General features: G+C 37.8%; 5 protein-coding genes across 10 annotated transcripts in view; all 5 read right to left on the bottom strand.

The window, feature by feature from the left end:
- LOC129768736 (transcriptional repressor CTCF-like) overlaps positions 1–8,608 on the bottom strand; it is an 18,542-nt gene extending 9,934 nt beyond the window's left edge. The window contains exon 1 of one of the 2 annotated variants that reach the window (XM_055770584.1): positions 8,380–8,608. Coding sequence is in view for 1 of the 2 variants with exons in the window: in XM_055770582.1 (XP_055626557.1) it covers positions 8,380–8,586 (207 nt within the window). In the remaining variant the exon portion in view is untranslated. The remainder of the gene's footprint in view (positions 1–8,379) is intronic. The other variant, XM_055770582.1, reaches the window with a different exon arrangement.
- An 11,783-nt stretch (positions 8,609–20,391) lies between these two features.
- On the bottom strand, positions 20,392–22,956 carry LOC129766644 (uncharacterized). Its single transcript, XM_055767223.1, has one exon. It carries the CDS (start codon positions 22,954–22,956, stop codon positions 20,392–20,394), a length of 2,565 nt encoding a protein of 854 aa, XP_055623198.1.
- Positions 22,957–23,078: 122 nt separating this feature from the next.
- Positions 23,079–24,494, bottom strand: LOC129766645 (uncharacterized). The gene is made up of 3 exons (XM_055767224.1): positions 24,317–24,494; positions 24,027–24,243; positions 23,079–23,973 (listed from the first exon to the last, which is right to left on the bottom strand). The coding sequence occupies exons 1-3, from the start codon at positions 24,492–24,494 to the stop codon at positions 23,079–23,081; spliced, it is 1,290 nt and encodes a 429-aa protein (XP_055623199.1).
- A 7,079-nt stretch (positions 24,495–31,573) lies between these two features.
- LOC129766456 (motile sperm domain-containing protein 2-like) lies at positions 31,574–118,040 on the bottom strand. 4 transcript variants are annotated; one of them, XM_055766990.1, is made up of 9 exons: positions 117,687–118,040; positions 103,555–103,735; positions 91,178–91,327; positions 90,389–90,730; positions 90,104–90,333; positions 40,986–41,061; positions 32,631–32,743; positions 32,105–32,305; positions 31,574–32,046 (listed from the first exon to the last, which is right to left on the bottom strand). In XM_055766990.1, exons 2-9 carry the CDS (start codon positions 103,652–103,654, stop codon positions 31,729–31,731), a joined length of 1,530 nt encoding a protein of 509 aa, XP_055622965.1. In that variant the 5' UTR covers positions 103,655–103,735; positions 117,687–118,040; the 3' UTR covers positions 31,574–31,728. The 4 variants fall into 4 exon arrangements, with proteins under 4 accessions (XP_055622965.1, XP_055622967.1, XP_055622966.1 ...); XM_055766992.1 differs by having other exon boundaries at positions 103,555–103,757; XM_055766991.1 differs by having other exon boundaries at positions 103,555–103,763.
- Positions 61,394–77,874, bottom strand: LOC129766455 (piggyBac transposable element-derived protein 4-like). 2 transcript variants are annotated; one of them, XM_055766987.1, is made up of 4 exons: positions 77,590–77,874; positions 64,127–64,392; positions 63,830–64,048; positions 61,394–63,470 (listed from the first exon to the last, which is right to left on the bottom strand). In XM_055766987.1, the coding sequence occupies exons 1-4, from the start codon at positions 77,604–77,606 to the stop codon at positions 61,789–61,791; spliced, it is 2,184 nt and encodes a 727-aa protein (XP_055622962.1). In that variant the 5' UTR covers positions 77,607–77,874; the 3' UTR covers positions 61,394–61,788. The 2 variants fall into 2 exon arrangements, with proteins under 2 accessions (XP_055622962.1, XP_055622963.1); XM_055766988.1 differs by lacking the exon at positions 77,590–77,874 and adding an exon at positions 64,499–67,107 and having other exon boundaries at positions 64,127–64,378.
- Positions 118,041–144,179: the final 26,139 nt, after the last annotated feature.

Raw genomic sequence — 144,179 nt, forward strand, 5'->3', positions numbered from 1 at the left:
TTCTTTTTGACATAGTTTTCTTGAGAATCTCTACTATAGAATCATTATCAGGCACAATTTTCATTCAAAATTCACTCACAACATGCAAAAAAAAAGTATTGTTCTAAGAAACAGAATACATATTCGATTTGAAAAAGTACATTTTCATTCATTATTTTAGTTTTTGATGCATATTTATTCCTCCTGCGAACGATATTCCAGAAGGAAGGCACATCAATACCGTTTATCAATTTCACTCTTGCAGGTATCTTGGCGTTGTATTTTGGAGCAACGAAACCAATAATGTTTCACCTTATTTAGGTGTTTTTCTCAACACTGCTCAGTACTCTAGGGAATCATCATTGTAGAGTTCCTTCAATATTGTATTTGTTACTCCTTTTTTTTTCATCCAATTCCTGGCCCAAATCCAAATGCTTTTTTCGGATAGTACCTCCAGTTCGAAGAAATTGAGCACGAAATATTTTTATACACGGTCATCGTGTATTTCGCGATAAAATTGTGTAATGATAAATGCAACTTAAAACCTGAGACGAAAACTGCCAATAGAGAAGTCGATTTCGGATCAATCATCTGTCAAATTCGGACCTGATTCCTGTTTCTGACTATTTGATGTACATTTTAAAAATCATCTGGCATCCCTGGTAAGCCAATGCTGTAGTATCTAGTTTCTTGTCAGCAGCTCACACTGTGTGAACCAGGCCCCGGCCAAGAGGATATGATCCGCGAGTCAAGATGTGTCGCAAATTTAGCTGTCATTGCCAAACTATCAATTTTCTCGGTGAGCTCAAGGCAGATCTACGTAACAAGGTGCGCCCATTCGCTAATCATATTTAACTCGAAACAATCGTCAAATTCGGGAAAATTTAAAGAAGGTAGTTTTGCAATCCATAAATTTGAATGGAGATTCTTAAGTCATTCGATTACTTAAAACACGACGCTCTCTTAACCATTTGGCTATATGGCGACACAACACACAACATTTACAAAAACTCGCCATTATAATATAAAATCATCATCAGACAATATTCCAGTTCAATATTACATAGAATACATATTCGAAATAGAAAAGTAAACTTTCATTAATTATTTTTGACGTAGGACTACGTCTTTCATTTCTATACCGGGGTGTAAAATCAAAGTTTCGAAAACGAAAGCGTTACTCCGGAGACCGAGATTTTGAGTGTTAATAGCTCCTAAACAACTGAACGAAATGGTATGATAAACACTTCATTCGAAAGATAAAATGTCTACGCGTTCTATACTTGTTACTTTTTGATCCAAAAACTTGTTTCAATAGTCTTAAATTTGCTTTCAAAATAGGCTATTGAAATCACCAATCGGTATATAAGCGAGCGCCGCTCGGAAATCCACTCAGTTCTAATTGAACAGCGATTGGAGCATGTTGTCGCTGTTGTGGTGAAGCTCTTCATTTATCAGGAAAGCGCGGATGAACGGTGTCACCAAGAGCCTGTTTGTGCACCTTAGGCCAGAAGGGAATCCATCAGGAGGAGAGTGATGCTACAAATAGTTCCCCGGGAAGATCTCATTCATGTGAAAGAGTTTATTTGAATGTTTTCTATCCATGTAACACTGTGACCAAATATGTTTCAATCAAGTGCTATTAACAGATGGTTATCGAGTTAGCATTAACCACTGGTGGGCTTCCAGTATCGTGCACCCGTGGCCGAGTGGTTAGCGTCTCACATTATCATGCCGGGTGTTCGGGTTAGATTCCCGTTCTGGCCGGAGGATTTTTCGTCAGAGAAATTTCCTTCGACTTGCACTGTGGTCACGCGTATTCTAGAGCTTGCCCCTCGGAATACATTGAAGGCGTGTTATTATTTGGCTTAAGAAATCTCAACTAAGTATTAATAAATGACGCTAGTTAATGCATTCGTTGAGACGGCAAAAGTTCCACAGAGAACGTTAACGCCATTCAAGAAGAAGAAGGGCTTCCAGTATCGAGGAAAATGTGGAAATATTTAATCGTTACTGAAAATAATCTGCCAGTTCCTCTGGGAATTTAAAATTACATTCATATGAAAGAGTTTATTTTAATGTTTTCTATCCATGTAACACTGTGACCAAATACATTAGGTTTTGTGATTTTTCAATCAATCGCAATCAACAGGATAGCTTCTGAAGATTATTCTTCCCCATCAGTAGGATATTGCCGTATCCAATATTGGATGCATAAAACCTTGTGCCTCCAACGTAACGCTCTCGTTTTCGAAGTTCTCCAAATATTCATTCATTCAGAATGAATTCAGATTCAACTTCATACAAATGATCTCTAAATCAACGATAGTCCTACGTCACCCTTGCGGTTATACCATAGATATAACCCACTTCCTGTTTTTATTTTAGAAGTGTGTTAATGTCATCCTGTAAATTCATGGCTGTAGAGTGGTTTTCACATTTTCACCCACCTGGTACTATGTTAAGCGCCTTGATTTACACCAGTTGAGAGTTTGGCAGCTCTCGCAAGTGACAGTGGCCGCAAATTGCATTTGCGACCCGGACATGTTTGACGCTGTCAAATGCAGTGTATTAGCACGGCAGTGGAACTTCGCTTGTTTACATCGATGAATATATTTTTTTCCACTATCTTTCGTAGGAGAGTGTATGCATACTGACAGATTTCTACTACGAGGTGTTTAATGAAGGATGAAAGGTGGGAATGTTTATGTTTATATATTATATGATTAATCGTACGATTTAATTGAATGCATAAATGATGTCAACAAAACTGGAGTTCAGCACCTTTTTAAATTTGAACAAATATTGATAAGAGATTCCCAGCAATTCTTGATGTTTATTGCGTGATTTGGTTACTGTATAAGTAGTTTGAAACGAAGGTTTAGTGTAATGATTTTATTTTGAGGATTATATTCACAAACATACAAGTATGATTAATATAAATTGCATGTATATGATGCGCTAGCTGTCGCTAGCGTATAAGTATTGCATCTCCTCTGAGGAAAATTCTCAGAATCTTTATGTACCCGAAACAACAAAGGTCGCTTATTCTGCTCGTTTTGTATTTTATGTTTCCCCTCAAGCTGTGAACGCTAGCGAATATTTCACTTGAAATGCATCTAGCATTGCAATTAACACAACCATCCGAGTCATGGCATAGAAGGCGAAAAAAGAGAAGAGTGCTAATGATTATAGGTCGCTCCTAAACATCGATGTTTGGTTTTTTGTATGTTGCTTGTTTTCGTTGCGCGAAACACAGAAACTTAGAGAAACTTTGTTGACGGTTTTGACCGAGAGTCGAGAAACGATTTTTCATAAATGGTCATTCTCGCGATGTTTCATTTTTAGCACTGCAACTGTGTGCATCTGTTAGATGTGTTAGACGTGTTTGATGCTTGTTGAACGACGATGCACTTCTTCTTTTGACGTAGGACTACGTCTAAAGGGAAGATATAGGGGGTGAAATGGAAATCTAGGCACTGAACAAGTAGGAAAAAATGCAAGATTTGGAACGCTTATAACTCGAGCATTTGTCAATAGATCGCAAAGGTTTTTGCATCAATTGATAGGAAATATATCTACGCATTTATCATAACGAATAACATTTCATTTTTCATGAGATAAATAAATGAATAATTGTGAAATATCAAGCATTGTCCAAATGCACTATGTGCCCATTTTTGATTGGTCCATTTTGTGCTCCTCAAATCGTACCGACCAAAACGGTTAACCAGAGCAGCAGCGAAATAGAATGAAACACGATTGGAAAGGAAAAAGAAAAAATATGAACGAAACATTGGTCGCAGTCTCACACATAACGATCATTCTCATTCAAACCGTACACCACATCGGTTCGCATCACAACACATCAACAAACCAACACAAACAGCCATGCTGGATATGGCAAAGGAGGAAAAGTGAAGGGAAAGGCAAAATCCCGCTCGAACCGTGTTGATCTGGAGTTCCCCGCAAGGGTAGCTAGGCCGAGCGCGTTAGTACCAGTGCACCAGTCCACCTAGCCGGCGTTATATAGTTTCGGCCGCCGAAGTGATCGAGTTAGCTGGCAAAGCTGCTCGCGACGATAAGAAAACCCGCATTCGGAACAGAACACATTCGGTTCGGTGGACATCAAGACAACAGGCAGTTGCAGCGAGGGGCGAGTGGCAAACGCAATCGCAAAACGGCATCAGGTAGCAGAAGAAAAAAGTTTGTTCTTTATACAAACTGCTTTGGTGGCAAATCCAGAACAAGGCGGCATCGAGGGCGTTCGAAATGGTTTTTTTTTCAAAACCACGAGTACTAAGTTTTCTAAATTGGAACCATTCCATAAAACAAGGCGCTTTTCAGGGCCATTAAACCTTCCAAAAAAGAGTTAAGGGAAATACAGTTCAATGCTTTCTAAAACAAATGGTCGTGATGTACGTACATGGGATCAAAGACAATGTAAACATGTATTCCATGTACGGGGCTAGGTGGTGAGCCTTCATAAACAAACGCAAAAACACAACGCCAAAGGTTCTTTTCAGAACCACCAACATTGGGTGGGTAGGTATTCACGTAGTAGAAGAAAATAAAACAATATATTTAAAATATATATTTAACAAAAGCTGTCCCCTTTGTATAGTCCTACGTCACTCCGGATATGTCCCCGACATTACCCACCCGTCTTTTTCTTTTGAATTATAGACACTTGAAAGTCAAACAGTTCATTCGTCTTTGATGGCGATGCACGGAAGATGCCTCTCGTTGATATTCAGTGCAATGCGTGCATTGATATAAAGAAAAAAATTGCGACATATGACCAATTAGTGTATTGTTCTCGCAAAGGCAAAAAATGATCGTTGCTTCTCAAAATGATTCTACAAAACTAGGCAAGCCATTAAACCTTTTCAGGGTCCCCGGAACTTTTTACTAAAGAGTTATTTATTAAATTTCGACGTATTCGCAAATAATATTAGAAATGATGAACCATCAAATTTTAAAAGAAAAAAAGATTGCATAGTCCTACGTTCTAAGCGGTCGTGTCTCGGATACAACCCCTCGAATTTTTTACGATTTAATATTTGCTGAGCAGGCCCGAAGGCAGTTTTAAATTGTTAAAATATGAATGAAATTTTTTACTTCATGTTATTTGATTACTTGAAACATGTAGTACTGAACTTTCTAATCATTTCTATATAAATTTTGCGATATTTCCACTAAAGCACAATATACAATCAAGTATGACGTATCCGATTGCAACTTTTTCGTATCATATGTAAGAGCTTTAATTGCCCTAAAATCATATTTCAGATAGCCGTATGAGATAACTGCGGCTTGATAATCCAAACAACCGGAGTTCAAATCCTATCGGAGCAATTTTATAACCGTCGCCACCACTCATATCAACATTTATATCCCTAAAAGTCAATTGATTAATTCCTATTTGTACAAACATAAATGTTTATAAAGGTTCTATATACATACAAAAATGGTGATTCCCCGGGCCAAACATTTTACTTTAATATTTTCCGCCATTTTTTTATGGCTGTGATAAATCATATATTCGTATGACAATAGACTTGTTATGTTATTAGGTATTGCCTAATAACCTTGCATGTACAGTAAGTTACCTCTAATTCGACATTTAGTTAATTGGACGGACCTGTAATGGGACACAAATAATTGGACATTTTCATCTCTAATTGGATATTTTGTAAACATCGAGTTTGGTACCCAAAGTATGGCCCCAGAATGAAAGTCGCCACCAGATGTCGACGTTGTACCACTATCATCGTGAATGTTCAATTACAGGCCAATCAACTCTAATGCGACACTGAGTAGTGCCTCGGTATGTCGAGAATTAGAGGTAACTTACCGTATATGCTATTTGGGCGCATCATATACACCCCAAATTTTAGATATTCGATGCTTTATATAAGATAGTTATACGATTTAATGTTTGCTGGGTTGGCATACTTGGCAGCTTGGTTTGTCAAGTTCATAATCTCATGTTTACAGTTTTGAGTTAAGTGCAATTGAATGACGAAGTTGAACTAATTTATTTTTGTCACTATGTTTATCAGAACGCAAAAGACCGGCTAATAGATAATCTTTCGTTCTTAAAAGTTAAAAATGAAAAAAAAACAACTTTAACTTTCAGTTTCATCTATAATAATTATTATAATAATCAAGAACGTTTTCCGCCATTCGTTTTTTGGTTGTCTGTAGTAAATTGTATATACGCATGACAATAGTCGTACTAGATGCATGTATAAGTCGTATATTCATCCACCCAATCATCGTTAATACTATTGCAAGTGGAAAATAAATATATGTTCGTTGCTTTGATGCGAACATAAATAACAATATAATACAGTAATTTAAATTTAATACGACATGCCGAGGCACCACTCAGTGTCGCTTTGGAGGCGATTTTGGCTTGTAATTGAATATTGGCGATGCGAGTGGTACAGTGTCTACGTCTGGTGGCAACTTTAATGTGGCGCCAGAATTTGGACCCCGAATTCGATGTTTACAAAAATGTCCAATTAAACGTGTCACATAACAGGTCTGGACAATAATCTAAACGTCGCATTAAATGTAAATTACTGTATATAAACAATATTTATTTCCAGCTATTTTGAGGCATCTCGCACAAATTGACAATATCATTCAGTTGTCAGTGCAAGTCGGTGCAATTTTTAGAGTGTAAAAAAAGTTCACTGTTTACATAAAAGCAATCTCGAGTCGGCCCCACTTTCTTGCTTGAAGTTACCATCCCCTGGTATTAGTATATGGATGCCCTATGGCCGGTGTGGACGGACAAGCCGAGTCAACGAATCGTCAAGCGAGTTTACCGGCCCAGTAGCTGCTCACTGTCAAGTCAGCTACTAGCAACGTATAAATGGACCTTTTGTGGCATGATGTGTTCACACCAGGTGTATGGCACGATTATCGCTATCTCACTCTACCTACCGTCATCGCATATCTCACTATCCCTCTGCTGTAAAAGTTCATCATCGACATCACGATATGTCAGATGGTGGTAAATTGGTAATTCGCGATGACGTCGACGCCTGGTGGCGACTTCAAGTTAGAGCCATAATTTGGGTCCCAAAATCGTTAGTGTAATCTCTACCAGATTAGAAGACACGGAGCCGGTTTTCAAATTTTAAAATTTGAATGAAAATTTTCACATTATGTTATTTAATTATTAGAAACACGTATTTCTGACTTTCATTCATCCATATGGTCATACAATTCCAACATTGTTACTGATTTTTTTCTCTATAATATAAAGTTGTCTTCATAAACACTTTTCGTGTGAGACTTTTTCCCCACCTGCGAACAAAAATGTTTTTAATTTAAACAGAATACTAATTTTCATTCATAATTTTAATTTTGAAAACGTTCACTCCGACTGAAAATCAGCTGTTCTTTGACTCTCCCCTAAACTAGTAAACGATGCTCACTGCCGTCAACGCGGATCGCTGTTTTGAAGAAAACAAATACTTCTGACGTGTGAGATGTTGGCACCAAAACATGGCGGGTGCCATACGGCTGGTTCACACGGTGTGAGTAGCTGCACTGCAGTAACTGACTAGATCGTCTTGTATGCCTACACGCACCGAATAAATTAGGCTTAAGAGAAAATTCAGTCATACCTTTCTAAATGTTCTATTTGTTCATTTCAAGTAGTTGAATTTCTGATTTGTCAATTTCGTTTTACAGAGATTTGTACGATATTGGTTCCACCACAGATTGAGAGGAAGTTTTTATTTTATATTAAGCAATTATTAGTTTATCAATGGAGTGTTTTCGCACAACTTTGATATAAAGCAATGCAGTTATCATGACTGAAAACCTGGAGAAGTTCTAGTTTTAATCCTTCTAGAGCGGTTAACACAGAATTTGTCAACCCATCAATCGAACGTTTGTGGTACGTCAATTGATGCACCTATTTTTCTGTTCTACTTTCCTCTACTAATCTCACTCAAACCGTAAGCAGGATTCTACCGCACAACAGAAGCGATTATTCGCCATATTCGTTCAAGGTACAGGCATAATTCGATAAATATTAAAAGTGACTTCATGAACTATTTATGAATATAATTTATAATCACTCGTTATTTGTTTACATGGCTAACGCCCTCGTTCCACAGCAAGAGGGAGCCACTCGGAAGTTGTCCCTAGTTGTCAGGCATTTCTCACCATGAGCGCTGTGATTTCATACTGCAAAAGAATATGGCGTCGTAGTCAAGGGGAATTAACCAAAACCAACCACACAAGCTAAATCAATATTTCAAAACTTCGTTGTCTACCCTAAATTTGTTTTTGGTTGCACATATTCAATAAGGGAGGATTGAAATTCAAATTCGTTTTGTTCAATTCACTTAAACTCTGGCTGAAAATCCGTACCTTCACTCTTTGTTTCAATAAAAATGTCACTTCAACACTTGTGCACTTAGCTTTTTGCGTTTTCTTCCCGAGGGCGTTAGTTACGTACACGATACGTGGTTCAACATGAACTGCTGCGCCGTGGTCGAAATTACAAGTTCCGAGGACAAAATGCGGGAGTGAGAGAGCACGACGCGAGAGTAGGCAAAAGGAATACCTGACCAACATACACGAAAGAGGGCGAGGAAACCAGAAAACGCAGCAAACAAACACCGGCCAACAGCGTCCGTTGGTGGATGGCGCAGCTGTCAACTCACACTTGCCTGCCCTCTCATGCTACGCCGCGCAACAAACGGCAATAGCTGGCGGTTGTTTGAAATAAACATGACGATTCTGAAGGGAGAGGAAATGGAATAGATACGGAACAGACCTGCAGATTAATTAACTATCAAATTTCGTATTGATGTTGATGGTCACCCTTTCTACATGTTATTTAAGAGGCCGTATGAACAAAAACAAAATTCACCTTTACTTCATTCGAGCACTTGAGCAGTTAGATTAAGTTTTTACTACGTTTGGTATGAATAAAAGAAACAACAAAGTATTTACTTTTCGAAAATGGATGTTTAGCTGATTTCGTATGAATAAAACAGCATTCATCAAGTATTTACTTCGTTATTATCAAGTATGCTCATGAGCATACTTTGGATCTGAAAACACTATCATTCGTTTTGATGTCATATCCGATTTATGTTTAATACTGCTATTTTGCGCTTGAAGTTAAAAAAGTTAACGATCCGCATTGATGGCATTGAGATTCGTTTACTAGTTCAGGGGAGCGTAAAAAAATTGATTGATTTTCAGGCGGAATGAACACGTTTTTAAAATTCAAATTATGAATTAAAAATAACCTTTCCGTACCAATTTGGCATTCTGTTCAAATGAAAAACACTTTTGTTTGCAGGCGGCGAAAAACTCTTGTACGATATTGTTTTTGAAGACAACTTTATATTATAATGAAAAGTTTCAATAATGATGTTGGAAATGTATAGACAAGGGGTCAATAAAAGTCGGAAATAAGTGTTTTAAGTGATTAAATAACATGATGTGAACATTTTCATTTAAATTTTAACATTTGAAAACTGGCTTCGTGTCTTCTAATATGATAGGTATTACGCTAACGAGATAGGGACCCAAACTAGGGTCCCTAATTGAAAGTCGTCACCAGACGTCGACACTATTCCTTTTTCATCGCGAATTCACGCTTTGTCCAAAAAAACGTTTTCAAACGAAACCTAAACAATCAGTTGTGATAGATGTTTGACGAAGTAAAAACTATGATCGAATTCGAAAATCAAATTAGTGAAGTAAACTTTTATTCATACGGATTCAAGTAAATACTAGGAAAGTTTACTTTACTTGGAAACGGGCAGAATAAGTAAATACTTTGTTTTATTCAAACGACCTAAGGTGAAGGTGGAAGCTAGCCACAAATGGCTGCCACAATGGCGCTCATTTCTTTCATCTCCCTCCCTCACCCCTCGCCCGAAAATCAATAATTTTGCGAAACAGTGTGAAGAAAACGATCGTTTTCGCACACTTCCCATCAAGTAATATTAACCAAACTCTAATCGATTACTCACAAGATATTAAATTTTCATCTGCTGTCGCACTGTATAGTGAAAAACGTCGAAAAACTCGAGCAAGTGCTCTGAAAGTAAAATTTTCATTTTTCTATCTTCGGCAATGGTTTTGTTTGTAATGGTGAAAGCATCGTTATTTTTTCGACACTGATGCCAGACAACATCATCGAAACAGCTATGAAAACCCCTCAATAAAATGTTGTTCCTGGGTCATAGCGTTTCATGTCATGAAAATCAATAGAATAAAATTGTGTTGATATCAATACAATTATTATTTTTACGTTTAATGGGTCTATAATGTAAGTTTTAGCAACTTTAACACTGGGTAAGAAAATTGTATTGCAGAGCTCGAAACACTGCCACGGCTTCCTATGCTTTCAAAAACAGTAAACGGAAAAGTATTACATTCAATCAAAATGCCTCGGCTAACGAAGAGAAGGGTTAAGGCTCTCCAACGTGAATATGTGAAAACAATACGATCAACGAAGGAAAATATTAAGGAATTATCAACATCGAGGTACTATGCAGAAGAACTTGTTAATACCAAAAGAGCCCCAATTCGCATGTGTTATAAATTTGCTCATGCTACGCTCGCGTATAATCAGAATTTTACTTTATATGAAATTGCACCTTCTATATATATTTATATTTGCAATTGTTCATCGGAACATATCGTTCATACATTTTACTTTAGTATTGAATTGTGATTTTTTCAAATGTATTCAAAGACTCGTGTCAATGAAGCGCCACACAGTCTGATAAGTGAATTGATCTATTTACGTGTGCTTCGCTCTCCTCTAACAAACACTATAACCCCATTTTTACACGTGGGTTTACCTATACTACTACAATGGCTAGCTTCCACCTTCACCTTAAGGGTGGGTTTAGACTAGTGATATATTCATGTGGTGGTGGTGGTGGTTTTGTATTATAGAGACTTTAAACTTTTTAGTTCATTCGTCTCTAGCCTTAAGAAAGGCCCTTAAAACTCTACTCTAACTCCTGCATTACACCTCCGCCCCCATTGCCTTGAGAAAGGCACTCGATCCCTCGCCGTCCAGCTCGTCCAGCAACGATGTTGTCCAGTCGGTCTCCACACAAAGAATGGATGTGGTGATATTCATGTGAAGAAATATGATGAGATTAATAGAAATCGCATCAACCGTTTACACTAGCGTGAACTTCTATAATGAATATATCCATATTTTCGGTGAATTTATTCACCTGAAGTAGAACTGCACCCAACTTTAGTGATTTCTCACCAGTGAGAAATTCACAAGCGTTTACATATGCTGAATTTGTTCAAGTTATATATACCTCGAATAAGTGTATCATATTTATTTTCACCCGTTTACACCTATTTTCACGTGAATAAATCCATCTATAACTATAGATCTCCCTAATGTAAACCCGCCATAAAGATATTTGAATCACTCTATGAAACCGACAACCTGTCAAAAGTGGAAAATAAAAAAAAACCAAAACTGAAAATTATAAGGATTCTACAAGTAGCTGTAATTTTTTTTTTTGTTACCTAAAAGATGCCGAAATATTTTTTAAGATCTAGCGTCTGAACAATGGATCAGTCAAGAAAATCCTTGTTCCTTCCCCTCCGCGAATAAGAACATTTAGGCATCTTCAGCGGCACAGCTTCCTCTGCACTGGCCTGGAGCCATGGTCCGAGGACATCCTTGCCATCTGGTCCAGCAAGCAAACAGCCAGTTTTTTGTTAAGTTATGTTTCGTAAAAGGATTTATATGTGTTTGATTTTGATGTCCAATTTTTATGTAATAATTTTATGTGCAATCTGTTTCCAACAAAACCTTGCGGCAATGCCATCGATGATGCGAACCTGTCCAGGAGGCTGGAAACCTCTCAAGAAAATAAAAAAAAGTAATATTTGTGTTTTCGAAAATAAGTATTTTGAGTACTTCAAGTAGTTTGTCTCATTGTGCCGATATTTAGGAAAAAAAATTACAAAATTTATTATTTTAACAGGAAAGCTTTCATTCAATTTCTAGCTGATCCGGCGAACTTCGTCCTGTCCTAAATTGTGTTTTTGATATAAATACTTTCAAATATTCACGTTTTCTTGCATAACAAACCTTCTCAGGTCCAATCGCGGAACTCTCCATTGATTAATTACCCTTTGATTCTTTACCTTTCACTATGAATTTATTAACACTTCTACCAAAATTTGTCATTATAACATAAAATTGTTTTCAGACACTACCCAGCAAACATTAAATCGCATAACAAGCGTATATATAACATCATATGCCCTAAAATTTGGTTGGCATATAATGCGCCTTTTGGCATATGCATGCAAAAGTGGAGGCCATATACATACATGGCAAATGCTTACCGAATTTGTGCAACTTTGACCGGCTATAATAGCGATTGTGTTGGAATTGAATTGCGATCTAATATGAATATATTCATGAATTGTCAAAGCACCAAATACGACTTTTGCCATACTCATATACGATTTATTACAGACATAGAAAAAAAAACAAATGGCGCAAAATATTTTCGTGAAATGTTTATTATAACCTCACGAATCGCCATTTTTATATATGAGTATTTATGTTCGTAGAAAAAATAATTGATTGATTGACTTATGTTGGGAGTGGAATATGAATGTTTAAAATGACACAGATTGATGTTTGGTGGAAACTGCTCCGATGTGGGTTCGAACTCCGATCGTCTGGATTATCATCCACCAGCTATCTCGCGCGGCTATCTGAAGATTAATTCAACAGCGGTTAAAACTTTCGAGTGCATCAGCATTTCATTGACATTTCAATATGATGTAATATGTTCTTCATTAGGATCTAATATGATTACTGTTTCATGATTTTCTTCAGCATGCAACACGATTTACTACAGTACTGAATCGATTTAAATTATACGCTTATACGACACATAAACTGCATCAGCGTAAAATACGCATATGATGCCGATTAATTATATTTTACGACAATATACATCATAAAATCGATGTTTATTATACCGAATTGGGACTTAATTTGATAATGGTATATAAAATCGAGTTTTTACATTTTATGCGATTTCAAATATACACGATACATACTCTGATTGATATTATGTGCGATTCTGATTTATTCGGATTTCTTGTAAGACTTGGCACGTGCAAAATTATACGATTTAATGTTTGCTGGGTATTCTCATTCAAAATTATTCCATCACGTGCAAATAATGTTTCCCATGTTTCTCCGTTTCATGGAATACATGTTCGATACAGAGAAGATTATAAAATGAAGACAGCTCAAATCGGACAATAGCTTCTTCGAGTTTTGCGCTTACCAACACATTTGGCCTTCCATTTTAATTTATATAGATATGTTTCGTTTTGCTCCACGATTTCTTCCTCCTTTCACCTAGATTGAAAATTTCATCCTCTCAGTACCTGTTTGGGTTTTTCGTCGGAAAACAATATGCTTTTCTAATTATCCAAAGAGTTGCAGTTGTTTCCTCAATTACAGGAGGAATACTCGCGCACGGTGTCACAGATCGAAAATTGAACTTCTCTTTAATGTTGCCATTGTGTATTTTTCAGACATTATTGGCATTGGCATTTAAGAAGAGGGTATGATTAAATGAAAAAAACTCAAAAAAATATGTTTTCTTCGTCTTTATTATGTTTTAGTAGTCATCTAATTCAGCCTCCTCAAAAAAAAGTAATTTTTGATACTCCAACACAAATAACGAAATTCGAATTTTTCACTGTTATTAATTAAAAGTAAGCAACTGAATATAATTCATTCCTATTTTAGAATATTGTTCAATGAAGTGTATGAATTGATTTTAATGGCGTGGAATATTTATTGAATATAATATATAATATCATTACCGGACTAATTTGATTTTAGTCCTTCTTGTCACCGGATTGAACGGATTCATATATTATTCGTTGTTATATTCATACGTGCAAAAAATATTCAAATGTTTGACTTTCATATAGTTATTCGCTAAATACTAGGTAGTGCGGACTGAATCAAAACGGGTGTCAAAAAAGCTCCAATTGAAATGTCAAAATAGATCCAACGATCAGGAGTGTTATTTTTCTTATGATAATCAACACTATAAAATAGATATTGTTGTCAAGGGCAAAAATAATTAAAATTATAAAATGGACGAGCTACATTTTTCCGTCAATTGTTTAATTAACCATTGCATCTCTGAAAGAGCATCTCAGCCTTTAACTGAGCAACGCATTTTTAATGTCCCCTCTCTTTGACATAACGTTTTTCCGAACGAAATAAAAACAAACGAAGTCAGAGTCACGTAAATGTTTACTCCTGCGATTTGAAAATATTCGATAAAAAGTGGAAGGAAGAGATGCTAGATGATTTTTAAAAAAAGGCTGTAAAAACATATGAATGTCTGTTAAAAATGTGGAAAAGTCTGTAAAAGTGTGCAGATTTATAGAAATGTCTTTTAACGTTAATTTTCACATATTCATTAATACTTTGTGCATCGCGATGCACGTAAGATTGTATTTTGTATATATATACAGTCATTCCATGCCAAACCAATATAGTGGTTCTCAGATCTTCGTCAAAAGTGGTAATTTTGTTCTTTATCGCAAAACATTAAACTCGTATTTTTTTATTTTTTCATTAGGGTGCCGATTTCCATTTTAGGGTGATCCAAAAAATCATTTTTTTCCACTTTTTCCCAAAATGACTTTTTTCAAAAATTTATAACTTTCGAACCACTTAACCGATGATTTTAGATGATCGACATATCAAATTCAAGCCAATGAGCTTTAATTGAGAAACATTGAACTTGCAGATAATATGGATCCTATTTTCGCAATTATTGATTGTAGTCGTTTTTTAATGTATTCATGGCTTTGGCATGGCTTTTTTTCTATATTTTTTCTTGAAAGCTGAGAATTTTTACATAAAATATCTCGATATCAGAGATGCTATTTTTTTCGTTTTTGACATATGATTTTTCAAAACTAATCGATGGTTCGAAAACAATTTTTCCCCATTTTTCCCACTACAAAAAGTCATAACTTTTGAACTATTGGACCGATTCCTATCATCGACATATCGAATTGAAGCTTACGAGTTTTTTTTCTATGAAAAAATTTTACTTTTGCAAAAAAATTGATTTTTTTATTTTTGTAATTATTGATTCAGTTAGTTTTCCATAGTTTTCTCGGTTAAAGATAGGAGCGCTATATTTTTTTATATTTTTCATGGAAAGCTGAGGATTATTTACCTAACATATCTCGATATCAGAGATGCTATAATTATCGTTTTGACGTAGGACTACGTCTAACCGGAAGATATAGGGGGTGAAATGGAAATCTAGGCACTGAACAAGTAGGAAAAAATGCAAGATTTGGAACGCTTATAACTCGAGCATTTCTCAATAGATCGCAAAGGTTTTTGCATCAATTGATAGGAAATATATCTACGCATCTATCATAACGAATAACATTTCATTTCTCTTGAGATAAATAATTGAATAATTGTGAAATATCAAGCATTGTCAAAATGCACTATGTGCCCATTTTTGATTGGTCCATTTTGTGCTCCTCAAATCGTACCGACCAAAACGGACAACCAGAGCAGCAGCGAAATAGAATGAAGCACGATTGGAAAGGAAAAAGAAAAAAAATGAACGAAACATTGGTCGCAGTCTCACACATGCGTAATTCTCGAGCCAGCCAGTCAGCTTAAAAATCCCGCTCCGCTGTCGTAACGATCATTCTCATTCAAACCGTACACCACATCGGTTCGCATCACAACACATCAACAAACCAACCCAAGTAGCCATGTCTGGACATGGTAAAGGAGGAAAAGTGAAGGGAAAGGCAAAATCCCGCTCGAACCGTGTTGATCTGGAGTTCCCCGCAAGGGTAGCTAGGCCGAGCGCGTTAGTACCAGTGCACCAGTCCACCTAGCCGGCGTTATATAGTTTCGGCCGCCGAAGTAATCGAGTTAGCTGGCAAAGCTGCTCGCGACGATAAGAAAACCCGCATTCGGAACAGAACACATTCGGTTCGGTGAACATCAAGACAACAGGCAGTTGCAGCGAGTGGCGAGTGGCAAACGCAATCGCAAAACGGCATCAGGTAGCAGAAGAAAAAAGTTTGTTCTTTATACAAACTGCTTTGGTGGCAAATCCAGAACAAGGCGGCATCGAGGGCGTTCGAAATGGTTTTTTTCAAAACCACGAGTACTAAGTTTTCTAAATTGGAACCATTCCATAAAACAAAGCGCTTTTCAGGGCCATTAAACCTTCCAAAAAAGAGTTTAGGAAATACAGTTCAATACTTTCTAAAACAATATCCAAAATAATAATAAAACACAAATTGATTTTTTCATAATTTGTTTGCCAGGATATGATGAGTATGTGAATTTGGCAATTATTCTGAGCTTATTGATTTTCACCAATTCTTAAATTGCTTCTAGATTGAAAGTACAGTAATTTACACTTATCTCGACATTTAGCTAATTGGACGGACCTGTAATGCGACATATACAGTTGGACATTTTTGTAAACATAGAGTTCGGGGTCTAAATTATGACCCCACATTGGAAGTCGACACTGTACCACTGTCATCGCAAATGTTCAATTACAGGTTAAAATTACCTCCAATCCCATACTGAGTGGTGGTAATGCGACGTGCCATTGAATGTAATTTACTGTAAAATATGTCACAAGCTGGATGGGAATAAATTTTCCAACTGTGAAAGCTGTGGCGAGTGGCAAATGCAATCGCTAAACAGAAAGGTTTAGCCGAATAAGATGGGGATAACGAGTGATAACAAAACAACCAACTTTTTAGATTGAAGATAATTTTGTGATCCTGAAAAGTACCCTTTTTAGCCTGCATGTGAATCCAACGAGCGAACAAATCGTAATGAATGTATTTTTTTGTCATCGCTCCCTTTTAACGCTCATTCGTTCGTCTCGTTGGACTCGCCCCTCTGGCTGAGTCTGCCGATTTGTCTCTATCCTGTGAGTGTGTACCGCTAGAGTATAAAACACGCGGACCCCAAAACAATATCTTATTTTCTTTCAAACCGTAAACCCGTGTGGTTGTACGGCATCGGCATCGTGGACGTAACAAAGGAGGACAAGTTAAGGGAAAGGCAAAGTCTCACTCGAACCGTGCATGTCTCCAGTTCCCTGTTGGTCGCATTCACTGATTGCTCCGCAAGGGTAACTAGGCCGAACGGATTGGTGCCGGAGCACCAGTATACCTAACAACGATTATAGAGTTTCGGCCGTCGGAGTGCTCGAGTTGGCTTGCAAAGCTGCTCACGACAATCAGAAAACCCGCATCAAGAACAGAGCAGCTTCGGTTCGGCGCTTATCAAGGCAACAATTAGTTTCAGCGTGTGGCAAAGCTGTTAAATGTAATTTACTGAACAACATGTCACAAGCTGGATGGGAAGAAATTTTCCAACTGTGAAAGCTGTGGCGAGTGGCAAACGCAATAGCTAAACAGGAAGGTTTAACCGAACAAGATGGGTATTTCGAGTGATAACATAAACACAACACCAAAGGTTCTTTTCAGAACCATCAACATATTCATAAAGAGTAAACAGTAAACTAATCCATTTTTCAGGTAGATAGGTAGGTATTCACGTAGGAGAAGAAAATAAAACAATACATTTAAAATATATATTTAACAAAAGCTGTCCCCTTTGTATAGTCCTACGTCACTCCGGTTATGTCCCCGACATTACCCACCCGTGTTTTTTTTAAGTTATAACTTTGTAAATTTAACATGTTTTAAGTCTTCGATCAATATTCATATGTGACTAAACTAGACCTATGCTACTAGAATCCAAAATTCCCGCAAGTGTGATATTTTTTCAAATTTTGCTTATTGGCTTCCATTTAATATACCGATCATCTAAATCGGTTCAGTAGTTAAAATGTTATGATTTTTTGCAGAATGTTATTTTTGGACAAAAGGCGAAAAATGATTTTTCGAACCACCGGTTAACTTTGAAAAATCATATCTAAAAAACGAAAAAAAATAGCATCTCTGATATCGATATATGTTATGTAAAAAATCCTCAGCTTTCAAGAAAAAATATCAAAAAAATATAGCGCCCTCTAGTCATAAAAAAATAAAAATATGACTACAATCAATAATTACTAAAATATAATTATTTTTTTCGCAAGTTAAATATTTTTTAATAAAAGGCTAGGTCATTAGTTTCAATTTTATATGTCGATCATTTAAATCAGTTCAGTGATTAAAAAGTTAATAATTTTCATTCGTCATTTTTGGGAATAAGTGGAAAAAAATGATTTTTCGGACCACTTAATAACTTATTTGTTGTAAGTGTGTTTAAATGTTTCAACGATCTACACATACATACATACACATACATATGCGTTGTTAATTTTTATAAAAATCAGTATTTCTTCGTTGATATATTGGACATTCACACAGGCGGTCTTGTCGTTGATGAAATTTATAAGAAAATGCATAAGAAAATGTATATTTTCCATCCGCCATGCAAGGCTATACAAGTTTTAGATCACCACACGGCCATGAACCATGTCTGTGGTAACAATATCGAACAGTAACCCATATTTCGTCATAAGCCCCGAGAGCCCGAGAGCGAATGTAAGTTGTTGAAAATAGAATCGATGTTGTTTAAATACTTAGAAGACATAGTCCTGACCCTAACTTAACTATTTTTCAATAAATCTCCTTGCATTTCAGCAAAAAAAAACTTATCTAGACCAGAAAATAATTATCAGAGACAATTTTCGTTCAAGATTTTTCCTTGTGAATAACCGTATCCTCTCTTTCGTCTGCAATGATGTCAAAGCAAAAGTACGAGTTCCAAACTTCATACACACCAGATGGACCAACCAGAAGGACTGCCGGGCCGCAGGTTGAGTATCGCTGGTCTAACGTCATGTGTATTGATATAAACTAAATATAATAACTTTTCTGTATTAAAACTATGGAAAAATGTCATATGGTGAGTCGAATATCTTTGATGTGATGAATAAAGCCTCTTATGTTTCAAAAACCTGTGAAATATTGTTATATCCAAAAAGTCTACAACAAAAATAAAAAAGTGTTTTACAGATATGTCTGTAAATTTACAAACATATTTGTAAATCTGGCATCCCTGATGGTCTGAGAATTTATTGCAAGAAATCGCTTGAAAACATGCATGAATTTGCTTGAAAATGAAGTGGATTGAGTCTGCACCACTTAGGCTTAATACAATGGTCATACATGTACACACTTGTGCATGCATTTGTGGAGGCATTATAAACTGTAAACTATAAACTAATCGGTGGCTTATGGTTATTTTCTACAGTTACCTTTATGACCTTTATCAACCGATAACTATCTAGAAGGTCATTATACATTCTTCTTTTCGAAAAAAGACCCGAAAAATACGCTACAACTGCATGCAATGTAAGAAATATGTTTGTCTCGAACATGCGGTTATGGTGATTAATACGTTCTTATGTTATTTTATAGCTCTTCATACTTTCATGAATTATATTCAGTTGCTTACTTCTAATTGATAGCAGGAACAAAGTCGAATTTCGTTATTTGTGTTGGAGTATCCAAAATTACTCTGTTTTGAGGAGGCTGAATTAGATGACTATTAAAACTGAATAAAGACGAAGAAAACATGTTTCCTGGAGTTTCTTCATTCAATTGTACCCTTTTCTTCAAACGAATGCCAATAAAACCTTAAAAATACACAATAGCAACATTACAGAGAAGTTCAACTTTCGGTCTGTAACACCGGGCGCGAGTATACGAGTTATGATTTTGCACTCGAGCACAGGAGTGTTAAAGTATATTTGAAGATGTGTTTTCCATTTTTTAAGTACACGAATAATGATTATTACACTCTTGACAGCTGGATGCGTAGATGCTGTTTGAAAATCAGGACCCTTCCTGGTGGTATCGGTTCAGAAGCAACGGATTGCCAAAATGGCGGCCATTTGTGTTAAAAATAAGCTGTTTTTCGTGAAAAATCGCTGTTCAGAAGGTCGTAAAAAATCGAAAAAATGAGATATCAAAAAACTGATAAGTAACGCTTTAGATAATTCATTTTTACATGCTGATAAAAAATTTCAGTCAAATCGGTCGAGTAGATCCTGAACGATATTTTATAGCTGTTACACAGATACGATCCGTTGCTGATGAAATCCACGGAAAAGAGAGCTTGAAAAGGGTGACACGCAAGGGAAATAAAAGTGACGTAGAAAAGACATACGTTCCTCAAGATGAATACAATATTCAGATGAACACTTGTCTATTGAATGAACATCATGCCGAGGGGTGTATACAGATGTACGAGAATAGAGGTATATATTTGGACATATTATTTCGAAATATCACTTAACATACTCCACCCCCACCAACGTCTTCTTCAATTGGTAGAGGGCAAAGCTTACTTATCGATCTTTTGATTTCACCTTTTGCCGTAATCAGAGTAGCTACACGAATGTGCTTGTCCGGTCCAGGATGAAGTTTGATCACTCGTCCCGTAATCCAAGTATTCGCTGGTAACGCGTCGTCTTTTACTAGACACAGTTGTCCAAGCAATAAGTCCGGTTGTTTCGAAGACCACTTTTTTGTCCGCTGTTGAAGGTTGTTGAGATATTCAACTCTCCATCTATTCCAGAAGAGCTGAAGATTTTTCTGCACTTCTTCATATCTTGTCAATCGGGTTGACGATGTCTCACAAAAAAGTTTATCGGGGATGGCTGTAATTGGTCCGCCAACTAGAAAGTGACCTGGTGTCAATGGATTAGGATCGCGTGCATCCGTAGATAATGGAGAAATAGGTCTTGAGTTTAGACATCCTTCGATTTGTTTAAGTAGCGTTAGCATCTCCTCATATGTGGGGATTGTCGAACCTAGGACCCGTTTCATGTGATGTTTGACACTTTTAATGCCGGCTTCCCAGATGCCCCCAAAATTTGGAGACCTGGGTGGGATAAACTTCCACTCGATTTCTTCGACTGCACAAAATTTTCGCACTTCAGGTTCAATCTGGTTTTTAAATTGCTCGGTTAAACGTTGAATTTCGTTCTTAGAGCCAACAAAATTGGTAGCATTATCGCAGAAAATAGTAGAGCCTTGACCTCGTTGGCTGCTGAATCTTCTGAGAGCTGCAATGAAGGCGGGACTTGACAAGCTGCTTACCAGTTCTATGTGAACCGCACGCGTACGTAAACAAATGAACAGCGCAACATATACTTTGAGAGTCTTCTGAGTTCGTATAAAGTTTTCCTTGATCGTGAATGGCCCGCCAAAGTCAACACCACAAGTTTGGAAAGGTCTACCTGGTGTTAATCGTACTTTTGGGATCTCTCCCATTACTTGCTTAAGTGATTGAGGGTTATTTCGAAAGCATGTTAAACATCGGTGAACAACTTTTCTCACTAAGTTTTTTCCATGGATCGGCCAGTAGTTCAATCTTATTGTATATAACAATGATTGAGGTCCGATGTGGAGATGCGATATATGTTTGTCGACAGCAATCAAGAAGGTTAATTTGCAATTGGCTGGTAGGATGATTGGATGCAGTTGATCATAATCCAGACCAGCTGCCTGGATGCGACCACCAACTCGTAATAAACCATCTTGATCTAAAAATGGTCGTAGCGTTAACAACGAGCTTGAATTACTCAGTTTTTTGTTTGTTGTGAGTTGTTGAATCTCCGAGGTGAATTTCTTCTTCTGACTAATCTTGATGATATGTTTCAGAGCATCCTTTAGCTCATTCATTGCCAGTGAGCCGATTTTTCTGTTGTCACGCGAAAAACAATTTTTCTTGAACCTTAAGCAATATGCCACCACTCGCTGCAGTTTTCCTATGCTTGAATAGCGCTCGAGTAAGGTATAATCCCTTATCGGACTTGCAATGTCATCTGGTTCCGATATTCTTTCTGTATTCCGTGTTATGAAGCAGTCTATCTGTTCCACTTCACTATGACTCCATAGTTGGTTGCAGTTTAATAGGAAATCAGGACCGGACCACCACAACGAATTTTTGGCCAACAATTTCACTGAAGAACCCCTAGATATAGGGTCCGCAGGATTCTCTCCAGAGCTAACATGGTACCAGTCTTTTATTGAGGTTCTCGCGTTGATTTCATTTACTCTGTTCGTTATAAACTGTGGCCGTCGCTTCGTTGGGCTTGCGATCCAATCCAATGTGACAGTAGAGTCTGTCCAGTAATATACCCAATCAATTTTAACATGCACTGTTGCTTTGACCTTCTCCATTAAATGCACCAAGAGTGAAGCAGCTCTCAGCTCCATTCTGGGGATTGTAGTATTTTCATCCGTGTTTTTCTCACTTGTCGGCGTAACTCGTGATTTAGCACAAAGTAGTTGAATTTGAGCACCATTTTCTGTAATGGTTCTCACATAAATTGCTGCGCCATATGCTCTTTTAGCCGCATCCGAAAACCCGTGCAGTTCAATAATATTTTTATGGCTCGGTTCCGATGTCGTTATGCGCCTAGGAAATACGATATTATGAATTTCCGATATTTGAACACAGAACCATCTCCATTTGTCTGCTATCGCCTCTGGTAGCGGTTCATCCCAGTCCAATTTTTGTGACCAAATATCTTGCATTATAAGCTTACCATGCACGACAAGTGGGCTGAGCATTCCGAGTGGGTCATAGATCTTTTGAATATCTGACAACACGTTACGTTTTGTGATCTTAGTGTGCATTTGAAGTTCACTTTGAAACCCAAAAACATCCACCTTAGAGTTCCATCGTAGACCTAGAATCTTTACCTCATCTTTTTTCCTATCATCGGGTACTAACGCAGATGAGTTCGAATTCCATTTGTGAAGTTTGAACCCAGCGTCGATTAGTATCGCTGTAATTTCTTCTTTAAGTTCAATTAGTTCGTCTAGATCGTCGAGACCTGTCACCATGTCGTCCATATAAAAGTCTGTTTCAATCACACTACTAGCTTGCGGAAACCTAGCTTTAGATTCAATTGCTACTTGTTTTAAGCATCGCGCTGCAACGTATGGTGCCGAACATGTACCATATGTTACAGTGTGGATACGGCTTCTTCGCTAGAGAATCGCCACAGAATGTACTGTAACTGACAATCTGTTTCGTGGACCAGAATTTGTCGAAACATTTTTTCGAGATCCGCAATCAACACGTATTTGGGAAACCGGAATCTGAGCAGAATGTTGAAGGTGTCCTGCTGAATCGTGGGTCCAGTCATTAGAACGTCATTCAGTGATAGACCACTAGAAGAAGCTGCAGATGCATTGAAAACTACCCTTAATTTTGTGGTAGCGCTCTCAGGTCTGAATACTGGGTGATGAGGACTATAAAACACAGGGCCATTCAGTCCGTCTAAGTCCTTTTCGTTTACCTTGGACATGTGACCTAGTTCTAAATATTCAGAAATAAAAGTGCTATATTGTTGATGTAGCAAAGGATCCACTTCAAACCTTTTTTCTAGCTTCAAGAATTGTCCTAGAGCCAAGGTTTTAGAATCACCCAGTTGATCAGAGTTGGGTTTTCGTGGCAGTCGCACTATAAAACGGCCGTCTTCTGTGCGTGTGGTGGTATCTACGAACAATTGCTCGCACAATGATTTCTCTTCAGTCCACTCAATAGGAACGAAACTGTTCTTGGTTCCACTGATTACCATTGATACTTCGGTGTTTGCCTTTATGTATGCCCTACCACCGCCAATTACCCACCCAAGTGCCGTATTTTGAATACGCGGTAGTTCTTCACCAATGTCTTTGTTGCCACTTCGAATGATGTCAAATACGATCGAAACTCCCAATAGTATGTCAACTGGGCTACTTAAATGGAAATCAGGATCCGCTAAATTTACGTCTGAAAGATTCCAGTTGTCTGTGTTCAAATCCTTCGAGGGAATGCTCCCGATTACATTGTCCGATACTAGCACTGGTATTGTCCTATGGTAATCGGACACGCGTGATTCGATAGAAATCCAACCTCTTTCGTGAACTGGCTGTTTGCATTGTCCAAAGCCATACACGTTAACTTGGTCGTCTGAGTTGGTACTCCTAAACGGTTCATCAGCGATTTCGTAGCGAAGTTGAACTGTGAGCCTGAGTCTAATAAGACTCGACCCAATATTGGGGCACGGTCAAGACTGTGAACCAATACTATAGCCGTAGGGAGGATGGATGCTTGTGTCGATGGATAAGTCTGCGTTATTTGTTCTGTATAAATATTTATTAAACAAAGTTATTCGTCTATCGCTCAATATAAACGGAATCTACAAGAACTACTCACTTTTCTCTTGATGATGCTTATCTGGTGGGTTGTCATTGTAATAGAAACTTTCTTTCTTCTCTCGGTGGATGGATGTATGATGCTTCCCATCACATTTGAAGCAGCCTCCGCTTCGACATTTATCTGCAGTATGGTTTGACTTGAGGCAATTGTAGCACAGTGCGAAACGCTTGATCATCTTCAGCTTTTCGTCGATAGATTTTGCACGATACCGATTACAGCCTCCAAGAAAGTGTTCCCCTCTGCAAGCGATGGTGTGTTCCCCTCTGCAAGCGAAAGTGTTCCCCTCATAATTGCGATGGTTTTGTGACTGTCAGTGCCCGTCCTTCCAATTTAACCCTTTTCGCAGGAATAGTGCTTTCCACATAAGATCTTTTCTTTGAAGGTATAGCTTCTAGCATTTGACAGCGGTCCGTGACGAAATTTTCCAGCATGCTGTACGATGCAGGTACTGTTCCTGAAGAGACAGCTTCCCACTCACGACGGGTGGCTGGGTCCAGTTTATTGGTCATCAGATGAATCAAGATCGTATCCCACGACTCCACCGGTTGTTTAAAAATTTGAAGACAGCGCATGTGTTTTCGTGCTCCATCGAACAGATGTCTCAGTCCATCAGCTGATTCCACGTCAACTGCCTTGAGTTCGAACAGATCTCGAGTATGTTTTTGGATGAGTAGCTTAGGGTTGTTGTAGCGTCGCACCAGCATGTCATATGCAACCTCGTAATTTGCTTCCGTTGTGGGCAGTGAATCAATCAATCCCAGTGCTGATCCACGCAACGAGAGTTTCAAGTATTCGAACTTCTGAATCGTGGCTAATGTGGTGCGCAGATGAATTAGAGCGTTAAATTTATCGAACCACTCTAACCAACTTTCACCGGATCCCGAAAAGACCGGTAAGTTTATAGTTGGCAAGCGCACGGTATCATGGCTCGCAGTTGCCGTGTCATTGGTTTTCTTGCTTCTTATGATCCTTTCGAATTCGCTAAGTCCCGATATGTATTTGATTTCCAGTTCGTCTCGGTTATTTGCTTCGTCGGGTACAATTTGTTCCAGTGCTGTTTGATGTTGATCATAATTCTGGTAACAGTTCTTGAGCATCTCGCGCCTTGTTTCCAACGACAGAGTATCGTGTTGGAACGCCGAGATGTTTTCAATAATTTTGTTTATCCTGGTACAGGTGTGATTTCGCTGTACGATTAACCGATTAAAATCATCCTGCGTGATGAGCAGCACTGCTCCTGAAGAATTTGACTGCCCAGCCTCTTCATCCGCAACCGTAACAACAACCTCCACGTCGTCGACTTCCGCCATGATTTAACCTGTCAAATGAAATGATTACTTTTATTTTTTGTTGCTTGAGCCGCCATTTTATCTTTCCGGAAAAGAGCGTTTCCTTCTGGGACAACCTCTGATATCAAAGTCCGACCCGAATGTCGATTTTTATATTCACGAACACACAAGTTCTACGCTGCTCCCAGTGAGCTCAAATATGATTTTGATATATTTAGCCCCGTTGGCTTGAATTTTCGTTTTCATCAAACCCACATGTTTGAAGCAATGTCGCATTTGCAAGAATATAGATGGATTTAGCCCCGATGGCCCAAACTCCATCTCGAAATTGTTCAGAAAAGACCCATGTGTCTTATTGAACGAACGTCGACCCGATTGTCGTTCCATTTTTCAGCTTGTTTGACGCCATTTTGATGAAAGTTTTTTGCATTCAAATGCTATGTGCAAAGCAATTCAATTTGCCGACCCGTGTGTCGTTTAACTTGAAAATGTTGTTTCACTACCTATAAGGCTACTAATTAACAAGTAATTTATCTTACCGTGAACCGATCCGGTTTGAAGGACCAAAATGAACGATATTTTATAGCTGTTACACAGATACGATCCGTTGCTGATGAAATCCACGGAAAAGAGAGCTTGAAAAGGGTGACACGCAAGGGAAATAAAAGTGACGTAGAAAAGACATACGTTCCTCAAGATGAATACAATATTCAGATGAACACTTGTCTATTGAATGAACATCATGCCGAGGGGTGTATACAGATGTACGAGAATAGAGGTATATATTTGGACATATTATTTCGAAATATCACTTAACAGATCCTGAGATATCGATACCACCAGTTGGAAAAACATGGTTTCGAGAAAGACGCGTTTAAATATTCGTATAGCAATACCATATCCCTTGGGGTGACCTCATACTTTTGGCTGTAACTTTCCAACGGCATCAAATATCTAAACATCCTTTTAGGACAACATTTTTGAAGACATAGCTTCCCAAAAATGCAAAACAAAACCATTTTTCGACCTTCCAGACCGGGTCCCCCCTAAAGAAAATTTCGTTGAGACCTGAATAAGTGAGGATCTGAAGTTATACACCCTAGTTCTTGTTTTCGGATGAAAAGAAAACGTTCGGAAGTATGTATGTATTCTTGTTTTCTTGTTTTCAAATACATCCATTCTAACTTTCGGAAATTGAACAATTCGAATGAAACGCCTATTCTGGTTTTCGTCCGAATGCGTTTTTTCACAAAAAACGAAAAACTGAAAAAGGAGGGTGGATTATATATGTGATATAACCGCAAGGTGGACGTAGGACTGTTTTTTGAATTTATAATGATTTTACATCCCATTGAGATTAGATCTTCTTCACAATGTTTCGCCAATTAACCCGATCCATGGCTGTAGTTCTCCAACTCCCGGCTGTACCGATTCTTGCCAAGTCCTGCTCCACCTGGTCAAACCACCTCGCTCGCTGGGCTCCTCTCCTTCTTGTCCCTACCGGATTCGATGCGAACACCATCTTTGCAGGGTTGCTGTCCGGCAATCTTGCAACATGCCCTGCCCATCGCACTCGTCTAGCTAGGGCGACTTTCAGAATGCTGGTTTCGCCGTAGAGTTGCGCCAGTTCGTCGTTCTTTCTCCTTCTCGATAATCCGTTTTCCTGTATACCACCGTATATTGTTCTGAGCATTCGGCATTCGAAACACCAAGTGTTTGTGAATACTCTTCAAGCACCGCCATCCTTCGTGCCCATAGAGAACAACCGGTCGAATTAGGGATTTGTACATGGTACACTTCGTACGGGGTCGGAGTTTGTTGGACCTTAAGGATTTTAGAAACCCATAGTAGGCACAACATCCATTGCCTATGCGTCTTCGACTTCCACGGCTGTTGTTGTTGTCAGTTATCAACGAATCAAGGTAAACAAATTCCTCTACCACCTCGAGCTCGTCGCCGTTGATCACAACGCTACTACCAAGAACAATTTTATTGCGATCAGTCCCTCCTACTAGCATGTATTTTGTCTAAGACGCATTGAACCCAAACCCAATCAGTCGTGCTTTGTATTTCAGTCGGGTATACAATTCGGCTACCGTCGTGTTCTTCAAATTATGTCTACGTCGTCGGCGAACCAGATAAACTGACTAGACTTGTTGAAACCCGTGTCCCGCATGTTGAAGCCCGTTCTCGTATAACACCTTCCAGAGCCACGTTGAAAAGCAGACAGGAGAATCAATCGCCTTGTCGAAATCTCCTGTGAGTCTCAAATGATTCCGACAGCTCACCTGTCAGGGAAAAGCCGTGTTCGTCCATTATTCTCCATAGCTGCGGTCGGTCCAATGTACCACATGTGGCCTTTAAATCAACAAATAAGTAGCGCGTAGGCATGTGGTACTCGCGGCCAGGGTTGCCAACTACAGGGTTTTCTAACTTTAAATTACGAAAGTGAATTGAAATAAAACACACTTAGAATTCGAATTTCGATGAAACTTTTATTTCAAATTAAACTTTGGTTTATGCCATTATGTGTGAAATACAACATCATTCAAATGTCCACCTAGGGCTTCCTCGCACACCTTGATTCGGAACAGGTTCGATGACTTTTCGGCACATATGGGGCGGTTTCTCGGTCATAACTTCACGAATGTTGTATTTCAAATGTTCAAGAGTTTGCGGAGAGTTGGCATAGACACGGTCTTTCGCATAACCCCACAAAAAAGTCTAGCGGGTTCAAATCGCATGATCTGGACGGGCAATTGGCATCACCAAAACGCGAAATTATGCGTCCCTCAAATTTCGTTCGCAATATGGCCATGTTCGATCGTGTTGTGTGACACGTGGCGCCGTCCTGCTGAAACCACATGTCATCCGTATCCATTTTGTGGCAAAAAAAACCATTCACAGTTACCGTCTCGCCGTCCTCATTTTCAAAGAAATACGGCCCGATGACTCCACCAGACCATAATGCGCACCAAACAGTGACTTTTGGCGGATGCAATGGCCTCTCAACAATTACGTGTGGATTTTCTGAGCCCCATATACGGAAATTTTGGGTGTTCACATAGCCACCGAGCTCGAAATGTGCCTCATCGCTGGAGAAAATTTGATGCGAAAATTCAGCATTTTGCTGCTGTTGTTCGTTTAACCATTCGACGTATGCCCGACGCATTCCATGGTCACCACGCTGTAATTTTTGTACCAGTTGGACTTTATATGGATGTAGGTGCAAGTCCAAATGCAAAATTCGCCACAATGATGTGTTTGACAAGCCCAATTGCTGAGCACGCCGTGGAATCGAAACATTCGGGTCATCCTCCACACTGGCAGCAACAGCAGCAATATTTTCGGCCGAACGCACATTACGATGATGCACAGGTTTCACAATATCCGCTATGGATCCAGTTTGTTCGAATTTACGCACTACATTAGAGATTGTGTGCTCTGTAGGCCGTCCATGACGACCAAAATCCGTCCGTAATGCTCGAGAAACATTTGCCGGTTTTTCATCATTTTTATAGTATAATTTAACAAAATTAACACGTTGTGTGATGCTAAAACGATCCATATTGTAAAATGGCAGACATTCAACTGGTTGACAGCTATGTCAAACGGTTGTCAGCGCAGGGCTGTATACTTTCGGAAGCCCGAAATGAAAAACCCTGTATTATTTTCAAACATCAGGGAGAATGAAAATAAAAATCAGGAGAAATCAGCATAGCTCATATTGTGTTGTCCGAAAAGTTCGAGCCGATTTTTTGAAACACAAACGCATGAATTCTATAGACAGACATACATTTATTCAAGTTTATGTGTACAGTTTTGTTCCACAATGATTGGCCATCAATCAAACATCTTAAAAAATTTACCCTATAATAAAATGAAAGAAATATATTTTCTATGCTGTCCATTGTGTCGAAATTCGTGTGCTTAAGAGAATTTCGCAGGGACCCTAAGCTGTCATAATCTGATGGTTAGTTTAACTGGTGTTCACATTCCAACCAGACTCCAAAATAAATTGTCGTGTTGTCAAAGAGTCATGATGTTTGACGTTGCTCTGATGGAACACGAAGGCTATCAAATTGACTAATTCTGACAGCTCCTTAATTTTGTTGCGAGCTATAAGTGTGGGAAGTTAATCGACTGTTTGATTAGTAGAAGCTTATATTGGAGCTTCGAGAATAATGAATAAGTTCAGCTTCGAGATCAATTTCGAAAGATTATGCTAATGATGATGAGTTTTTTGCGGAAATATCAGGGAATGTATAGACAAAGTTGTAAAGTAAGAATTAGGACTACGTGTTTTAAGTATTCAAAGAACAACTAGTAATTATTTTCATTCAAAATATAACGATTTGAAACAGCCTTCGAGCGTGCTAATCTGATAGAGTATATTTCTTTTCGGCCAACTTCAAGCTTTTATAAATGTCTACAGGGTATCTTCAGTAAATCGAAACGCATATACAGATAACAAACAAAGAAAAAATGAATATGTGCAAACTGGAGAGCTTTTTTATGTAGGCTATTATGACAATTATCATTTCCAACCAGGAAAACATCGTATATTTATTATGGATAATTGTCATTCTAATAAAATAAAAAGTACAAAATCAGGAAAAATTAGGATCATTTAAGAAAAATCAGGAAGGTTGGCATCTCTGCCCGCGGTAATTCTTGAGGATCTGCCGCAGTGTAAAAATCTGGTCCGTCGTCGAGCATGTTTCCGACCTGATAACTTCCCAGAAATCTATTTACTATAGACGGCGGAAGAGGATCTGAATTTTGTAGACACCATTCAGGATTGTGATGGCACGATAGTTCTCACAATCCAGATTGTCACCGTTTTTATAGATGGGGCAAATTACCCCGCCCTTTCACTCATCCGGTAGCTGTGCTGTGTCCCAGATTCTAACTATCATTACCATTCTTACCAGCTGCTTTGTGGTTCTTTAGCTGATTCATGGTCTCCTTAACTTTACCGGTGTAGTCCTTCTCATCGAAGTCTTGTTCTCCTGTCGCGCTGTTCTTGGTCTCCTGGCGCGCTGTTCAGGTGTTCATCGTAGTGCGGCCTCACCTTTTCGATCATCTCGCGTTCGTTCATCAAGATGCCTCCTTCCTTGTTCCTGCACATTTCGGCTCGCGGCACAAAGCATTTGTGCGAGGTGTTTAGTTTCTTGAACAACTTTCGCGATTCTCGAGAACGATAAAGCAGCTCCATCGCCTCACACTATTTGTCTTCCAGGCGGCGCTTTTTTCCCGAAAAAAAATTTCTTTGCTGCCTTCGCTTCGATCTGTATTGTTCCATTTTGTCGAGTCGCTCGTTGCAGCATGGCTGCGCGTGCTGCATCTTTCTCGCTCAGGGGCGCTCGGCACTCGTCATTAAACTATTCGTTCCGTTGTCCTCGTTGGTCATACCCGATGACGGTATCTGATGTGCTGCTAAATGCTGCTTTTAAGATGTTCCAGCATTCATCGAGGGGAGCAGCATCCAGTTAGTCTAACCCCGGTAACGCAAATTCAAGACGCTGCGAGTGTGTTGCAGCAAAGTTCGGCTCCTGTAGTCGTCGTATGTGGTACCGTGGTAAGCGCCGGTGTCTTATGTTATTGACGACTGACAGTTTAGACCGCAATTTGACCATCACCAGGTAGGGTTCTGAATCAATGTTGGCGTCACGATAGGTTCTGACGTCGATGATATCCGAAAGGTGCCAATCGTCATTCAAAACGTGGTCAGTTTGTGTTGCTGTTTGCTGTGGTGATCGATGGATTCAGAGAAAGATTCGGAAAAGATAATTTTCATTCAGAGTTTTTACTTCAGAATTATGTTCATTCCACTTGAAAATCCCATGAAAATTCAATGTCGTCAACACAAAAAGGACGTATAATGCTGTACTCTAAAAAGAGACTCACAAATCGACAATGATAATTGATGAAGACAGAGCTTTCTTTCAATTCAACACAATCGTTGCGGTGTACTTTAGATATATTTCTTTTAAATAATACGTTTCATAACAAAATAGTTAAATTAAATTACTCTGTTGTTCCTTTGAACGATTTTCAAAGGCAACAATAAATTTTGTACAAATTCGAAAACATACCAAAACATACATCATGCATCACTTATTGCGAAAGGTTCTTGATTTCCGCCTTCAAAATGTACACGGTGGCAACTGAGAGCAGCACAACAAGCAAGAGGGAAATCCACTGAAGATTTTGGTTGAACTTGACCTGTGCTTCCAACCGATGTGTCGTATCACCGAGTTGCGAAATAACCTGTTGGAAATGCGATAAATGTTCATCGGCTCCACCGGCGGCATATCCGGCACCGAACATATCGCCGGCTGCACCCCCGTTGTGATGGCGTCCATCATCTGGGTTGGCCGCAACCCAACAAGTCAATCGATGTAGTTCCACCGAATCGTTTTTCGACGAGACGTTCTGTAAGGCATATCAGATGATTAGTTCCAAAATTGAAGGATTCGATCAGAACCAATACCTTCCAAAGTTCGGCAAGATCTTGCGAATTAGTTGACATGTCACTACCCAATCCCATACACATCACCAGAAATTTCTCCCGATTCAAAGTGTTCATCTGTTGGCCTTGCTGGAGAACTACATTCACCATGACGTCGGCACCCGGCGAAAGTACTCCGGTGCTGGGCCGCACCCGGAACTTCTCCGGGGCTGTGGTTTTGATCTGAAATCAGAAAGAAAGTGAACGTTTCTTAGTATCGTATTTTAACATGATGGTTATACAATCATAATCTGATTGGGAAATCGTTTGTGGTGAGCGCCGCTTAGGCTAAATGATCAATTTAATTGCACAAGTACAGGAAATTATACCTTTCGTCAAGAGTCAGTCGCGCTTAACTAATGGATAGCCAAGCATAACTGAAGAAAATGAAACCATAACGCGCAATGACTCTCGGCAGTTGCAGTCATTACGGGGGAGCACTGGAAAAGCATTTAAAAAAACGGAGAGAGCGGAAAATTAACATGGGGGAGGGGTGAAGGAAACCTACCTTATAAGTTACGGGTTTGTTATCGATATTTTCAATCTCCACACATCCCGACAGCTCGTTACCGGACTTTGTAAATACAATTCTGTTTGGCGGTGTTATTCGAAGCATCTCGCCTGAAAAGAATGAACACACACACACGGGTCAGATAACTGCTTTACTCAAATCGACTAGATTCACTATAGATCACAATGTTAGCCGGACGACGCTCAGTTTTTGTCACCTAGAGTCGGTATTCGATGATAAATGATATCAGATAGCGAAGCAGTATACGATAATACAAAGCGTTTCGACGGAGAGTTGCGTATTTATCGGGTTTGTGAACAAAAGGCGCGATGAGTTGAAGGCTGAAGTAATATTCACTCAATTATTCATTATTTTTATCTGCATTATATTGAAATAGACGCCATTATTTGTTCTCTGACTGATAGTTTGGCCTGTTTTTTATATTTAGTTTATATTATAATCGAGTATTTTCTCCTATGTTTCAAACAAACCGGGCAATCGATGGAACAAAGGTTTGCTTGCGAGAGGCCGCCGTTTCTGATGGCGGGTCGACGGCCGACTCGGATTGCGTCCCCTCAGCGGCTTTGGGCCGCCTGGATTCTTTATCCTCGTTAGATGAAGACTTCGTTCAGATTACGAATCGTTGCGAAAAAATTAATTCATAATAAAACATTGCGTTCTGGTGGCGTTAATATGTAAAGACCCATTTTCGTATGGACATTCTCTGAGCTGCTATTCGTCATCCATGAAGAGAAAGTGTACTCAAAGCTTAAATTTGGCTCCTCAAACTTGGTTCACATAGAATCGTTCATCTTCTCCCTTGTTTTTGTTTTGAAAATTTATGCATATCACAGGAAGGTATAGAGTGTAAAACGAAACATTTTTGCGTTGCGTTGAAAAATGTCAAGCATTACAAAAACCAAAATCCCACATACTAAATTAATTATATTTCGTTTTTTTTTACACAATATTCGAAGCGATGAACGGTGAACTGAACGAAATGATTCCTTGATCCTACGTTTACAAAGCAGCTATATCGTAGACACTTCAAGTTTTTGTGAGAACGTATACAACATTCGAAACTATAAAAAAGGATAAATAAAAAACTTAATGTAGTATTCGGCAATATTATTGGATAATCTACACAGTGATTCAAAAAATGAGAACAATGATGAACAAAACCCTATCGCATTGTCGATCGTTGATTCACATTGGTGGGAAGGAGGGTAATATTTGTCCTGGGTACTTCCGAGGAGAAATCGATTCCTACAGGGTCTTTCAGATTAAACACTCGCACAACAAATTTTAATGACTTCTACAAATGTGAACCAATTTTTATTTTAAAAAAATCCTAAATATTTTAGAAAATTTTCGATGTGACCTCTTTTTTCGATAACGCGTTTTAAACGGTGAACAAAATTCTTCATGCACAACTATAACATTACGACTTCGATGCTGTTGAACATCCGAGTTATTTCTTCTTTAAGTTCCTCCAAATTTTGTGGCTTATTAACAACGTACCCCCAGAGGAAATAATCGACGACGAGAAATGTTGAAATTCTTACCATAAGAGGACAAAGTTTCATTAAGCTTCGGTTGCTCGAGGTATACGATTTAACATAAAATGCACGTTCTTGTAGATCTTGTACATCAGGGTGCCAATGAATCTATGGGAAAATATCGACCCTAAAATTTCAAAAAGTTACCCTATACAAAATGCTCACCACCTCGAAAAAACACCCTATGCCAAATTTCAGCTCAATCGGACTTAAGGGAGAGTGGCGCAAAGTGGTCAAAGTTTGAGTTTTTCGAAAATTGAAAAATCGGGGTTTTCGAAAACAATTTTTTGACGTAGGATTACGTCTTTCGGGAACATATTGGGGTACAAATTGAAAATCGAAAATCAAGCACATCGTGAACATTGTCCAATTTCAAACGCTTATTGCTCAGTCATTTCATGATGGATTGATGAAATTTTTACGTCATTCAATTTCGGCTCTTCATAACAATTTTTGATATTGAATAAAATAATATATTTCATGAAACTAACTATCGAACAATTGGAAAATCTCAGCCTCTGTCCTAACGGAAATATCCACTTCTAATTGATCGAAATTGACGACACATGCGGCGGTTCCCTAACACAGACTTCAAACCCAAGGAGCCTGGGGAAATCGGCATTGCAAATACATGAAAGTAGGGGGAACTTTTGTTCCTACCGAAATGTGTTCCCTAACAGAGACATCAAAACTAAGGTGTCCGAGGAAAATCGGCATTGCAAATATATGTCGAGGGCATTTTTATATTGCAAGTAGGGTGAGTGATACGATTAATTCTAGCAAATAAAATTTAAATTTGGAACTTTAATGATGGTTGCCTAGTGAAATTTCATATCAATGACTGATCGTGTATTGTGAAAAATTTAGCACAAGTGTAATTGTAAAATTGTATACGGTAGCAGTTGTGTTAAAAGTGATTTAATATATGAAACGATTTATTTCAATTTCCATAAATAAAAATCAAGGTGTCTCGAGCGGGAACGGGAACAGGTCATTTGACTTAAGCTGTCTGTTTTGTTGTGTTTATTTTCACCCAAGGAAAGTTCATGCGGCGAGAAAAAATTGGAAAAGTTAAGAAATACTCGGAAAAGTGATTTCCCATATGCTCTACATATAGTATTAGGCGTTGTTAGTCCAAATAACGTTCGCATTGGGTTGAATAAACACTCAGAAAGCAAAAAATATAAAACAAAATTACCTTTTCCATTTCAAATATGTTTTCTCTATATTAAAATAACATGTTTTTACTGATGAGAAAAGTTGATAATTGTGTTCGGTATTGGTAATTATATTATATTACATTGGTGAGTTTTTTTTGACGTGGGACTACGTCTAACCGGAGTATATGGGGGGTAAAATGAAAACCTAAACACAGATCATGCAGGAAAAAATGAAAGATTCCAAATGCTTATAACTCGAACATTTCTTAATGGATCGGAATAATGTTTGCATCAATTTATAGGGAATATTTCTACGCTTCTATCACAATTAATGAAATGTTATTTTTCATTAGATAAACAATTGAATAACTGTAAAATGTTAAGCGTCATCTAAACGCCGTAACTGCCTCATTTTGATTTGTCCGATCTATGGTTTCCCAAACACAGACTTTAAAACCAAGCAGCGTTGAAGAGATCGGCATCGCAAATACATGTAAGTTGGGAGTCTTTTTGTTCCGACTGAAATGTGTTTCCCTAACACAGACTTCAAATACATGGAGCTTAGGGAAATTGACATTGCAAATACATGCAAGTCGGGGGTATTTTTGTTCCGACTGAAATGTGTTTCCCCAACACAGACTTTAGAACCAAGTTGTCTGGGGAAATCGGCTCACCAAATAAATGCAAAATGCGAGTACTTTTGTACTCGCTTGCCTTTGTGCAAACTAGAATATGTTTCCTCAAAAGGTCTTCCGGGGGTACTTCTGCACTCGCATGTTTTTTTACACTCCGAATAGTGTTTTCCTAACACGGATTACAAAAGCGGGTACGAACACCACGCGTTGGCTCGGTTATCCAAGATTGCATTGAAGGATATGCCTTCATATCTTCTGCTCACTGAATTTCTACGCATACCATTTGATGATTATGCAGGATGTTGATAACCAATTGCTGCGATGACGCCTATTGATTAAACAATATGCGTTCGACGTACATGTCAAAATCGAAACTGAGTGCCTGAAGTTCATCAAATCAAGCAAATTCGCGGTTCGAGAAATACGTACACTTGAGAGGTGCAATCTTCAGAAGGAAACGTAAAATAAAATAATCGTTTGATAATTCTTCCGTTCACATATTTTGTCCTAGGTATCATACCAAACGTAAAAGGACTGTCATTCAATTTACTTGTTACGGAGAGCATAATCGATCACAATGCATGAATTGACCTTACATGGCATTTGTTCTATCTTTTCACTCACAAAGCAAATATATTAAATTCAATTGAATACGGGAATTGTTTCATTCAATTAAAAATTCAATCAATACAAACAAATGATTGCTACGCTAAGATAGTCCCACGTCAACCTTGCGGTTATATCATAGATATAACCCACCCATATTTTTCTTTATTTCAACCATACATAACAGGAGGCATCTCATCTAGGATCACAGAGGGCGGTTTTCATCATATCTCATTCCACTTCCGCATCTTCTATCTGATACCACCCAACGACTGTTTATCATACTTCTGTCATAATCACTCGGTGAACACTGGTGGAGTGAACAAACAATACCCAACAACCAAACAAAATTGCCTTTTCAGGGCCACCAAATCTTTACCAACGAGTTTAACGATGTAATTCTTCAAACATATCCAAAATCACTAGATAGCCTAACGGAATCCTACGTCAACTATGCGGTCGTGTCTCGGACACAACCCTCCTGTAACTTTTGATGTCAAATGTCTTAAAATGGCATGAAACGTCGAGATCTAGTGTCATCTCGAATTTTTTTTCCGAGAATCGGCACTCTGGGACTGGGTTTTTCTCCGGCATGCGAAACGAAAAGTGTATGGTTTAGGGTGCCAATAAAAATATTTATCTCAATTTTTCATTCGGAACTTGCTACGAACTTTTGGTTTGCACAATAAAAAATCTAAATAAAATAAAAAAAAACAATAAAAAAGCAAAATCTAAAATATTGGCTCATTCGGACTTCATTTAATGGTGTCGCAGACGTTAAAATTTATGTTTTTTGAAAACCCAAAAATTACCGGAAATCGGGGTTTTCAAAAAAAAATGTACCAAATGGAGAGTGGGTGTTATGGTCGAACACACTAGGTGGACATTTTTGGGAGAGAGGAGACTGACAATATAAGTTATCCGAAAATGTCAAACATTTGAAACAGAATTTGTTCTTATTAACAAACTAGCAGACCCGGCGAACTTCGTCCCACCAACAATTGATATATTGATATAAATTATTTCGAACCGACCCGCCGTCGGAAGCGGTGGCCTTTCGCAAGTGAACCTGTGTTCTATCGATTGCCCGGTTAGTTTTAAACATAGGAGACGATCCTTTAGTTAGGTCCGACTGAGCATTAGCGAGTGTCGGACGGCATACATCTGCCCGGTTAATTTTTAATTTTTGAATTTTTGCACAGAAATATGAATAATATATTTCAAAGCAAAACTTAACCGGGCAAACGTATGCCGTCCTATTTCGGCTCTGGTGACGCTAATATGAAAGTACCAATTTTTCATTTCACCCACATGAAAATGAATGTTCCACTTTTCTACATCAAAGGCTACCCCTCTAATCTCCTCAAGATCATCGAGAGCTCTCTTCGCTCTCTCTCTCTTTCTCTCTCTCTCTCTTTCTTTCTCTTTCTCTCTCTCTTCTCTCTCTTCTCCCTCTTTCTCTCTTCTCTCTCTCTTCTCTCTCTTCTCCCTCTTTCTCTTTCTCTCTTCTCTCTCTCTCTCTCCTCTCTTTCTCTCTCTCTTCTCTCTCTTTCCTCTCTCTTTCTCTCTCTCTATCTCTTCTCTCTCTCTCCTCTCTCTTTCTCTCTCTTCTCTCTCTCTCTCCTCTCTCTTTCTCTCTCTCTTCTCTCTCCTCTCTCTTTCTCTCTCTTTCTCTTTTTCTCTCTCTGCTCTCTCTTTCTCTTTCTCTCTCTCTTCTCTCTCTTTCTCTCTCCTCTTTTCTTCTTTCCTGTCTCTCTCCTCTCTTCTTTATCTTCCTCCTTTCTCTTACCTCTGGTCTCTCTTCTCTCTCTCTATCTCTCTCCTCTTTCTTCCCTCCCCTCTCTCTCTCTCACTCTCCTCTGTGAGTGAGCTTTTTCTTCTCTCTTTTCTCTCCTCTCTCTTCTCTATCTTCCTGCTTTCTCTCTCTCTCTCTCTCTCTCTCTTCTTCTCTCTTCTTCTCTCTTCTCTATCTACCTCCACTTTCTTATCTATTTTCTATCTTCCTCCTCCTCCTTCCTCCTTCTGGTCTCTGAACTTTAGATGTGTATCTATTGAATAATGTGTTTTAAAATGCTGTTTTTATAAAAAAAAATATATTCTAAAACTCTCGTTCGTGTGCCATCTTTCGACACAGTCCCTTAAAATAAGGTCCTGGTTTTTGACTACAGTTCTGCACGGTAAAAAAGGTTTGGTGTCTGAGAACAGACATAGGAACGCGAAGATTTAATTTTTCAGTCGCATTACTTTTTCCAAAAATGTACACTTTCGCGAGGTATTGAAATTCGAGCAATTTAAAAAAAATAATACATTACGTGTCACTTATTTACAAATTCAACAACAAATTTCGCACGAATTATAACAAGTTTATAAAGCTTGTTTTTCAATCCTTCACAATGAAGACAAATTTACACGAATGTTTGCAAACGTTTTCGCCAATCAATCAAAATGAAGCGCGGGATCACTTGCGAAAGTGCGAAAAAAGATAGAACTTCCCAAGTTTTTGCTGCGAAAAAAAAATTCGCGTTGCACTGACAGTTGTCTCTGCCCACACCAGGAAGTTGGAACAAGTCAATCAAGATGGGTGCAACAATATATGAAAAAAATTGCTCATCTTCACATCGATGGAACGATGTAAGCAATATGCAAGTTTTCTGCAGGATAGTAAATAATTTTCCTAATTTCTATTTATACTTTACTGAATTTTCTAATATTGAATTGTATGGAGTTCGAGTTCTCACTCTCTCTCTCTCTTTCGTGTACAGGCCGTTGTTGGATATAGACCATGCACTGGAATCACTCCTCGCCCGTAACACAGCGGCCCTGCTCTAATAAAATCTTGAGTATCTGTTAACGATGTTATTCCACAGGAAACGGTTTATAATCCATACGACTTGAGGAATTTAACCGTTTACATTGCATTCAACGTGTTTGGTACTCTTCCGATCCACATGTCTGTAGATTGGTCGACGTACTCGCATCCGAATAAATTGAACATAGACTCATCACTAACTAGGACCGTTTGACAGTTTTTCACATCCCAGAATATAGGCGATTGAGTTTTCAAGAGAACTTTCTACTGACTACTCAATGAATTCAAAAGTTTCTTTACACGACTTGAACGGCGCAGAAATCCCAATCAGGTACTAATAATTAGAATGACGCATGTATTAACACTTTGACGTCCGCACCATTCGTAAAAAAATATTCGCTTGGCGCCGGCAGCGCTAATTTGGATTACTTGGCTTGTCGCCGCCCGTTCTTGACATTATCGGGAAATCTTAAATTGTTAAGTTTTACTAATTTTATCGTAAATTTTCATTAGTTCTCAACTCTGTTCCCCTACATTCATGACATTTCGATGATATACATTCGTAAATATTACAAACCTGTCCATATACCCCCCACTATATGTCCACGCGGGTAATCATCGAAAAAATGTTCTACTTTTCGGTATGTTTTGATTTTGGTAAAAACATTGAAAAACATTCGATCGATAAATTCAAAAAACAGTATATTGAAATGCAAGAAACTGCATTTAAGTTTGGAGAAATATGATTTTCGAAAGATATAATTGAAGTTCTTCTCAAAATGTCCGTATTTCCCCACCTCCCCTATTCATAAAAATATAAAACTTGTTGGGCGTGTAAATTAATGTTACCCAAACAAAACCCCAACAGAATGCAAACAATACTAAAGTGCTATCGCCGGCCACTGAGATACTATGCGCACGTAACCACTGTGGTGTCGCCGGCATTCAGACGCTAGTTTTCGTACGTAACTACTGTGGTGTCGCCGGACGTCAAAGTGTTAAGTATGTAGTATTGCGATGCTTGTGCCATTTATTGAGGAGAAGAATCGTCGAACATCTCTTCTTCAGGACCCCCTAACAAATATTGATACTGGCGATAAAAGTGATTTTTTTCTTTTTTTTTGTTTCTAATCACATCATGCTGCAGTCGTAGGTAAACAACACTGATAACAATAATTCGCCGCTCGTTCCGTTGAATAACATCATCTGTTTCAGAAGCGTTTGAACAACGGCAATATTCATTGACAAATTCGAAATACAAAATGCGAACAGCACAACGAATAACAAAAGAACACAATTACCCGACGTCTAGTATGTACTTCTATCTATGAACATATTGATAAAACTAAAAACTCCTGTCATTCGTTGTTGAACAGGTTTGCATTTACATTATTTCCAATTGCACAATTATCACTGTTTACAGACATACGAACCAATGTATCGTTTATGATAGAATCTATTCTACATCATCCTGAATGAAAATCGATAACCGACCGAATGTAACGTTCGAACAGAACGCCGAACGAAAACGAAGGTGGAAATAGCACCAGCAATCATTATTATCAACTCAAAACATTACTTACCGTGTCCGTTTTCGTTTTCGGAGCTGGGAGATTCGTTCATCGGAGAATCCTGCGGGCTAACGTTCGCGAAATGGACCTGTGCGAGAACAATGGAAACACAAGCAGAAGAAAAAGAATATTACTTATTTATATCGATTCCATTTAATTTATTTTATTAGTTTTGCGTAGGTTCAGAAAACTGGGAATGACTTCTTACGCGTGGGTGTTCCGTGTTCCTTAATGTTGAGATAAAATTCGAATCCACTTGGATATTCGAAAATGTTATTCGCGATTTATTGTCAAGTCGATAAAAATAGCCGCAAGCAGGGTATTGTAAGTGGTAGCCCGAGTTAAAAACAGGATTCAAATCCAACAATTTTCAAAAAATTTACAACAAAAAAGGAATGAGCAAATCTGCTTGGCAGAGGGTTCAACCTAATCGGTTATTTTATAAAACTTCACAACACTCAAACATAAACTATTCTATATTCAGCCTAATTTCATTATAGTTCCGCTCGGTAAAAGTAGCATTGTCACACACAGCTCAATTTTGATGAATGTTATACTCATAAAGTCCCTGCACTGACTTTTTTTCACTACCGCAAGCGGACCGATAGCTACTGCTTTGATGATACAGATAATTATTATTTTTTGCTTTTGTTGCTGCATCCAGTTCGAAGCGTCAAATGACAGACTGTTAACGTTCGCGCTCGCATGGAAGCTTGCGTGGAATTCGAGCGATGCTATTCGCGATATCGAGGGTACAGTGTCGATGCTTACCAAAGTTTATAAAATAAAAATAATGATTTCGTGCACCCATAAAATACTTTGCTACCAATGCAATTCATATCTCTACTAACGATTGGTACATTTTATTCCACGGTATTGATCACTGTTTTTCATTTTCAAGAGTTTTCAAACTTTCCTATCATGCTTGTTCTTCGTATTTGACAATAAAAAGTTTGAGTTTTTTTTTCAAATACTTGTTACTGTGAACACAATGGTAGAATTCGTGGTTTTTGAAGATGCTTAAAATGAAATTGCTACGGAGGTAAATAATCTAGCAATTTGGTGTCAGAGAACTAATCATAAAGCAGTTTGTGAAGATGTATCAGGTTGATCAAGAGCTTCTTGATAAGTTACCAAATATCCTATGTACAGTGTTGGAAAGAAAAAAGTTAACAGCATTACGCAAACTACTTTTTCATGATTTTTTTTCTGGAAAATGAACGTATTTCTTACAATGGAAAGGATGTAAACAAGCCATTGTTTGTATTCATTTTCAAATTTACATAAAACTCCAACTCATTGGATTTTTTCATCCAGTATTGTGCATAGATGCTCTATGGGGTAGGGGTCTGGGGACTGGAATGGCCACTCAAGCATTTTAATCTATTTGGACTGAAAATAGCACACCTTCAAGGTGTGCTCGGGATCATTGTCCTGTTGGAAGATATAGCTTTTATATTCATTTTCCTGAGTGACGGCTTTAAGTTTTCCTCCAAGACATTGACGTAGGACTCAGCAGTCTTCTTCACATCGATCTTAACGAGATTGTCCACCCCATTCCAAGAAAAACAACCCCTCACAAGAAACGATTCTCCACCGTGCTTAACTGTTGCTCGAGTATTCTGGATAGCTCAGACTTCAGGCTGTCATTTCTTTGTGTTTTTCTAACCTCAAACTTACTCTAATCGGTCCAAACAATCTTCTTCCAAAAATCAGTATGACTGGAACTCTTGGTCGTGGACCGTCGTCATTCTCCTTAAACCGTTTTGCTCAAGTTTTGGTGTCATTTCAAAATAAATCGTGCAAAATACATACTCTAGTTGCAAATCATGACCATGTACCAAAATTGTATAAAAATGTCAAAATAATGATAATCTTTATATAGATACACAGTTGCATGTTAACCCTTTGCGGTCGTATTCAATTTGTACATGGATGCCAAACTGGTCGGAATTATTTTTGCTTGAAAGAGCAGTGATGCATAATTTGTATGATAATGAAAGATAAACAAGATTTTTTCAATTCGTTGTGAACTTTAGATGTGTATCTACTGAATAATGTGTTTTAAAATGCTGTTTTTATAAAAAAATATATTCTAAAACTCTCGTTCGTGTGCTATCTTTCGACACAGTCCCTCAAAATAAGGTCCTGGTTTTTGACTACAGTTCTGCACGGTAAAAAAGGTTTGGTGGCTGAGAAAAGACATAGGAACGCGAAGATTTAATTTTTCACTCGCATTACTTTTTCCAAAAATGTACACTTTCGCGAGGTATTGAAATTCGAGCAATTTAAAAAAAATAATACATTACGTGTCACTTCTTTACAAATTCAACAACAAAGGGCCTGGCCGGGTAAGGGAGTAAAAAGTGCCCCCAAACCAAATCACTAGCAGTATGGCAAATATTGTAAAGGATATTAAATAAGAAATTTTGGTGGTTTATTTGAACCCCTATGTGGTTTGACGTAGGATCTATAGTGAAAAACGTACTTTTTCGATTATTTCACGCCATCCTCAAAAGATCCGAGATAAAAATTTGAAAAAAATACTGAATGTGCATCTTACCACGGTGTATCAAGAAAAATTATCAAAAAAATATTTCATCAAAAATTTTAGTACTAAAAAAATATTTAAATTTTGAAATTTTTTTTTGGGATTTAGAGATTCAGTACTACTCTAATTCATATTTAAATGTGCTCTTACGGATTTTCTAGATTGATAAATATCTTCAAGCTGTTTCAAATATCTAATAATAAAAATAAAATAATAAAAAAAATAATACACAGTACAAAAAAATGTTATAGATTTTCTGGCATTTCGAAATTTAAAAAAAAATATAACTTTGAGACCACAAATCCGATTTGTTTTTTTTTATCTTAATCTTTCAATTGAAAACCACGAATACAATAAAATAATCGTTTACAAAAAAATAAAAATAATAATGCAGACGATGAAGAAAATTATGTTTGTGTCACACAATGCTCTTAAAAATCCAGGAAAATCTACGCCACATGTAGAAAAAAGACACATACGAACGCATTTAAATAAAAAATTTGAGCAGGAGTGGGTCTCAAAGTTATATTTTTTTTTCAAAATTTCGAAATGCCAGAAAATCTATAACATTTTTTTGTACTGTGTATTTTTTTAAATTTTATTTTTATTATTGTTATTTGAAAAAAAACAGTTTGAAGATATTTATCAATCTAGAAAAGCCGTAAGAGCACATTTAAATATGAATTAGAGTAGTACTGAATCTCTAAATCTAAATCTAAAAAATTTTTTTTTTCAGAATTTAAATATTTTTTGTAGTACTAAAATTTTTGATGAAATTTTTTTTGAAGTTTTTTCTTGATACACCGTGGTAAGATGTACATTCAGTATTTTTTTCAAATTTTTATCTCGGATCTATTGAGGATGGTGTGAAATAAACGAAAAAGTACGTTTTTCACTATAGATCCTACGTCAAACCACATAGGGGTTCAAATAAACCACCAAAATCCTTTACAATATTTGCCATGCAGCTAGTGATTTGGTTTGGGGGCACTTTTTACTCCCTTACCTAACCACTCTTTGGAAATATAAAAAAAATTTTTTTTTGATACCGCGCAACACTGAAAAAAATCTGAAAAAAAATATAGCAGGTTGTGTTCAATACACGACCGCATTGTTGACGTAGAACTACGCTGTAGTTTAATTTAAGTCTCTTGTTTATAACTGCGGATATTATTTTATAATGCTGTAGCATGATTTCAAACCCATTTCAAACCCGATCCCTAAACAATTAATTGTTTTCTAACGAATGGCTCATGCGCAAGCACTTCAATGTTTACGATTCCCACAAGCATAACTGCATAACTTCGTTAATTACTTTTCTCCCACAAATATCCATCACCCATAAAAACTAGCCACATGCGCTAGCGGTATGAATTCATTCTTACATCATACCGCGCGCAGTTGATGGCAATAAACCTAAACCAAAACAGACCTAGTTCTGCTCCGATGAAATACGCGACAGTTTACAAAGTCGTAACACTTTACGATTTCCCATGAAATCGATATGCACTATGCGATATGCGCGCTTACGCGCAGTTAGCATTTTTTATTCTTTACCCAAATCACATCGAACACTGCATTCGATTGATTGGCTATTTCTCTATGACTTGGCTCCTCCCAACGAATTAAAGAAAAAAAGAATTATTGTAAAAGGTTAGCTTAAGACTTTCGTGTTTGATATTAAGGGAGTTCTAGAGACACACTCCGCGCGAACGGTCGCGTGGAGTTTTTAGCTATTAAAAGGCGAAGTCCTTTTCAAAGTAAATAAACGGAAGTGGTTATTTTCTAAAAGTAAAAGAAGTGTTTCAACACGAGAGCGATGACGTTATGGTAAAGGTTCGAATAGTAAAATGATACGAAAATTTTGAAATAACCATTCTATCAGTTTGGTCGCCCTGAAATGTTTTTTGACGTAGGACTACGTCTTTCATTTCTATACCGGGGTGTAAAACCAAAGTTTCGAGAACGAAAGCGTTACGCTGGAGACCGAGATTTTGAGCGTTAATAGCTCTTAAACAACTGAACGAAATGGTATGATAAACACTTCATTTGAAAGATAAAATGTCTACGCGTCATATACTTGTTACTTTTTGATCCAAAAACTTTTTTCAATAGTCTTAAAATTGCTTTCAAAACAGGCTATTGAAATCACCAATCGGTATATAAGCGAGCGCCGCTCGTAAACCCACTCAGTTATGATTGAACAGCGATTGGAGCATGTTGTCGCTGTTGTTGTGAAGCTAATTTCGTTTATCATGAAAACGCTGATGAACGGTTTCACCAAGAGCCTGTTTGTACACCTAAGGCCAAAAGGGAATCCATCAGGAGGAGAGTGATGCCACGGTTCCGTTTGAAACATCGGAGCAGCCGCCACACACACACACACACACACACACACATACACGCGCGGAATTCTCGTTGCTATCATCGTTGCTGAAAAATAATCTGCCAGTTCCCCTGGGAATTGAAAAATACATTCATGCGAAAGAGTTTATTTTAATGTTTTCTATCCATATAACACTGCAACCAAATACATTTGGTTTTGTTATTTTTCAATCAATCGCAATTAACAGGAAAGCTTCTGAATATTTGTTTTCCCCATCAGTGGAAATTTTCGTATCCAATATTGGATGCATAACATGAAAAACGGAAAATGTTTCACATCGCGAAAATCAAGTCATTTTCGAGCGATTATTTGCTTTCTACTCATATAATGCTGCGACCAAATACATTTCGTTTTGGATTTTTTCAATCAAGTGCGATCAACGTAAGACCATGTCTTTCGGCAATTTATTAGAGGTGCAATGAATCTTTAGGAATTCCCGCTCTACGCGCACTGGCAAACAATGTTTACTCAACAATTTCTCAAACGAGAAATGGGTGTTGTGAGAAAGGATTAGCGAACGCGAAAACGACAAACGGGAGAAAGATACGTTTGGAGGTTGAAGGAAATTGGCAGAAAACTTCTTCATTCTATCATTCAAATAATGTGATTCATACCACATCGTTTTGCCAGAAAGAGATTATTAGATTATTAATGTTCAAAGGAGGAATCGAGTCCTCCGAGGAAATTACCCAGCGCAAATTAGAGTCGACTATCGATTGCTGCATACGTACACAAATAATTTTATAATGCAGTTTCACCAAAGTGATTTCTTCGGATATATTCACTACATCATGTCATGTATTTCATATTCTTCATTAAGAAATCCATATCCATGGCACCTATCGGTAACGAATTCTTATCGAAACCACGATTTTCGCTAAATGCTCCTTTCAGTTCGGCCTGTAAAAAACTTTTCTGTACTCTAATCCATCAAATTTGGAGCCCTGAAAAGGGCCGTTGATTATATGCTAAGCTAATATAGCACCCTCTCCTTGGATTCGACGGGCCAGCTGAATGTCCTTGGGCATGATGTGACGCGTTTTACGTGGATAGCACACAAATTTGTATCTTCGAATAAGCCTCCTGCAGCGTCATAGCCGCGGAACTTTGGAAGCGCAAGTCGGTTTTGAAGTCCTGAGCAATTCCACGATCCAAATGCTGCAAAGGTAGCTGCGGATCAGCAATTCGGTCGACTTCTGATAGCGATGAATTTCACGCAAAGTTCCCGGTCGATAGCTTCGCTGGTAAGGCACCACGAAAGCAGCTCGGATAAGCGCACCAGTAGCAGGATAGGTGGAGAAGCCACATCGCTATCGACCGGGAACTTCGCATGAAATTCGTCGCTATCAGAAGTCGACCGAATTGCTGATCCGCAAGCTACCTTTGCAGCTTTTGGATCGTGGAATTGCTCAGAACTTCAAAACCGACTTGCGCTTCCAAAGTTCCGCGGTTATGACGCTGCAGGAGGCTTATTCGAAGATACCAATTTGTGTGCTATCCATGCAAAACGCGTCACATCATCCCCAAGGACATCCAGCTGGCCCATCGTATCCGAAGAGAGCGTGCTATATTAGCTTAGCATATAATCAACAGCCCTTTTCAGTGCTCCAAATTTGATGGATTAGAGTTCAGAAAAGTTTTTTACAGGCCGAACTGAAAGGAGCATTTAGCGAAAATCGCGGTGTCGATGATAATTCGATACCGATAGGTGCCATGGATATGGATTTCATAATGAAGAATATGAAATACATGACATGATGTAGTGAATAAATCCCCATATCGAAGAAATCACTTTGATGAAACTGTTTACCGTTTGTCGTTTTTAAGTGTTGGGAAAGGGCATTATTTTTGCTGAGTAAATTCCAAGAAAAACAGAAAGTGGGTAATATCTATGGTATAACCGCAATGGTGACGTAGGACTATCGTTGATTCAGTGATCCTTTGTTTGAAGTTGAATCTGAATCCATTCTGAATGAATGAATAAATGAATATTTGGGGGACTTCGAAAATGAGAGCGTTACGTTGGAGGTACAAGGTTTTATGCATCCAATATTGGATACGAAAATATCCTACTGCTGGGGAAGAAATAATCTTCAGAAGCTATCCTGTTAATGGCAATTGATTAAAAAATCACAAAACCAAATGTATTTGGTCACAGTGTTACATGGATAGAAAACATTCAAATAAACTCTTTCACATGAATGTATTTTTAAATTCCCAGAGGAACTGGCAGATTATTTTCAGTAACGATTAGATATTTCCACATTTTCCTCGATACTGGAAGCCCACCAGGGGTTAATACTAACTCGATAACCACCTGTTAATAGTACTTGATTGAAAAATATTTGGTCACAGTGTTACATGGATAGAAAACATCAAAATAAACTCTTTTACATGAATGTAATTTTAAATTCCCAGAGGAACTGGCATATTATTTTCCGGATCTTTCTCGATGCTGAATGGCATCCAAACGGAAAGAAATTCCGTGCGTGTATGTGTGTGTGTAGCGGCTACTTCGATGGTCACCTTCTCTTCTCCTGAAGGATCGGCTTCTCTGTGCTCCCTCACAGTTTCAAACAAACGGCTCGCGTTTCAGGGCATATCTCGATCCTTCGCCGTCCATCATCCTCAGCAACGATGTTGTTCTCGTCGATGTCCTCACGAAAAATGAATGCGTCTCACCACCAGAATATCGCTTAAGTATGTTTTTTGTGCGTGATTGAATCGAGAGAAGGCGTGGTTTACGATGGCAATTTGGAAGGCAAACTAGAGGGGAATGAACTCTCTGAGCTCGGAACATTCGGCGACTAAGCAATAATCGATTGCGGGCGCATACAATATTGGATACGGAAATATCCTACTGATGGGGAAGAATAATCTTCAGAAGCTATCCTGTTAATTGTGATTGACTGAAAAATCACAAAACCAAATGTATTTGGTCACAGTGTTACATGGATAGAAAACATTCAAATAAACTCTTTCACATGAATGTAGTTTTAAATTCCCAGAGGAACTGGCAGATTATTTTCCTGATCTTTCTCGATGCTGAATAGCATCCAAACGGAAAGAATTCCGCGCGTGTATGTGTGTGTGTGGCGGCTGCTTTCGAGATCTTCCCGGGAAACCGTTTGTGGCATCACTCCCCTCCTGATGGATTCATGTCTGGCCTAAGGTGCACAAACAGGCTCTTGGTGACACCGTTCATCAGCGCTTTCATGATAAATGAAGAGCTTCACCACAACAGCGACAACATGCTCCAATCGCTGTTCAATTAGAACTGAGTGGATTTCCGAGCGGCGCTCGCTTATATACCGATTAGTGATTTCAATAGCCTGTTTTTAAAGCAATTTTAAGACTATTGAAACAAGTTTTTGGATCAAAAAGTAACAAGTATAGAACGCGTAGACATTTTATCTTTCGAATGAAGTGTTTATCATACCATTTCGTTCAGTTGTTTAGGAGCTATTAACGCTCAAAATCTCGGTCTCCGGCGTAACGCTTTCGTTTTCGAAACTTTGATTTTACACCCCGGTATAGAAATGAAAGACGTAGTCCTACGTCAAAAATCCATTCCTTCTTTAAGCGTGTTTCATTCTGCTTCGGATCAACGGAACAGTGATAATCATTTCTTACAAAAGATAAAATGTCCAAGAGTTATATTATTGTTATTTATTAAGTCGGAAAATTGTTTCAATAGCTTAATGATAGCTTCGAAAACAGGTTATAAAATGACGCTTCCTTTGCTTTCGTTCATTTCTTACTCTACTCTCGCACCGTGACGACTCGTTTGTTTGGGACCAAGCAGATAGCAGGTTAGTCTTTCAGTGGTAAGGCACATGAAAGCAGCTCGGATAAGCGCACCAGCCGCAGGATAGGTGAAGAAGCCACATCGCTATCGACCGGGAACTTTGCGTGAAATTCATCGCTATCGGAAGTCGGCCGAATTGCTGATCCGCAAGCTACCTTTGCAGCTTTTGGTTCGTGGAATTGCTCAGAACTTCAAAACCGACTTGCGCTTCCAAAGTTCCGCGGTTATGACGCTGCAGGAGGCTTATTCGAAGATACAAATTTGTGTGCTATCCACGTAAAACGCGTCACATCATGCACAAGGACATTCAGCTGGCCCGTCGAATCCAAGGAGAGGGTGCTGTATTAGCTTAGCATATAATCAACGGCCCTTTTCAGGGCTCCAAATTTGATGGATTAGAGTTCAGAAAAGTTTTTTGCAGGCCAAACTGAAATGAGAATTTTCGTTTGGATGCCATACAGCATCGAGAAAATTCCGGAAAGATCTAATCGTTGCTGAAAAATAATCTGCCAGTTCCCTGGGAATTGAAGAATACATCCATGCGAAAGAGTTTATTTTAATGTTTTCTAATTATATGGCGAACACAGCGACCAAATACATTTGATTTCGTAATTTTTCAATCAAGTGTAATTAGCTGGAAAGCTTCTGAAGATTATTCTTTCCCATCAGTAGGATATTTTCGTATCCAATAATGGATGCATAACATGAAAAACGGAAAATGTTTCGTATCGCCAAAATTATATAATTTTCAATTGATTATTGCTCAGTCGCCGAAATTTTCATACTCAGAGAGTTCATTCTCCTCTAGTTTGCCTTCCAAATTGCCATCGTAAACCACACCTTCTCTCGATTCAATCACGCACGAAAAGCATACTGAAATGATATTCTGGTGGTGAAACCCATTCATTTTTCGTGAGGCGTCGTGCACAAATTACGTAACGCGATAAGGGGAGAGGGGTTAGATGTTGCGTTACTTTCTGTTTATTAGAGATAGGAAATTGCGTTACGAAAGGGGGGGGAGGTTCAAAATCCGGATTTTTGCGTTACGTAATTTGTGCACGACGCCTGAGGACATCGACAAGACAACATCGTTTCTGAACGAGCTGAACGGCGAGGGATCGAGGTATTCATTACCTGGCTTGACCTGACCTGAAATGCAATCAGTTTGTTTTAACTGTGAGGGAGCGCAGAAAAGCCGATCGATCAGAAGGAGAAGAGAAGGTGACCAAGAGAGTATCAGCATCGAAATACGGTTCCTCGGGAAGACATAGAAGCAGCCGCCACACACACACACATACACGCAACTCTTTTCGTTTGCTGGTTATCGAGAGGAAACCTGGAAAGAAATGATCGTTGCTGAAAAATAATCTGCCAGTTCCCCTTGGAATTGAAAATTACATTCAAGCGAGTTTATTTTAATGTTTTCTATCCATATAATACTGCGACCACATACATTTGGTTTTGTGATTTGTCAATCAAGTGCAGTTAACAGGAAAGCTTCTGAAGATTATTCTTCAGAACAAGGTTTTTTGTATCCAATATTGGATGCATAAAACCTTGAGTCTTCAAAGTAACACTCTCGTTTTTGAAGTCACCCAAATATTTATTTATTCATTCATTCAGGATGGATTTAGATTCAACTTCAAACAAATGATCTCTAAATCAAAGATAGTCCTACGTCACCCTTGCGGTTATACCATAGATATAACCCACTTCCTGTTTTTTTATTGTAGAATCATTTGATGATAATTGTTTGATGATTTATTCTTGTGCTCGCTGAACAATATATGCTCGAAGTAAGCGCATCTGTCATCCTTAGTGGAGAAATTTTGATACTGGCAAGCGAAACCAAATCACTTACAAAATTCGACATTTACTTTCTTGGGGACTTAATAAGCGAAATAAACTCTATCTGCACGCGAACCTAAATAAATTAATGACTTATTATAACTTATTGAATAACTTGGTATTCCTCAAATATTTTTTTTTGGTGCACAACCTTAACACTTGCTTCACCATAGCGTCAATTCAATGCATTGATGCAATGCAACGAAGCCTTTATGATGAAAAAAAAAACAAACAATGTTAACTGCCTGGAAAAGACTGAATATTTGCCTCAGCAGAGATTCATTACTAATACCTTAGCGTAAATAATTCCCTCCCGCTATCTCCCCTCCTTGTTTTGACGTAGGACTACGTCTAACCGGAAGATATAGGGGGTGAAATGAAAATCTAAGCACTGAACAAGTAGGAAAAAATGCAAGATTTGGAACGCTTATAACTCGAGCATTTCTCAATAGATCGCAAAGGTTTTTGCATCAATTGATAGGAAATATATCTACGCATCTATCATAACGAATAACATTTCATTTTTCTTGAGATAAATAATTGAATAATTGTGAAATATCAAGCATTGTCCAAATGCACTATGTGCCCATTTTTGATTGGTCCATTTTGTGCTCCTCAAATCGTACCGACCAAAACGGGCAACCAGAGCAGCAGCGAAGTAGAATGAAACACGATTGGAAAGGAAAAAGAAAAAAAATATGAACGAAACATTGGTCGCAGTCTCACACATGAGTAATTCTCGAGCCAGCCAGTCAGCTTAAAAATCCCCGCTCCGCTGCCGTAACGATCATTCTCATCCAAACCGTACACCACATCGTATCGCATCACATCACATCAACAAACCAACACAAGCAGCCATGGTTGGATATGGCAAAGGAGGAAAAGTGAAGGGAAAGGCAAAATCCCGCTCGAACCGTGTTGATCTGGAGTTCCCCGCAAGGGTAGCTAGGCCGAGTGCGTTAGTACCAGTGCACCAGTCCACCTAGCCGCCGTTATATAGTTTCGGCCGCCGAAGTGGCAAAGCTGCTCGCGACGATAAGAAAACCCACATTCAGAACAGAACACATTCGGTTCGGTGATCAAGACAACAACAGGTAGTTGCAGCGAGTGGCGAGTGGCAAACGCAATCGCAAAACGACAGCAGGTAGCGGAAGAAAAAAGTTTGTTCTTTATAAAATCTGCTTTGGTGGCAAAACCAGAACAAGGCGGCATCGAGGGCGTTCGAAATTGTACGAGTACTAAGTTTTCTAAATTGGAACCATTCCATAAAACACGGCGCTTATCAGGGCCATTAAACCTTTCAAAAAAGAGTTTACGAAATACAGTTCAATGCATTCTAAAATAATATCCAAAATAATAATAAAACACAAATTGATTTTTTCATAATTTGTTTGCCAGTATCTGATGAGTATGTGAATTTGGCAGTTGTTCTGAGCTTATTGATAGTTGGGGACTTTCCTGATTATTCAATTTTCACCAATTCTTAAATTGTTTCCAGATTGAAAGTACAGTAATTTACAATTAGTTCGACATTTAGCTAATTGGACGGACATGTAATGCGACATATTTAGTTGGACATTTTTGTAAAAATAGTGTTCGGGGTCCAAATTATGACCCCACATTGAAAGTCGACACTGTACCACTGTCATCGGAAATGTTCAATTACAGGTTAAGATCGCCTCCAATGCGACACTGAGTGGTGCTTCGGCACGTCGCATTGAATGTAATTTACTGTACAACATGTCACAAGCTGGATGTGAAGAAATTTTTCAACTGTGAAAGCTGTGGCGAGTGGCAACAAATCGCTAAACAGGAAGGTTTAGCCGAACAAAATGGGGATATCGAGTGATAACAAAACAATAAACTCTTTAGATTAAAGATGATTTTGTGGTCCTGAAAAGGACCCTTTTTAGGGTTTGCTTCCGGATCTGCAGTCGGAAAACGCTCTTTACTTGGAGCTGATATACTTCGTCACCTCTTTGGTACCTTCGGAAACTGCATGTAAGTTCACCGGGCAGCAACAGACTGATTGCGATCTGAATTTCCCACGCCGTAATAGTTGACCGCTTATTGTAGAGGGTCAGACGCGAGGCTTCCGCTACGACATGCTCAAAGATGCATTGACGAAGCTCATGACGCTCAGCGCCTTCGATGAGAAACCGGTGTCGGAATGAACCTGCTTCATCACCATATGATGTAGATACCATATGATTCCTTCTCTTTCTTCTTATTGGTTTCCGAGATATTCTTCTGCGCCGTGCCGAACTTTTTGGCGGCTTTTCCACTATTCCACTATTCTTCGGTGCCTTCGTGTTTGTTAGAAACAACTGCATGTGAATCCAACGAGCGAACAAATCGAAATGAATATTTTTTTTTTGCCATCGCTGCCTTTTAACGCTCATTCGTTCGTCTCGTTGGACTCGCCCCTTTGGCTGAGTCTGCCGATTTGTCTCTATCCTGTGAGTGTGTACCGCTGTAGTATAAAACACGCGGACCTCAAAAAAAATATCTTATTTTCTTTCAAACCGTAAACCCGTGTGGTTGTATGGCATCGTTTCACATCACATCGCATCAACGGATTGGTGCCGGAACACCAGTATACCTAATAGCGGTTATAGAATTTCGGCCGCCGGAGTGTTCGAGTTGGCTTACAAAGCACATTCGGTTCGGAGGCAACAACTAGATTCGGCGAGTGGCAAACGCAATCGCAAAACGGCAGCAGGTAGAAGAAGAAAAAAGTTGGTTTATACAGACTGCTTTGGTGGCAAAACCAGCCACCGTAAAACACGGCGCTTTTCAGGGCCATTAAACCATTCAAAGAAGAGTTATTAAAAGTTATTCACAATACCAATGCATTCTAAAGTGACATAATATGACATATAATATGAACTGAATTATTTTGTTTATGCTTGTTTTTCAACTTATTGGTGGTTGAGGTCTTTTAAATTGATCATTCTGTTTTCACAAACCCATACATGGTCTCCGAATTAAAAGTGGCTTCAAATTACAACGCATTGTATGCAGGATGGCATTAACGAGTTTTCTCGGTAGCAAGAACTGCTTTCTTTGGTTGATAACTGATGTTGAAAATTGACTGACGTTACATCTGCATTGTATAGACAATTAACTAAGGAGCAACATGATGAGCTATGTATTTCCTGCCGCTCTGTTCTTATTTTAATGACTTTAATCCGAAGGTCATCCGTCCCTGTATTTACTGTTGGTTTTTCAGAACGCTTCTAGCTCGTTTATTTCTGGACAGATCGTAGAGTTCGTCTCCAAAACCTCAGTTCTTTTTCATTTTTATTTACTTTATTTGCGGAGACTACAAATCTTACAATTCATTCGTCTCCGAAACCACAGTTTAAGGTACGGTAATGTGCTCAATAGTGAAATATATGATAGTGAATGAGCTGATGACCACCTATGCATTCCCTATCACAGACATCTTTTTGATTTTACGATGTGCATACGCCGAAAGATGCCCGGCGTTGAACATTTAATAAGTACAAAGCCTTCAGAAAAAAAAACAAGAATCAAGTTTGTAAAAAAACGCAAAAACACAACACCAATGGTTCTTTTCAGAACCCTCAACATGTTCATAAAGAGTAAACAGTAAACTAATCCATTTTTTCAGGTAGATAGGTAGGTATTCACGTAGGAGAAGAAAATAAAAAAATATTTTCGAAATATATATTTAGCAAAAGCTGTCACCTTTGTATAGTCCTACGTCACTCCGGTTATGTCCCCGACATTACCCACTCGTCTTTTTATTTATCATTACAAATGGGGTTTCAACGTAGCGAAGATGTACTATTTTTACGTATAAAAAACATATTACACATATGACATATTACACATATTACATCTCCACCCCCATTGCGTTGAGGAAACCATTCGATTCCTCGCCGTCCAGCTCATCCAACAACGGTGTTGTCCAGTCGGTGTCCTCACGAAGAATGAAGTTTACCTCTGTTCTGTCTGTTCTTGTTTTTAAAGGGACTTTAACCGTTGCTCGTTATAGACAGCTCTGTTCGGGAAAGCACACAAATGAACAGAACAAATGTATGAGGAAAAGGGAATGCTTCCAATTTTCGTTAAATTAAACCATATACAGACTATCGGATTGTAATGTATAACATGTCAAACAAATCTTAGGGAACTTCCGATTCGTTTGGTATGTAAATCGCCAGAATCCGTTCACGGCAAAAATAGTTATTAACGTTAACATTATTTCATAAAAACGTGACCTGTTTTCTGATTTGGCACCCTTAATGAAAGACGTAGTTCTACGTCAAAAATCACACATGTCTAGAAAAGCCGTAGAAACACATTTAAATATGAATTAGTGTAGTACTGAATCTCTACATCTCAAAAATAAAATTTCAAAATTTCAATATTTTTTTTGGTACCAAAATTTTTGATGAAATTTTTTGACGTAGGACTACGTCTTTCATTTCTATACCGGGGTGTAAAATCAAAGTTTCGAAAACGAAAGCGTTACGCCGGAGACCGAGATTTTGAGCGTTAATAGCTCCTAAACAACTGAACGAAATGGTATGATAAACACTTCATTCGAAAGATAAAATGTCTACGCGTTCTATACTTGTTACTTTTTGATCCAAAAAGTTGTTCCAATAGTCTTAAAATTGCTTTCAAAACAGGCTATTGAAATCACCAATCGGTATATAAGCGAGCGCCGCTCGGAAATCCACTCAGTTCTAATTGAACAGCGATTGGAGCATGTTGTCGCTGTTGTGGTGAAGCTCTTCATTTATCATGAAAGCGCGGATGAACGGTGTCACCAAGAGCCTGTTTGTGCACCTTAGGCCAGAAGGGAATCCATCAGGAGGAGAGTGATGCCACAAACGGTTCCCCGAGAAGACATCGCTACACACACATACACGCGCGGAATTCTTTCCGTTTGGATGCCATTCAGCATCGAGAAAGTTCCGGAAAGATCTAATCATTTCTGGAAAATAATCTGCCAGTTCCTCTGGGAATTTAAAAATACATTCATGTGAAAGAGTTTATTTTAATGTTTTCTATCCATTTAACACTGTGACCAAATACATTAGGTTTTGTGATTTTTCAATCAATCGCAATTAACAGAATAGCTTCTGAAGATTATTCTTCCCCATCAGTAGGATATTTCCGTATCCAATATTGTATGCGCCCGCAATCGATTATTGCTCAGTCGCCGAATGTTCCGAGCTCAGAGAGTTCATTCCCCTCTAGTTTGCCTTCCAAATTGCCGTCGTATACCACACCTTCTCTCGATTCAATCCCACACAAAAAGCATACTTAAGCGATATTCTGGTGGTGAGACACATTCATTTTTCGTGAGGACATCGACAAGACAACATCGTTGCCTAACGTGCTGGAGGAGGTGGACGACGAAGGATCGACACATACACGCGCAGAATTCTTTCCGTTTGGATGCCATTCAGCATCGAGAAAGTTCCGGAAAGATCTAATCATTGCTGGAAAATAATCTGCCAGTTCCTCTGGGAAATTAAAAATACATTCATGTGAAAGAGTTTATTTGAATGTTTTCTATCCATGTAACACTGTGACCATATATTTTTTAATCAAGTACTATTAACAGGTGGTTATCGAGTTAGTATTAACCACTGGTGGGCTTCCAGTATCGAGGAAAATGTGGAAATATCTAATCGTTGCTGGAAAATAATCTGCCAGTTCCCCTTGGAATTGTTTATTTTAATGTTTTTTATCCATAAAATATCCATATCATACATTTGGGTTTGTGATTTGTCAATCAAGTACAGTTAGCAGGTTAGCTTCTGAAGATTATTCTTCAGAACAAGGTTTTTCGTATCCTATATTGGATGCATAAAACCTTGTGCCTCCAACGTAACGCTCTCGTTTTCGAAGTCTCCCAAATATTCATTTATTCATTCATTCAGAATGGATTTAGATTCAACTTCAAACAAATGATCTCTAAATCAACGATAGTCCTACGTCACCCTTGCGGTTATACCATAGATATAACCCACTCTCTTTTTTGATAATTTTTCTTGATACACCGTATTCAGTATTTTTTTCAAATTTTTATCTAGGATCTTTTGAGGATGGCGTGAAATAAACGAAAAAGTACGTTTTTCACTATAGATCCTACGTCAAACCACATAGGGGTTCAAATAAACCGCCAAAATTTCTTATTCGAAAAAAAAAGAATTCGCGTTGCACTGACAGTTGCCTCTGCCCACATCAGGAAGTTGGAACAAGTCAATCAAGATGGGTGCAACAATATATGAAAAAATTTGCTCATCTTCACATCGATGGAACGATGTAAGCAATATTCAAGCTTTCTGCAGGGTAGTGAATAATTTTCCGAATTTCTATTTATACTTTACTGAATTTTCTAATATTGAATCGTATGGAGTTCGAGATATACTTGAACTCACATTTGTGAGTAATATGAATTTGTTTCATCAATCTCGCACAACTTGTTTTCGTTGTAAGGACGATAGTTTGACAGATTCGCATGATTTCGTAATTCAATGTGAATGACTTTAGCGAAAACATTTCGCAAGAACCAATTTCGCACCTGAAAAATTCGCTTATTCTAATGCTTCCTTTACAATGCAGGTTTTTAATCGCCTGCGATATACTCACGCACGATATTTTTCAGAAAGGCTCTTTACAATGGTGCGCGATATTGCGCGATAATCTGTCATAATCTGTCTGTCAAACCTGCATCCCTCTAATCACACTGCTAATATTTGTTATGGACAAGGTCGTACTAGTTTGGTGGAACAAAATTATATCGTTAGATGTGTGAATGCAAGTATTCCAGATAATTAATAATTGAAAAATTAAATAAGATATTATCAAAATTGTGTAAAAATAATTATGATTATGCAGCAATATGCTTGCAATAGTTGATCGACTTAGCTCTCACTTATTGAAGCGGCTCATATGTATATAGCTGAACATTCATTTTGATATATCATTCCTATTTTTACTATTTTTGTATGTTGCTAACACTATCATTGGCATTCTAGTCAATTTTTATATTAATAACTGCAATTCAGTGTTCAGGAGAATACGCTAGTATAAAATTTGGAATAACAAATGGGATTGAGTATATAAATTGAAATGTGTATATGTTGTATTAACCCTTTCCCGTACAACATCGTGTCTCACTCGTGGTGTAATTGCATAACATAGGATGCTAGAACGCTCAGCAGAGTAGTGCAATCACTTGATAGGTGACGTATTGAATAATACGGGAAGGGGTTAACATTTCAAAAGTGGTCCTGTAGCTATTGAAGGCAATGCTCGTCATGGAAGGCACTAAACACTGATCAAAGCTTCGATGAAATACTAACATTTTCGGCTGGCTTTGGATCCGTTTCCCGTTTCCGTCGGAAGAATTTTTGGAAACTTAAGGAAATTTCAAGACCTACACGATAAATACGTGAATTGAGCACGAATTGATTGGACAATAATCTGGATATCAATCTGAAAAAACTCTATGAACATTTAACCTTCTAAACCAGGCTCTCGTCGAAACTTTGGAGAGACTAGAGTATAATCATTTTCCAAGATCATCTCCCCATTGTTTCTGCCAAGTGACAAATGCCTGCTGTCAACAAATGGAGAAATAATTCGTAATACGCATCGACTCACATTGAAAGCTAACACCCGAATCGTAAGCAAGCATATTACTTTTGGCGTTGTTGGGGAATACGAGTGATGAGAGAAATCGAAATGACATACCCATTTTATAAAACTGATAAAACTGTTTATTTGTTTTATTACATTTTATTTTCAAATGACTCAGCAATGTTTCAAATGTTTCAGTTTAAAAAAAAAATGCTGAATAAATTTTCCGTCTAATGGTATATGGCATAACTAGGAATACCGTTTGTCCTGATTTAGCAGGACATGTCCTGATTTTGAGTTGCTTTTTGGGAATTCTGATTTATTTTTCATATTCTAGCACACGTCGTGATCTATATAAGAAATCCAATTTTGTGGACGAATCATAATTCATTAAATGTTTTTTGTATTTTGTTTTTGAGTAATTTTTTTTTTATTGATGACTAAAATTTTGCAAACATGTAAAGAGTTGCATTTTCCACGAGTTTTGACGTAGGACTACGCCTTTAATTTTTATATAAAGAGGTCACTCTACGAAAAATGTAACGTTTATTAAGAGTTTTCGAATGCATATTTCGCAGAATCGTTCTTACGATATATGTTATAATATATACCATTAGACGGCAAATTTATCCAGCATTTTTTTTCGCCTGAGACATCAACAGTGAAAATAATAAAACATGGGAGCAATTTCACAAATAAAAGAGGGATGTTTTTTTAGCGGATGCGAAGGTAAATCATGTATTGTGCATTCTTTCTTTCACTTTCGTTACCATGAGTTGAGTTGAGTTGTATGTAACTCAAAATTGCGTGCAATAATTCGTTCCATCTAACAAATTAGCAAGCGGTTAAAGTAATCAGATGCAAGATTTCATTGGATTGTGATAGTCTGCAAACGAACATAATTGCACCGAAAAAGCTACTATTTCCGATGCATAATAATGAGAATAAGACAATGGAAAGAAATCACAATATCATAACTATTCATTAAAAATATGACGACATATTTTTTTATTTACCGTTTCACATATACTTCATCTACCATTCCATCATGTTATGTGTCTCACTGATATTCATTAATCATTTTCAGTTAGACAGTTAAACTTCCTGCCAGAAGCTTACTGTCTTTCTTCGTTCATTACAAACCGTTTGAAGGATATGAGTACATACAACGAACGGTTCTTTCCAGGGCTACTATGTAGAGTTTCAAAAGAGTTAAACTAACAGATTTCTGAACAATGAAAATAATTACATTTGAAATAACTAAGTGTTCTGAACAATCAAAGTCCTACGTCAAACTTCCGTCCGTGCCCGTTGGCTCAGACTCTTCTACTTTTTTCACCTATATTCATTCAGAGTTTGCGGTTCATCGGGTTGTTCCTGTGTTTTGTCTCGTTATTCGAAGTTGATTTTTAAATGACTAAATGGAAGTGTTATGATGCCGACGAATTGCGTCGGAAGTACCTTTGTCTCACAGAAAGGCGTAATGATTATTAGGCTGCATATTCGATTTATAAATGTTGGTGGCCAATAGCGGTATGTGTGTTTGTCATTTTGTTGATATAGAAGCTTGGAATCCACAATGAACCATTGCAGAGAAATCTGATTTGTAAAAGAATCACCGAAACATTGCGAGAATATTGAATCGGAATTCACTTCGAAATCCATGCTGAATTATGTAAATAAAAATCATGTAAGTAAAAATCATATCGCCCAGACTATTTGAGCTGCACACTCGAAATAAAATTTCAAATCCATGAATTGCATCCGGCACTATTCCGCTTGATGTTTGATGACTCGGAAACCGCTCAAAAATCTCTTGTGCTCGCCAGGGCTGCCATAATAAAATCTGTGTTTTTGGCCTCAAAAAAACTTTTTATCTCAGTTTTTTTCTCAGAAAATCTGTATCGAAATCTGTTTTAACCCTTTAACGGGCCGTGGAAACTAGCTAACGAATCGACTCCAGCTTCAGAGAACATAATCCTTACATGAGGAATAACACATATCAACATTAAAAAAAATTTTAACTATTGAAACAGTTGAAAAAATTGGTGGCAATATAGCTGCCACTGCCCGGCTAGCGCAAAATGTTGGTGGCAATATAGTTGCCACTGCCCGGCTAGCGTAAAATGTTGGTGGCAATATAGATGCCACCTGCCCGGCTAGCGTAAAATGTTGGTGGCAATATAGCTGCCACTTCTAGTGAAGCTCCAACCAATCACCCAATTGTAAGTTGTGATGATACGTACAATAAATATTGAGTTCCATACAAAACGCGTGACGAGCAGGGGATAATTGTTGGTAATATACGTGACATACTTCATGTAACACGAACTATACTTAAGGGCTTAATTTATAGATTAGGTAACACTGAATGGGGAGAGAGGGACCATGATGATACGATTTTTTAAATGCATTTAATATAGAAAAAAACGTTTCGAAGAGGAGGAAAAGGGTCAGGTCAGCTCAATTTTTGGCGATCCATCATTAGTGGAAAATCCTAAACTAAAAAAAATTAAGTTATTACACCTTTGTTTATTTTTATAAAAAAAACAGTTTGAAGCATGACAATAATTTTGCCACTGTTTGCACTTTATGAAAGACTCTGCTCTTCGTGGAACAATCTGAAACACGGTGTTGCACAGAGCGTTACCTTACACTTAGTGCATTGTATTTTAGATCTCTTATTCCTAGTTTTCGTACTGCACAAGCGGCAGCGGCGGTATTCTGGTAGCTGCTCCAACTGATGACTTCCAACATCCGTAAGGCGTAGGTTGTCTGGAACTCGTTCTTTCTGGTAGTTTGATGACATTTTGGGTTTCTTTGTAGCATATTTCGGCTCGGCTTGTAGACTTCGTTTTCGGCATGTGTAATCACCTACGAGATCCCGTGCCAGCTTCAACCTGAACTGCAACTGCAACATAGGGTTTCGGATGCGACTATTAGAAGAGTACAACAAATGTGCATTTGTGATAGCCAAATTTATGCAGAAATAGAAAATTCGCATCCACCACTTCTTGCTTTTTCTTCCGACCTCATAGCTTTTTCTCTTTTGATCGAAACGGTCAACACCTCCCATCCTATTTATGTACTCCACAATAGCTTTTGGACATGGAAGGGTTTTAGTGGTACCATCATGTTGCGTTCTTTCACATGTGGCTTTTTCGGTAAGTGGATGAAATGCTGTAGTCAATAGTGTAACCATTTTGACGTCTTGCCACATTATAAAAGCGACGTTTTTCTTCACACGCCACTTATATTGACCTCTCCTGAAATGCTTACGCATTTTCGATTGTGACTTGTGTTGTTTGATCAAAACTGGAAGATCTGATCTGTTACAGTTGACTGTAGCTGTTACGTGAATTCCGTGATCAAATAGATATTGTACTATTTCGTAGGAGGTAAAAAATCTGTCAAAACTGAAATGACCTTGAAAACCATTTTGGATTAGTTGCTTGGTCAACTGCTTTACTACTTGTGCCCCCAGACCGACAGTTGGTGCTTTATTGTCACGTTTACCGGAATAAATGTCGAATTGGAATACGTATCCTGTTTCGCTGTCGGCCCTGACCCAGACCTTATATCCTCTTTTCACCGGCTTGAGTGGCATATACTGTTTCATTGATGATCGGCCTTTGAATTGAATCATTGCTTCATCAATCGACTGCGATGATGTGCATTTTGCAGCATTCTGGCATGCAGAGTTCAATAAGTTAAGAAGTGGGCGAACCTTGAACAACTTGTCAAATTGATCGGAATTCCTCGAAGGCATCGCGCTGTTGTCATTCAGATGTAGGTTCTCCATAATTTTCTTAAATCGTTTGCACGGCATAATAGCAGCGATCTCTTCCGTCCAGAAGAAGGGGTCAGTGGACCAATACAGCTCAACAGCAGGCAGTGGCTTTAGTCCCATCAATATTGTAATTCCAAGAAAAGCTTTCATTAGATCTTGAGACACCGGCTCCCAACTTCGACTTTTCTGTTGAGCTGCGTACATGTTTGTTTGTGTAACCAACAGTTCTATTACACTGTCGTCGAAAAATTTTGCAAAATAAACCGACGGTTTCGTGTTATGCGGAAAATTATCCGAGGCTTGCAAACGAACATTATCAAAATTGTTCGCGTTGGGTTGCTGAGGCCAATCAGTTTTTTTCCAGTCATTTTCTTCTTCGTCTGATTGGTCCATCTCAGAACAATCATCATCCGGTTGATCGTCGTTCGCTGTGTCTGTGTCTATGTTACATTTTTCGGATGCAGCTTCAGTAGTTAGCTTCCCTAATAAATAAGAACTAAATTAAATGGTTTACTTCAAACATTTTTATAGAAATAGCCTGATAACCCGAGAAACTTAACACGTTGAGCCCCGGCTGAAATAGGGGACCAACAATGAACTTTTCGTCAGATCCGTGTCGATCCCAGTGAATCAATAGTGAACTTTTCTACATATCATTTTGTAGCTTTGTTGTTGCCGTTCCAAATGCCGGCACTCTCCGAACGAAAAGTCTACTGTCGGTCCGGTGAGATCGACACAAAAAAGGCGAAAAATTCAGTGTCAGTCCCCAAGGACTGACGTGGGGCTTAACGTGTTAATATTTTAATGCGGGCTGAATAATAGATTTTTTAAAAATACTTACGGTTCTGGAGACCGGAAGAAGCCGGTTGTGGTTCATTTGTCGAGGCATTTTTTTCCATCCTGACGTCTTTAGCATGATCATTTTTTCTTAGCGAAAGCTTATCGAGGAAAACTGGAAGCGATTTGCGGCTTTTTAGTGCTTCTGAATCATCTTCCAGCTCGTCCTCAGACGTATCGAGATTATCGGACAGTCCAAAAGTCTCCTCTAATTCGTTCGGTTCTGTATGTGGCATAAAAAGTAGAGAATTATGAAACTATTTACATTTTCCAGCGCAGGAATTAACATTTCCAAACTTACGGTTACGGAGACCAGAGACGCACAATTCTTTTTCAGATGTATTCCGTTCAGTTTCACTGTCCTTATCATAGTCATCAGAATTGTCACTTGCCACAAGAATATCGATTATGGATACATCCGAATTGTTGCCGGCAAACGATTCCGCATCTGTTTCAAAACCATCCTCAGATACATCAGGAGAAAATCCACAAATCTCCTCCAACTCTTTTTCGAGGTCATCATCCGATTCATTGTCACTCGACATAGCTTCAGCTGAAATGTGTAACCTAAAGTTATATCGTAATGAAAAAATGGTTCAACACAGAGAACCGTTATTTTCCATTACGTGATCACAGCAGGTTACACATATTGAAATTGTATACTAAAACTTACCCATTTGATAGTTTGAAATGTATTCGAAATGTGTTTTGCTGGTATTTCGAAAATTGTGAATTGTTTCTACGAATTATCAGTTTTATGTTTACTCCGGTGAAATATAAACAAAAACAAAAACACTGGAAAAAAACAACATGTTTACACGCTAAAATACACTAACAATAATTTTCAATACGCAAACAGTTTGAAACATTGAAAAAGTTGGTGGCAATATAGATGCCACCTGCCCGGCTAGCGTAAAATGTTGGTGGCAATATAGATGCCACCTGCCCGGCTAGCGTAAAATGTTGGTGGCAATATAGCTGCCACCTGCCCGTAAAAGGGCTAGTGTTAGATGTTGGTGGCAATATAGTTGCCACCTGCCCGGTTAGCGTAAAATGTTGGTGGCAATATAGATGCCACCTGCCCGTCTAGCGGAAAACACTTGATGGTGAAAATTATCTTTTTGTAATTGAATTTTTGATGTTAGATTCAACAAAAACAACTAATAAAACTCATGATCAGACTCAACAGGTCCTAAACAATTCATATGCATTGAAAACTTAAGCAAAAAGACTGTATTTCAATGACTTTACGGGAAATTTGCTGTGGCTGCTATAAATCGAGAGTTGTTAACACAAAAATGGCTCAAAAATGAATAGTTTTTGATTTTTTCGTGCTTAAAAAAATCAGGCATGTTGCTAGACATCAGAACAAGTTACTACATAAGGTTTGAAGTGATAATTTATTGTTAAAGAAGAGAAAAAAATAAAATCGTTGGTGGCAATATAGATGCCGGCACCCGTTAAAGGGTTAAATTTATAAGTTCAATTTCGAAGCATAATCTTAGCTTCAGTATAATTGATTGGTATAGTTATTGTGAATTTGACGATGTTGATGGTCAGTCATGGTCAGCTTTTGCACCCGGGGCGGAAAAGTTGACTTGCATCCCTTCCCTTCCGTCAGAAAAGTAGAAACATTTTCACCCAGGGAAGAGTCTGCACTGAGAGAAATAATTAGTAAATATAACGAATTTTTTGGTAAATACTACCAATCTATAGTCATTTTCGACCGTACTAATAAACACATATGTCAAGCAGAACCATGATTCGGAAGCCCAATATCGGCTACATTTTCTCGCCGAAAATGCACGTATCATAATTATATCCTTATTATACCTCCGTATTGCCTTATGGGAACAATGAAAATGGTTAATACGCGTTTTTCTCACCAATTTTCAGATATGACAATATCCAAGCTTACTAATGTTATCGAGTAAAATATACTAATCTCTGGTAGGGATGCGGGTTTGTTGACAATATGTACAAAAAATTTGTACATTCTACTAATTTTGCATTACCAAATGTATTTAGTAGTTTTCGACCGAGGATTTTTCTAAGGGTGTGTCGCACCCGAGGCGGAAAAGTCGATTTGCACCTCCACCTCCCAGTCAGAAATCATATTCATCAATTTTTTTTTCATATAAATTCGGTTCATTTTGCACCCCTAAAATCATGCACCCGGTGGCGGTCCGCACTCTTCAGGCGACGCCGCTGATGATGGTACCATGTAGAAATTCGCATTAATTATGCTTTGGATAATTAGAAAATATAGTAGGGAATTCCTAAAATGAACCAATAATAAGTGATCGAAGAGGTTTCTGAAGAAATAGAAGAAAATATTTCCAAGAGAAAATTGATATTGCGCTTTTTATTTTGTTTACTCCCAATGATGGAAGAATATTTCAAATACATTGTATGAAATGTTAGAACTAATTTTGGTTAACAATTTGAAAGGAAAAAAAATTAACAACTGTGTACTATTGAGATATGACCAATGGAAAGCAATCAGTATAATTTATTTTTAGTTGTAGCTATTACCGGATTCTGTACGACATTCTCACTACCGAGAGCAACATCTCGTAACAAACCTGTTGGATAGGTCAGATATGTGCATTATCATTTTTTCAAATATGCTATTACGAAGACATCGTATCGCTCTATTAACCACACGCTATTTGCTCAATCGTTTAACAGTTCCCAACTATGTACACGAAACCAGTGCGCAATTGAACTCTGCGAGCAAACTCTAACCCCTCAATTGCAGCTACCGAAGAAAACGGGTCTCTATCCTAGCAGCGGAGCGCGAAGGAGTAGGCCAGAGGCTAATGTCGTTGCTGGAATTTTCTTCATTACAGCACCAAAGAGCAAGAGAAAAAACGAGAAACAGCTAGTAGTTCTTTTTATAGATTTAGGGGAGCGGGGGGTGGTATGAACGGGTTAAGAAGAGCTTCGATTGTGTCATTGGAAACCTACGTTTTCCGAAATCGACACGAAGCATCGTACACAATAGCCACTAATAATGCAATTTGTTATGATTCAATATAGTGTTTTTCGAATTGTGTAAATGATTTTCAATGTGTTCTACTGGAATAACAAGACCTTTTCTGTATAACGCGTGAACGGAGATGCCAATACAACGATATGTCCTCAAGGGCTGTTAATTTGAATAACTTATCGAATATCCGAGTTTTTTTTGTACTTATTAGAAATATTACAACGAAATATTAGAAATAGTTCAACTTTTCCAAAAACATCATTCCCAAACAAATAATCCACAAATCATACTATTCTGTGTCTTTCACAGAACGGGAACAAAAAATCCAAAGTAGTTTGTGTTGGTCGTAACCAGTTTTTTATAATGTTTATACATAATTTTTTTGAAACTAGATTGCATACTATCATGACCTGAATTTTTGAAAAATCGCTCCAAGCGATACTGCGGCATAAAAGTCGTCATGTACCTCAAGATTGCTTTGTTCTAATGTAAGAAATTTCACATGTCCTTTTTTCCCTTGGATAGAATGATGTACGATGGTTAGCTACGATTGTTTTCGTAATGGAATTGACATAGGCATAGGTTCGACCAATCGTTACATAGGATTTTCGTTCAGATAATGCTTAATTTTTTACAAATATTGAAAAGTCTGTTTACGAAATAATATAATTTTTATTGCGAACATCTTTACGATTTATAGAGAAATTTTCAAGGCTTGTTCCAAGCTAAAAGCGAACGAAAACTTTCATAATTTAGTTACACGTTCAATTTTTATTTTCAAATTGAATGAAATTTAGATATGTAGTTCAATACTCAATTATTAGAAACAATTGCCTACCCGTATTATCTGTGTTGTCCATCACACCCACAACTCCCCTACATGCGTTACGCAATTTAACAGTTCACGCGGCAGAGATGTTCCGGGGAATTACCCCTCGGCTGACGTAATTATTCAGTTATATGCATATCTAATGTTGCGCGATTTTAGTCTTGAAACTCGTTAAACGAAAGTTATCGATTTGTTGTTTTGTTTTTTTTGTGATGAAAAAATATTAACACACATTGAATGCATTTTTTAATATTTCAATGTATTATGCTGGATCACGATAAACATGGCCGTGTATGAAAAATGTTTATTCAAACTACATGAATAGAAATTTTGAGAGCTTGACAAGGAAACAATGTTTTCACTGTCTCTCTGGTATCTCTGGTGTCAACCTAGGTAGTGCGGACTGAATCAAAACGGCTGTCAAAAAAGATCCAATTGAAATGTCAAAAAAGATCCAATGATCAGGAGTGTTATTTTTCTTATGATAATCAACACTATGAAAAAGGTATTGTTATAAGAGGCAAAAATAGTTAAACTTATAAAATGAACGAACTACATTTTTCCGTCAATTTTTCAATTGACCATTGCATCTCTGGAAGAACATCTTATATTGCAAGGTATCAGAACCTGACAGAATATAAACATCCTACGAATAACGCTTAGTTCACTCCAAGATTTTATTGTGGGAGCAAAATTCAACATCGGCGAATTTCGATACATACATACATAGCAAAAGTGAAATGTTTTGAAGGCGTTATTTTCTAACGTCGGTGAAAACAGCTTTGCTAATGAAGTTAACCGAATGAAATCCGCTTAGTTATGATCCGCTAGTCCTGGTCATGACTATACCGCTAAAGCATTCAGCACTTCGTGTTGATGATGGACGTTATCTTCTGAGTCAACTACCGGCTTAATTGTGGAGAAGGCATTACGGTTTCTCACGAGGTTTCTTTTCCGGTTGAAATGTAATGACGTATTTGTAACCTGTAAATGTGTTTGAAAGGTTTGCTACACTTTTGGTTTTCAATAATTGAAACATCGTACTTACTCCACAGATACGGGAACCCTTATTCGGAACTAGTTTGTCGTCTCCGCAAAAATCAACCCAGCGCGACTGTAAATACGTTTCCGAGGGTATACGATAAAAGCTAACGCGAACATTTTCACTCATATTCGGGCAGCCTCTCACTGAGCAACACATTTTTAATGTCCACTTTTCCTGATATAACATTTCTCCGAACGAAATAAAAACAAACAAAGTCACAGTCACGTAAATGTTTACTCCTGCGATTTGAAAACATTCCATGAAAAGTGAAACGAAGAGTTGCCAGATGATTTTTAAAAAAAAGTCTGTAAAAATATGTGAAAGTCTGTTAAAATGTGGAAATGTCTGTAAAAGTGTGCGGATCTGTAGAAATGTCTTTTAACGTTAATTTTCATAGATTCATTCATATTTTGTACATCGCGATGCACTTAATATTGTATTTTGTATATTATTGTATATTTTGTATATGTATATTTTGTATATATACAGCCATACCATGCCAAACCGATATAGTGGTTCTCAGATTTCGATGAAAAGAGGTAGTTTTGTTCTTTATCGCAAATGATTAGACCCGTATTTTTTTTATTTTTTCGTTAGGGTGACCATTTCCATTTTAGGGTGGTCCGAAAAATAATTTTTTTCACACTTTTTCCCAAAACTGACTTTCTTTTTAAAATTCATAATTTCAGAGCCACTGAGCCGGTTTAGATTATCGGCATATCTAAATAAAGCCAATGAGCTAGCTTTTTATTAAAAAATATCGAATTTGCAAAAAATTGATTTTGTTTTCGTAATTATCGAATGCGTTTGTTTTTTTTATTGTTTTCATGGCTTTGGACTAAGGGGTGTTATATTTTTTATATTTTTCTTGAAAGATGAGGCTGTTTTACATAATATATCTCGATTTAAGAGATGTTTTTTTTTAGTTTTTGAGATATGATTCTTCAAAGTTAGCATGTGGTCCGAAAACTAATTTTTCCCCTTGAGAACGCATGGAATGGCTGTATGTATATATGTACTAGCTGACCCGGCGAACTTCGTCCAGCCCAAAATTATTGTTTTGATATGATTTCTTTAGAACCAATTTCTAAACTTTTCCTCATCATAACATTGCTCTATGGGTAGAATACAACAAATACAGCAAAATGAAGATGGCTTAAAAGAGACCTTTCCTTCATCGGATTTTGCGATTAGCAACACATTTGGCCTTCCATTTTGACAATGTTTATTTATATAGATAGATGGATAGAAGATATAGGAATGCGTTGTTTTGCATGAAAATCCATTTCCACTTTCGAACAAAGATCAACTTCGCTAGTGCAAATATCGAATGGCCTAACAACGCTCATCATGTTGTAATTTTAGGTGATATGGTAAGTCAATTTTCCAAATTTTCCGACATTCTTTCAGAGTTTTCCGATTTTTTTTCGATTTTGCTCTCCACTATATTGATCTACGGGAAGAGACAAATACAACACAATAAAGAATGCTAAACTCGGGCCATCCCTTCTTCGGGTTCTCCGTTTACGAACAGATTTGGCGTTCCATTTTTATTTATATAGATAGATATAGGCTTACAATGCGATGTTGAAGGGATGCTCATGAACTGGGATGAAACGATCTCCGTTATTGCTTGGATGTAGTCAATCTTAATATTACTCAAAGATGTTCAGTCAGGGCTTTGTGAATCCACTCATTGTTGTTTGTTCAAAAGAGACCCCTCTAGTAGAGTCATTTTTAAGGAAATTAGCGACGCACATGTTGCCGTCCACACGTTTGCTAAAATATGATTCGCTTGGCGCCGGTAGCGCTTATTCGGATTAGTTTGTCGCCAGTCGTTTTTGACATTATCGGGCAATTACAATCTGTTAAGTTTTACCCATCTCATCGATAGTTCTCATAGGTTCTCGACTCTGTTCCCTCACAGTCATGAAGTGTAGTATAGTAAATGTATAGCATGTATAGTAAATGAATGCAATTTTTCATTCATCGTGAACAATCGTATCGTCTCTTTCGCCTGCAATGATGTCAGGGCAAAAGTACTTATGAAATCATAAAAAAACGTAGACGAGTACAAGTTATTGTTACCAAACAAAACACCAACAGAATGCAAAAGATATTGAAGTATTGTCGTCGGCCAATGAGCGATACTAAAGGGTGTGTCACATCAAATTGCATCACGGAAAAAACGCTGTAGAAATTTAATTTTTAGAAATTATATCTTCAGCTTTCGCTTATAATCAGATAAGAGTGTATAGATCACGTTGGTCATGCTTCACTGTCAATTTTTCGTAAATTTGGAAAAATGTCGTCGAACGAAAAAGAGCGTCGTGAATTAATCCTGTGCACTCATTTCGAGAATCCGGAGTTGTCACATCGGGACATCGGTAAGATGCTGGGAATCGTCCAATCCACGGTCAGCAGAGTACTAAAACGATACTTCGAGAACCTAACCATCGACCGGAAGGTGAAGAACGGCAAAAATGGATGCTCCGTCAGTGAAAAAGATCACAAGCGCGTAGTTAAGCAGTTTAGACGTGATCCGAGAAGTTCGGTCCGGGATGTCGCCAATAAGCTGAATTTGTCAAGTTCATTCATCCAGCGGACCAAGCAGCGGGAGGGCCTGCGGACATACAAGGTTCAGAAGGCTCCTAACCGCGACGAAAGGCAAAACATGGTGGGGAAGACGCGAGCCCGGAAGCTGTACACCGAAATGCTGACGAAGCCGCATTGCCTGGTAATGGACGACGGAACCTACGGCAAAGCGGACTTTCGTCAGCTGCCGGGCCTGTTGTTCTTCTCCGCAGAGGACAAATTCAGCGTTCCGGAGGAGATTCGCAAGCAGAAACTATCCAAGTTTGCCAAAAAGTACATGGTGTGGCAATCGATCTGCTCTTGCGGAAAGCGGAGCGCCCCCTTCGTGATGACCGGCACGGTAAACGGGCAGGTTTACCTTAAGGAGCGCCTACAGAAGCGCTTACTACCACTATTGAAGCAGCACGAGGGCCCGACCATCTTCTGGCCGGATCTCGTTTCGTGCCACTATTCAAAGGACGTGTTGGAGTGGTACGAAGCCAACGGGGTCACCTTCATGCCAAAGGAAATGAACCCGCCCAACGCGCCGGAGCTTCGCCCAATAGAGAAATATTGGGCGATTATGAAGCAAGTCCTCCGGAAGAACCCAAAAGTTGTCAAATCGGAGGCGGACTTCAAGAAAAAATGGATTTCTGTTAAAAAAAAACTACAACCTGACGTTGTACAGAACCTTATGGACAGGGTAAAGAGGAAGGTGCGAGCATACGGGCTTGGGCTCGAAGTATGAATGAAAAGAAAATGCCAAAAGTTGTTTAATAGTTTTTATTTTACTGTCTAAAATTTTCAAAAGGATCGGTCTACTGAGCGAATTTCTACAGCGTTTTTTCCGTGATGCAATTTGATGTGACACACCCTTTAGATTTGCGATGCACTAGTTCCCGGACGACATGATATATGCAAATGAACTCATCTTGACACTTAAAGAAATAAATTTATATTCTCATTGAATTTTGAAATTTCTGATTTTAAAAATTCACTATTTTCGCTTTGTCACATATCGTATTCTAATCAGACAGTGGGCTTCCAAGCTATGATTCTCTAAGAATCAGTTGCTGTTAGAATTCTTATTCTCAAAATAATCTGTTCGAAACCTATAAGTGATGTTTCAATGCGGAAATCGTCAACGGAAAATCAAAACTACATAAATGGAGTTTGCAAGAAATCGAAGAGCGATACGAATTAATTCTTGGGTAATGTTAGTGAAAAACTCGAAGGGCAGAAAAACACGATGTGGAGGCGATCTGGCGTAGTGGTAACATCCATGCCTCTCACGCTAAAGGTCACGAGTTTAATTCTCACTCCCGACATTCTTCCAAAAATGGAAGTAAAAAGTGACGAACCAGCCAAAAGAGTTGAAAATTTTTATAATACAGATAAAAAAAAAAAAAAAAAGAAAAACACGACTTCTAATAAAGCCAATTTGCTTTGTTTTTTTACAAGGCCGATCGTTTGATATAATATTACAATCAGGATAAAACAAGATTAACGTTACAGTTCTGGTAATATAAAATAAGTTTTAAATATAGGCGTAATTCAATTATTTCCTTGATTCGAGAAAATGCAAAAAATGTCTACGTGAACAAGAGAGGAGGAGTTCATTAAATGTCCACGCTTGTCCACGGTGGGGGAGGGGGGAGTCTAAAATCATGCTTTTTCTGTCCACGTGGTATGTGGACAGCCCCTAACATCGTCACTCGCTATATTTGAGTCGAAGTTTAGCTATGATTAGGCTGACCAAACGTACCGTTTTTAACGGGACTGCACCGTTTCTTCAACAATTTTTGATTGTCCCGTATTTTCAGCAATCTGTATAGTATTTGGAGTATAGAGAAAAACTTATATATTTCATTATCATTATTTTCATGATTTTTTTTTTGGATTTGAACTTTGCTCATTGTATTCGGAAGAAATAGTTTAACAGTCAATTGTGTATTCGTATAGAACAATTGAAGAGTTTCGCGATTTCGTTGGTGAACATAATGAAAAATTTCTTGAGCATGGTGACATATGATTCCTTTCTCTCCGACTTCCTATCGAGAGCATTCTCAGTATTTCAATCTATCATAGAAGGAATTGAGTCATTGAGAATTATGAATATGAGTCATGAAGAATATTAATATTTAATTTCGTTTCATTTTTGTGCTGCGATGCAATGCAGATCTCAATAAGTCTTCGCTGCCTCCTCCTAATTAATGAACGATCACTGTATGGGTAACACTTTCCTCGTTGCTTTGATTAAATCTTGCATGAAGTTTGAGTGTTGCATGCCATCTTGCATATGATTACTTCAACAACTTGCCTATTTGTTAGATAGAACGAATTATTGCACGTAATTTTGTGTTACATACAACATTCATGGGAACGAAGTTGGAAGAAAGAATGCATAATACAGTAAACATTCGCTAACTGGGCGAAAAGGGAAGACCAGTTATCGGCATTCGCACTTTAACTGGTCCGGCATGCAAAACGTCAAATAAAATCGAGGGGAACTTCAATGAATTGTTTGATTCGCGTTGATCATGAAATTGGATGAACAAAAGGATTCCAATGGAAGTTTCGCATTGAGTGCGACAACAGGTATAGAATATAATTTGAGGGAATTTTTTTTTCTGTATTTTAATCATGTTTCTGTCATGCAAAATCTCAATTTTCATAACATTTCAAATGACATTCTAATGCCTAAATTCACAGCAAATCTTCCTTTCGAATATGGCGTCGATCGTTTACAAAATTCTGCTTTTTAACTGGTCCAAGGACCAGGAATTTTCAAAAAATATTATATTATTTCTATTCACTGTACATTATTGAATCCTGTATATAAATGAGTCAAAAATATTGTTCATTCGTTTTTTATGCATATTTTTTGTGTTTTGAATATAAAAAAAACAATTTAATTTCCGATTCATCCCCTTAAATTCAGGAAACTACTTTCTCACATGAAAAAAATAAATTCACCCAGAATCTCCCAGGGAGTGATAGACGATAAAATTTGATCAAAAAAATCCGAATTTCAACAATGATAAAGTTATAGAACTTGTTTGTTTTTGTTTAGGGCCTTAAACTGGCTCTACATTAATAAGTACGCTTCTTAAAACTGTTATTTCCGTTTGAAATATGAGAAAATTTAGTATATGATATAGTTGTGAAAAACCTAAATAAGCGGATTTAGCATTTTGGAAGTGAAAAACTTTAAAGATTGTGGTTTTGAAGGTGTTATTATTAATTCTATCCCAACAATTCATAATGAACTAGATATCTTCTATCAACCAAATTAGGGCTCTCTAGCCGCTCTACAATTTGTTTTTTAACACCCATTTTTTATCTTTCTTAATTTCATTGCAATATCGTAATACACAGTTCTTGGCGAATTCAAGCCAAATCTTCAATGATCGCTATTTTTACTTCACTGTACTTTGATAGCCAGTTAAATTTCACCTTAACATTCAAATGTTACAATTTTTCTTAGATCAAGTTACATTTGAGGGGCTCAAAATGAAGAGGTGTAAGTGACATCATCGTGTTCTCTACATCGACTCTCTCTTTTGGCCATAACTTAGCTGCAAACTCATTCCTAGCTGTATTTGACAGAACCTCATCTATCGGATTCTATAGTAAACTTAAAATGGAACGTTTTTGTAGTTGAGTTATTAACTAAAGAAAATGTTGATGAAGAGAAATCTATCAAGTCACTTAAACCACTCTCATTCTAAGCCCTTCATTTGAAACATGAAAGGCAATTTTTTTTCAAACTGTATGTAATCGAGTCTGATCTGTATAATATTTTTTTGGCCTACGTGTCCCGTTTTTATACCTGAACTATTTGGTCAGCCTAGCTATGATGGCTTTTTTCCAGTGTTCCACAGAGAAAATTCGCGTTATATTTCTTGGTAATTGGAGTTGATAAACATTCAAAGGAGCCGGCCCAAGACACGCGTGTAATGTAATAATGGCCATATGTAATGGGTAGAAATGTAATAATGGCCATATGCGGGTAGAAATAACGGTCTGCTTGAAACAACTCGACTCGTAGGAGTAGCAATGATCTTGTTAATCATCTGGCCATAGTAGCTACTTGGCTGACAAAGTGTAAGTGCTGAACCATTAGTGCAATTACTGACAACCTTGATAGCAGCTATAAACAGGAAGCTTATAAAAGGGCAGAGTATAACCGTAGTAGGGTAACAAGGGGTAGGTTGAACATATGGGGTGATTTAGACCACCCCTTTATCTCGAAAAGTACGGCTCAACGTGGATTCTTCATAATGTAATCTCCTTTTATTGTTGAACCGTACGTACCTAATGTAAAAAAAACTTTGGTAAAATTTAACAGGTGGGGGGAAACGGTAGCCAGAGCATATCAAGCACTTTGATTGTCAGAAAATGTGAGTTGGTCGATCGTGGTTTTAAGGTTTTTTTTCCGCTGATTAAACAAACTATTCGTGTATTGTGCAGTAAAGTTCTGTTCGTCTACAGAAGAGGAACAATTTGATGCAACGAAACAATAAGTTTGATAACAATAAATGAAATTAATTACATTTTAATTTTTGCATGTTGTGTAAGGTAAATTGGTCCTACAGGTTTGAAGCTTTTCTTTGGTCTAATTGATTCCAGATGCCGCTGAATTACAAAAACAGGATGGGCAGACAACATTGGAAAAAGTAGGAGCTTGAAAGAGCAACGGACGGATTTTCTTTGAACAAGCATCGAAAGTGTTTGAAAATGCACGAACAACAGTGAAAACATCCATGCAGAATTCGAAATAATCTCAATCCAATTTTTCTGGTCTGGAATCTGGCCAAGACACCTGGTATCGATCTCACAACATTGTTACTGATTGTAACATTATCCCAAAATACTTTACATAAATATAAGAATTCTTTTTCGATGAAACACACACTGGACCAAATCACCCCGCATCAAATTTTAATGTCCAAAATTGATTACTTTTATTTTATGATTTAATTGGAAGTTTGAAGCTTGATATAATGCGATTGCTTAGGGGGTCCAAATTCCCCCCATTTCCCCTACTAGATAACAAGTTCGTAAAAGCGTTTGTTAATGGGTGCGAACAGAAGTAATGGACAAAGATCTATTGAACTGGGGGGCTTAAAGCAAACCCTATCAAGTCCCATTTATTGGTAGATTCACATTGTAATTGTAAAAGAGAGAAGTGGTATTTAAAAAATGGAAGTCATGAATACTGCGAAAAAACAATTTTCATAATTATTAATAGAGAATTCAAATTTTACGAATAATTGTACATAATAAATGTACATAATTTCTGATTTATTCTGAGACATTGTGCTATGAAATGAAATCCCTTCTGCCGTCGCTAGTTAGAACCGGCGTATTTCATGCCATTATTAATTTATACCATAAACTTGTGAGGCGGTATTTGGAATTGGATTGTTTAAAAAACAGAACATTCTCAGGCTTCCAAGAATTCGTAAATTGCCCAAAAGATGGGCAAAGGTTGTAACAGCATTTGAATAGTGTTCTTCCATATAGAGCAAATAATTCCTACTGCTCTATTTCACTGCACTTACGTACACGTGCTATTTATAGACAATAATTATAATATACCCTCATCATCCTGATGTTATTCCGAAACGCAGGCTTTGCTGCATACGTAATCCACTATCGAGGGAGATCAGTTTCTGTCTGTTAACGACGGCTTCACTTTCTATTTTTGTTTGCCCTTCATTGGGGAACAACAGCAGCAACAAAAGGAAATACGCCGCGTCTTCAGTCTGTTTCGAGTTCCTTAGTTCACTAATACTTGGCACGTATCGGGCGGAATCCTTGCGTCGGCGGAGCCAAAAATGGGTCAGTTTTTTACATTTCCCTTTCGCTCGGCGTTGGTATTATTGACACAGAACAACGGGAACATTCGATATCCACGAATAGTTTATCTGTATTGATTGTGTTTGTGTTACTTATCACGTTTCCTCTTGATGAAGGTTACTTCATTACGAATGAAATTGATCAATAGTTCAGAAAGGAGTATTGAATGGAATTGAATTCTGATTATTCCGCCAGCATCCACTATGGTTCATTCTATTGCCACGACAAATCAATATTTATTTTTGGATTTGAAACCTCCACTAACTGCACTCTTGATTGCTTCCAAACCGGTAGATTGCATGAAAAAAAAATCTTCGCGCTAGCTTCAGCGCCCGTTGAAACTCACAACATAGCACACCAAATACGATTTTTCTTTAAATGCAAATACTGTGTGAACTGCTTACTGCTTGTGCAATAAGAGACACTTTCAGCCCAAGGCACTCTGCAGTATCTATTTACCAATTACTAAGCAACATAGCTTAATAATTCTAGCGCAAAATATCGCTTCCGTGCAAAGTGGTGCAAACTCGACGGCCACTGAACTCGACCCGGTGACGTACTTCGGATTAAGTGGAATGTTGTCTGTCGGGCAGCGGTTCGCGAGCGACTAAACAAACCGCCACTCACGATGGTTTCTCGGCAACAACATGGAAACACGTGCGCCTGGGAACTCGAACTGGGTGCGGGTGCACAGGTGAGAGCAATGAGTCAACATAACACACGAAGACCACTCTCTGTAGGTGTGCTGATGTGCAAGCATAGAGCTAGGCGAATTCTGTAAATTCATTCATGGTATATTGACACGATACACACAACTTGGTTTTCAATTCTCGTTACAGGTGATCTCTTATTCTGCACTCGACAGTGGCGAAATCGAAGTCTTGAGGTGGTATTTGAAACGCTGTAACTTCGAGAAAAATCAACGCGTGAAGATGGGATATAGAGCGACTTGACAGTTTTGTGTCTTCGTGTGAACGAATCCTTAAAACATTCTAATGATCTGTCGATGTCAAAATGTTAGTCAACATCAACATTTTCATCACGGTGAAGTACACAAACGAGCAGCACCAAATAATTATTAAAAATTACTACCGAAATTCGGAGTCGGTGGTTGCGACTCTAAGAGCGCTTACTTCAATTTTCGGTCGTAACAATCATTTCAGCCGGCAGACTGTGCATAGTTCAGTGACCAGATTTGATTCTACATTTTCGCAGATGGATGTTCTCGTGCCAACGAGAAGTCGCCCCGCACGAATCAACGAAAATATCGCAGTCGCAAGTGAATCCATCCGAAATGACCAAAATCAGTCAATTGCACGGCGTTCTCAAGAATTGGGCATCTCCCAAACCTCGAAAAGATGTTGGGCTACATCTTTATAAGATCAGATTGACTCAAGAACTAAAGCCATTTGATGATATGAGGGGCCGAAACTTCTCCGATTGGGCTCTGGCGAATTTTGAAGAAAAAGATGATGATTCTGGCTAAATGGCTTTCTCAAGCAAAATATGCATTATTGGCCAGATGCAAACCCACACGTGCTCCAAGAAACCCTTTTGCATCCGCAAAAAAAATTACTGTTTAGTGTGGTTTTCATCAGGGCTGTGGAGTCAGAGAAAATTTTCCCGAGTACGACTCTGCCTCCGACTCCCTACAATTATTATTACCGACTCCGACTCCGTCCCCGAATCCTGCTGACAAAAATAAAATTATTCGCAACCAGGTTTTTCATTAGATTTTTTTACGTTTCATTTACGATTTTGTCTGATTAGATAATAAAAAACATCAAATTGCTTAAGCTAAATCTTCCTCCATGGAGGATAAAACGTCTCGTCTCGGTTCCAGTAACTGTCGATAACGTATCGTATCGTATAACGTACATTTTACTTTCAAAATTGTACGTTGTATCGAATTGTACGTTATATCGAAGCGTAATATAAAACTCAGGAACATAGCTTAAATTAGTTTTTTCTGTTACTGTTTGGGTAAGACGAGTAAATAATGGGCCCTATTATAGAAATCGAATCGAGGATTCGATACAATCACTATCACTACCACACCGAGTAAAATCTGGAATTATAGAAATCGAGGAAAACTGCTCGATTCGTTAGCAAGCTCGAATGTCAACGGTTGTGATGAAATATTTTGAAACAATTTTGAAATGTTTCATGAAGCACTATAAAAAGGATGCCGAATCTTTTTTTAAGGCATCTGCTATGAAAATGTATTTCCAAAAGTGTTAATATGGTTATGTTTTGGAGTAAATTGATATTCCCTCGAAGAATAAAGCTTAATAGACGTAAAAATTTGCTGTACCAAAAATATAATTATTAGAAAATCTATGGAATTCCGTAAAGAGTCATGCACGAATTTCACTTTTTTTAGCAAAACAATTTTTGTTATTCATGTAATGAACATATAATTTTCTTTCAGCGCCTATTTCTTGTTTCTTGTCGGCGTCGATTGCTTTATTATATTGGGGCCACAACCTGTTGCTCTAAATTCTCGCTTGTTGTGTGCTAGTGTTTTCTTTACCTTTTCCCTCATGTCAGTCCAAACCTGTAATTTAAATAAAATCATTATTGTTTTGCAGGATAGCTTTAGCATATGGTATAGAGCATTATACCACTCCGATCATTAGTTTGATCTATTGTAGTGAAAGTGGTATAGTTTGGCATAGTATAGCAATAAAAAAGAAAATTGCTGCCAAAAATAACGTACTAATGTATACTAGTAGAAGTAAGCAATTTTTAGGTAGGAAATTTGGTTGAAAGAAATTCAAAGAGTATGATAAAATTTACTTATGAAAATTATGTGTATCGTAAAAGAAATACTTACTTTCTGCCATTCTGAACCTAGATGCATTGGTGGGCTCAGTGCTTTCAGCTCCTCTCTGAATTCCTCCAACTTTTCCTACACCGGGATTATATTAGAACTGCCTCCACAAAAACCTCGAGCAATGTCTACATTCGCTTCCATTGTTTCAAGGAGTCGTTCAAAATGGTGGTGATTTGGGTTTTTTTCTTCCGCCACTGATTTTCAGCCACTGAAATATGCGCTGGAAGTAAATTCTGCATTGTAAGTTATAACATGATTTATATAAATAATGCTGGATTGAACACTTACTTCGTATAGACTATTCTGGCAGCACCGTAAAACAAATGCTGATCAAAACAAACGAACATGTGTTGCAAATTGCAAATATTGAAGCGTTTCTGAAATGGTTCCCAAAGGGATGCAAGCCAAAACTGAAGATATGCAACAAGTGAACCAAACAACTCGAAAAGTTCTGACACTTGCATCGATAGCTATCACTCGCTCGGTGCTATCGAATTGCTCGATTTCTATAATAGTAAAATTGAGTTAACGAGCAAAATTCTTATCGCCTCGATTTCTATAATAGGGCCCAATAATGAAAAAGTTCAACTAGAAGATGGAGCCAAACTTTCTCATCATCATGCTGTTGATTTAAGCTTGATTCATTTAGAATCTGGAAGCATAAAACCAATTGTATCTTGGAATTGATTAAAGGTACAACAATATTTGATATCAAAATATAATTGTTGGGGGTCTTCGTAGCCACTTGGTTACGCGTTCGCTTACCAAGCGATCGATCGTGAGTTCAAACTCAGGGCCCTCAATTGACCATCTTTGTGTTGTTATAGAATAACTACGTCCACGCAACCATCATCAGCGATGGAAATCGATCCACGGTGGAACAAAGATCGATACATCCATACAACTGCTCTGCTCTGCAAGAAACATCGGGCTGCTGTTCTATAAATAACTCAACAATGATCAATATCAACTGTCTCCGCTGTCCGGTCTGTTGAACAATGGATGAACAGAAAGCATACCCTTACGCCTAAATGGCTACTACTGTGTAATTTACCATAATGTAATGGGACAGAAAACTTAACGCCTAAATGGCTACTACTAACTACTGTGTAATTCACAATTCATAGAAACATAAACATATGTACATGTACACGATTAAAACCCGGCTCTGTTACAGCTAAATGCTAATGAGCCTAATAAATAAATGGGATAAAAAAAAAATATATATAATTTTTTCTTTTCTTTAAGAAAAAATTTCCGTATCAAAGCTTGGGCTCTCCTCTCCTTGGCACAAATTCCGCAATTTCGCTTCACGATTGCCCAAAATTTTACGATTGGGCGGAATTTAGGGCAATTGGGAGAATGGAGTCTTTTTCAATGTAAACGATTCCATTGTCACCGGGGACCACTGAAGCACCTCTCGACTGTACTGGCAGCATACCAAATCTGACCAAAACTTCACTGGACGTTTCTACAGGCACTCTCCCCTACACATTTTCGAGTCAATTGTCTTTTTTTAGTCCAAAATATATATTTTTATTGAGGCTCATATGGCGTCAACCTGACGGGGCCGGGAGCTCAATATTTCGACAATGTTTGCCTTATAACTATGTTAGTAATATGTAACCGATTACTCGCGGTTGGCTCGAGGTTAGTATTACAAGTGTTTTCGTAATTGTGATGTTGCTGTCTCCTATGCTCTGTACGGGTCCCCTACACGGGATACTTCCTATTGGGATGCAGCTGACCATTAATCAGCAACGCCCCCCTAGTCTGTAACCCATATCTAGCGTGGTGCTCTCGGCTCGAGGAATCCAGGTTAGAATGGTCACTAGCCGGCACAAACATCAGCTCGTGTAGAGTTGTCATAAGCGGTACAACATTTGGCTCTTGTTGAATGATCAGTGGACTGCACAACCTTTGTATCTGTAAAGAGTGTGTGTATGTATTGCCGCGATTAAGTAAAAGTTTGTAGATCGGATCAGGGCCCGAAATCTTCGAAGGTGAAAAATGAGGACCGGCTCTACTCCCAGTAGCTTGCTTCGACTAGAACTACTTCGGAAGTCGCCGCCAACTAAAAATGACTTGAATGACGTGGTTATTTTAACTGACTCGACTAATGAATACAAATCTGTCTCTTCATTCAACTGACTTCAATCCACATTTCCATTTCCCCCTGATACCAATTTTGTACCCGCATACGCGCGTCCATATAAAGAGGAACGAAAACTTGATACCTGATGCAAAAAAGTAGTTACCCCATCAATGGACGGTTTTTTTTCTACCCACCGTGAACTCAAACCAACGAACTTAGACATTTATCAAGCATGCTATAAAGGTCCTCGCATTGGTATTAGTTAGTATTAGGCGTGCAAAATAGCGCACACACACTGTACGCTATTTTATACGTGTGAGTAGATTTCGTATACGCTATAAAAAATCTAGCTCACCTGTAGCATTTGTCAAACCACGGTGAACTCAAACATCGATGCATGCAAACGTGTATAGGAGAGAGAAAGGAACGAATTCGTTTTGGGGGAAGTCACTTCAAAATGCAATGAGGACAATTTGACTGGGAAGAATGGAATGATATAGTCGAGTCGGTAAACTGCGTGAAGAGCCAAAAGTCATTTACCAACTGAATATGGATATAGTCAGTCGGTTAGTCAGCCGACTATTCTCAGATGACTATGACTATGCCTTGCCCTGGATCGGATAGGAGGGATATGAAACAGGGACACAACAAAGGAAACATCATTAAACGTTGACATCGGCGTTTCTGAGGAACAGGTATAGATGAAGCAGAAGATCAGGATCACGGCTACCTAAGATATCCCGGACGGGGATATCCGATTGTCTGTCTTTTGCTCTCAGTGCTCTAGAGAGCTGAGAGCGAGGAGAATTGAACCGAATACACGACCAGACAATATGCTCGATGTCGTGGTAGCCATCGCCAAAATCACAAAGATTATTTGCTGCGAGCCCAATGCGATAGAGATGCGCGTTTAGGTTGTAGTGATTGGACATAAGCCGAGATATCACGTGAAATCACGACCTCCATTCAATCTCTTAAACCAAGCTCTCGTCGAGACCTTAGGGATAATCGTGTGTAACCAACGACCGAACTCTAACGCTGCCAACTAACGAGTGTGTGCTGACGAGGAATGTGAATAAATTCGTTATAAGCCATTTGTCTTTTCAAAAGTGTGCCTTCTGAAGCGCCCACCTTAGCTAGCGAGTCCGCTTTCTCATTCCCCGGAACCGAGCAATGAGAGGGATCCCATGCTAAGGTAATCTTGAAATTTTTTTCCTCAAATCTATTGTCTTGTTTGTGACAAAAACCTTGATTTTCTGTCCACAGCTGCAAATACTTTGACAAATCAAGAACATCCTGGCAAGCCTCAGCGTCCTGTTAGTTTGCTTGCAGACACAGAAATAACGATAACCTTCTCGCATATGGATTCTCCGGATATGGACAATGGTTGAAGTTGTGTTTGTGGAGATGTCGTAGTCCGAGAGTTTGCCGTAATTATATCAATACTGTCATCAGTTCCCAATCGTTTGTTCCACTAAGATCCGTCCTCTGATCTAACAGAACAACATTTGCACGTTCACGAAAACGTTTCAGTAAATCATATACTGTCGATTTATCCACCTTCACGAAGTTCTTGATTTGAGTAAATGACAAAACGGATCAACGTGAAATTTTCATTGTCGAAAGATACAATGTTTCCAAATAATTTGGCTACGGCTTCAGACAAGAGACTATATTCAGCTTATTCAGAATACACAACAGGTAGATTGTTTGTATAGGTTTCTATTTCTCTAATTAAAATTCGGGAACCTATACCCAGAAACTGTCAGTACCTATTCCGAAAATATAAATATTTTACATACATTGAAAATGTGTACGTTATATCGAGGGTACGTTATAACGAAGTTTTATATAATTACTCATTATAATTTCTAATCCTCGACTATCATAGTATACGAAGAGACATGAATCAATTTCGATGAACGCTTTTGTATCCCATGAATTAATTAAATTGAATTTAGCCAATAATTTTTTTCCGGACTAAAAGGAACTCTATATCGATAAACATTTTGATTTTAACCTTTTTCTTGACAAGACAATCTTCAGGTTTCTAACTATGCACACGGCATGTTCGGAATGAAAATAGTTCATCTGTTATATTTTCTATTAAGCTGCCAGTGCAACCAAAACATATTAAATTTGAAAAATCATAATTCAAAAACGAAAGGAAACCACTCTCTGATTTTTGGATATGGTATGTAAAACAACTTTCAAGAAAAATATTTAAAAAAATATGCCGCCCTCTATCTTTAACCTCTTGCCGTACAATTTTATTACCAACAGCACGGCCCAAACACGAGCCCATCGAGTCGCTCCGTTATTCTGCTGTTGATTTTTGTATCGTATCGTTCGAAGCTGTTCCTCGAAGATCATACGCCTGAAGCTATCTATCCATTTCACATCGATACACCAAGAATGAGGTTCGATGTTGTACGTTATGGAACAGCCTACTCGCCACGAGTGTGGCTCGTCGTTATACGTGAAGCGTGAACTAGTTATGAAAAACAAAACAAGAACAAAATCCAATTCCGATTCAAATAATATCGGATTAATCAGGGAATGGTTGATACCATATCCCTGATCGTTACATGCCTTTTTTGAATTGTAAACATCCCCAATATAAAAATCCAAGATGTGGTCCTACGTCAAAACTCATGCTGTGCATGCAAATTTCAAGCTGTTTGCTGTTGTTCATCGGCAGTGCGTAGACAGCAACGGCACTTCTTGGGTCTCCGTCATAGATCTCAGCAAACTCACGGAAAGAAAAACTGCATTCGTGATTGTTGGTGACTTTTAGGTCCCCCCCAGACTACAGACTTTTATCGGCCGATAGATTGAAACATATGCAAAAGCTGATTTCAGCTAAATCCCGAGGGTCGAATTCAACAAGCAACAAGGTTCCTAGCAGATTCAGATTGGTTCCGTGGATAAATTCACAACAAAATTCTGATTTGGCAAGGATTCTATCGCTGTGGCAAGAAAACTAGCGTCAGATGAAGAATTGGAGGAACCGACTGGCCAAGGTCGTGAATGAAAAAGGCACCGGCTGTCGAGCGGTATCAACAGTACAGTGAGAGAATTACTTCGGAAGTACGTTGAGTTATTTATTTCAGTTTTTTCATGGAATATTGAAGAGTGTTTCGATTGAAAAGATGATTAATGCGCTTAAATGTAGAATAACATGTTTTCAGCTCAACCACTTCCCGACTGGATGGAAGACAAGGAAAGCATTTCCCATATCGAAAACAGGAAAGAATTCTGCTGCCCCTTTGAGCTAGATGCCCATCACGCATTATCTTGTTTATCGATCATTTCAGGTTTTCCTTTCAGATGCGTTTTCGGAGTTCAAAGTGATCCCGGCTGGAGTGTTTCAAGGCAGTATTCTGGGTCCTATCCTACACAGTTCGTACACATCAGACGTTCCGCAACTCCCTGCTGATTGCAAGCTTACGAAGGAATACCGGTCGATGCTGCAGATGCGGCGTTTCGAAATTCGTCCCCTACTTGAACAGTTCAATGATCAAGGTTAATGAGGGAATAACCAAGCAAATCTGTTTTGATTTCAGCTTACACACAACCCATGAACGGGCAGCTCATCAATAGGTCGAACGAGGTCGTTTTTCTTCGCCGACGGTGATCATCGGCGTCAATCAGCAATATTGCTACCACACTGACAAGCTGTAGGCTAGATGCATCGGACTACGAATACGATTGCACCAACAACGCTATATCAGTTTGGGGACGTGTGCCGGAATCCATAAAAGGAAGTTTTAAGTGGTCTAAGGTTTGATTCAATTAGAATCTGGAATCACTGTTCTTTTTTTAGCAGTGGTCGTAGTAGACGTATCTTGAATCTTTTGACAGCAAATTGTTTGGACACCTGTACCGACGGTAAAAATTTCACGTTGATCCATTTTGTTTTGAAAAAGTTGTGCAGGATGAAAGCTGATAGATGAAATTTGATTTTGGACACTCGCAATAAAAATCCAGCGGGGTCAAGTACTAAAATCGCGAAATCGCTGAAAGTGGTTAAATCGACCGTATGCTGAAATGTTTCCCTGAACGCATAAATGTTGTTCGGATGGATCAGAGGACACGTCGTAATGGAACTTACGATCGGAAGTTGAGGTTGAAGGTGTTGAGAACAATTAATTCAAACCTGGGATTCTCGGACTACGACATCGCTAAAAAAATACAACTCTAACCAGAGCACCACCCGGGGGATCCGTACGCGAGAAGGTTGTTGTAATTTTCGTGCCTGCAAGCAACCAAACAGAACACGGAAGCAAAATCTGATCGTCAAAAGACGCGCTCGAAATTTATACAAAGTTTTGGCGAAGTACGAAGGATGCATGTTGATGGAAGACAAAATGTACGCGATGATGGATTTTGGACAGCTCCCAAGCCTGTCCCCAGCAAATTTGAGTTCGTTTTCACTGATAAATTAACCAAGAAGTGCACGATTTAGCAAGGAATTTGCAGCTGTGGAGAGAAAATCACGGTTCTCGTCACCCACAAAACAATGAGCTCAAAAACGTATAGGGATGAGTGCATGTAGAAACGTCTGCTTCCGTTTATTCAAGCTCACAAAGGTCCGATGAAGTATTGGCCTGGTTTGGCAAGCTGTTACTACAGTCGAGAGGTGCTGCAGTGGCACTGTGACAATGACAATGATTGCCCCCAATTAATCTCAATCGAAAAATATTGGGTAATTGTCAAGAGAAAACTGTCAAAAAGACTCAGGATGCTGCAGCCATGAAGAGATCCTGGAAGTGTCCGCTGAGGTTGACCAACAGAGAGACCAAACTTTGATGGAGTACGTAAATTTATCATAACTTTAACGGAATATTTTTTTTCTGAAAATAACAACAATAAATTATCTGCATATTGATATAGAAACATTTTAGGTACCTTAAAGGGGAACCTTGGTGTGGAAGGTCGAAAAAATCGAATTTTTCTTTTGCCTTTTTGGGAAACTTATGCCCTCAGAAATAGGCTGACCAAATAGTTCATGATTGAAAACGGTCCACGTAAGCCATCAAATATATACTAATTGACCCGGCGAACTTCGTGCCGCCGAAAAATGTTTTTTATATGAATATATTTGAACATTCACGTTTCTAACTAAGGGCTCGTTCGTAGGTTTGATCCCGGAGCTATTCAACTATTGAACTTTGTTGTTTAAAGTCTCTGTAATAATAAAAGAAAGGAAATGTGTTATTCCACTTGAGGAAGCATTATTGTTTTCGATTCAACGAGCAGAGACGACCACAACTAAATGAAAAACTAAATCGATTCCAATTCCAGCAGAGGTAACTATCCGGTTTCTTGTTAAAAAAAAAGCAACAATACAAAAGATTGAAATGCAATCCGCCAAAAATACTAAGGCTCTCGATAGAAGGTCAGAGAGAAAAGAATCGTTTGTTACTATACTCAGGCAATTTTGTATACTATTGTTAATCGGTGAATATTATACAAAATTGCCTAAGTATAGTAACGTATAGTAATCACAAAAACTTTTCAATTGTACTACATCAATACGAAAACACTGGGCATAATCAAATCTAAATTCCAATCAGATGTTCATTCGATTAAATGTGTTGAAAATTATGACATTGGAATATTTTTTTTATTAATTTGTTGAAAATTATAACATTGGAATATTTGTTGAAAATTATGAGATTGGAATATTTTTTTTTATTCTTTACTTTATACTCAAAATACGGTGCAGATTGATAAAAAGACTGGACAATCAAAATAGGTCGAACGGTACGGTCCCGTTAAAAACGGTACGTTTGGCCAGCCTTTTCAGAAATGTCCTAAAAGGATTTTTCGATATTTAAAAAAAAATTAAGGTCAAGTAGATTTGTCAAATTACGAATTGCAGCGAGAGCTCATCCGAGCTTTATTAGTTGGGATTTAAAAAAAATGTCTTGAGGTGGGTTTGTCAAATTATAAATCAACAATGCTATTCCAATACGCTATACGCAATACGCAATACGTATACGCTCGTAAGTTGGCAGCGCATGTGGAGTGGTGATGAGTTCGGTCGTTGGTTACACACGATTATCCCTAAGGTCTCGACGAGTGCATGGTTCAAGGGATTGAATGTAGGTCGTGATTTCATTCGCGTGATATCTCGGCTTATGTCCAATCACTACAACCTAAACGCGCATCTCTATCGCATTGGGCTCGCAGCAAACAATCTTTGTGATTGTGGCGATGGCTACCACGACATCGAGCATGTTGTCTGGTCGTGTATCCGGTTCCATGCTGCTCGCTCTCAGCTCTCTAGAGCACTGAGAGCACAAGGCAGACAATCGGAGATCCCCGTCCGGGATATCTTAGGTAGCCGTGATCCTGATCTTCTGCTTCATCTATACCTGTTCCTCAGAAACGCCGATGTCAACGTTTAATGATGTTTCCTTCGTTGTGTCCCCGTTTCATATCCCTCCTATCCGATCGATAAACTTTTACTTAGTCGCGGCAATACATACACACACTCTTTACAGATGCACGGGCCGGAGGTTGTGCAGTCCACTGATTATTCAACAAGAGCCAAAGGTTGTACCGCTCATGACAACTATACACGAGCTGATGATTGCGCCGGCTAGTGACCATTCTATCCTGGATTCCTCGAGTCGAGAAAGACGCACCACGCTAGATATGGGGTACAGACTAGGGGGGCGTTGCTGATTAATGGTCAGCTGCATCCCAATAGGAAGTATCCCGTGTCGGGCACACGTACAGAGCATCGAAGACTGCGACATACCAATTATGAGAACACTTGTAATACTAACCTCGAGTCAACCGCGAGTAATCGGTTACATATTACTAACATAGTCTAAGCAAACATTGTCAAAATATTGAACTCCCGGCCCCGTTAGGCTGACGCCATATGAGCCTTAATAAAATATATATTTTGGATAAAAAAAAAAATGCTATTCCAATGCCAAATTAATTTTAAATAGTACAGAACACCTGGATAATCAATAATAGTAAACAAAAATGAAGATGGCATCTCATAAAAATATAAGAATTAATGTGGATGAACTGATAAACTTCATACCGTCTGGTGGAGATTGCTTGTATGTTTTAGCATCACACGCACACATTGTTGTTGATTTTTATGCGTTGTCAAAGGTAGATTGAATCGATTAAGAAAGGTGGAATGGTGGGGGTGGAATATAGATATGATCGTCTGAGACTGAGTGTGTAGGGAAAGATCGCCGCATTAGTTGTTATAAAAACTAAGTAGCTGTCATCATCCTAAAAGCTTTGAGATAATTGATTTTGGTCTTCTAATTGTCCATTCCAAGGCTAGAGGTGAATTATTTCTAATGTTCATATTTGTATATCTCCAATACAAAGAAGAAGATTATTCAGTGCAGTGCAAAAATGGGAACGATGGTATATTGGTCTCGCGAGGGCAAGAATGAATCATAAATCAACCATACTTAGTTGATTCTACAAAAACGTTCAAACATTGTGTTCGAAATTCTCGACTGTTTAGAAGGCAGCATAGTGACGAAACAGTTTCGACAATCCCTGTAAGTGATTGTGATATGAAATGTTGTTCTGATAATCTCATGTGGAATCGATTTTTTCTACGGGCATTATTATTTACTTCAGCTTTCCCTCCATATTTCATCAAAATTTACTGTTCCTAATGTTTCCCCAATTGATTGCTTCGTTCGTAGGTCAAATAGGATAGAATTCCGGACTCTCAGCAGTGTTTCTAACAACGATGGCACAGAACTCGGCTCTCGGAGCAGGGGCATGGAAGTCGATGAAATAAAACATCTAATTCAATATCTCATCCGCTTTCTCGTAGAAGCGGAACATTCAGGAAGCGTTTGCCACCGTGAGCAGTATTCGGCAATTTATTGCCACCTCCACGCGTTCCTTTTTTCCTTTGCCAAGGTCACAGACTGAGCCACTAATACTGGTTGATCAGATTGTATTCGGTGAAGTTGAATCGTAATCTTAGGCATTAGCTTGAAGTAACATTTCTAGGGATCTGTGAATTGTTGGGTACTTACTTTCTTGATGTGATTGTTGTTGTTGCTGTGATGGATGGAATTGTTATTTTCTAGTTCGTGTCTTGGCGATTTTTGTTCTGGCACAAATTTAAATACATAGTCGTCAGTTCCTCCCCACAATAGCAGCATATTGTCCTCGTCGATGTATTCCCTGATAGTTTTATTGCTGATGTTTTTTAACCTATCCACAGCCTTTGCAGGTAAAAGTTTCTTAATTATGTGAAATGTGGCTGAAAAATACGAGAAATTTAACTTATGATGCACTTAAGGTTCGATTCTATTTACCATTAAGAATCCAGGGTAAGTCGTACACTAGAATGTAGTTCAACGATAGCGGGTAATAATTTTTCAGTATGGTGATTATATGCTGAATGTAGTTCATATCCACATTACTTAAGCCCGCATCGGTGAGTTCGAACAGAATGGTAATGTAATCGTCGTTCGCCTCACGGATCATCCGTTCAAGCCAGTACAGGAACATGCGTTTCATATCGTCCAGGTCTCGGGAACCTCGCGTGTACAATCTTGAGCGGAATATGAATATGGTTTTTCCGTCGAGGTCCTTCCCCCGCGGAAACATGATACCATCGTGGATATATTCCATCCGGACGTTATCCTCACTGATATCTGAAAGATATTTCTGTGCTAAGCTATGCTATCGATAAGCTATTTGTGCCATTTAATATGACCATCGAGGATGTTCGATAATCTACATTTTCTCATGAATATACGGAATAAGAGCGCGTACAGAATAACATACCGATGAAAAGTGATAACATTCTATAGGTTTTTTTATGTAGGTCAAGAAAACAAATATTTTGGACGCTTCAATGGAAAATTATTTAGTCGTAATTGATCTATTGTGACTTGTGGCTGTGCACTCCAAAAATAATCAAAAATGACATTTACAGCGGCGACCAAGTACATTAAAAATCGAGTAAAACAAGTTGATGCAACGTTTTTAGAAGCGGAAAATATAATTTGACCTTTCAATGATACAACAGATCAAGACACCATAAAGGACATGACTCGGATAGAAGAACAAAGATTGTCCTCTCGAGAGTTTTGACTTACCGTTTACTTTAGTTGTCTTTCGCCACACACAGGTGTCCCACAGTTGCTTCAGGGATTCCTTTAGGTCGAGATCGTTATTTTCCAGGAATTTGACTAACCACACGTCGTTCATGAAGATTTTGTTAAGGTCGTTTTTGTGGAATCCACCGGCTGCAAATGCAAACAAAAAACAAAAACGATTGAAAGAATCAACATAATTCAAACATTTACGTGAGATGAAACTTGAAACTGAAACTCATGTGAATAAACAATAAACGTGCCCTGGGCGATTGGATTCACGCTGGATGTCAAAAGCGATACTGGATTATGATGATCATTTGTGTGAGCATTCCATATTTGGTTCAACGAACCTTGACTGTTTATTTTTAGTTGATTGCATATCACGAATGTTATATTTTAAAACGCTCGGTTAAAATATTCTCATAAATCAGGTGAACGGTTGCAAAAATGTAAATGTTTTGAACTGTCAATTTTGCAAACAGTGATATCCGAAATTACCTTTTTTCTGCGCCAGTCATGGTACCGAGACAGAGGTTCTCCACTCCATTTCCCTTAACACTGGCGGCAGACAATTACAAATGATGACGCATAGCGTCGTTTTTTACGCTACGGTTGAGTGATTATCGCAGTTTTCTAGATATTACATGCAGATTAAATTTGTCCGTACAAATAAGGCACATTTTTGGCTGGCTCTTTAATGCAATGAATGTCGACGGCGAGCGCAAAGTTGCTAGTAACGCAGTTTATTAAAATTACTATTCGGAACTTTTGTATGTTAAGGATATATTTCGACAAACTATTGAAAGTTATTTTTTTTCATCATTTGATTTATACACTACGAAAACACTACCTATCAAAACATGATTGTTGCTGTTAAATTTAGATAATTGCTACTTGCCAGATACGGTAAATCAATTTGCTACTGTTAAAACGAGAGTCATGCTGATCATCGAAAAAGGACGAGCAGCAATAATCTTGTCGTTTTCACTCAAAAAAAGCGAAGATCAGGGTAATAAAAACAATTGAACTGAACGATGAGTATGCGAAACACAACATGAGGAAGCCACTAAAGGAGATGTTTTGAACATGACAATCGATGATGTTATTTACCCAATAACTGCAACTGAGTCTAGGGCATTTTGGGCGGATATTGAATCCGAAAAGCAGAAGGCTTGAGTGATCATGCATGTAATTTTAATGTCAATAATACTCGCTGAGATAGATGGTGTTCGACCTTCCACCTGTTGCATAATTTCGATGCGCAGCGCTTTGAATCGATTTTTAGGCTACAAAAATGAAGATGGATATTCGACTGGTGCCGATTAATGCTTATTCAGTTATTCAAATGTTTTCAAACATATAAATAAAATTGGCTTTTCATGATTTACAGTAGTTTTATAGAATATTTTAACAGATCCACATGTTTTAAAGGATTGTAAAGTTCACCTTCTATTGGTGTCAATGTGCCGCTCATTTCAGTTAACTTTGAACCTACCACCAGATGATTTTTTTGGTACGACCTTTTCTGGCTTATAGCACTTATAAATATTGTATACTAGCTGTACCCTGCCACGCTTTGCTGTGGCACATTGTGGTTGCATGGTTGAGTTGAATTTTTCATTTTTTAATGTTGTAACAACAATCCTAGATGTGTTTGGTTGTTTTATATATTGTATCATAGTTTGAGCTCAATCGGTACTTTTCGAGTTTTTACGCGCACACAAACGAACAGAAATTTTTTATAGAGATAGATGAGAGAAATCGACAAATTTTAAATCACTTCGAAACACAATTTCAGTTCATGATTTTGTCAAACACGTGGAAAAAGATGATTTCATCACATAGAACACATATTCATTGCTGAATAATAGATTTTCATTAGAAACTCAATTTCAGAAACGCACTCTGGTCATATATAAAATCATTTTTCTTCCAATTTTCCAATGTTTTATGCCGTAACAACACTCCTTGAAGTGGATTGTATATTGTGTCCAATTTTGAGCTCAATTGGTTCCGCACTTTTCGAGTTTTTGACGCGTACACAAACGAACAGAACATATATATATATATATATATATATATATATATATATATCTCTCTCTCTCTCTCTCTATATATATATATATATATATATATATATATATATAGATAGAGATAGATGAGGGAAATAGATAAATTTAAAATCACTTCGAAACACAATTTCAGTTCATGATTTTGTCAAACACGTGTAAAAAAGATTATTCCATCACATAGAACACATATTCATTGCTGAATAGTCGAAGTTCATTAGAAGCTCAATTACAGAAACGCATTTTTTCCAATTTTCCAATTTTTTTTATACCGTAACAACACTTCTTGAAGTGGATTGAATATTGTGTCCAACTTTGAGCTCAATCGGTTCCGCACTTTTCGAGTTATTGACGCGTACACATACGAACAGAACACTGAAGATTAGTTCCCGATAAAATCGTATAGAATGAAATTAACACTCAATATATACTCAATTCAATGTACTTTTCAAATTCATTATATATTCTGGATACGAATAAACAAGGAATTCTTCAAGACACTAAATTGCAATAAGTTGATTCGCTATCAACACTTTTAGGAACTACCAGTATTTTTATTCCGATTAGTATAAAGTCATCCTTAACACTTGAGCATTCTTGATGCGTTTCTGGTTCAACAGTCGACGAATTCGGGAAGATCTCAGATTCGACTTCCGACTTGGTGATAAAAGATTCAATTAACAGCTGCGTAGATTTGTTTTGCTTTTTTTATCCTTAATTTATTAAAGAGATTTCCAGCTAAAAGCCGAAAAACATAACTTTCCTTTACTTTTCATTTTTGTCGACAGAATTGACACAAATTACACATCAAGACTCCAAAAATGCTAGTAAATTGATAACTTGCCTGTTCTGGAACATAAAATTATGATCCTTTTCTATTCGCTTACATACGAACTACATATAAACATTTTTCAAGTTTTTCAAAAATTGTTATTTCATAAACCGTGTAAAAGCGAAATCGTGTAAAACAGGTACCGTGTAAATAGGGGGATAGGTGTATAACACATAAATATTGGATTATAACACTTATAGATATTGTTGGTTTGTCCTCATGATTACTATGGCAGCCGCTATGCCAAGAGCGACATCAGTTTGTTTATGGTGTCCTTCGTTCGTAGCAGGAATAAAGTTTCACTGTGTTGAATGCTGTTCTCCTTTAAAATGCCCAATGAAATGCAATAATCTGAAGAATCAAATTATGAATAAATCAATATGATGACAGTAAACTCAGAACAATGAGAAATGCAACATCCATTTGAGAATTCGGATATGTTCGTTCAAAAATGGTGATTTTTAAAACCAGACAAAACATGATCATTTTCCGGACAAACCGGGGGGTCTCCGTAGCCACATTGGTTGCGTGTTCGCCGCCTTGGCCGCCCGGTAAAGCCGACTAAATGTGGACGTACCACCCGGGCTTGCCGACGTGCCGAAAACCGACTCGAAACAAACCGAACCCAAACCGAAACAAGTGGGTCCGGTTCGAGAAAGTCGAACCAAAACAAAACGAAGTAAATCAGCGTTGACGACATTGTGCTTCGTGTTCGTGACGACTTCGTACATCCGATGGGGCTTCGGCTTCGTGCACCCGATGTGGCGTCCACATTTCATAACGAACCGAATATGCCGCCTGGTACAGGCCGATCGGCATCATTCGGCATAATGTGGACGCGCCTTTATAAAAGCGTCATCCCAAACATGACAGTTTGGTGTCTTCGTGTGAACGAACCCTTAAAACATTCTAATGGTCCGTCAATATCAAAATGTTAGTTAAAAACAACATTTTCATCATGGTGAAAAGAGGAACCAGCAGAGCTTAATAATTAGTAAAAATTACTACTGAAATTCGAAGTCGCTGGCTGTAACTTTGAGAACGCTTACTCCTATTTTCGGCCGTAATAATCGTCTCAGCCGGCAGGCTGTGTATAGTTTAGTGACTAAATTTGGGTCTACATTTTTGCTGTTGGGTGTTCCAGTGCCAACGAGAAACCGCTTCGCATCTACGCATGGCGTTGTCAAGAATCGGGCATCTCTCAAAACTAATTGTGGCGTATTTTGCGAAAAGATCTTCGGAAGTTTTGAACCGGCTGAATAGTTACCGAGATTGCAATTTATGTTTTGACATGCGACAGCTCAACTGCAGTACAGGATGATCCAAAAGCTATGAAACTTTTCAAATTTAAGGCGATTATCAATGCAACACCAATAGTCAATAGTTATTCTCCAAACATGCAACTGAACCCTATATCAACAGTTCGCCTATGTCATGCTGACCTTTCCAACAACAAACATTGAAAAATAAAGATCCTTAATGGAGAAAACCGTGTAGTTCTTCAAACACAATTGTGTTTCAGATAGTAACTTGATCAAAATACACGTGAAAAAAATTTGAAGCCTTGTTTACATAAAATCTTGTTTTGATTTTGTCCCAAAGTTGAGATTCCGGCAATATCTTATACTCGACTCTCGTCCCTCGAAAGTGGACCCACCAGAAATTGCATCACTTTGACCATGAAACTGGTCGACGGCATATGACAGACAACGAACGATAGATTTGGTATTTGCCTTGATACTCGGTTTCGGTCGGAATCAGGTTTGACGCAGTCACCTTGTGCTTCGTTGTTTGACCGCACGTGTAGATCAGCATTATGCAAATAAAATGATAAAAATATACTGGTCTATCTAATGTGGGGGATATGAAAACCACAAACAGTCCGGCATCGAAAAATATGCTGCAAATGAGAAATTAAAATATATTATATTCAATCGCTTTAAATACGTTAAATTCTAGAAATTCAACAGTAATAACGTGTGACGAACAAACAAGTTTGTTGTTCGTTCGATGACCACTTGAATTGAAAAAAAAAACTATATCAATGTCCATTCTGAAAGCGAATCCAGCATCGAAATTCCTTCTGAAGATTATCCGATCACTGCTCCTATGGGTTGTCCTTTGTGCATAGGCGAATGCAGCGATTTAGATGTTGTGTCCTATTGGACATTTGTTAGAGAAGTTAAGGAGCTGCTCCACGGACGCTATTTCTAGTATATAGTGAGCTATGTGATAGAAAACTAAGGTATAGCATCGTAGAAACACCACAACTATGAGGTGATAGTTAATAGTTATGACTTGCGAGTAATAGGTTTCAGCCATAACATAGAGAAAATAATGTTATCGTGTGTACACTCTATTACTAGTTATCATGTCATAGCTGCTAACTATCAACTATTCCGTGATGACGGAATAGTTCATAGTTCCTATGTCATAGCTATCTGACAGTTTTCAATCTTTCGCGCTTTGGCGGCTCTGCTGTTTTGTTGTTCTGACAACATATTATTAATTTTGCGCGTTTTTGTAATGGACCGGGAGCAGAAGTTCCGATTGGTTGAATTGTGAGAGCAGCATTCCGTTTTTTGGGATCCTACAAACCCCGACCGGCTAGTGACCATTCTATCCTGGATTCCTCCAGTCGAGAAGACGTACCACGCTAGATATGGGGTACATACTAGGGGGGCGTTGCTGATTAATGGTCAGCTGCATCCCAATAGGAAGTATCCCGTGTCGGGCACACGTACAGAGCATTGGAGACAGCAACATCCCAATTACGAGAACACTTGTAATACTAACCTCGAGCCGACCGCGAGTAATCGGTTACATATTACTAACATAGATAATAAGAAAAACTGTCAAAATATTGAACTCCGGCCCCGTCAGGCTAACGCCATATGAGCCTTGATAAAAATATATATTTTGGAAAAAAAACCCCGACCGTTTGCGCAAAGGGGCACAAAAAACCCGGAATGTCATAGCTGCCGAGCTGGGGATTGAGATTTGTTGACACTTTGCTTCATATTTTCCTTCATGATGTTCAAGTACACATTCTGATCTAATTCTGAATTTTCAGAGAAATAAAAACCATTATTCTGAAAACAGACAGCAAACCTTTTAACTCTCATATGACATTATGATTTTATCTAAATAGAATGTTTCGAAAGCTTGTTTTCGATTTTGAAAAGAAGGGAAAAGATATCTGCATGGTGGAGTACGATTACGGATTTGAGTCACTGTATATCCAAATAGATATGTTATTCTGCATTACAGTTTCTCGTCCGAGGAAAATCGTGATCGGGAGAATTTGACTCACTGGTGAGTATGGTAATCAACTTTATTTCGAATTTAAGCATAGAACGTGCACATGGCAATACCAAAAAGAAGATTTATTTTGTGCTCAACAGATATCCAATTGAGTGCTCAGCTTGTTGGAAAAATTAGTTATCATTTTGATTTTTTAAATGTTAACTCGTTTATTTGTACAGCATCAGTCGATCAATATGATGTCGTAGCAAGATTTTTTGCTCTCGTTTTTTATCTTTAAACCATTACTAGGACAGAATCGATAGCAACCTATATAATATCAAAAGAAATAATCAAATCGTTTTCCAGTTCTTCTCGGAATATCAGTTTCAGTGCTGTTTTAGTTTTAGTGCTGAAAGAGCAATCATTGATGTTACCAATAGCACATTATTACTTATCGAGAGTTTTTAAAAGTCTTTTAAACTCCCCTGAATCAATGATCCTTCCAAATTAAAAAAAACCTAAAAAGTCACTCCAACTACAGGTGCAGAAGTTCAATCTCCTATTCCGAGAGTCATCACACCATGTGGATCAAAACCAAATAAGAATCTGCGGGTTTTCTGAGTTTGTCTTTTGAGAAGGTATGTATGTCAGAACTGCCGCGTTTTTTTTCTTCTTCTGTTGAAGATTTATGTCCATGTTTATGTTCTGATAAAAGTATTTCTGTGATGACACTCACAAGAATAGGTTGAATTACTCATGGCTGTTAACCAAACAATATAGAAAAACAAAAATTACTCGTTTGTACACCAAAAAACTCTAGGTCATAGTTCTAAACGATAGTTTTCTACTACATAGCTTCTATTATGTCATAGCTCAAACTTTCCAAAATTGTTTCCGAAACATCATAGAACTATGACTATCACGTCTATGTTATAGAGAACTATATCATAAATTTGATGCGCCGTGGGGCAGCACCTCTATACAATATGTGTTTTCGTATACTTTTTGGCGCTTGTCAATTTAACACTCCCATACTCGCGCATAGGTTTGTGAGACCGAGAAATCAATAATTCATTCATTTCTCACCAAATATCAACACTATGACTTTGCGATTCTCTCTAGCTTCGTTATTCGTCGTTCGTCATCGTTTAGCGTATTGTATGTGTTGGGTCGCAGGGGTCGTGTGTCAGTTTTTTAATACTTTCGGTCTGAGACTCCGACGTGAGTATAGGGGTAACTTTTTTGGACAAGTGACTTTTGAAGCATTGGAAGCATTCCCATTTCCCCACACATTTGTTCTGACCATTTGTGTGCTTTCCCGAACAGAGCTGTCAGTAACGAGCAACTTATGTAGCCGCTAGAATAGAAACAACGAAGAGGGATAGCGAAAAGAGAATATTTGCGGAGTACTCTACCCTTGCATAGTAAGTAAGCTGTCGCTAGCGTATGAGTATTGCATCTCCTCTGAGGAAAATTCTTAGAATCCTTCTGTGCCCGAAACAACAAAGGTCGCTTATTCTGCTCGTTCTGTGTTTTATGCAACTGCAACCGTGTGAATCTGTTAGACGCGTGTTTAATGCTTGTTGAATGGCGATGCACGGATGATGCCTCTCGTTAAATACTCAGTGTAATGCGTGCATTGATATAAAGAAACAAATTGCGACATATGAACCTCGGTCCCCGGATTTATGAAATTTCGACATGTTCGCAAATAATATCCGAAATACCAACAAATTAAAAAAAAAAAGATTGCGTAGTCCTACGTCCTTAGCGGTCGTGTCTCGGATACAACCTGTGTTGCCACACGCACAGATTTATCTGGAAAGGTACAGATTTTTTCGCTATTTTTGGTACAGATTCTGACCGGTACAAAGTACAGATTTTCGTCACAAAGTACAGATTGGTACATATTTTTTCCGCATGTGAAATTTCTTAAATTTGAACAAAGCAACATTAAGGTACATGTCGATTTTTACGCTGCAGTATCGCTTGGTGTGGCTGATCATGAAGGTACTTACAATGCAATAATCGATCAGTTTCATTAGGACGGAATTTCTTACAAGGATCTTCTGAAGGATTCGCATCGAACGGTGCGACCGTGATGATGGGGGTTTCGAATTCCGTAATGTACTTGATAAAAATCGAGTGCCCTGATCTACTAGTCGTGAAATGTACATGTCATTCACTGGTTTTGTGTGCTAGTTATGCATGTGAGAAAATCTTTGACAATATCTTGAGCATTTTTTGAGGGACATATATACCTATATATCCAATAGCCCAAAAAGGACTAAAGAATTCGAGGTAATTCAGGAAAAATGTGTTTCAGGCGTTTGCACGGTTCTGTGATGGGGATATACAAGATCTGGAGAATGTATTCTGTATCCTAAAGGTAAAATTACTCCGTAAAAAAATCACAGTTTCAGAAGACGAGCATGTGAAAGATTGGTAGACAAAAATTAGATGCCTAAAAAGAATTGACGGTTCGCTCGCATTTTAGGCGCTACGATGCCATGTTTGTAACGTTCACTCCTTGGCAACGAATTTTTTCCTGAATATCATCAGAACAAAAAATAACTTCGAAATCGGCTCAGCAACGATACGATGAATGTTATTTTGAGATCAAATTATTTGATCAAACATCATGGTGGCAGCTCGAAAATTTTTATAAATGATAGTATGCAGTCTAGATTAAAAAAAACGATGTATAAGCATCATCAAACACAAGAATGACTTGCAAATGTAAATGTAGTATTTGTAATTAATAAATAAATGAGACACTGGATACAACCCCTCGAATTTTTTTTCCCGCATGTTCTGTGTTTGAGTTTTTACTTTACCCCCATATATTCTGGTAAGATGTAGTCCCACGTCAATAATCTTCCTGATGTTAATCACGAAATGTAAATTTAACAATAGTTTTATTATTTTGCTACTATATGAGTTACGCAATCGGAAATCGTCTTTTCTGTCTGTCCAAGATAATTTGTACAAATTTTCAAAACTGCTTATCGATATACTTTGCGAATATTTAATGAAATATTCATAATCAAAAATGAAAGGGTAATTCTTTATTCGAAAATATTTCTTTAGTAAAAGGTCCCACTAAAAGTCTCTACGCTCAAAATTCATTTTTAGCTCATGTTTTGTCATCCCGATTTATGACATTAAAGACATATCATTACAGAAAATGTCATGATTCACAAATACTGGTAAGCATTTGTATAATATACATGGTACAGCAATATAAGATAAATACGAGCGAGCGAAACAAAAGACAAATAAGCTTCTCGCATATCTTGCCACATACACGGCCCAGACCGAGATAGATATTGTTCTCCTTCATGCGCTCCTTTTTTACTCTTAGAAAACACATCCCAACTTCACTTTATAATCAGGTGCAATATTATCACGTATTTTCTGGACGACTGCTCTGCCCAGGATTGCATAGGAGACGTAATCGACAACACCATTAGTGCTGGAAAAACGCATTTTTGATGTTTTTTGGCCTACAAGCATAACCATGCAAATTTCCGATGAAATAATCTGTCCAGTTGAAGAATATTATCAGCAAAAAGAGGGCCTAGGTGATTTTGCGGATTGTAACATTTTTTTTCCATTTGGAAAACGCTTGCGTCTATTTATGCGGACAATCAATTGTTTCAATGAACATTTGTCCGCATAGCTCGACGTAATCACCAGGTTGCTCTGTTTGTAGTGTTAATATTTACAATTCCGATAATAGTCGAAACGTCTCCGTTGGTAGTTTCAGTTGTTGTCGGAAAATATCGAAAAGGTTTGAAAGATATTTAGTGAGATGTCTGGAAAATGTGCTCTTGATTTGTGGCGAGCCTATGATAGTACTTTTTTCCTGAAGAATACTCTGGAATATGATAAGAACAGCAGGTTCGTGTTTTTTCAATTAATTGAATTTGTTAAGGCAATCTGCAATGCTGGTAATTTTAGCAACATGATTTACCGATATCACGATCAATCGCATATAGATGGTGGAGTGACTTACACCAACGGTATGAGAAAATGCTGAGTATGTGGAATAATTCAATGCTGAATCCGAGGAGTTATAATGCTAAGAACCAATATTATTTTAATTTTACTACTGATCTGATTGTTTCATTATCTACTTGAAGATTCAAATGCAGAAATTTAGGTAATTATGACATTAAAAACACAATTGCTTCTCTTTATTCATCGCAGTGCAGTGTACAGAAAATAGTAATTATATGAGTAGTGTTTCAATGGTTTCTTATATTCATCTAATAGGAAACACTAAGTAATAATACACTATCGTGACAGATATGTTTGAACTCTACAAAGAAAGTGATCCAAATGTAGATTTAGCTTATAGCACATAATACTGACAATTGTTGATTTTCGAACGATGTATGAAAGCTGTATGGAACTACGTCTGTTATGCGGACAAACAGTGATTTTTCGGAAAAGTTTTTTCAAAATTGCTGAAATGTTTTCCAACAAAAATGTTTCTTTGCATGTTGAGCAAACGTATTACATTGTGTAGAATGCGAAACAACGAAAAAGTCGATTTTGTTCATTTTGTCGTTTACGTCTGTGATACAAACATGGAATGAGAAATGAAAACAGAAAGAGATGTCTGCTCGCATACATACAAACCATTCTTAAACTTTTAAAATTTGACTCTCTAGCACACGGAATGATATCATTCCTGCCAAAGATGAAATCTCGCGTAACTTTTGAAAAGGTCCAATGTAACATTTTAGTCAACTCGAGAAAAACGAAGTTGAAGACCCGAACATTAATCCGCGAATTGTCTTGAAAGGTATCGATCTCTATCACTACTTTCTCCACTAGCAGTCAAGAATAACTCTGAAAAACGAAACGTAACTGTTGTTCCGTGATTTGAGCTTAAATTTGAAGCCTAGGAACGAAAAATGTTACATTGGACGTTTTGACTGCCGCGTTTCCCATTGGACATATTACGTTGCACGATGAGAATCTGAAACTAACTACTAAACAACAATCTAAATATCAGCATTTCGTTCTAAAGACAGATTATTGTTATTATCATTCGTTGAATTGCACTGGAATCGCTAACAACGCCCTTAAGAAACAAAAACTCAAAACAACCGAAGTACGACTTCGTGTTGTTTTGGCTGCTTTGTTAATTCAGACGTTCCGAGCTTCGGAGGAAAGTGGCGTCCGAAGTAACAGCCGAGTGCTTAAAATAGGAATCTGCACATTGGATATTTTTTGTATCGGCGATAAAAAGATAAAAAAGAAAGATACATGAACGATTGTTTTTGTAATGCATTCAATGATTGAAAACTAATAGCGTTCATCCATTAACTCGATTTGTTTACTTTTGTTACATAGGACCTTTTCAAAAGTTAAGCGAGAAATGTTTTCTGCCAACGCAAGCTTGGGTGTAGGAATCTAAGAATTGTTCTTTTTCCCGTAGAATATACGATGGTCCAAAATCAGAAACTTGTGACATTAAAATGTTATTTTTATGCGTTATTTTATCATGATGTTACAGCGTTTCAAAAATCACTTTAAAATTCACCTCAAATTTTTTGGTCGATTGTAGAAGTCATGTTGAGGGTCGATACAATCGCTATCCGCTTAAATGGTGTACAGATAACAATAAAATAAGAGAGATAAGCATTTTTGATAATACGTTTTTGTGTCGATATATCAATTTATATTAATTGATTTATCGAAACGTAAATCAGGGAGCCGGATATGTACTGTTTGTGCTTGTGGACTTTAAACACGATGTAATCACGAATCTCGATCTTAAATTATGTCGTGTTAATGGAATCACAAGCAAGTTGGGTAAAAAGCAGAGTAGGATTTTCTTGCTTTGAGGTGAGTGATAAGAAATTAAATAATGTTGGGGAACTTCCATACATATTTTCGAAATTTAATAACTGTCACGGACGAACGTGGGTAAAAAGAAATAAACGAGAATTGAAATTTTTCTATGGTAAAAAAAATCGTTCTACTGTGTTCTGAATAAGTTATTTTTATTTTCTCGTGAAAACTGATGCTTCATTGAAAATTAGAAATAGTGAAGAAAAAATAAAAATATCTCGTTGAATTGTTGTCCATCGCTATCCATGACATTCTCTCATTTTTTGACAGCATTTCGCGTTGATCATTTTTTAATTTCAACATCAAAATCAATATTATAGTACCTTGGTTTATACGATTTCAGTTTTAATGGTGATACTCACGTGGTATTTTGTCAGCATCCTTCTCCATCTTCTGTCGGAAAGACTGCCGCAACTGGTCAACCACTTGAGGGGTTGGATTCAGCAGTTCCGGTAGAGTCATGCTGGAAGCGCTCCTTAGTTGTTTATTTGTTGATTATCCAAACTTCAGGTATCGCCACTTAACACTTTTTGTGCTTTTCTCCTGATATGAGAAGAAAATGAATCTAACACTAACTTTTGATTATTTTCGGTAATTTGTTTGGCACTTCTTATCACATAGTTTCATCGAGCACACTCACTATCAACGGGCACACTAGATCGACTCAGTGGAGTTTTTCTTTCTGTGGTTTCAGTTAGGGAATCCAAAAAAATTTCGTTAGCTCATGAGAATGCATGTATTCTGTGGTTTATCTCGTTTAGTTTTCAAATGCTTTCGTTGTGCTATTATACTGTCTATCTCTCTGTCTAAAAGTAGGGAACAACCAGTGAGCCATGGTTTGGCAACTTTACCAAAAACTAGACCGGTTTAATGAAGGCCACACACAAAATCCGTTCGCGCGCGGTCGAAGAGGGAGAGAATAGTGTGCTTCAGTCATACCCCGGTTCGGATGGTTGAGCGATACCGACAGAAGAGGGGCTCGTTTCAGTTGCTCAAATCATGAACTTCAATGGCAGAGACAGACACAGAACAACAAATGCAACATTGGTGGGCTTGCGCTAACTTGGAATACCCTGTGGGGTAAATGACAAATGTGGTAAATGTTTGGTGGCCTTCACAGAGCGGACAATGGCCACTGTTTTGGGCTTCTTAGTGAATGGCATATAGAAAATGTTGTGTCTAATGGTGATGAACAATTTTTCGTATTTTATTTGAGTGTTTCCACCCAAAATGATCTGCAAGTATTCTAAGTCTTACTGAATTATCCCTGATTTGGTTAACCATTTGCGTACACTTTTGGTATTCAAGACTAATAACAGTGATGGCGGAAATATAAGATACAAGCGTACACTTTTACTAATTTCTCACACAAAATAAAACGATGATAACGGCGCTCCAGAAAACATCATTCCCGAACAAATAATTCACAAATTATACTATTCAGAATCTTTCGCAGAACGTCAAAAAAAATCCGAAATCGAAAAATCCGAAAAAAATTTTACAGCTCTATCAGTCGAACTCTAACCGTGATGGCGAAAACAGTGAAGCTACTCCGTTCAGAAGTGTGCGCGTTTAAAGAACGGTACCCTGCCGTCGAAAACGGACATCGTGCGGCACTTTGAGGACGCCGGATACGCCCGTTCCGGTGTCTACAACATCTTGACACTATTGGACAACACGCAGAGCATCGAAAGAAAGCCCGGTTCCGGACGGCCGACCCTGAGCGACAAGAAGCTCCGAAGGATGCTGAAGAGGAAGATCGAGGGAAAAGTGGCTACATCGCTGCGTGCGCTTGGCCGGGTGGTCAGGGCAACCGGCCAAACAGTGTAAAAGTACCTGGCGAACATGGACATACATGTCAGGAAGCGGAAGTCCCGCCCACTGGTCTCGGAGCTACAGGCAATGACGCAGCGGCAGTGGCTGAATGAGATGGTCAAGTCGATTTTCCCGGCGAATCGCGACGTGGCGGTGGTGATGGACGATGAGATCTATCACACCATTGATGGCAACGACTGACTTCGTATTTTACTTCCCCCACGAAGGAAGTGAGCTCCGAGGTGAAGTTTAGTTCACACACTAAGTTCCCCAAGAAGATGCTGCTGTGGCTGAAAATCAGCGAGAAGAGAATGTCAAAGCCGCTCTTCTTTAGCTCCAGACTGACCGTAAACGGGGAAATTTAAAATATGAAGTGCCTGCTGGAAGTTGCGTCGTTCATCAAGTAATACCATAAAGGCGAAGACGCGGTGTTCTGGCCGAATCTGGCGTCGACCCACTACTCGAAGTGATCGTTAGAGGAGATGGAGCGGTTGAATAGCGGTTGAATACCCAAGTCAGCGAATCTGCCCAACGTCCCCCAGCTGCATGCCATCGAGAATTTTTGGGAAAACCTGAAGCGTAAGATCAATTTTGAAACGAAAACTGAGAAGGAATTGATAACTAAAATGAAGACAGAACTCAAAAACATGCTTACACGCATGTTTTCTTCCGCCTTTTACGCGACTGATCGTGCGTGCAAAAAATAAATCGCGTAATTTCGATAAAGTCGCGCAAAAAATGATTGCCCCATCACCTGCGCGCGTAGAAGAAGAAGAAGAATTATCGATGGAGTCATCGTCGGACAAGCTAGCCGAAATACATTGATTACAAGAAAGCATACGACTCAGTACCGCTTACATAACTCATAAAGTTACTAAAGATGTACAAAATACAAGATGGCGTCATCAGGATTATGGAACATGCAATGAAAATCTGGAGCACTTCGCTTTGTATCATCGAAGGAAAAATTATGTTGATATCCAAAATACTTAATATTCGCAAGGGAATATTCCAAGGTGACACATTCAGTTCTTTGTGGTTTTGCCTTGCGATGAACCCCTTGAGCAGAGCACTCAACCGAAGCAGCCATCGCTACCATATAAACAGAACGACGAAAATAAACCATACCTTCTATGTGGATGACTTGAAACTGTTTACGGAATCAACAGAAGCACTACATAGTCTACTACAGCGCATAAGCGACTTCAGTTCCGATGTGCGGATGGGACTCGGCATCGAAAAGTGTAAGGCAGTACAGCTCCACCGTGGACGATTGGTGGAGATTGGAGGATCCCGCATTAACGAGAGTGAAGTAATTCAAGATTTGGTGAAATGCGAATCCTATAAGTACCTGGGATTTCTGCAACTGAAAGGGATTTGTCACACAAAATCAAGAAGGAACTCCAGGAACAATTGTTGATCAGAATCAACCAGGCTTTGAAAACAAACCTCTGCTGAGGCAAAAAGATCAAAGCCGTCAATACGATTGCCATTTCTTTACTTACGTACAGTTTCGGGGTGCTGATGTGGACGAAAACTGATTTAAATTGAAAGCCATTGAAAGCCATTGAATGAGTAATGAGGGTAACGTTTACTAAGCACCGCATGTACCATCCAAAGTCGTCCATAGAGAGATTCACCTTACCACGAGTTGAAGGAGGAAGAAGTGGTGTCATTGACATCAAAGCGCTTTGTGTTTCCCAGATCCAGCAGTTGCGGAGATACTCCGTAGAAAGTCAGACCCGTCACGATATCTATTGCGCTGTCTGTGAGTCGGACCATGGATTCAGTGCCCTGCGCAGGAGCAGAATGAGCTAAGCAGCAATTTGCAGACTACTGAGGAAAAAATAACGTCGTGGAAGCAAAAGGAACTTCATGGGACGCACCCCCATCGTTTAGAGCAAGCGCACATCAACAAAGATTTGTGATGCTGGTGCTGGTGCGAAGTGTACTCTTTTCTGAGACAGAAGGGTTTATGGTAGCCATCCTGGACCGGATAATAGCGACCAAAAAACTACGGGAAGTACATCTTGCACGAAAACGTTGTGCAATAAAGTAGGAGAGACGATTGAACACATCATAGACGGCTGTGGAGCGCTAACCGAATCAGCTTATCTCAACCGTCACAACTCGGTTGCTAAGATTATTCATCAACAATTAGCATCAAAACGCAACTTGGTAAATCAGTTGGTACCCTACTACAAGTATATTCCGGATGCGGTTTTGTAAGATAGCTGCTATAAGTTGTACTGGGATCGTGAGAACATTACGGATGTCCGAGTACCGGATTAATCGCCCTGATATTGTGGTCTACGATAAAAATAAGAAAGAATGGCTGATAATAGACATTACAATACCGTTAGACAACAATCTACAATCTACGTTTGCTGTCTTGTCTATCACAACTTGGCAGAAGAACTTAATCAAATCAAAAGTGGTGATTCTTGGAACAAGCAACATAGTGCGCAGATTCTTGAATCATTGTTCGCGACCGATAGCGCGAAAGAGGAGCAGTAATCCAATAAAGTCACTTCCCTTTCCCATCCCTATCCTTCTTCCCATCCAAATCTATTCCTCCCATTCTAAATGCAGTGTTTGGTGTATGACACATTCACAACCAGCACAATAACCCGATGTGAACGCAAACAACCAAATACGTGCATGAAGAAGTTCCCAATATATATATATATATATATATATATATATATATATATATATATATATATATATATATATATATATATATATATATATATATATATATATATATATATATATATATATATATATATATTTGATAATGATATGGTGGCCCTGAAAAGGGCCGTTTTGTTTGGTTGTTGGGTATTGTATGTTAACTCCACCAGTGTTTATGGAGTGATGATGGCAGAAGGATGGTAAACAGTCGTTCGATAGTGCGTATCAGATAAAAGATACCGAAGTGGAACGATATATGATGAAAACTACCCTCTGTGATCCTAGAAGAGATGCCTCCTGTGATATGTATGTATGAAATAAAGAAAAAAAAAATTACCAATGTAACATAAGACAATTACCAATACCGAACACAATTATAATTTTTCCTCAGTAAAAACATGTTACATGTTGGAAAAGGTATTTTTTTATAATTTTTACTTTCTGAGTGTTTATTCAATCCAATTCAATTTTAATTGGACTAACAATACCTAATAATATATATAGAGGATATGGGAAATCACTTTTTCGAATGTTTCTACACTTTTCCAATTTTTCTCGCCGAAATTAAAATAAATCGTTTCATATATCAAGTCATTCTTAGCACAACTGCTACCATATACAATTTTACACTTACACTTGTGCTAAATTTTTCACTATAAACGATCGGTTATTGATATGAAATTTCATGGAAGGAAGGAAGGTCTTGAATTATAGAGACTTTAAACTTTTGCAGTTCATTCGTCTCTAGCCTTGAGAAAGGCCCTTTGAAAACTCTACTCTATTCTACTCCAGCGCTACCACCTCCGCCCTCTTGCCTTGAGAAAGGCACTCGATCCCTCGCCGTCCAGCCCGTCAAGCAACGATGTTGTTCAGACGGTGTCCACACAAAGAATGATTTCATGGAGCAACCCCCGACTTGCATATATTTGCAATACCAATTTCCCCGAGCATCCTGGTTTTGATGTCTCTGTCAGGGAACATATTTCGATAGGAACAAAAGCTCCCCCTACTTTAATGTATTTGCAATACCGATTTCCCCGAGCACCTTGGTTTTGATGTCTCTGTTAGGGAATACATTTCGATAGGAACAAAAACTCCCCCTACTTTAATGTATTTGCAATACCGATTTCCCCCAGGCAGCTTGGTTTTGATGTCTCTGTTAGGGACTAGCCGCATGTGTCGTCAATTTCGACCAATCAGAAGTGGGTATTTCCGTTAGGATAGGGGATGAGATTATTTTCTTCAATATAAAAAATTGTTATGGAGTACCGAAATCGATTGACGCAAAAATGTCATAAATCCATCATGAAATGACTGAGCAATAAGCGTTTGAAATTGGACAATTTTCACGATGTAATCGATTTTCGATTTTCAATTTGTACCCCAATATGTTCCCGAAAGATGTAATCCAACGTCAAAAAATCTTATATGAAAATTGCGCATGAAAAAAAATGTGTTTGAATGATGTGTTTTGGTAGAAACATCAGGCAATATATATAAAAATTTATATAATTGTTTTGAACAATCAAAAATCAAAATAAAAAAAATAAATACATTTAAATTTTATCAATTCAAAACTGCCTTCGAGCCTGCTGGTTCGATGGGAGATTAATCTGCCTCCCTAAATGAATATTGCTCATGGCGTCGCTTGGTGCCGCCGAAAGCAGACTCGTTTGCTGAGGAGTGCTGAGCGACAATGAAAATGTCTTTCTAAAGGTAGGTCGGGAAAGAGTATGAACTATTTTTCTTCGCAAGGGCCCTTCTCAGGGCTAGAGACGAATGAAAGTAAAGTTTAAAGTCTCTATAATTCAAAAGAAGAAAAATATTGCTACCAGATGTCACGAACTTCGACATTTTTTGCTACTATAGTGCTACTCGCCGTGTAGTTGGCGCAAAGGCACCGCAAAAATATTATTTTATAGAATTCCTTCATGCATTTGTCTGATTCGAGCTGTGTATCGTTCGTTCTTGTTTTTGAAGGGACTTTAACCCAAAGGTCATTCGTTCCTAACGGGCTGAGTATGACTGGAGCGTTCCGTTATATACATGCATACATGTGTCCTTCGCTTATTTTGCCAAATCCAGTAAAAGGTGGTTGATGAACCGTATGTTTTTGACGTGATACGTTCCATGTTAGTTGTTAGTAGAAAATGTAAAAATAAACAGTATTTTTATATAGTTATATAGTATTTTTATATAGTTTATATATATTTATATAGTTTTTGTGGTAAGTGGAAAACAGTGAAAAAAAAAAGTCACAGGAGGGTTGTGTCCGAGACACGACCGCATAGTTGACGTAGGATTCCGTTAGGCTATCTGTTGATTTTGGATATGTTTGAAGAATTACATCGTTAAACTCTTTGATAATGATTTGATGACCAAACGACCCGTTCTCGAGTGGGAACACACCTTGGTTTTTATTTATGAAAATTGAAATAAATCTTTTCATATATCAAGTAGTCACCCTTCTAATCTCGAGTCCACCGGGAGTAATCGGTTTCCCAAATTACTAACCATAGATTTAAGAAAATTGTTCATATATATAGTTTTAAAAATATATTTAAGATTTCGGCTCCTTTAAACTTATGTAACTGAGCCTGTAAAAATAAACGAATTTATAAAAAAAAATATATCAAGTAATTTTCAACACAACTGCTACCATTTATTTTACACTTACACTTGTGATAATTTTTTCACAATACACGATCAGTCATTGATATGCAATTCCACGAAGCAACATTTCGGTGGGAGCAAAAGCTCCCCCTATCATGTATTTGCAAAACCGATTTCTCCCAGGCAGCTTGGTTTTGATGTCTCTGTTAGGGACCCGCCACACGTGTCGTAAATTTCGACCAATCAGATGTGGTTATTTCCGTTAGGATAGGGGTTGAAATTTTTCAATAGTTCGATAGTTAGTTTCATGACATATATTATTATCTTCAATATAAAACATTGTTTTGGAGTGGCGAAATCGATTGACGCAAAAATTTCATCAATCCATCATGAAATGACTGAGAAATATGCGTTTGAAATTGGACAATTTTCACGATGTGCTCGATTTTTCGATTTTCAATTTATACCCCAACATGTTCCCGAAAGACGTAATCCTACGTCAAAACTCTTTTGTTTCAAAACAAATTGATAGTCCTGAGAAGGACTGGAATGGTTTAATGGGTTGTACGGAATCTGCTGCGTTTCAGTCGGATGTAGCAGTTTAGTTTTGAGAGCGGTAGCTTTTACGGATTCGCTGATGCTTTCCTTGACTTTGGCGTCATCGGCTTCTGTGCGTCGATTTGCGAGGGTTTGATTGGCACCACCACGACGAGGTAAATGACGGATAGCGGGTGTGATACGATGCGATGCAATGCACTTCGCTCCTCTGCCTCCTTTGCCGCATCCAATTGTTGATGTGAAGAGGAGCGCACCAGCAATGCACACTAGATTTAATTCGATGCTCTTCGCTGCTTCCTCTTCTTTGCTCCCTTTGCCGCACCGCATCCATCGTTGGTTGCCGATGGTTTCCTCTCCTTTGCCGCACCGTATGGTGTTGGTTGATTTGTAGAGCACTGCACACTAGAAACCCAGATGTTTGCCGATCTGAGCGTTGAACGAGAATGAGAAATCCAAAAATGCTACCATCCTTTTATATCAGTTGGTATGTGAGAAATAGGCGCCCCCACTCGCTCGGCATGCAAATATTTGACTTATCGGGGAACGAAAAAAGCGAAGCAGGCGAAAAAGAAATGACATCAATTTCGACCATTCAGTACCGTTTAGATAGGGGTTGAGATTTTTCAATTGTTCGATAGTTAATTACATGATATATATTATTTTATTCAAGGTGAAAAATTGTTATAGAGTGCCGCATTGTTTTGATGTAAAAATCTCATCAATCCGTCATGAAATTACTGAGCAACGAGTGTTTGAAATTGGACATTTTTCACGATGCGATCGATATTCGTTTTTTAATTTGTACCCCAATATGTTCCCGAAAGACGTAATCCTACGTCAAAAGAAGAAGAACCACGAAATCTCATAAGTTCACTAATTAACGTATAGCTCATAGACATTTGAAAATAGACATTAATGAAAGCCCTATATGCGCATTTAGGGCTACCGTTATTTCCAGAACCACACATATATGATCTTTTTGAGCAGCTATCTGAGCGCGGTTATTTAAATAGGACTATTTTCATTTCGTTTATATTCATCAACAGTGGTCCAGATAGCAAAGGCACAACAGAGAAACACCCTCGGCTCGAATCTCGTAAGGTAATTTTCATATAACAATTATTTCCCTTTCCAAAGAGTGCGCGTAAATCTAAATAATGATATATCACAATTTTCATTCATGAGATTGTTACAATAAATCTGTGTGGGCGCCCATTAAATGCGTGAAAAACATTGGAAAATGCAAAAATGAAAATCTATCTTTTCCTTTTTTTGAAGTAATAACAATAACACAAAATGCCGCCAAATTGCAGCAATGAAGGGAGCAGAAAAAAGGTCATCATATAGTCTAACTGTTGTGAAATCTTTCATTTGACACTACAGTCAACCCTCCTAAAACGCGGTGAGTGCGTACCGCGTTATATGGAAACCGCGCTATAAGAAACTCGGATTTTGCATACAAACCAGGCTAATTCGTAGCGCGTTGTATGGAAACCATCCACCGTGTTGTATGGAAACCGCGCTATAAGAAACTCAGAATTAGTACAAATTACAATCATTCGTACCGCGTAGTATGGAGACCAATAAGAGTTCATAAAAGGAAATGATAAAAAAAAATAAAACAAAAAGTAGATGGGTCTGAGCCTAGGGGCACGAACGGAAGTTTGACGTAGGACTCTAATTGCTTAGAACAGGTGTTTTTTTTTAATGTAATTCTTTTCATTGTTCAGAAATCTGTTAGTTTGATTCTTTTGAAACTCTAAATAGTAGCCTTGAAAAGTAGTTTTTACGGTGGAATAATGTTCGTTTGCAGACTATCACAATCAAGTCGTATTGGTTCTACTTCTCAATCTATCATAGAAGGAATTGAGTCATTGAGAATTATGAATATGAGTCATGAAGATCAATATTTCATTTTTGTGATGCAATGTAATGCCGATCTCAATAGGACCTCGCATCATAATCGCTGCCATCCTCTTAGTACTGATATCATTTTTCGCTGTACAATTGCCCATGTTGGCGCAGGCCGGAAGACATTCGCTTATGGTTTCCATCACCCCGTCATATACAGAAGTCATTCCCTAACTGGACTATCTTCAACTGGACTTATCTATAACAGGGCGTACGTTAACTGGGATGCAAAGCAGTTATGCATCAATAATAGATGTTATCTTCAATTCGAAGTATTGCTTTTGCTGTTTCGCAGCCCAGTTAGCGAGTAAAATTCGATAAGTGTATTGATTTTTTGGCCCAAATAACGAACCTCTTCTTTTTGGTTAAATCCACTGTTGATGTCTCAGGCGAAAAAAATGCTGAATAAATTACTGTTAAATGTATATATTATAATTTTCTGTTAAAAATATATATTATAACATATATCGTAAGAAGGATTCTGCGTAGGATATGCATTTGAAAACTCTTAATAAACGTTACATTTTTCGTAGAGTGACTCTCCTATATAGAAATCAAAGACGTAGTTCTACGTCAAAACTAAACTAAAAATTTTAATTTAAATGTTAAAATTTCAAAACTATATTCGGGTGTTCTTCTCTGATAAAAACGTTGATGATACTGAAGTTAAAGAAGTGGCTTCGCATACTCAATCTGCATTTCTGTAACCATTTTTAAAGCATACCGATTTTTTGAAAACAAAACAAAACACGCTTGTGCACATTTGTGAACACTACAACAGTTCATGTTGCAAACGTTTATCTCTTAATAAAATACTAGTAGCAGCTGAATACAATACTACTTAAATAATGAGAGAGTGCAGAATTCATTCAAACTCTTGTGATCATCCTTTCTCTTTAACATTTCAGATAAACCCTCTTTCGCTTTCTGTCGTACTGTTTTCTACCGCTCCTCTAACCCAGCTTAATACATTAAGGACCACACGTTTTGGGCAAACTTGAACGCTTCATTTGTTCGGATTCCACGAATGAGATCGTATCCTTCGATGTAGATGAGACGAAGGCGAGGCATCGGTAGGCCTTGTTAGATTCTTGGGAAACCAAGGATTTAACTTTCAAGTGTAGAAAACACTGGTTATTTCGAGATCCATCCGTAACAGACGTGTTAATAGCCAAACGGGCGCACTTTTTCCATAGATCTGCCTTGAACTCACCGAGTAGTTCGATAGGTTTGAGAATGACAGCTAATTTTGCAGCACATCTTGACTTGCGAATCATATCCTCTAAGCCGGAGCTTGCCTAAAACCGATGTCGTAAACGGCTAAGAAATTATCTTGAATGTTTATATAAACATATTCAGTTAAAATCATGCATTGGTTGCACGAAAAGAACTGATAAGACGTGGTTGAACGGAAACCGCGCTATAAGAGTACCGCGTTATAGGAGGGCTGTCGCAATTTCATCACCGCGTTATATGGAAACCGCGTTCCCAGAGTACCGCGTTATAGGAGGGTTGACTGTACTAAAAATTCAATAAGTGGCGCCATTCCTGAGATCCAAGGGGGTCATTTTAGGACCACCGGTCGGATTAGGGTTATCTTTCCCTATATTCGTTTATTTTCAAAAAGACATTTGAACTTTTGCTTTTGGCAAGCCAATAAGTGGCTACAAGTGGTAGTCTATAGTGGCGTTCCTTATACAGGGTTTTTCATTTCGGGCTTCCGAAAGTATACAGCCCTGCGCTGACAACCGTTTGACATAGCTGTCAACCAAAGCGCATATCGTTAGTTGAATGTCTGCCATTTTACAATATGGATCGTTTTAGCATCGCACAACGTGTTAATTTTGTTAAATTATACTATAAAAATGATGAAAAACCGGCAAATGTTTTTCGAGCATTACGGACGGATTTTGGTCGTCATGGACGGCCTACAGAGCACACAATCGCTAATGTAGTGCGTAAATTCGAACAAACTGGATCCATTGCGGATATTGTGAAACCTGTGCATCATCGTAATGTGCGTTCGGCCGAAAATATTGCTGCTGTTGCTGCCAGTGTGGAGGATGACCCGAATGTTCCGATTCCTAGCGTGCTCAGCAATTGGGCTTGTCAAACACATCATTGTGGCGAATTTTGCATTTGGACTTGCACCTACATTCATATAAAGTCCAACTGGTACAAACATTAGAGCGTGGTGACCATGGAATGCGTCGGGCATACGTCGATTGGGTGAACGAACAACAGCAGCAAAATGCTGAATTTTCGCATCAAATTTTCTTCAGCGATGAGGCACATTTCGAGTTCGGTGGCTATGTGAACACCCAAAATTTCCGTATATGGGGCTCAGAAAATCCACACGTGATTGTTGAGAGGCCATTGCATCCGCCAAAAGTCACTGTTTGGTGCGCATTATAGTCTGGTGGAGTCATCGGGCCGTATTTCTTTGAAAATGAGGACGGCGAGACGGTAACTGTGAAAGGTGAGCGCTTTGGCCGCATGTTAACCGATTTTTTTTTGCCACAAATTGAAGATATGGATACGGATGACATGTGGTTTCAGCAGGACGGCGCCACGTGCCACATAACACGACCGAACATGGCCATATTGCGAACGAAATTGGAGGGACGCATAATTTCGCGTTTTGGTGATGCCAATTGGCCGTCCAGATCATGCGATTTGAACCCGCTAGACTTTTTTTTGTGGGGTTATGCGAAAGACCGTGTCTATGCCAACTCTCCGCAAACTCTTGAACATTTGAAAGACAACATTCGTGAAGTTATGACCGAGATACCACCATATGTACCGAAAAGTCATCGAAAATTACCTGTTCCGGATCAAGGTGTGCGAGGAAGCCCTAGGTGGATATTTGAATGATGTTGTATTTCACACATAATGACATAAACCAAACTTTAATTTGAAATAAAAGTTTCATCGAAATTCGAATTCTAAGTGTGTTTTATTTCAATTTTCTTTCGGAATTTAAAGTTGGAAAACCCTGTATGATCATTATTAATTACATTACTTCATCAGAACATGCTTTATAAAATTAAACTGACGGACAATATTTATGCAAATCCGGATTTTCTGATCTCGACATATCATTACTGTAAAAAATATGTCATTATCAATATCTACTGGCACTATTCAGTCTACTTGTAATGTCATTATTATTGATCGTGTAAGAGTTGCTATTATTGATCGCGTGAGGGTCGTTTCGTTTCAGCTGATATTCAGGAGAAAGCAAAATTGTTGCTGTTGGGTTTGGCCTCATGACACTACGCTAAACCAGTCCTGCAGTGATATAATGCATAATAGATCGATTGTGTTATCGAAACAGCCAAATCATCAAATGGCCCAGAGCTTGGTCGCGCTACACAAATGGTCGAAATACAGATTTTGGACCCTTTTCCACTTCAGTAATAATGACATACTCAAAACAATTAGCGACCCCTTCACCTGTTATTTAATTTGTGTTCTGTGAAGATGGAGAAAGCGTTTTCGAGGATACTGCGCAGGACTTCGTGGCATGTGTTCGACTTAAACTTCATGTATTTTACACCCGTGAGGCAATGTGAAAATGAATTACTAATTCCATTCTTGGTTTGTCCAATTTGGGGTGTTTTTACGCAACTAGTAAATGCAAATCGATTTTTCTTCATGAAAATCACACATAATCAATACGAGTTTGGGTTTGTTGAAAAGCCCCAAGTCTCTAGTTGCTAATACTACCATAAGGTGTTGAAATTATTCAAATTTTTATGTTTTTTAACGATTTTCCTTAAAGAAGAATTATGATCATGGTTTGACCACCTCTGATCATGGTTTGCCCAAAAAAATGATCATGGTTTGTCCGGTTTTAGAAATCTCCATTTTTGAATGAAAACATTCGAATTCACAATTAGATGTTGTATTCATCATTGCTTGAGTTTACTGTCATCATATTGATTCATTCATAATTTAGGCTTTCTTCAGAATATTGCCTTTTCTTGGGCATTTTAGAAGTGTTCACCTCACCACAATCAACACAGAAAAACCATACTTCTGCTATGCGCGAAGCACACCATAAACAAACATAAACAAACTGCAGCGCGCCAAGCGGTTGCCATAGAAATCATGTGGACAAAACAACATTATTGAATTGGACAACTCATGATCAGAATTGAGTTCATCAAAATGTGTTAATTTAATGGTTTAGCTATGTAAATCCGATACAAATGGTGAGCAAGCATGATGTTTACAATATTTATAAGTGTTGTAATCCAGAAAAGGTCTGAATACGTGCCAAATAATCATCTGGTGATCGATTAAAAGTTAGCTCGAATGAGGGGCGCATTGACACAAATAGAAGGTGTATTTTATAATCCTTTAAAACATGTGATTTCGTAAAAATATACTATCAAACTACTATAAATCATGTAAAAGTCAATTTCATTCATATGTTTCGAAACATTCGAAGGCCTTATTTGACACAGGAGCGCTGAATTAGAGCATTCAAAAAAGTGGGCAAACCATGATCATATTTTCGACTGGACAAACCAAGATCATTTACCCTATATCTGTAAATTTTTTGTTAGAATTTTTTTTTGAAATTCAACGTGCATGAACTGCCATTGTAACTTCTGTTCAGGAATCGACGTAATCACTTATATTTGGCAACACTGGTCACTTATTATCCCCACAACAAGATGGCTGGAACGCTGGATTCAATGCCGTCGCTACCGTTTAGCGCTACATGCATATATTTATATACGATCACTGATAACAGCTGGCGGTGACGATACTACGGCCCGCACACTTCCAATAATAAACAAACCACGGGTGCCCTTCGATCGTGTATTCATACGATATCGAGTTATATGAGAGATGTGCGCTCGAGGTTACACCACTGATATATTATTACCATACGGAAATCCACTCAAGCCGGTGATATTGATAACAACCACTACACTAGCACATGCTGATGTTCTACAATGCTAACTACACCAGTTGAGCGTTTGATAGTTTCGACTCACAGTCGACATAAATGCAGCGACGCTATCACGATAATCGGCGGAAGCATTTCACAACACATTGACTCCGGTTCCGATGAGTCGCGCGCGCGATTCGATTCGTTCTATCGCCGTACAAACCACAGTGGCAACACCACACACTACAGTCGAGACAAAAACACAGAACACAGGCTTTGCTCGCGACTCGGTTACTACACAAACAATGTAACTCCGACCCAGTCGAAGGCTGGAATTAATCTGACAGACTCGACGCTTCTGCTCACTTTTCGGCGCCTTCGATTGTGGTGTTTGTTGGATTTATTTTTTTTGCGCGCGCTTCGGAAGGTTGCGCCCATTTGTTCATTAGTGTGATGAAGTGTGGCGGCTGATGGAGAACTTTAAAGCGAAAACAAACTGATCGATAAGTAAATTACTAAAAGTCATTCCACATTTGCATAGTTTGCGAAATTTCCATCACGCCGACGATTTTACCGTCCTTCTGTTGTTCAGCAAAAGCGAGAAAAAGCATTACCAAAAATACTATCTATCGTTTGTGTGATGTTTTGAAGAATTTAACGCTAAAGTCACTATCTTGTTTTAATCCTCTCTAATCTCTCACGTTCGAGATCCGAATTTCAACGAATCTGATTTTGGCGCCTAATTCATGCGATGCTCGACACTGGAAGTCCATCGTTTCCCTATTCATCCGATTTGGGGAATATTCAGCAACTAAAGTCGCAATACTTTAAAGCACAGTATCCCGAATTGTCTGTAATTTTGCCTGACGCACAAATCTTTTGTAGCCCCCTGTGGAAGAGAGCTATCGGATGAGTATGTGTAGCTGCGTCAAGGTCGCTTCACTTCGAGCACTCATCAGCAGCGCGTATGCTTTGGCTTTGTTTTTGCCCGCAGCAGCGGATCAATTGAGTATCTCCAAACCGCAGCGGATTTGTTGTTTTACCGCGAGAAGTGGCTGCGGATGGTGGAGTTTTGCATCACTGTCTGTTTGCTCTCCGCCAAGGTTTTTTTTTCCTCTCCTCTTGAGTTGATGCAGTTTATTGTTATTGCTGTTTTTCCTTTGGCTATCGAAATCAATGGTGTTGCGGGGTTCCCGGCAAACGGGTCAAGTTTTATAGCGCTCCCCATCGCTGCTTATTTTGATGAAGCGATGGTTCAATTGTGCATTTCGGTTGACAATCGATAGAATAAACTTTGCTTTGAATTTTAGTGAAAAAATGATTTGAAAATCGTTAGTGTCAGATATCGCGGATACAAATTCCCTATCATGTTGAGAGTTCTAGTGAGAAGTTTTATTTAGATCAATTATCTATTGAACATATCATTAAGAGTGTTGTCTACACCTTTGTTTCACTACTGTTAGAATGTGTTGTTAGGGGCTGTCCACACACCACATGGACAACTTTGTCCACGAAATGTCCACGAAAATGTCCACGGTTGTCCACGGTGGGGGAGGAGGGGGTTTAGATAATATCCACGTGGTAACGATACATATTTTTTCAATGATGTGTTTATGTAAAAAGTGTTGAGCTGCTTGAGTGCGTCAAACATCCATATTTTTTAATATGGCTGAACTTCTTCCCTGGAATGTGTATTCTGAAATTCATCCATATGAACTGAGAGCGATCTATTTATTTCCATTGATAAAAAGGACACGCATTCCACTAGAACGAACGAAATTGTATTCAATTTTTTGTACCGATTTTTAAGAAGTACCAAAAACATTTTTACTATAGTATTTTTATTGTATAGTGTTATCAATGCGTTGATTTTTTCAAGTACACCTATCCCCCTATTTACACGGTACCCGTTTTACACGATTTCGCTTTTACACGGTTTATGAAATAACAAATTTTGAAAAACTTGAAAAATGTATATATGTAGTTCATATGTAAGCAAGTAGAATAGATTCATAGTTTTGACTACGCGTGCGATTTTATGTTCCAGAACTGGCAAGTAATCAATTCTACAGTGTAAATCGAGGGATAGGTGTTATTTCGAAGATTACTTAAAATTTCCGACTTCACACTCTGTACCTCTAATTTTTTTTGTCGGATGTATCAAAAGCTCGACATTTTACTGTGTCAGATCGGATTGGGAAAAAAATCTGTATTACGAGCTTCTACTCTCCCAGATGGAATCCCCTTTCTTACGGGCTCTGCTCGGAAAATGCCAACATCTCGATTGCTAGTTGGCTTAAGAAACTGTTGAAGTGCCTTGAAGTGCCTAAATTTCAGCTTTCAGTAGAGTTCTACAGCTGCCCAAGTGCCGACATGTCACTGACCATTTCTGAGGCGAGTTCAAGGCCACAATTATCCAATATGATGGGGGTCGAACTCCTCCAGGACAATGTCAAACCTTATGTCTGTTTGAAAATTCGGCTAACAATTTTGGTAGTTTATTTTTATTTATTTTATTTATTTATTTAATTTGTATTATGTAACTTGAGACTTCGGTCTCATTTAAATGCTACAATGATTTGTATACAGAACAGTGCGTCACTAATATAACTTTTATGATTTCAATTTGACTAATTCTACTAATTTAACGATTAAAATGCTCTAAACATTTCTTCTTAAATGCAAATTTCGAATTCATTACAGTAAGATTATTGGGTAATGAGTTCCAATGTGAAACACCTCTCACGAAGAATGAATTGCCGTATTTGGAAGTGGAGTGTCGAGGGATAACATATTTCCTTGCGCGCGCGGTTCTCAAAATATTTAATTTTTCGTGTAAATGGCTTGTTCTCGCAAGATCAAATAAGAATAAGCAACATCTCATAGGCGCAAACTTTATAAATGGGCAATTAAGCAGACGATACTGTAAATGAGAAACCCTGGAAAATCTATTCAAGTTGAATACATATCGTACACATGCATTCAATGCTATTTGTAATCTCGATTGAGCGTACATTGATGATTCGGAAAGCAGGAAATCACAAGCGATGAAATGAGGTAATACAAGACTTTTGAAAAGCTTGAGTTTCATATCCGCACTGAGGAAAGATGTAGTAGCATACAATGTACGAAGACCAGCATACACTTTCCCACATTGTTTGAATATATATTTATCAAAACTAAAGTTGGATTGAATAGTGATGCCAAGGCTGACACCATCTTCAAACCATTGAAACCATTGTTGCCGAAAACCATTGTTTGTTGTGCTTTGAAACCATTGTTGCCGAATTATCCTGACAATCATAGTAAATTTGCACATCGTCCGCAAAGATGTGAATTTTGCAAAATTTCAACACTTGAGGAAGATCGTTAATATATAAGGAGAACAATATTGGTCCTAGAATTGAGCCCTGAGGTACTCCAGAGCATATAGGAAGGAATCTAGAAAAATCTCCATTACATAAAACTGTCTGGGTTCGATCTGTTAAATATGATTGAATAAGTGTGGTTGAATGGTTAGAAAAATTGAAGTTTTGAGCCAATTTTTTGCAAAGCATTTCGTGGGAAATTGTATCGAAGGCTTTAGAAAAATCCAGAAGTAATAGAACAACTGGTCGTCCCTTATCCAAGACCATCCCAATGTCATCAAATACCTTCAGCATAGCAGTTTTTGTACTGCGTTTAGGACGATATCCGGATTGAATTGAACTTAACAGATTATTTTGATTTATATAAGTGCAGATTTGGTTTTTGACAATCCGTTCTAATACCTTAGATAACGCACAAAGTATACTTATTGGACGCAGGTTCTGAATACTGTCCAAATTAGCTTTCTTTTTGATCGGAGTTATTTTCGACTTCTTCCAACCCTCGGGAAAAATGCTTGTTGTTATGATGCAGTTGAATAAGTGGGTTATGGGTTTAATCACAAGTGGATTGATTGCCTTCAGAAATTTGATTGGAAGAGAATCAAGACCTGTTGCATTAGATTTCATGTGGAATAGTTCAATTACGACATCAATTTCGCTTATTAAATTGAAATAAAATGAATTTCGTGCAGTAAAAGCTTGATTGTTGTCATTTTGAACAAAACTTGATCTTTCAGAAAAATTGCTAACGAAAACTTCATTTATTTCATTTGAATCAAATGACACAGGAGGTGATTTCTTAGATTCACCTAGCCCTAAGATTTTCAATCTCTTCCATAATTGTTTAGAAGGAACATTGGTGTCAATCCGGCTACCATAAAACGTTTCCTTCGCCTGACGAATAAGCAGAGTCACTTTGTTACGAAGTGTTTTGAATACTTTATGATCATTAGGATTTTTGCTATTTTTCCATTTTTTGTAAGCCAGATCACGATCAATGATGGATCTACAGATGCGATCATTAAACCAAGGGTTTTTAGCTTGATCCGGTATGAGTGTTCGAATAGGTACAAAATTATCGTGCAAGTATTTTATATTTGAGTTGAAAAACTTAAGCAATACATTAGGATCATTTGATCGATAAAAACTTAACCAATCAAAAGATTGAAAGACTTGAAAAATACCATCTACATCCATTGAATAATAGTCTCGATATTCAACTTGTCTTGGAGTTGGTAATATTTCAAAATCAAGTGATGCGAAAATTAAGTCGTGATTTGAGAAAACAGGCACGTCGATTTGATTGAAGCGAAGCAAACGGGAATAACAGTTAGCCAACATAAGATCCAATTGGGAGGCGCCATTTTTATGGAAAAATGTTGGTTCGCAACCTAAACTCAACATCTTGTGGATAGACAGGATAGATTTGAATCTAGATGTCTTGGTTGAATTGTGGTCAAGAAGATTCGTGTTGAAATCACCTACTAAGAGTACGTTTTCGAATTTTGTTCCATAGTTACACAACAACTTATCAATTGTGTCAGCACAATCTACTTCTGGTGGATTATAGAATGCAGAGAGAAAAATTTTCTCGTTGCCCAACGTTATCTCGACTGCTACATACTCAGAGCACGGAATACCAGGTTGATAAATAGAAACATCTATAACTTTATACCTCAGTCCAGCTTTCATATACATCATGATTCCGCCACCTAGACGTCCTTTCCTGTCATGCCTGATCATATTATAACCCTCAATTCCTAAAACAGAATCATCAATGCGTTCATTGAGCCAGGTCTCATTAACACAGACGATATCGACTGAAGCAAGGTGAAGTATTTGTCTCAGTTCATCTAACTTACAAAGCTTGCGAGCACAAAGACTCTGACTATTGACACTACACACAGATAATTTTCCACGATGAAGAGCACACTTCATAACAGTCCCCGGCAAACACAGGTTCGTGGAGGCATTGGCATTGGACCGACTAGCCATTAGGATTGGATAAAGCAATGGCAAATAAGAAGAAATAAATAAAGAGCACTAGTATGTTAATTAGAGATTTCAACATGATCACTATCGACATTTCATTCATATTCAGTTCATTCATTACAACAACCTTCGCGACGCGAACTCGAATTCAAATAACAAATCACATCAGATATGAGCAGCAAATATTGCTGTGATTTCCAGCATCGATCTCCAACAGCAGCATCAGCAACAACAGTAACAACGGGAACAGCATCAACAGCAGCAGAAACGTAGTTTTACTTTTAGGAGGGGAGTCATGGGAGTAGAGGATATGGATATGAGGAATAAACAAAAACGAAAATAGGAAAGGTTATAGCAATTTTTGTAGATCGTTGTCCGAAAAAATGGGTATCTCTTGACTATCAGCATTCTTCCTCACGTAAACAATCCCAAATTTCGTGTAGACACCGATCAGTTGGCCTCGCTTTTTCATCTGCAGAGCTTTTGACCGCAATTCCCTCTCTGCCACTCCTAGGTTTTCGTTTACAAAAATGCGCTTACTCGTTGTAAACCCAATGTCCGTGAGCGAAAGCTTGCGAGAGCGTAAATAGCGAGAATAAAATTCATTTCGCTGCACATTCAAAGCAAACTGAAGTAAAATCAGATATGCGGTGCCATTGACAGGAGTCCCTTTGGCAAGTCTACTGACATCAACAAGTGGTATGTTATTATCAGAATATCCCAGAGAACGACTCCAAGCGACGAAGTAGTTCATCAGATTTTCTCCTGAGCTGAAAGGGACTCCGCTGACGACGAGATCATTAGCACGCATACTTCTGTCAACAGCCGCAAGACACTCAGCTTTGTTATTTCCGATGGAATTGACGAGTTGAGTGGTGATTTTGTTGTTTTCCTCCCGAATTTGTTCGACGTCACTCGCGATGTCAGATCTCAGTTTCTCCATCCGAGTTTGAAGAGAGTCCTCTAGCCGTCTGATTTCATCCACTGTATTTCTCTGGTACGTAGCGAACTGAGATTTCATCATATTCGCTAGCTGCGCAACGGTCATATCGGAATCAATGGTCATGCCGGACCCCTTCGTAGTTGAGTTACTACGGAGACAGCGAAGAGCTTCATCCGTCATTATGATGATGATTTCTCACCGAACAAACTGCGAACTGCTCGAATGTGATCTCTTTGTTTCTCGGTGTGACTTTCGATACAGAGAAATTGCGAATTATTATTTACGATTTTTGGCAAGCACTGGTTGCAAACTTGGCAAAAAATCACTCTCCAAACGTTGAGGACACGTACTGGATTCACAGTACACGACAGTTGTAGATTTGTTTTTGGATAATACAAGAGATATTAGCAATTCGCGTCGGCACAATGAAGCTTACGTGCACACCATTCTAATTCAAGCTTGACTTAGTTTGGCTGGGACTCTACCTGTCGTATTTACCAGATATTCCTTCCTTAGATTATCACTTGTTCAAGATCTTGTAAGGACGGTGGCTCACCAGACAGCATAAAAATACAAAACGGTTTTAGGTTACCCTGAAAACTCGTGCCGATTTTATGAAAAAATCAAGAGCATCATTTTTATAGACATGCATTCCCCCGACTTTATACTATAATGATGCTTTTGATTACTTCATAAAATCGGCACGAGTTTTCAGGGTAACCTAAAACCGTTTTGTATTTTTATGCTGTCTGGTGAGACAACACATAACACATATCTTGTGTTATACTTAACATATCTTGTGTTATACTTATCGTCATACTATACGGCTATTTAAAGACGACAATCTGTGCTACAAGTGTCGTTTTGACAGTGTTGTGATTTGAAAAGGACAATCACAACAGTCTCAAGTTATAGCGCGTCAAAGATGGGGTCCACCAAGCAAGAAATTCGCCATATTTTACGTTTTTATTACCTGCGAGGTAAAACTGCAACGAAGGCGGCCAAAAAAAAATCGTGTAGTTTATGGACCCGATACTGTAACGATTCGCCCAGCACAGCGTTGGTTTGATCGATTTCGTTCCGGTGAAATCATCCAGTAGACCGACATGTGAGCATTCGCTCGATTGGCCAGAAACTGGGTATAGACCATAAAACCGTTTGGAACCATTTGCAGAAGATTGGATTCCAAAAAAATGCTGGATGTATGGGTGCCACACGAGTTGACGCAAAAAATCTATTAGACCGAATCAACGCCTGCGATACAATGCTGAAACAGAGCGAACTCGACCAATTTTTGTAGAAGATGGTGACTGGTGATGAAAAGTGGATCACGTACGACAACCTAAAGCGAAAAAAGTCGTGGTCGAAGCGCGGTGAGCCGACCCAAACCATCGCCAAGCCCGGATTGACGGCCAGGAAGGTTTTGCTGTGTGTTTGGTGGAATTGGAAGGGAATCATCCACTATGAGCTGCTCAACTATGGCCAGACCCTCAACTCAGCTCTCTACTGTGAGCAGCTTGACCGTTTGAAGCAGGCGAATGACCAGAAGCGGCCAGAAATGATCAATAGGAATGGTGTTGTTTTCCACCAGGACAACGTTCGGCCTCACACATCTTTGATGACCCGCCAGAAGCTACGGGAGCTCGGATGGGATGTCCTATTGCACCCACCGTATAGTCCGGACCTGGCTCCAAGAGGCTTGCGAAAACTGGCTGTTTGAGTTTTTTGCGAACAAGGAGGGGAGAGGGGGGGGGGGGGTTTATAAGGGGGGGAATAATGAAGTTACCTTCTTAATGGCAACAAGTTTGCGAACAAAACGGCGCATATTTGACTTAAATTGGATAATTTTAAGTATGTTAAATAAAGCGTCAAATTTCGATCAGAAATACGACATTTCTTTTTCCTAAAATCTATTATTGTATTGTATTCGTGTATTTGTAAGAAAGTCCCAAACTTTATCACAAGTTCTATGGAAAACATTGTATAGGGTATCAACTTAGAAAATTGGGTAATTTTTCTGAATTCATATTCAAATCTTTGTGGCATTTCGCAATTTTGTTTTTTTATGAGGTATTAGATTATAATCACAGATTTAAGAAAAAAAAATGCAGACGACGAAAATTTGGAAAAATGGTACCCTCAATTCTCGAAACATTATAAAAAATCATAAATATATGAAAAAAAACAAAAACATCTCAAAATCAAAATAAAATCCAAAATTTCGAAATACCGAAAAAATTACTTAATTTTCAAAACATTATTTTCTATAGAATTTTTTAATAATTTGTCGCGGTACAGCATAGTAGACGCACTTTGAGTATTTTCTGAAATTTTCATTTCCAAGCCGATTAAGAATGGAAAAAAAAGAAAAACAAGGTTTTTCAATATAACTTTTATAGTGAACCGTACAGGCATTCAGAAAAATCACCTAATTTTGGTACGCTATACAATATTTTCCATAGAGTTGGTGATAAGATTTGGAGGAACTTTTTACAAACACATGAATACAATTCAATTATACATTTCACGAAAGTAAAAATTATTAGAAAATTGAATAAAAAATGGAAATACATATATTTTTATTTATTAAATATTTTCTCAGCGCGCAACTCTCTGGATTTTCTGAAAAGATATCACAAATATCTAAAACCGCTTACAAACATATTTAAATATGAATTAAACCAGTACTGGGTCTCAAAATTATAATTTAAAAAAAAATGAAATATGGAAATAATTTTTTTTCGTACTACGCAACACTGTTAAAACTCTGACAAAAATCACTCATATCCTGGAAAAAAGAACTTCATAGTTTTCACCTTGTGTTGCTACCGATATCCCGTATTGATATGTATTGCTGGCACTCGGATTCTGTTGACCATCTTGGGGTTCATTGCACCACGTTTTCGGACCGTCACCTGAAAGGTTGCCGTGGACAACATTTACATGAAATAATCTTTAACACGAAATTTCACGTACGTACACGTTTCATGTCATATATGTTACTAAGTACAGGTTGGTCCCGATTATATAAAGACTCAATTAGAGGAGATGTGTCTAAAACGAACCTACCGGGCAATTTGACCCTCCTGATTTTCTCGTAAACCAGCAAGAATAGAAATGCAATGGATACAGGCAATCGTGCTAGTTAATGATAGAATCTCACCATGCAAGTTTTACATTTGTAACACGCTTTAGAAAAATAAGAAAAATAATGTTCTTTTGAAGCGATTTTCGATGTAATTTTCTGCATCATTTCTATAACATTTTTGTTGCTTGAAACCGATTCAGAGGCGATAACTGTGGGTCATATTTATTGAGTCGAGGTCCCAGAGAATATCTCAGATGAAGAAAATGGTAAGAAAGGATGCATTTTCTTCTTAATTTGATATTTTCCGCATCAGCTTACCATCGATCAGTATGGCATACCCTCGATCGGGGCAATATGCTCGCTTTCGGCCGGATAACATTCTCACGAGGTTCGTTGTAAAGGTGACATTTCACACTAAAAAAAATATTTTGCTGTTTTTGTTTGTTCCATTCAGTTGTGAGTTACAGGGTGTTAACAATGAAAGTCAACAAAGAGAAAATTCGGTACATTTTACACTTTTTCTTTTATAAAGGCGGAAATGCAAGCTGAAATTGTGAATGGTGTTAATTGTGCCGATACTGTAACAGAAGAATATGTGTAATCATTTTTTGTATTTTTTTTAGTTCAATACACTAAATTCAGATCTCTACAGACAACAAATGGACAGTTTGAAGCTAGCGATTGACCAGAAACCTCCAGAATGGGTCAATAGAGGAGGTTTTGTGTTCCATCGCATTGTAAAACTTCCTGAATGGTAAGGAATTGGGATCAAGAGAAGATTGTAAAAATCTATTGCTAGAGTTTCTGTCCAATAAAAATCAAGGCTTCTATGCGAGAGGCATTATGAAGCTACCATTAGAATGGCATCAAATTTTACAATAAAACGATGTATATTTGACCCAAATCGGACAATGCGAAGCATATTAAAAAGAATTTGAATTTCGCCCAAAAATAGTGTATTACTTTTTCCCCAACCAAATGTATGATTCGATTATATACAATTTTGAGTTTGGTTATACAGGGTAACTTCGATATAACGTACATTTTACCTTCAAAATTGTACGTTGTACCGAATTGTACGTTATATCGAAGCATAATGAAGAACTCAGAAACGTAACTTATATTACTTTATTGTGTTGCTTTTTGAGTAAGGTTAATGAATAAAGTCAACTAGCAGACGAAATCAACCTTTCTCATTATGTTTCCCTTCGTACTGTTGATTAAAATATGATTCATTTAGAATCCGGAATCACAAAACAGGTGTACTTCGGGATGGTTAAAAGAAAAAATCAAGCTTTAGTATCAAAATACAGATAATTTATTGTTCTTTCAGAGTAACAATATTAAAAAAAATATTCCTACGGACTTTGAAAATGTATACGTTATATCGAGGTAAAATGTATGTTATAACGAGAGTACGTTATTTCAAGAGAAGATGTAGTATACCAACGTTAAGGTGAAATTTTATTGGCCATTATAAGTACAGTGGACAAAAAAACGTGAAAATTTTGATTGAATTCTCGCCAGGAATTGTTTATAACGATATTGCAGTGGAATTGAGCAAGTTGGGTGTGAAAGCAAAAATTGTAGAGCGGTTTGACAGTTTCAGTTTTGTTGATAGAAACAGTCATGTTTATTATGAATTTTTGGGTTAAAATTAATAATAACACCTTGGAAACCACTATCTTTTGAGTTTTCACTTCCGTGATGATATTTGAAACCACTAATTTGGATGTTTCACAATTATATCCTATACTAAATTTTCTCGTCTTTGTGATGGAAATCGTCCTACGTAGCGTACTTTTCGAAGTAGAGCCAGTTTAACACGTTCGTCGCCTCGTCATTGAATAATATTTTTAAAAGAAATTTGATAGAATAGGCACCTAAGTGTAACTATAGGATATTTGGAAAAATAATAAAACTATGACCATATTATTATAATGTTTAAAATATACTTTTTGTTGATTTATAATGCGGATGGTTTGTACTGCAGTTTTTTGCGAAACCCATATAATATGACATTGGCATGTGTTATAGTTGTCAATTCGTCAATTCGTTATAGTTGTCAATTCGAAACAAAAAATTGCTAGATTATGTAAAAGTTGACTACAAACTATGTTTGATCTTCATTTCATAATTTATCTTCAAGTTAGGCCCCGCGAATAACTCTGAATCGTCCCCAGTAAGATCCCTCAACAATAAAGAACTTAAATAACTCTGTCATTGTTTAAACTCGACCATATGCGTATATGGATTTTTTTCATCGAATATGTAATAAAAAAAATCCAGAATATCTCAGAGGGCCTGAGATATTCTGGATTTTTTTTGTGAGAAAGGTGTTTTCTGACTTTAAGGGGATGAATCAAACATTAAATTCTTCTTTTATATTCAAAAAACAAAAAAAATATCCTGACTCGATTGTATTGTATAGTGAAAAGAAACCGGATACTGTATATAATGGAGTCCGCTTTGTATAGCGAAAAAATTTTTTTTGCACAATTTGGTATGGAGTAGATAATGAAAAATTTACTTGTTTATTTTTTTAAGAAACGCAGTAAAGGTAATTGAAAATCCGATAATGTTATTTGTAAAGTAATTTCGACAAAATTTCAGAAGGGGTCATTTGACCCCGCGGTTTAGTGTTAAAAAAATGGAAAGGATCGATTTTTAATCCCCAGGAATGAATTTTATATTTTTTTTACAATTTCCTATGTTTTTTTTCTGTAGTTGAAAACCAAACGCTTAAAAAAATCACCCTTTTTGCAAATCCCGTTTAATAGACGGTATTAAAAGCACGTAACGCACTGTAATAGTGGCGTTTGAACTTCTGTACACCGGAGAAATAATGAGCAGTGCACGAGGATTTTCTCAATGAAACACAGAGCGTCTGATGTTGGTAATGGCATGCCAACAGAGAGCAACGGGTGCGGGAATTCCATTCATGTGCATACGGGAGGGGGCGTGCGACGAACGAATCAATTATCGCCGATTGACATTAACCTTGGCTAGGAATCGCCAATCGATGATCGCGGCGGAGCTCAGTTCGGAAGTGTGAATGGTATCGTTTGTTGCTGAGCATATGGAACAATGTGTGCGTACACAATAACATATGAGTATGTAAATACTCTCACTTTTAATGGCAAAACCTTGGAAATGTTTTCTTCGCTTTCTGTATGACGGTTCAACGGAACTGGTTGTGAAAGAATGAAATGGAAGTAAACGCCGATCATTTTTGAAGATGAAGAATATTCGGCGTTTTTGAATTGATCTCACGTATGTTAATTGATTTTCTCCATTTTCCTTCGTTGTCAAACGTCATTTAAACTTGTCTGATGTAATATTTAATGAAGAACATCTTCATTTCTGCTTCGTTTTGCTTTAACACTAGATCTTCCGACATTTGTTATATACCTATTTCTACCAAACCGGTCATTTTGATCGGTGTGATGTTTAGCTATCAAAATATAAAAATTGGGAAAAAAATTACAGAGAATAAAATATATTTCATTTTAATATTGCAAGTACATGATAAATAACTCTATTTGAATAAAATATAGTATTTTAATTTGCATTTTTATTTAGACATAAGAGACAAAAAAGTTAGAGAAACAGAGTGCAAAGTGATTTTTGAAATGCTGTAACTTCTTGAAAAATCAACGTATGAAGATGGGATGCATATCATTTTGAAGCTCATACTTTCTTGTTTTGGAATATGTTATGAACATATTTTTATCTGGGTGTATGTAGATGTAGTGGACAAGAATATCAGGAAGTAAAAAAAATGATTGATTTCTGTTTTTTCAAACTTTTTGTAGACTAACACAATTATTTGCTAACCAACTCAATAACAAATCCAATCCACCTTATTCAACAGCTTTCATTTGATTCCTATGACATTCATGTAGGACTTTTACATGCAAAGATATTTTTGTTTGAATGAAAAGTTACCCCTTAATCTTTGATGATAAATAATTCAATAAATAATTATCGCATCGCAAACGGAGAGGTGGTTTTGAAAACTCCGATAAATTCTATATAAAGTTAAATTGTTGCTTTGACAAAAAAAAAATTCAAATTTTTTGAATCAATGTTTAAAAAGTGTCAAAATTACGTTTTTATTCTATTTTAGAAAATCTTCTGTACTTTTGCAAATATTGCAGCAGTTAAGCAGAAGAATGTAAGCAGGTAAAGTTTAGCATAGTGTATCCCCTAAACTCCTGTGAACATTTCATATTGACACGTACAGCCGTTTTTTTTAGCCGATCGATTAAAGTTTGGAGTAAATTAGAGCAGCACTTCATCGCACACTGTACCAAAATTACAAAATGCTATGCGTACCCTCCAAATGAACGATTCGTAACTTCCGTTCTCTTGCGTTTGTGGGTATGACGATTGTAAGGAGTGATGATATTCACACATACACTTACGCATTTTCACATATACACACACTCTACCCCTCCAATTATTGCTTTGAAAATGCTGTTTATTTATATCCTTCCTGGAGTGTATTCAGCTTTTTGTGCAGGTAGTTCCATCAGGAGAAATTATAGCTATGTTGACGGTCATTCTCATCCAAAGATGACGACAGTATCAACATTCTTCTTAGTCTACGTAGATTGATTCTCTTTACTATTGCTCTCTGAGGAAACAAATACTTTTTCTTATAATTTGATCATCTATTTTTCAGATACTGGTCAAATTTCAGAATTTAATTTCATTAACATCTTGATCGATATCAGCAAAGTCTTCTCTTGAATCTGTTACGTCCTCTAAAACATTTTTGCATTTTTGGGTTAAGTTTTACAACTAGATAGAAATATATATATTTAGAGAATTTTTATTTCTTCCCGTCAATATAATACAAATATACACAACTTACTTATACTGCAAACTACTATAACTGTATTTTTTTTTAAATCAACTCAATTGTCCACAATATTGTGAGTATTTCAACTGCACTAATTTCAACATCACCTATTTCTACCGTATACAACAACTGTCAATGAGAAAATAAAATTGCATCACAATATATTACAAAATTCTAAAAAACTCCCAAATTTTGTGGTTTAGAAACATTAATTGTTCCGGAGATTTTTGACGTTGTTTCTAAGCAATTTTGGAGTTAGAAATATTAAAAGTCACGACCGGTCATTTTGACCGGTCTGTATAAATAGGTATACCACATATGTATATCAGAAAAATTGGAAGTGAGAGACAAATCTAATTTACAATATTGATCAATACATGAATTTAGAAAAAGTCATAACATCATTAAAAAATATAAAAATAAATTTCAATACAAAATATTGCGAACAAATCATATAACCGGTTATTTTGACCGGTTGGTAGTTCTAGTGTTAACTGGTTATCATCGGTTGTATTTCTTCCAGTCTTAATTAAAATAGTGGTACGGAGTTGTAGCTAAATTTTGTTTTTTATCCGTTAATTGTTAATGGTATTAGTTAATTATTAATAAAAAAAGGGGGAACCAGTTTTCATTTTTGACAAAAGAAGTAAAGTTTCTATATATATATATACGTTACACCACAACCGACCGACCAAGGCGTCCCAGAAGTCAAGACGTCAGCAAAAGCCCAGCCGAGACCCATAGCAACAGACAGAGGCGTCAAAGTTACACCGCGCGTGTAAACCAACATTTGCCGACGCCGCGGAAATCAATCGAACGACGCGAACAAAGGTTCGATCAGGTTCGAACCACCGACGGAAATAATGAGATCAGCAGATGTAGTCTATTTAAGCCTTGTAATACGATTATAGAATTTAGTCTTGAGCGTAGCCGAGTTGAATACGGGCATAAAGGTTTATGAACCGAATGTAAAGTGTTATAAACGAATAAAAAGGGTAATTAGAAATTAAATAAAAGTTTTTTTTAAACCGCGAGTTAAGTCACGGCATAATTGGCGCAGTCATTGGCCAAGTGGTACAACGAAGTGAGTAGTGTTTATAGAGCGGATATCTGGAAGCACCGCCACCGAGTTAAAGAGGAGAAGTTTACATCTACTGAAGAAACCAAACGAACAAGCGAGAGGACCCCCTGAGCGAAAATCAAGGACTCGCTGCCGTTAGGAAAACTAATCCCGCCACCTGGAACGAACGATCTACGAGGAAACCGATTCAACCTACCCAGACTCCAGGAGATGAAAGCAGTAATCTTCCTGTAAGTAAACACGAACAATTATCTAAACCTAACACAACAAAATACTAATTCAGAAGTGCGAGCCCCCACCAGTGGTAAGCGGACACTTGATATATCACAAAGTGAATAACTAATTCATTAACAAGTGAAGTGTAGAACAACACATTTTCTCGCGCGTATAAAGTACGTAAGATTTTTTTTAAAAAAAAAAAAAAAAAAAAAAAAAAAAAGAACAAACTCTTTTGAAAAAACAAATTTATTAAAATGGCCGAGCGGGAGCAAATGATTTCTCCGGAACTTCTGGCCCCGGAATTGGATGATCATGCACCAATTCCGCAACAAGAAATAACAATTCAAGGGTTACTCCAACACATAAGGAGCCTAACTCACAATCAGAACGAACTGATTGGGCAATTGAGAACACTTAAAGCAAAAGCGGAGGATCCGTTTATGCAGTTTAGAACTCCGGATCCTATTAAGAATTTACCAACATTCTCCGGAAACAAACGGGAAACAAACGCATGGCTTGAAGACGCCGAAAACACCCTGCATCTTTTTGAAAGATACAGAGATGATCCGGTCTACAGCCAATTGGTCAGAGCGGTAAAGAATAAAATCGTGGGAGAGGCCAAAGAAATTTTGATTGCTGCCGGCAACCCGAACAGTTGGGCAGAAATCAAAGAAATTATTCTAAATTCATACGGCGATAGGAGAGATTTGACATCTCATATCCAATCGTTGTTTTATATAAACCAAGGAAAAAAATCCATCACTGAATACTACAACCGAATCAAAACCATAGACACTGCTATTAAATCCACAGCAGCGACAATGGATGATTATAACAACTCTACAAGAGCAATAAATAATCTAGTGAGCCTTATGACTCTCACTAGATTCATAGATGGGCTCACAGAGGAATTGTCTATGCACGTGCGAAGCTACAGACCTAAAAGTCTGGAGGAAGCGTATGCAATCACCATACAATATGCCAACGCTGCATATAGGCAGAAGTTAAACCAAAAACCATCTGACACAAATAAAAATATCAGATCCAACAATAGTAACGGTTCACATCATTCGAAACCGTCTCCCAACCCCAATAGTAATGGCAATCACTTTAACGCGAAGCCATCCACCTCAAATTCTAACAATAACTTGCATAATCAAAAACCATACGGGTCTGCGAAATTCAAAGCTAGAGCTCCACCGCCAGATGACGATGTCTCGATGAGGACAGCGAAATCGCGGGCAGAGGTTAACAGCCACGAAACAGCAGAACACAGCAAAAATCATCAAACAGAACCTGACACTTCGGAACAGCTGGACGAATCCGTCCTCGATTCGGAAGATGACGATTATTTCGTCAACGATGAACTAAATTTTCACGTGGCCGAGGCGCTACAAAAAGAAAAATAATGAACGATAATAACTTTATTCCCTACATCACCATTGCAACATCCAAAGGCGAGATGAAATTTTTGATCGACACAGGAGCGAACAAAAATTACATATCACCCGAGCATGTAAACATAGAAAACTGCAAAACAGAACCGATTTCAAAAGTAACCAACATTAAGGGAACCTTTACAATCGATAAATCCGCTTCCTTCGACCCATTTCTTATAAATAAAAAACTGAAATTTTTCATTTTCAAATTTCATAAATTTTTCGATGGACTCATCGGATACGAGTCATTGAGAAATTTAAATGCTAAAATCGACGTCAGTAAAAATACATTGAGGATCGGGAGAAAAACTTTCGCAATGAAAAAGAGATTTCCCGAGAAACATAAAATCAATTTAAATGAACAAGAATATCAGTTCATAAAATTGAAAACCAAGAAAAATGGAGATTTTCTTATAGAGGAAGAAAAGCCTCACGGAAAATTTTCTATCTTGCCAGGCCTCTACAGAAGTGCTAATAACACAGCCTTTGTAGCAGTGCAAAATTATACAAAAAAATCGATGGAAATCAATTCGAACGAGATCAAGCTTTGCAATGACTTGGATACAGAGGTTGACCCATTCGAGCTGACAGAGCTACCGAAAAAGGTTGACTCTGAAAATTACACCATAAGAGACGATCATATGAATGAGGAGGAGAAATATACCCTCAGGAAATTGATCAGGAAATACAACGACGTTTTATATGTGGAAAGTGATAAGTTATCATTCACCCATAAAATTAAACATAAAATACGCACCGTGGACAGTATTCCGATACACTCCAAATCGTATAAGTACCCCTACGTGTACGAAAGCGAGGTGCAGGAGCAAGTTAAAAAGATGCTGAAAGACGGAATCATAAAAGAGTCAATCTCGCCTTACACGTCACCTGTGTGGGTGGTTCCTAAAAAGTCCGATGCATCTGGACGAAAAAAATTCCGTTTAGTGATCGATTACCGAAAACTAAACGAGAAAACAATTAATGACAAATACCCTATACCAGAAATTACGGATATTCTGGATAAATTAGGAAAGGCGAAATATTTTTCAACAATCGATTTAGTTTCTGGCTTCCACCAAATTCAATTAGCGGAGGAAGATACAGAAAAAACTGCTTTTTCCGTAAACGGTGGCAAATATGAGTTTACTCGTATGCCATTTGGCTTGAAGAATGCCCCAGCGACTTTTCAAAGAGTCATGGATTGCATTCTGAGAGATTTAGTAGGAGTATGTTGTTTCGTCTATATGGACGATATCATCATCTTCTCCAGCTCGCTTCAAGAGCACTTGAAAAATTTGTCGCAAGTCTTCGCAAAATTGAAAGAAGCAAGACTAAAAATTCAGCTGGACAAATGCGAGTTCTTTAGGAAAGAAACGCAATTTTTAGGTCATACAGTCTCTGAAGAGGGAGTACGACCAAACAGCGACAAAATTGATGCAATAAGGCAATGGCCAATACCTAAAAGCGAAAAAGAAGTGAGACAATTCCTAGGAATGCTTGGCTACTACAGGCGATTTATTAAGGATTTCGCAAAAATTGTAAAGCCGTTAACAGCACTTCTCCGAAAGGATATTGAATTCGAAATTACACCAGAAGTAGTAACATGCTTCGAAAAGTGTAAGCAACTTCTGACGATCGACCCGGTATTAATTTACCCTGATTTTAGCAAAGAATTTTCACTAACAACGGATGCGAGTGACCACGCTATTGGTGCAGTGTTGTCACAAGGGCCAGCAGGTAACGACCGACCCATCGCATACGCCTCACGTACTTTGAATAAAACGGAAGAACGATATTCCACTACCGAAAAGGAGTTTCTCGCGATAGTATGGGCAGTGAAACATTTCAGACCATACCTCTATGGTAGAAAGTTTAAAATGTTCACCGACCACCAACCACTAACATTTTCTTTCACGAACGCTAACCACAGAATAATTAGAGGAAAGCTGGCTTTAGAGGAATTCGATTACGAACTAATCTACAAACCGGGAAAACAAAACGTTGTCGCCGACGCGCTGTCGCGCGTAAACATAGAAAAACACCTGAACGCACACTCGCAATCATCGCTTTCCCTAAATGTTGAACCTTCTGAGCGAGGAAACGAACCTTCAGACGACGAAAGTGACGGAACGACAGTACACTCAGCGGATACGAGTGATGACTACTTTATTCGGTATACTGAGAGACCTATCAACGTTTTTCGGACACAAGTCATATTCAAAATAGGAAATGTAGAACTTGCAGCCTACGAACAAATTTTTCCAAAATATCACAGACACACAATAGTAAAAAGAACATACACCGAAGAAGACATAGTTGAAACGTTGAAACGGACCCTGAATCCGAAGGGTTTGAGTTGTATAAAAGTACCTATCTCATTAGCACAACTAGTGCAGGAGACGTATAAAAAACATTTTTCCTCAAATATTATTTACAAAGTATTTATTTCAGAGACCATGTTGGAGGACATCAGAATGGAAGTCGAGCAAGACGAGATCATAAGAAGAATTCACCAATACGGACACAGAGGAATCAAAGAAAACCGGAACCAGATTCTACAAACACACTTTTTCCCGCAACTCGATCGAAAGGTCAAAATTTATGTCGATTCCTGTGATATTTGCAAAAAAGCCAAATATGACAGAAATCCACCCAAACTAATTAGAAAAAGCACATTTGGACAGAAACCTTTCGACAGAGTCCACATTGACATTTTCTTCCTAAAAGGTCAAAAGTGGCTCACCATAGTTGATTCATTTTCAAAATTTGCAAACGCGATTCCATTAAGCACAAGAACAATAGTTGATATCAAAACCGCAATAACCGAACACATTCGAAATTTTGGAAGACCTCAAACTATAGTGAGTGACCAAGAGCCATCTTTCAGGTCCATAGACTTTATGGGATTCCTAAATGATCTCAATATAGAGATACACCTCGCAAGTGGATCCAATTCAAATGGTATCGTGGAACGTTTCCACTCCACTTTAATTGAAACCTTCCGCACAAACAAAGCAAAATTTAAAGATTTAACATTAAACGAGCAAGTAAATATCGCCATCGACATTTACAATAATAGTTTCCACTCAGTAATAAAAACCCAACCGCGAAATTTGATTTTTAATAACTCTGGATCTACGAATATGGAAGAAATATCTGAAAAATCTAAAAACCTGCAATCTGCAGTTAAAATCGAACTAAATAGACGAAAAGATAAATACGAACAACAAAATATGAATAACGAAAAACCTGAAGATCTTCAACCAGGCGAAATTAAATACATAAAAAACTCTCAACGTTTAACAAAGGACAAAGATCCGTTTAAAATAACAACGATTAAACACAACAACGAACTAACATTTGAAGACGTCAATAATATTAAAATCCACAAAAATAGAATAAAGAAATAACCGATAAATCAATTATTTAACTCTCGTTGCAGATTTTCATGCATCGTCATAATAAATTGCACAAAACTTAAAGATCTATCTCACAACAATGGTATAATTGCCATAAAATTAAAACAAGTCAGGATTAGGATAGGATTCGAGAGAATTATCCAAAAGATTAATATCCACTCTATCGAACATAATATCAATTACATTGAAAAAATCGCAGGAAATATTAAAGTTATAGACCACTTAAGAAGTACTTTAGATTTCAAAATACAAAACTCAAAAGGTAAATTGATGAGCTTGTATTCCCACAGAAGTAAAAGAGCATTAGTAAACGCATTAGGAACAGCAATAAAATTAATAGCAGGAAACCCTGATAATGACGATTTAGAAATTATAAACCATAGTTTGGGAACTTTAGAGAAACAGGAAAATTTACTATCGAAATCTATATCAAGACAAATAATCATTAACGAAAAAATACAAAACAAAATTAATAACATAACAGACGTACTCAAAAAGATCAATAAACAGATTGTGGAACAGAGGAACAATTCTTTGGTAACCAGAGCAGATTTGGAATATATCAACATGATTGTAAACCTTGACTCTATAATTCAGATTCTCGGAAATATTGAAGAACAAATCGAGTTTGCTAAACTCAACATTTTAAACAGAAATTTATTTTCATTTGAAGAGAAGAAGTACATTTTCAACAGACTCAATGCTCAAAAGCTAAAGCTAGACTATTTAGATCAAATATTCCAGTACAGCTCAGGAAGCGTTATTGTAAGCCAAGGTGAAATTATAATACTGGTGAAAATACCCATCCTCGGGGACAACGAGTTCGACCTGATCAACATTCAGACGCTCAACATAAACAGTACACGAATCAGCACAGACGTAAAACTGGTGGCAAAGCATGGAGACATCATTTACAGACAAAGCGAACTTTGCGACATTTGCGAAGCTACAACCCTTCTCGAAGATGATTGCATCTATAACCTTCTGAATCACCAAACACCAAAATGTATCATAAAACCCGTCAGACAACCCATCCGTGTCGAAGAAATTAAGAAAGGAGTCATACTTGTTGACACAAACAAAAATGTATTGATCTCTGATTCATGCAACAATTCCAGACTGATCAACACCCCGACAATCATCGAAACAAACAACTGTACAATCAAAGTGATGAACATCACCTTCAATAACCAAGTAACTTTTGGAAATAGTGAAGAATACCTTCTCCCAATATACGGAAATAAGTTGATACAATTAAACTATACAGAGGAGAATAATGAAATCAACCACCTCAAATTGGAAAACCTTAACAGTCTGCAGGACATAAAGTTAGACCTGCATCGTTCAAAAAGGACAACAACCATCGGAGGAGGAGTCCTCCTCATGCTAATCATTATCTGTTCTTTTACCATTTATATCATCGACAGAAGATTCAAAGCGAAGGAAAGAGCAACTCTGGAAATTCGAAGCCATGTTGGAACCACCACGGAACTTAAACAAACCATTGGAAAAGGAGAATTTGGACCATTACCGAGTCTCGTCCTTTTCGAAAGATCGTCCGAGGACGGACGAGAATCTAAGGGGGGAGGCGTTACACCACAACCGACCGACCAAGGCGTCCCAGAAGTCAAGACGTCAGCAAAAGCCCAGCCGAGACCCATAGCAACAGACAGAGGCGTCAAAGTTACACCGCGCGTGTAAACCAACATTTGCCGACGCCGCGGAAATCAATCGAACGACGCGAACAAAGGTTCGATCAGGTTCGAACCACCGACGGAAATAATGAGATCAGCAGATGTAGTCTATTTAAGCCTTGTAATACGATTATAGAATTTAGTCTTGAGCGTAGCCGAGTTGAATACGGGCATAAAGGTTTATGAACCGAATGTAAAGTGTTATAAACGAATAAAAAGGGTAATTAGAAATTAAATAAAAGTTTTTTTTAAACCGCGAGTTAAGTCACGGCATAATTTATATATATATATATATATATATATATATATATATATATATATATATATATATATATATATATATATATATATATATATATATATATATATATATATATATATATAGATACCCTAGTTATATACCTAGATACCCTGTCGTGTCTTTCATCGAAGTATCGGTTTATCATACGTCATTTCTCTTAATTTTCTAGATCTTCAACGGACGATTCTGTTATTTCTAGCAAATGTATCCTGGAACAAATGAAATAAAAACACGAAATATTAAATGATTCCAACAAGAATGTTTTTTTCTGTATTAAAGTGACTTTCAACACTTTAGGCTGGTTCTTCACTTTATTTCCATTTCGGAAGAATGTCGGGAGTTAGAATTGAACCCGTAAGCTTTAGCATGAGAGGTACGGATATTCCACCTGATCGCCTCCCTCTACATTATATTTATAAATTTATAAAGCATATAAATTACTTTTTGACAGTTTTCACTTTTCTTCATAAAACGATGTTTTTATGCTTAATCTTTCGGAAAAACACAAAAAAATGGTTTGTTCCCAGCTTTGAAAATAACAACATCAAGTTCAATTGTCCCATGTTGATATTCTATTCATAATTGTCCTACCATATATTTTTTGTAGATCCATATCAAATAAATCGGTTCATGTACAAGACTTTTATGTCACGCTTTCAGCAAGGCTAACGCGCTCATTTCTGGTTTGGAAGAACGTAATTCTCAAACAAATGAACAAAGTTTAACAGAACACGTGCACACCTTGTTAGCGAATGCCTCATAACAATGAGATTTATATTATTATTATTTTATTGTCGTCAATAAAAAATTGTAGACCAATACATTCTTAATACTACTGAAAACTACTTGCTTAAAACTAAAAAAAAACTAAAGAAAGCTGGCTAGATAATTTATCCGTTTAATTCAAAAGACGATTTTAACAACAATTTTTTTATTTATTTATTTATTTATTTCTTCAAACCAGCGAAGACTAAATATGCTACCCAAATATTGGAGTGAAATTTAACTATATCTTATTCTATTCAAATCGTCTTTGAGCATTGACCTTGACATGGTTACATCAATTATTTCACTGTGTTCGTTACAGAGGCTCATCATACGATTAATAGGACTATATTTGGCATAATTCGTTCTTCGGTAAACTATGTAAAAAATTTTAGGTTTTCTTAGGTGCCTAATCGGTGCGTAAAAATTTCGGTTTCCTAATATTTCTTCTGAGTCCACTCGTTGTGATATGATGTCAATAATAAATAGAATCATGGCAGAGTTCCGACGTTCTTTTAAGCTTTTCATATTGATTAGCATGCAACGTGCCTCATATGGAGGGAGATGGTATGAAGACCAGCCTAGTTTACGAAGTGCAAATAATAGAAATTGTTTTGGTAGAGATTCAATTCTGTCTTCGTGTGAAATTATGTAGGGGGACCATACAATACTACAGTATTCGAGAATTGATCTGACGTATGCTATATACAATGTTTTTATTGTGTACGGATCGTGAAAATGGTAACTAAAGCGTTTGATGAAGCTCAACATATTATTCGCTCTATGAATGATTGTATTATAATGGTCAACGAAGGTTAGTTTTGAATCTAAGACCACGCCTAAGTCTCTTACTCGTTGACATCTACTGATGGGTTGATTTCCCAGCTTAACACCATTGTTCAATGGTGTTCTTCTTCTCGTAAAAGTCATCAAAGTGCATTTCCTAACATTGAGCTGTAATAAACTCTTAGTGCACCAATTATAAGCTATGTTAACTTCATTTTGGAATGTTTGAGAGTCATCTTCATTCTTTATTTCCATATACAGCTTCATATCATCTGCGTAGATAAGTGCCTTAACACTTTTAAGAAAAACGCAAACGTCATTAACAAATAAAATGAACAAAAGTGGCCCCAAAATGAGAGCATGGAGGATCTCCGGATGTAACAAATATTGGTTTTGAAATTTTCTCATTAAACCTTACTATTTGCGTGCGGTCAGTCAAATATGATTCTAGCCATTTCAAAAGCTTGACTTCTATCCCTATTTTTGAAGTTTAAGAAGCAGTAATGGTATATCAACACGATCGAAAGCCTTACTAAAGTCAGTTGTGCTTATTCGTAATTCGTGTCTTCAGTTGTTGAAAAAGTTTTTGGTTTACTATGGCTTCAAAGAGTTTTGGAATGCAAGAAATAATTGCTACTCCACGATAATTTCTTTCATCGGATCTATTACCGGATTTGAATATAGGTACAAGAAAAGAGTTTTTCCATGTTTTTGGGAACCTTTCTGATTCCAATGACTTATTGAAAAGCCATAAAAGTGGATGAGTTAATTCAGATGCCATTTTTTTTATAAAAACCGGTGGAATTCCGTCAGGACCTGGCCCTTTTGAGACATCAGGCTTATTTAATGCGTCAAAAATTTCAATGTAAGTTAGTTTTCTGACTCCAACATCACATAGAAATTCTGGAAGAAATGCAAAGAAGTCACGATCTCGGTCCTCCTCAGCTGTTTCAATATAAACTTCTTGAAAAAATGTTGCAAATTTTTTCTGGGTCATTCCCCACGGTATCGTCAAGGTGCATGCGTGATGGAAAACCATTGCTTTTTAATTTTGTTTTAATGTAATTAAAGAAACTTTTCGGGTTAGACTTTATGTCCGACTCTGTTTTTAAGTTGTAATCTTCAAAAGCGATTTTAACAGTTGAGTTGAGCTGTTCGCAAATGTTCAGATATTTTTCGAGATTAGCGTCAGATTTGTATTTCCTAGAAATTTTATGTGCCTTCTGTTTTTTATTTTTTAGATTCTTTATGTTTTGATTAAACCAAATCGGATACTTTGTGTTTATATTTCTCCTTTTTCGTCTAGTTGGTATCTCCTCCTCTATAATTTCATTGATCATCGAGTAAAAAGTCGTCACTGCTACTTCGATGTTTTCCACACTTCTAAATATATCCTGCCAATTGATATAGTTAAGCTTACATTGATTAGTAATTTGCTTTAGTGTAATCAGAGATTTCCTCGGATTCATATTCAGATGGTTTTTGGGTGTTATTCATAAATATAGAATATTCGATAGCTGTGTGGAAGGCTTCATTTTCCCAAAGTGGAGTTAATGATTCAGTCACACAAAAATCTTCGGTCATATTTGTCAACAAGAAATCCAAGAAGCATTTCTGTCGATTATGAACATTGTTTATTTGATTCAACCCAAGACCGGCTATTTTATCAAAAATAAATTGCAGAGTCTTATTATCACCAACAACTGGAAGCAAGATAAATTCATTGTCAAAATCAGTGATAAAGTCCGCATTTCGTTGATTGAAGTCTCCGTATATATGAATTTTTGATTCTGGTGCCAAGGAAGATAAAATATCTTCAGCAACTTCGAAGAATTTCTCATAACAACTAATTTGAGCACGATCAGGGGGAAGTAAACAGATGCAAATATATGTATCTCTCCCGCAATGAGTGCTTTGACCCACACTTGCTCAAACTCGTCGAATTATGTTTTTGGAATATGTTTTGAATTTATTAATGAATTAATAGCAATAAGGACGCCGCCTCCCGATTTTTTATGGGATTTGTGAAGATTACGATCATCTCTGAAGACATTAAAACGATATTCTGCAAAGGTTTTTTTTTTTTTTTTTTCTGTATTATAGTGACTTTCAACACTTTTGGCTGGTTCGTCACTTTTGCTTCCATTTTGGAAGAATGTCAGAAGTGAGAATTGAACTCGTGACCTTTAGCGTGAGAGGTACGGATGTTACCACTATACCAGATCGCCTCCACATTCTGCAAAGGTGTTGCAGATCACTCCCTTCTTCATAAAACGATGTTTTATGTATAATCTTTCGGAAATACACAAAAAAAAAGCTTAACATTTGTTCTCAGTATTTCAGAAAACAACATCAAGTTCAATTGTTCCATGTTGATATTCTAGGCATAACTGTCCCATCATGAATATTTAAGCCCGTAACCAAGATTGATTGATTCAAATGAGGGGATTTTTTCACATTTCATTATACAACAGTTTTCTGCTTATAAAAAAGCCGGTGTATTGCTAAACCGAAGTATTTAAGGG

Source organism: Toxorhynchites rutilus, chromosome 2, assembly GCF_029784135.1.
Source record: "Toxorhynchites rutilus septentrionalis strain SRP chromosome 2, ASM2978413v1, whole genome shotgun sequence".
Taxonomy (NCBI): Eukaryota; Metazoa; Arthropoda; class Insecta; order Diptera; family Culicidae; genus Toxorhynchites; species Toxorhynchites rutilus.

Coding starts and splice junctions, on each gene's coding strand:
- LOC129766456 (XM_055766990.1), bottom strand. CDS start 103,654: ATGACTCTACCGGAACTGCTGAATCCAACCCCTCAAGTGGTTGACCAG. Junction 90,334..90,388: donor CTTACCCTGGATTCTTAATG/GTAAATAGAATC, acceptor CGTATTTTTCAG/CCACATTTCACATAATTAAG. Junction 32,306..32,630: donor ACAAACCCGTAACTTATAAG/GTAGGTTTCCTT, acceptor TTCTGATTTCAG/ATCAAAACCACAGCCCCGGA.
- LOC129766644 (XM_055767223.1), bottom strand. CDS start 22,956: ATGGTGACAGGTCTCGACGATCTAGACGAACTAATTGAACTTAAAGAA.
- LOC129766645 (XM_055767224.1), bottom strand. CDS start 24,494: ATGATCAAGCGTTTCGCACTGTGCTACAATTGCCTCAAGTCAAACCAT. Junction 24,244..24,316: donor TAAGCATCATCAAGAGAAAA/GTGAGTAGTTCT, acceptor ATATTTATACAG/AACAAATAACGCAGACTTAT. Junction 23,974..24,026: donor TTGGACAATGCAAACAGCCA/GTTCACGAAAGA, acceptor CGATTACCATAG/GACAATACCAGTGCTAGTAT.
- LOC129766455 (XM_055766987.1), bottom strand. Junction 64,049..64,126: donor CGTCTCTGGTCTCCGTAACC/GTAAGTTTGGAA, acceptor TGCCACATACAG/AACCGAACGAATTAGAGGAG. Junction 63,471..63,829: donor TTCTTCCGGTCTCCAGAACC/GTAAGTATTTTT, acceptor CTTATTTATTAG/GGAAGCTAACTACTGAAGCT.